Source organism: Oncorhynchus mykiss, chromosome 9 (genome assembly GCF_057628025.1).
Source record: "Oncorhynchus mykiss isolate SJ-2025 chromosome 9, ASM5762802v1, whole genome shotgun sequence".
Lineage (NCBI taxonomy): Eukaryota > Metazoa > Chordata > Actinopteri > Salmoniformes > Salmonidae > Oncorhynchus > Oncorhynchus mykiss.
Window position 1 is genome coordinate 11,640,893 of NC_143030.1, and position 106,200 is coordinate 11,747,092.

The window sequence follows — 106,200 nt, forward strand, 5'->3', positions numbered from 1 at the left end:
GCTGATTTCCAACAGCCCATTCATTCACAGCCGATACAGATACTGTACCTATCGGCGTTTTGTCTGGTGGTACATGTGAGTCGTCATTCACAGCCCGATACAGATACTGTACCTATCGGCGTTTTGTCTGGTGGTACATGTGAGTCGTCATTCACAGCCCGATACAGATACTGTACCTATCGGCGTTTTGTCTGGTGTTACATGTGAGTCGTCATTCACAGCCCGATACAGATACTGTACCTATCAGCGTTTTGTCTGGTGTTACATGTGAGTCGTCATTCACAGCCGATACAGATACTGTACCTATCGGCGTTTTGTCTGGTGGTACATGTGAGTCGTCATTCACAGCCCGATACAGATACTGTACCTATCGGCGTTTTGTCTGGTGGTACATGTGAGTCGTCATTCACAGCCCGATACAGATACTGTACCTATCGGCGTTTTGTCTGGTGGTACATGTAAGTCGTCCCATATAAAACGGTTCCCTGACAGGTTTGAAGAATACACATCCCCCCCCCCAGTCTTTTGGTCAGAGGACTCCTCCAGCTGTAGAAAAACAAAGTAGAGTTGACAGCACAGCGCTGATTACATCAATGGCTGATAGGGGAATTCCAGGACAGACAGTATTTTGACCCTTGACCAGATCAACCTGACCAACCTGAAGTGGGACTGGTGCCTGGCCACATTCTGCCTCAGCCTTCTGCTCCTGATATGGGAGGGGGTTCCCACCACACTACTGAACAACAGATCCACCAGGTCATGTGAGTAGCCTGTGAATTAAATCAAATATAATCACTCAATAAACATATAGCGGATATTATATATATATATATGTTTAGTGATGATACTAATAGAGGGACTGTAAGTACAGAATAGAGTCAGACCAGTGATGCTGAAGGTGGTATTACTTACTATACAACCAGCCAACGTTACTGAATGCTTGTGTTATGTAAGACTGGTACTCGGGGCTAGACATGCACCATCCTTCATTCATTTATGCCCTAGAAAATACACAATAGACTTTTATGAGAACGGGCATGTTGTTTGTAGCACTAGTAGGAGACGAAGATCCTGAATGTTAGCTAGTTTTAACCTATATAGCTAGTTTTAACCTAACCCTTGATCATGACTCCCACTTCCATTAAAGGCAGACTGCCGACGGGCCCTGAGTTACCGACTGCTAACCCAAACAATATACCTGTTTTCATAAAAGTAGCTAGCTACCTAAATTGCAAATCTGGGTTAGTTATCATTATCTTTGTCCGAGTTTAAATTACTTGGCTGACTAGCTAAACTTTCGTTTTCGTAATGGGTCCCCAAACGACTCTCCTTCGCCTTCACACGGTGTGAATGCAAATGCTCACAATATCGACGACAAGCTGGCTGACGTTGAGTCCTGTCAAAACGGGTCGCCAGGTGTAACGTTAGGCAACTCTTCCTCTCTGTGACATTACACATTGGGGAGAGACTATGTATTTGGCTAGTTACATCACGGGTATCATAGCCACACACAAGTCACAAGCATCATGTTGTGTGTTTGTTGTAAATAATCCATTCCTTGCCATCTTGCACAATATTGTTGAATGCATTAGAAATCTGCACCAACTATATGCAAGTCGATTTTCACTCCTATGCCGAGAAAGTGTGCATGCATTGCAGACTTCACAGCCCACAACAGGAGGAAGCTGGGGGCGGACACCACCTTGTTGTCTCTGGGCAATTGGACATCATTGGTAAAAGTGGGCTTGTAAGTAATTCATAACTATCCCATCCCTACCCGTTACGATTGCAGTCACTTCCAAATGTTGTTTTGGAAGATACTGGCTTTATGACCAAAATGATCCTGTTTACACTTCGTGGTTCATTTTGATACTAGAATCAATGTTTCTGACTCATATCGATGCCACGTAGGCCCTTTATAAGTGTATAAGTTGGTTCTAGGAGACAGTTCAACTTTAAAACTGCAACATGTTCTGTTATTCTCATGGCAAAATGTGAGGAATATCATGAGGTGATTAATTATATTAAACAGCTATTTTTTCCGCTATGCTCCATGGACATTTTTTGGGAATTTCAGGAAATTAGCTTTAAAACTGCAAAATGTTCTCTCAGACAAAATGAGTCAAATTGAATTATAAAACTTTTTTTTTTTTTTAGGGGGGTTGGGGGGCCTTCCACGTATACTGTATTCTCAAAATATCCCTCCATATACCATAATAAATTTGGTCAAACTGTAAAAAAATATATATAAAAAAAGAATAATGTTTTAAAAAAACATGGGGGAATACGCTCATCTACTGTTTGTCTCCCCACCACCACAATTCCGCCCTTGCAGTGTACACATATCTCACTGTCAACTGCATTTATTTTTAGCAAACTTAACATGTGTAAATATTTGTATGAACATAAGATTCAACAACTGAGACATAAACTGAATAAGTTCCACAGACATGTTAGTAACAGAAATGGAATAATGTGTTCCTGAACAAAGGGGGGGTCAAAAGTAACAGTCAGTATCTGGTGTGGCCACCAACTGCATTAAGTACTGCAGTGCATCTCCTCCCAATGGACTGCACCAGATTTGCCAGTTCTTGTTGTGAGATGTTACCCCACTCTTCCACCAAGGCACCTGCAAGTTCCCGGACATTTCTGGGGGGAATGGCCCTAGCCCCCACCCTCCGATCCAACAGGTCCCAGACGTCCCGTGCTCTTCGCTAGCCATGGCAGAACACTGACATTCCTGTCTTGCAGGAAATCACGCATAGAAGTATGGATGGTGGCATTGTCATGCTGGAGGGTCATGTCAGGATGAGCCTGCAGGAAGGGTACCACATGAGGGAGGAGGATGTCTTCCCTGTAACGCACAGCATTGAGATTGCCTGCAATGACAACAAGCTCAGTCCGATGATGCTGTGACACACCGCCCCAGACTATTTTCACCTTTGTGACGGACCCTCCCCCTCCAAATCGATCCCGCTCCAGAGTACAGGCCTCGGTGTAACGCTCATTCCTTCAACGATAAACGCGAATCCGACCATCACCCCTGGTGAGACAAAACCGCAACTTGTCAGTGAAGATAACCTTTTACCAGTCCTGTCTGGTCCAGCGACGGTGGGTTTGTGCCCATAGGCGATATTGTTGCCGGTGATGTCTGGCGAGGACCTGCCTTTACAACAGGCCTACAAGCCCTCAGTCCAGCCTCTCTCAACCTATTGCGGACAGTCTCAGCACTGATGGAGGGATTGTGCGTTCCTGGTGTAACTCGGGCAGTTGTTGTTGCCATCCTGTACCTGTCTCGCAGGTGTGATGTTCGGATGTACTGATCCTGTGCAGGTGTTGTTACACGTGGTCTGTCACTGCGAGGATGATCAGCTGTCTCCCTGTAGCGCAGTCTTAGGCGTCTCATCTGCAGTCCTCATGTCTCCTTGCAGCATGCCTAAGGCACGTTCACGCAGATGAGCATGGACCCTGGGCATCTTTCTTTTGGTGTTTTTTAGAGTCAGTAGAAAGGCCCCTTTAGTGTCCTAAGTTTTCAAAACTGTGACCTTAATTGCATACTGTCTTTAAGCTGTTAGTGTCTTAATGACCGTTCCACAGGTGCATGTTCATTAATTGTTTATGGGTCATTGAACAAGCCTGGGAAACAGTGTTTAAACCCTTTTACAATGAAGATCTGTGAAGTTATTTGGATTTTTACGAATTATCTTTGAAAGACAGGGTCCTGAAAAAGGGACCTTTCTTTTTTTTTTTGCTGAGTTTGTGAGTGTGTGATATGGGAGACAGAGGTATGTTTATTTCGACATTACAAAGAGTTTTATAAACAACGGCACCACTGCCATGTTTGCACTGAGCCTTGCTTTTGGAAAACCACATCAATCTCCGGCTTTGGCTGTCAGAGATGCACCTCCCCGACTTTCGTTTGCACTCAAATAAGGCCAGTACAAACCGCGGTGTAAAGCTTATGCGGTAAGTGATTTTTAGAGGAAGTTGGCCAATCATGAACTTATTTTGGTAGAGTTAAAACGACGTCGCTGTGGAATAGTGTTGACATTTGACAAGCCAAATAGACGTACGATGATAACCAAGGGTAAGTGCGATTCAATTAGCTTATTTCAACATTTCTGTTTAGCACCATGATACAACCATATGGCATTACTTGTTTCATCCTGCTTTTAATGTTGCTATAAGAGAATGTATGAATGATGCTTCCACTAGATAGCACAGTCACGAAGTCGAGGTAAGCTATATCCTACAAATGAATGAATGAACTTTGTTTTTGCTTTTAGTTTAAGGTTAGGCATGAGGTAAGCAGTGTGGTTAAGGTTAGGTTTAAAAAGCACATTTTTAAACAAGAGACATGTAGAAATAAGTGCGGTGTATAACTTAGTATGCTGTGACGACCGATTGCTGAAGAAGCGTTGCACTTCCGTGAAAGTAAGGACTCTTCTCTCTTCATTCCGTTTGAAGTCGCCAAATGTTGAGCTAATATTGTTTCCACTAAAAGAAAAGTCGCGCGCTAATTTAGTGTTTTCGATGCCATCATTATGTTGCAACTACTGTTGTTTCCAAACAACCACTTTACATCATCATGTAGGCTAAATGTGACCGAACACCTTGATTCGGTATTATGTAGCAACATGTGCATTTAATTTATTTATTTTAATTTTACATTTTTACATTGGATAAAAGCAGAGACACAGAGCTACAAAATGGTATATCATACACTGCATTTGTTTTTTTAGGAACGATGGGAAAGTAATTCTGCTTCGAAAATTGATAAACTTGTAATGCAACTTTTGAGTAAATGGCCTTTGAATGTTCTGGTACCTACTGGAGAGCTCTCCTTTGTCTACGCCCATTCAGCATTGTTCACACCCTCTTAAACCAGTCCTACCTAATCTCTCTAAGTATTGACATGTGAGGTAATGTGCTAAACAGTGAGTAGTGTAGTAAAGATTAAGACTAAAAGTCGTAGCCTACAATAATTTATATTTACCTGGATATTTTTTCGTATAAATAATATAATATACATTATGTGCAAGAACACTATTGATGATAGATTAGGTAGTTATACAACCAGGGGTAAAATGCCTAAGCAGCAGGATTTAAAAAAAACAATTGTAGCAGCAACATATGGTGTGTGTGTGTGTGTGTGTTAGGAGAGTCATTTGAATATGTGCTTCTACACCTGCATTGCTTGCTGTTTGGGGTTTTAGGCTGGGTTTCTGTACAGCACTTTGAGATATCAGCTGATGTACGAAGGGCTATATAAATAAATTTGATTTGATTTGAATAAAGGCACTGCAGGTAGTGCTGATGACTGGTCCGTCCAAAACATTAATGAACAAGAATCTATATTCAGAGAGACGGTTTCCGTCCTGCCCTGGACTTTGGTGCGGGGCATGTGATGTCCATAGCCTCTTCGTCGCAAAACTCTGATCTTCTGAAAAACATACGTTTTGTCGAGCTGTGTCCAGTCCGGGTGGAGCTTGTACATAGCAGGCCATCTACGGGAGGAAGGATGTCAGCGTTGCGCAGCAGCTAAAACCTGGTCTGAGTCTGAACGCTCCTTGGTGACAAGGCTCCAAAGCATCGAAGATGTAAAACAGGAAATAACAAAACCAAAAAATAGAAGACATTACAACCTCGCACAACATCAATTCACCCCCTAAGTTTAGATAAGAATAATAACCTCATACAATGCAATGAAGATTATTTTCACCTGATGTGCTGATCATGATGTACAGATCCAAGATGGCGTAGCAGTAGGACGTATTGTCGTGTCGTGTCCCTTGTATATATCGTTTGTTTTCTTCACATATCTTTAAAACTTTTTGCTGAACCTCAACTTCTTCTAAATACTCTCCTGCAACCCGCCTCACCCAACGTAGCTATTTTTCCTAAAGTATTTATATTTACTTCGGATCTGGAACCCCTCAACTGAAGCTAGCCAACTAACTACCAGCTTCAGCAAAACATTGCTAGCGGTCTTCAGCTAACCGGTCATCAGCTAACCTTTAGCTCGGAAAGCTCTCGCCAGTTCGAACAACGCGACTCTAACCAGAGCATAACGGACCTATTTATTATTTTATTTTTATTTTTCATCCCCGGATTCCCATCGCAAACGGAACATTTTGAGCTCCTGGGCTACAATATCCAGACCCACGACCGGTCCATCGATGTCACCGCATGAAGAGGAATAAACAGACTCCCCCCATCGCGACGTCCCCAAAGGCTAACTCTCTAGCCCTTGCTATCTCCTTGCTTGCAAATTCGGCCTGCTAACTGCTAGCTTGTTTAGCCCGGTCCGCTAACTGCTACCGTGTTTAGCACCGTCTACTAACTGTTAGCTTGTTAGCACAGGCCTGCTAACCGTCTGAATCGCCGCGTCCCAAACACTCACTGAACCCATATTTACTTTCTATCCCTTTTCGATTTTTTATTTGTTTATACCTTCCGGTAACCTGCCTCACCCAATGTGATACGGAACCGCTATTATCTTTACATTTTTAGAACACACTCAAGAACCTCCAGAAGCTAACCAGCTAACTGACTACAAGCTATTTAGTCATTGTTAGTTTTCTAACCTGGATAACACTCGCCAGTCCAGCTTCCCTGCCCCATCCACCGCTGCCCCTTGGACACTGATCACTTGGCTACATAGCTGATGCATGCTGGACTGTCCATTAATCACGGTAATCCATTCTGCTTGTTTATGTTTTATCTGTCGGCCCCAGCCGCACTTAGGCTCTGTGTGTAGTTAATCCGACCCTCTCTGCCTAATCAATCGCCATTCTACCTGCTGCTGTTGTGCTAGCTGATTAGCTGTTGTTGTCTCACTTACTGTTTTAGCTAGCTCTCCCAATTCAACACCTGTGATTACTGTATGCCTCGCTGTATGTCTCTCTCAAATGTCAATATGCCTCGTATACTGTTGTGCAGGTTAGTTATCATTGTTTTAGTTTACAATGGAGCCCCTAGTTCCACTCTTTATACCCCTGATACCTCCTTTGTCCCACCCCCCACACATGCGGTGACCTCACCCATTACAACCAGCATGTCCAGAGATACAACCTCTCTCATCATCACCCAGTGCCTGGGCTTACCTCCGCTGTACCCGCACCCCACCATACCCCTGTTTGCGCATTATGCCCTGAATATATTCTACCATGCCCAGAAACCTGCTCCTCTTATTCTCTGTCCCCAACGCCCTAGGCGACCAGTTTTGATAGCCTTCAGCCGCACCCTCATACTACTCCTTCTCTGTTCCGCGGGTGATGTGGAGGTAAACCCAGGCCCTGCATGTCCCCAGGCACCCTCATTTGTTGACTTCTGTGATCGAAAAAGCCTTGGTTTCATGCATGTCAACATCAGAAGCCTCCTCCCTAAGTTTGTCTTACTCACTGCTCTAGCACACTCTGCTAACCCTGATGTCCTTGCCGTGTCTGAATCCTGGCTCAGGAAGGCCACCAAAAATTCTGAGATTTCCATACCCAACTATAACATCTTCCGTCAAGATAGAACTGCCAAAGGGGGAGGAGTTAGCCTGCAAAGTAATGTCATACTTTCCAGGTCCATACCCAAACAGTTCGACCTACTAATTTTGAAAATGACTCTCTCCAGAAATAAGTCTCTCACTGTTGCCGCCTGCTACCGACCCCCCTCAGCTCCCAGCTGTGCCCTGGACACCATTTGTGAATTGATCGCCCCCCATCTAGCTTCAGAGTTTGTTCTGTTAGGTGACCTAAACTGGGATATGCTTAACACCCCGGCAGTCCTACAATCTAAGCTAGATGCCCTCAATCTCACTCAAATCATCAAGGAACCCACCAGGTACAACCCTAACTCTGTAAACAAGGGCACCCTCATTGACGTCCTCCTGACCAACTGGCCCTCCAAATACACCTCCGCTGTCTTCAACCAGGATCTCAGCGATCACTGCCTCATTGCCTGTATCCGCTACGGAGCCGCAGTCAAACGACCACCCCTCATCACTGTCAAACGCTCCCTAAAACACTTCTGTGAGCAGGCCTTTCTAATCGACCTGGCCCGGGTATCCTGGAAGGACATTGACCTCATCCCGTCAGTTGAGGATGCCTGGTCTTTCTTTAAAAGGACTTGGTGTGGCCTGTGATCAGGAAGTGAAGGTCCAGACTGGTGGAGCTTGTGCATGGTCCGCCAAGCGCAATAGCAGAGCACAAACTTGTTCTTGTTTTGGCCACTGCAGTTATCACTATTCAGGTCCACACGTGTTTCCCCAACTCCTTGGTTGGTGAAGAAATGGTGCATGTAGTTGATGACTGCGCTGCTGCCTTTGCTGGATGACATGCCTTCATCAATCAAGTAGTTGACTTGTTGTGGTATTCCTTCACAGTGGACACCAAACAAGACAGGCTTGCGAGTAGTTAAAAAATAGATGGGACCTGGCTACATAGGGTCAGATGGATAGTAGATGGGACCTGGCTACATAGGGTCAGATGGATAGTAGATGGGACCTGGCTACATAGGGTCAGATGGATAGTAGATGGGACCTGGCTACATAGGGTCAGAAGGATAGTAGATGGGACCTGGCTACATAGGGTCAGAAGGATAGTAGATGGGACCTGGTGACATAGGGTCAGAAGGATAGTAGATGGGACCTGGTGACATAGGGTCAGAAGGATAGTAGATGGGACCTGGCTACATAGGGTCAGAAGGATAGTAGATGGGACCTGGTGACATGGGGTCAGAAGGATAGTAGATGGGACCTGGCTACATAGGGTCAGAAGGATAGTAGATGGGACCTGGCTACATAGGGTCAGATGGATAGTAGATGGGATCTGGCTACATAGGGTCAGATGGATAGTAGATGGGACCTGGCTACATAGGGTCAGAAGGATAGTAGATGGGATCTGGCTACATAGGGTCAGAAGGATAGTAGATGGGACCTGGGTCAGAAGGATAGTAGATGGGACCTGGGTCAGATGGATAGTAGATGGGACCTGGGTCAGATGGATAGTAGATGGGACCTGGGTCAGAAGGATAGTAGATTGGACCTGGCTACATAGGGTCAGAAGGATAGTAGATGGGACCTGGGTCAGATGGATAGTAGATGGGACCTGGATGGCCGTAATCAGCACCAGACACCTGGCTAACTTCATGGGTCAGCTAGCTAGCTAAACAATGAACCATAATCCCAATTCATAGAGTACTAGCAAATACATACCGATTGTCATAGCTAGCTAAAGTTAACATTGAACCTATTTGGTTTAGTAGTTAGCTAGCTAACATTAAGCTATGACTAGCAATGCATAATGGCATTCTGAGATATCACTACACACAGAAAATACACCTAATGTTATGTAGCAAGCCAGCCATCTACCGTCAGCTAGCTAGCTAACAGTAAGCTTTAACTTTCAATGAAAACAACTTCCTGACAAATTTAGAAACTGAAACTGTAGCTAGACTCTTACCTGTATACGTGGATGAACGCTTCGAAGCAGACTGAAACCCCTTTCATTAAATAAGACGTCCTGGGTATTTTCCGCTTTGTTTGTACAGCTTCCGTTGTGTCCAGTCACTCTGGTTCACAATGACCATGTGCAATGGCATAATAATAATCCGATCTTTCTCCCCCTCTGTCACAGATGCCGTGGGTTGCCCTTAGTTTGAAGATGTAATCCGGAGCCAGGTGTTTTATACAACAGCCTTCTGTGTTCTCTTTGACTCCCTATGCATTTTGCAATCAAACGTCAGAATTCTATTCATCTCCTTATCGTACTCGGCTTCTACCGTCACTGTCAGGACTAGTGTCTTCTTTAAAGAGAAATGTTTTTTTTTTTACCTAAATCAGGTATTTCCTCATCGTCTGATTCATTTTCATAGTCCGAGAGAGTTAGTATGGCACGATCGTCCTCCAGAAAGTAGCCATCACAATTTTTCCCACTGACTTTTGTCGATAGCGCCTGATAAATTCAGGGCAGGGATGTTGTTGAGAGCAGTAGCAACATATTTGCAGTCCTCCATGGCTAACGTTATATCTTTCGAAAACACCGCAAACCAATTTGAACCTCATCTCTCGGCATGTCCAGCCCACTGATTATCTCATCCAATCATGGCTGGACTGGCAACGAGAAGGTTCCTGTCTTTTTCTGTGGCTAAACCAACTAGGCTCGTAATTTAACAATTGTATTCGTATTTATAAATGGCAAACTAGTTTGTTATTAAGGCACATGAAAGTTCAAATGTTCCAGAAGGCATTTCAAAAAAGCATTGATAAAAAATGTATTACATTCAAATGGCACTCCTGTGAAGTCATGACTTGCGACATACACCTAGTTTCCTGAAACTGGTCAAAAATGTATGATATCTCACTGGACTCGCCTAGGATTGGGGTCAAATCCATTTCAGGAACTAAACTGACATTCCATTTCATGAAGCTCGTGGCGTTGCTTCCAGAGGCAGTTTGGAACTTGGTAGTGAGTGTTGCAACCGAGGATAGACGGTATTTACGTGCTTCAGCACTCAGTGGTCCTGTTCTGTGAGCTTGTAAGGCCCACCACTATGCGGCTGAGTCATTGTTGCTCCAAGACGTTTCCACTTCACAGTAACAGCGCTTCCAGTTGACCGGGGCAGCAGGGCAGAAATTTGAGGAACTGACTTGTTGGAAAGGTGACGTCCTATGACGGTGCCACGTTGAAAGTCACTGAGCTCTTCAGTGAGGCCATTCTACTGCCAATGTTTGTCTGTGAAGATTGCATGGTTGTGTGCTCAATTTTATACACTTGTCAGCAACAGGTGTGGCCGAAAGAGCCAAATCCATTCATTTGAAAGGGGTGTCCACATACTTTTGTGTGTGTATATGTATATATTAGTACCTCCTCAATCCATCCCTCTCTCCCACAATCCATTCCCCTTACCCTCCCTCCCTCCCTCTAGGCTGTATTAGGATACTGCTCCCCAGGCCTGGTGTCTCCAGACTGGTTGTCCTGTCTCTTTCCTCCTCCCTGGCTCTGCTGCTACTCTACAGGTGGGTGATACGACAGACAGATATAATATAAATCATGACTTCATGATCATTTCTACTTCTTCTTCTTCTTCTTCAGCTCTTTGAATGGTCCCCAGAGCCCCTCTGCGCTGCACCAGGTCTTCCTACATTTCAGACATGTCCGCTCCTACCCCCTCCTCAGACGGCCTCGCTGCTGCCGCCTCCATCCCCCCAACTCCAAATTTAACCCTGGACCCAGTCACCCCAGACCCAACCCCTGGTCCCTCTACCCTGACTCCAACCACGACATTGAAGCCAGCCCCATCCTTCTGCTCCTAGCAATCAAGTCCCACCCTGCCAACTCTGACCGCCGGGCTGCCATACGAGCCACCTGGGGCAGGGAGAGGGAGTGGAGAAGCCAGGGCGTGAGGAGGGTGTTTCTACTGGGCCTGGGAAGAGACAGGGGGGAGGAGGGGGGAGACCCAGATCTGGGGGAGGAGAGTGAGAGATACGGGGACATTCTCCAGTGGGGGTTCCGAGAATCATTTTTCAATGTGACTCTGAAAGAGGTTCTGTTCTGGAACTGGTTCCACCAGGAGTGTTCTACAACCGTTCTCTATATTCTAAAGGGGGACGATGACGTTTACGTGGATGTGGAGAGAGTGGTGGGGTTCCTACAGAACAGGGAGACAGGGATGAGGAGAGAAGAAGAGGGAGAGACGGAGATAGGGGGAGAGACATTGATAAGGGGAGGGAGAGGGATGAGGAGAGGACAAAAGGGAGAGACGGAGATAGCGGGAGAGAGAGGGATGAGGAGGGGGACTGAGATGAAGAGAGTGATAGGACCAGGGGCAACGAGAGAGCGAGGAACAGAGGGAGGGGCAGGGAGAGAGCGAGGAACAGAGGGAGGGGCAGGGAGAGAGCGAGGAACAGAGGGAGGGGCAGGGAGAGAGCGAGGAACAGGGTCTCCCCAGCCTCTCTACATGGGACGTATCTTTGTGGAAACCTATCCTGTGCGTATATGGTGGAATAAGTACTACGTCCCCTACTCCTTGTACCTTGGCCCCTACCCTCCCTACGCTGGGGGTGGAGGCTACCTCCTCTCCAGAGATGCCCTCTCTCTTCTCCTCCACGCCTCCACCAGGGTGCCTCTCTTCCCCATCGACGATGCCTACGTCGGCATGGTCGCACAGGTGAGTTCTTTGGTTGATTGGATGAATTTTATACTGATTATCACCATCACGCGCAAAAATGTAAATTCAATAATATTTGGTCATTTAGAAATATACAGGTAGACGCAGTCATTCCTTGAGCCACAACATTTTATTTTGACCTTTTCTTTAACCTGGCAAGTCAGTTAAGAACAAATTCTTATTTCACAATGACGGCCTAGGAACAGTGGGTTAATTGCCTTGTTCAGGGGCAGAACAACAGATTTTTACCTTGTCAGCTCAGGGATTTGATCTGGTCCAAACCGGTAACCGAATAAGAATCAAATCCAGTGATCTAAACCACTAGGCTACCTGCCGCCCCAGGACCCTACTCCTCCGTAGAGCCCTGGTCAAAGTAGTGCACTACCCTATGGGCCCTGGTATTAAGTAGTGCACTACCCTATGGGCCCTGGTATTAAGTAGTGCACTACCCTATGGGCCCTGGTATTAAGTAGTGCACTACCCTATGGGCCCTGGTATAAAGTAGTGCACTACCCTATGGGCCCTGGTATAAAGTAGTGCACTACCCTATGGGCCCTGGTATTAAGTAGTGCACTATATAGGGAATAGGGTGCCATTTGGGATACTCACCACAATGGACAAACTCACATAAGCAAATGTAACAAAATGATGAAATCTTTCTCTCTCCCTCATTTCTCTTCCCCCTCTATCTGCTCCGTCTCTCTCCAGGCAGCTAACCTATCAGCCAGAAACCACCCTGGCTTCATGCCTGTGGAGTACTCTCCCTCCCGCCACCCCTGTCACTACCTCAACAGGTAAAAGTACTCTTTCGTTTCCACGTCTAACAAACGCCTAAACGGCAACAAGTAGCCGAGCTCTGTCAGGTGCGCCAGGATGTGTAAGGACCAGTGTGTTACGTTCTTGGCTGTACGAGACGTGTACAATAAACAGTGCCAGTCAAAAGTTTGGACGCACCTTCTCATTCGAGGGTTTGTCTTTTATTTTGTACTATTTTCTGCATTGTAGAATAATAGAGAAGACAAACTATGGAATAACACATGGAATCATGTAGTAACCAAACCTCTAACTGGTACTGTGTATGACATAGGTCACGGGCATTCTATGTATTCTGTCCAGTGTGTAATGTACATTGTCTATTTTGCATACAGCACTTCTTTTAGAGTTCCCTGTATTTTATAAGGAATCCTGGTTAGAAGATTCCTGGCATTATGAGAGAAATAAGAATAAATTCCAAGAATCCTACAACCAGTATTTTTTGGGGGGGAAAAAACAGGGCATTTGAGGAAAGTGAAGTATTTTGCAACCCTTACGTGTCTAAGACCATTATCTTGTCACTACCACAGTATCATGGTCCTCCACAAGCTGCTACCCACAGACCTGCTTCATCTCTGGAGCTTCCTCCAGACCCAGGTGCACTCCTGTAGGGACTCTGCCCAGGATAGGCTCACCTTGGCCAGAGCGAACTCCCCTGGTTAGGATTGGAGGGAAAGCTGATCCTAGATCTGTACCTAGGGCAGGGGGGGTATCAAATGTATTTTGTTGTGCGGGACACAGTTGGTCTTCACTGAGGTTTAAATTGACAATTTGCCCAAAATAGGTTGTCTGTTTTTGGAATGTTCAATGTTACCTGACGTTCTAGCTCCAGGGCCTGATGGGTGTCAGTTTTGCCCCTGCTAACACACCTGACTCCAATAATCACCAAATGTATTTTATTTAACCTGGCAAGTCAGTTAAGAACAAATTCTTATGTACAATGATGGCCTATGAACAGTGGGTTAACTGGTCTAGGAACAGTGGGTTAACTGCCTTGTTCAGGGACAGAACGACAGATTTTTATCTTGTCAGCTCGGGGATTTGATCTTGGAACCTTCCGGTTGCTAGTCCAACGCTCTAACCACGAGGCTACCTGCCGCCCTAATCATGATCATCAGTTTAGAATTCAATTTGATTCATTAGCGTTTGCTAAGGATGGAGAAAAAGTGTGACGCCAATCAGGCCCTTTAGGACTGGAGTTGCCCACCCCTGAGCTAGAACGTCAGGTCTAGCAAGCTGCTGGACAGACTGAAGAGACTATAAATGTAGATTCATTATCATGTTTAACCCCTGACCTAGGGAAACCTGGAGTGAGATCTTAGATGTTTGGTCCGACGGGATTAACAGACAGTATAATTTAATGCACTGAGCAGCGTCATGAATAACCTCAAGGATCTTTTACTGTGGATTATTTTATTTTTTGATTTTTAGTGTGAGTGTGCGTGCATGGGCATGTGTGAGTTGAGGTTCAATTACTATGAATCAAGCTATGAAATTTAGTCAGTTTTGCAGAGATCAGATGTGTATCAGATATGCCCCCCAAAAATCAGATCTGAGTCACATCAGACTGCCTGTCTAAACATGGCTTTTGTATACCTGTGTTTTATACTGTGTGTGTTGCTCCACAGTTTACTGATGTTTTACCTCATGTTCTATGGGACAGATCTTGTGAATTAAAAAGTGTTGTTTTTCAAATGACACTGAATGAAATTCCGATGTGATCTAAAAATCTGAGTAATGATTGTAAATAAATAAATAAATAAATAAATAAATATTAAAAAAAATCTCCAAGAGAACCTCATGATGTAATGTAGGGCTGGACGATATGACCAAAATATATAATTGTATATCTTTTTTTATTTAACCAGGTAGGCCAGTTGAGAACAAGTTTCTTATTTACAACTGCGACCTGGCCAAGATAAAGCAAAGCAGTGAGACAAAGAGTCAGTAACACAATAGAAGAGAAAAATAGGAAAACCTACGTAGAAGAGTAGTATCATATCACAATATGACGACATTTGACGATATGACGACATTTGACTGTATTTGATGAATACTTCAAGTAGTGGATTTGCTTTGAGTAGTGCAGGAACGTAAGGTGGCAACCCTTATTTACATAAGTATCTATATACAGGGTATTACGGTACATAAGTATCTATATACAGGGTATTACGGTACATAAGTATCTATATACAGGGTATTACGGTACATAAGTATCTATGTACAGGGTATTACGGTACATAAGTATCTATATACAGGGTATTACGGTACATAAGTATCTGCCCCCTCTTTCTACTTTTGCATATTTGTTTTGTATACTGACTGTTACAAGAAACAATAATTACATATTTCATAAACAAAGATATGCAACACCCAATGCTCCCGTGTGGAAAAAGTAATTGTCTCTCAATAACTGGTTGTGCCACCTTTTTAAGCTGCTATGACTCCAACACTTCCTGTATTTGTTGATGTCTCACATCGCTGTGGAGGAATTTTGGCCCACTCTTCCATGTAGAAGTGCTTTAACTCAGTGACATTTCTGGGGTTTTCCAAGCATGAACTGCTCGTTTCAAGTCCTGCCACAACATCTCAATTGGGATTAGGTCTGGATTAGGTCTGGGCTTTGACTAGGCCATTTCAAAACTTCAAATGTGTTACTTTTTTTTTAGCCATTTTCATGTAGACTTGTGTTTTGGATCATTCTCCAATGGCACCCTATTCCCAATTCAGTGCACTACTTTTGACCAGAGAACGATGGGCTGTGGTCAAAAGTAGTGCACTAAAATAGGGAATAGGGTGTCATTTGGGACACAAGTAGTGATCCACAGAATCATTACCTTGCTGCCTGACCCAGCTGCGCTTCAGCTCAGATGGATTTCCTGACATTCTACTGTAGAATTCTCTGATACAGAGCAGAATTCATGGTTCCTTCTATTAAGACAAGTCGTCCAGGTCCTGAGACATCAAAGCATCCCCAAACCATCACACCAACAATCCGGTACGGTTGAATCCTGTATGGCATTGCTGTATGTTGCACTCAACATGTCTTGTAGATGAGTAGCCAGCCTAGACTACTGCTCTAACAGACCTACATGTCTTGTAGATGAGTAGTCAGCCTAGACTACTGCTCTAACAGACCTACATGTCTTGTAGATGAGTAGCCAGCCTAGACTACTGCTCTAACAGACCTACATGTCTTGTAGATGAGTAGCCAGCCGAGGCTACTGCTCTAACAGACCTACATGTCTTGTAGATGAGTAGCCAGCCTAGACTACTGCTCTAACAGACCTACATGTCTTGTAGATGAGTAGCCAGCCGAGGCTACTGCTCTAACAGACCTACATGTCTTGTAGATGAGTAGCCAGCCTAGACTACTGCTCTAACAGACCTACATGTCTTGTAGATGAGTAGCCAGCCGAGGCTACTGCTCTAACAGACCTACATGTCTTGTAGATGAGTAGCCAGCCTAGACTACTGCTCTAACAGACCTACATGTCTTGTAGATGAGTAGCCAGCCTAGACTACTGCTCTAACAGACCTACATGTCTTGTAGATGAGTAGCCAGCCGAGGCTACTGCTCAAATCCTGCTCTAATAGGCCTACATGTTTCTCCTTTGCATGGTGTTCTCAGGCAAGTTTTGTTTATTGGTTATTCATTGTCAAGCTTTAAGCCGAAGCCAAACTGCAACATTTTAGTAGCATGTGTCTGTACACTTTCCCTCCACTGTGCGCTGTAAATGGGATACACGAAAGTAGCGCAATTGACATAGAATTATTTTTGTTTGTACTTTTTTACCTCTTTCTCCACAATTTTGTGATTTCCAATTGGTAGTTAGTCTTGTCCCATCGCTGCAACTCCCCTAAGGACTCGGGAGAGGCGAAGGTTGAGAGCCATGCATCCTCCGAAATAAGACCCTGCCAAGCCGCACTACTTCTTAACACACTGCTCGCTTACCCCAGAAGCACCAATGTGTCGGAGGAAACACCGTCCAGCTGGCGCCCGAAGTCAGCTTGCAGGCGCCCGCCCTGCCACAAGGAGTCACTAGAGCGCGATGGAACAAGGAAATCCTGGCTGGCCAAACCGTCCCCTAACCCAGATGACGCTGGGCCAATTGAGAGCCACCTCATGGGTCTCCCGGTTGTGGCCGGCTGCGACACAGCCTGGGATCGAACCCGGGTTGAATTCAACAATGCGAGCTCTTCAGACTGTAATTTCATAAAATAGATTAATTAGCTGTTCTCTCCATTTTCTCAGAAGTGAGGTCACAAGTTTATCAATTTCCAAAACAGAATTACTTTCCCATTGTTCCTCAACTTTAGTGTATGGTATACCATTTTATAGCTCTGAATCTTGACTTTTTTCCAATGTTAAAAACACAATTAAAAAAGTTGACACATAAGATTGAGCCGGTCACAACTGCCTGTCTGTAAAGAGAAGGACAGGCTGTACATTGATCCCCCTGTATTTCTCTGTCCAATCACTTCACCCGATCACTTTCGCTCGCATGTTTTCGGGTCTGATCCTTTAGATTTCTGCTGCCTGCTACTATGATAAATCACATGGTGAGGACGTTCGCTATCAATGTGCATAATATCCATTTTAGAATAAGACGTAACAAAATGTGTAGAAAGTCAAGGGGTCTGAATACTTTCCGAATGCACTGTAAATGAACCAGGTTTAAATGAACCAGGTTTAAATGAACCAGGTTTAAATGAACCAGGTTTAAATGAACCCTATAGTTATAAATGAACCCTGCAGGTTTAAATGAACCAGGTGTAAATGAACCAGGTTTAAAGGAACCAGGTTTAAATGAACCAGGTTTAAATGAACCAGGTGTAAATGAACCAGGTGTAAAAGAACCAGGTTTAAATGAACCAGGTATAAATGAACCAGGTTTAAATGAACCAGGTGTAAATGAACCAGGTTTAAATGAACCAGTTTTAAATTAACCAGGTTTAAATGAAATGGGAGAAACTCCCCTAATACAGGTGTGCCAAGCTTCCAGCGTCATACCTAAGAAGACTTGAAGCTGTAATCGCTTCCAAAGGTGCTTTAACTAAATACTGAGATAAGGGTCTGAATACTGTAAATGTGATATTTCATTATTTCTTTTTTATACATTTGCTAACATTTCTAAAAAATGGTTTTTGTTTTGTCATCGTGGGGTATTGTGCGTAGATTGATGAGGGGAAAAAAGGGAGAGGTTGTTGTCCTGGCACCACACGGTCAGGTCTCTGACCTCCTCCCTATAGGCTGGGGATTGGGGGAGAGAAGTTCTGTGAGTGTAATGTTTACTGTTCATTTTTATTGTTTATTTCACTTTTGTATATTATCTCCTTCACTTGCTTTGGCAACGTTAACATGTGTTTCCCATGCCAATAAAGCCCCTTGAATTGAAGTGAATTGAGAGAGAGAGAGACGGAGATGGAGAGTGAGAAAGAGAGAGTGAAATAAACAATAACAATTAACAGTAACCATTACACATACAGAAGTTTCAAAACAATACAGACATTACAAATGTCATATATATATATATATACAGTGTTGTAACAATGTACAAATGGTTAAAGTACACAAGGGAAAATAAATAAGCATAAATATGGGTTGTATTTACAATGGTGTTTGTTCTTCACTGGTTGCCCTTTTCTTGTGGCAACAGGTCACAAATCTTGCTGCTGTGATGGCACACTGGAATTTCAAAATTGGATTTGTTTTCGAATTCTTTGTGGATCTGTGTAATCTGAGGGAAATATGTCTCTCTTATGGTTTCATTTTTTCTCTTATCTCAGGGCCCCATGATGCATTGCATTTGCAAAAGACCAAATGCGATAAAAGTCTGTCAGTCATTTGTGCACGATGAGGCCGCGGTATGATGCCACCATGGCTAACGACACGCTCCACTGGAGCGCTGGACGCCCTGCCAAGACCCTGATGGCCACTCGGCTCAGTGAAGGAAGAGCCTTGCTGTTCATTGCCCAGAACAAGAGGTCATTCTGTCCTTCGCAAGGTAGTGACTTAGTTGTAGTGCTGGAGAGGTCCCCACCGCTTTCTTCTGCCTCTTACAGTATGCTGCAAACAGCCCTTCTTCTTGTCCAGGACTATGATCCTCTTGCTCTTCCTCATCAACAAGAGGCACAGCTTGCTACGTCCCTGCAGCATCTTGCAGAATCAGTTCTGGCAAAACATGTAAAAGCATAGCAGAAACAAAATGGCCGGTATTAGAGTTTTGGTGATGCAGTGGGTTACACTGAACAAGTATTATTGTTGCAGTCATTTGGATGAAATTATGAGAAAAAGTTATATTAAACTCGATAATATTTACCTTTCACTCCCTGTGCCACCTCCTCCTTGACCTCCTCCCTGATCAGCACATGGTGCTCCGCCCACATCAGAGAAAAAGCAGGATCCAAGGCAGCTGCTTTTTTTATTTATTTTTTTATTTCACCTTTATTTAACCAGGTAGGCTAGTTGAGAACAAGTTCTCATTTACAATTGCGACCTGGCCAAGATAAAGCAAAGCAGTTCGACACATACAACGACACAGAGTTACACATGGAGTAAAACAAACATACTGTCAATAATACAGTATAAACAAGTCTATATACGATGTGAGCAAATGAGGTGAGATAAGGGAGGTAAAGGCAAAAAAAGGCCATGGTGGCAAAGTAAATACAAATAGCAAGTAAAATACTGGAATGGTAGATTTGCAATGGGTAGACTGAGATTTGCTTTGAGGTAGACTGGATCTGAAAAGGGGGCACTGATTCCATCTTGTGTCCTGCCCATTTTCACATTGATGAATATTCCAAGAAATCTTTTGTTCAGGGATGCCTGGAGACTTCTGACCAGGCCGCTCAGGAAATGGACTTGGGGCTTCCGCTGCTCCAGGTGGTGATTCGGGGCCAGGACCGAGGGAACAACAGAACTGATTGTGACTATCTTTTCCCCCTGTGTCATATCTGTTGCTTCTCCAAAATGGCTTCAGGATGTCCACCAACTCCTTCACCTTACTCCACTCCCGTACGGTGAACAACAACTCCTTCAAGTTACTCCACTCCCGTACGGTGAACAACAACTCCTTGTGCCCAGCCTTTTCTGGAACATGACTGAGCTTTAGATGGTCACATTAGATAACTGCCTTCACTTGTCTCAGTGTTGAGTTCCATCTTGTGTTGACAGCAGCAGGGATGCCTCTTTCCCTGAATTCAGCCTCAAACACCTCTTTGAATGTTGTGTTGACAGCAGCAGGGATGCCTCTTTCCCTGAATTCAGCCTCAAACACCTCTTTGAATGTTGTGTTGACAGCAGCAGGGATGCCCCTTTCCCCAAATTCAGCCTCAAACACCTCTTTGAATGTTGTGTTGACAGCAGCAGGGATGCCCCTTTCCCCAAATTCAGCCTCAAACACCTCTTTGAATGTTGTGTTGACAGCAGCAGGGATGCCCCTTTCCCCAAATTCAGCCTCAAACACCTCTTTGAATGTTGTGTTGACAGCAGCAGGGATGCCCCTTTCCCCAAATTCAGCCTCAAACACCTCTTTGAATGTTGTGTTGACAGCAGCAGGGATGCCTCTTTCCCCGAATTCAGCCTCAAACACCTCTTTGAATGCTGTGCTTGTATTTAGCCTTGAGCTGATTTTTGATAACTTTGAAAGAGAAGGAGTCATCCCTTTTGTTTCTATTCAAGCCGTCTCCCACCAGCAGCTGGAGAGTGTGGGCAGAACACTGCAAGCGCTGTTTTTTTTGCAATAGCAGCATCCACTGTTTGCTGGTCTTCCAGGGTCATTGCAGAGCTCTGGGTCATCAAGGTGATCTTCATCAGGTATTTCATCTTCTTGTTCAATGGAGAAGCACGCCGTGAATGCTTTTCTCATGTCGGCAGCATTGTCACTAATGATGTAGTCCAATTTATCTTCAATACTGTACTCATCACATATGGCCTCAAATTGCTCACAGATACTTTCGGCCGTGTGCGAGCCTTCGCCAAGAAATTGGACTTGAGCTGTAGCCTCTCTCCATCTTTCTCCATACAGTGCACAGTTACACCAAGGAACCCCCTCATCTTTCTGTAGGGCCAAATGTCCACTGTGACTGAAACATTTTTTTTTTTATTTTTTTTTATTTCACCTTTATTTAACCAGGTAGGCTAGTTGAGAACAAGTTCTCATTTGCAACTGCGACCTGGCCAAGATAAGGCATAGCAGTGTGAACAGACAACACAGAGTTACACATGGAGTAAACAATTAACAAGTCAATAACACAGTAGAAAAAAAGGGGAGTCTATATATACATTGTGTGCAAAAGGCATGAGGTAGGCAAATAATTACAATTATGCAGATTAACACTGGAGTGATAAATGATCAGATGGTTATGTACAGGTAGAGATATTGGTGTGCAAAAGAGCAGAAAAATAAAAATAAATAAATAAAAACAGTATGGGGATGAGGTAGGTGAAAATGGGTGGGCTATTTACCAATAGACTATGTACAGCTGCAGCGATCGGTTAGCTGCTCAGATAGCAGATGTTTGAAGTTGGTGAGGGAGATAAAAGTCTCCAACTTCAGCGATTTTTGCAATTCGTTCCAGTCACAGGCAGCAGAGAACTGGAACGAAAGGCGGCCAAATGAGGTGTTGGCTTTAGGGATGATCAGTGAGATACACCTGCTGGAGCGCGTGCTACGGATGGGTGTTGCCATCGTAACCAGTGAACTGAGATAAGGCGGAGCTTTACCTAGCATGGTCCGTGCTGCTCAACTGAGTTTTCAGTTTGAACGTCTCTCTGTGGAGGTTCTCTACTTTTGATGTCAATGTTCTGCGACACACTGGGCTGTACTTACTGTCAACCACTGACAGAAAGTGACCAAAACTTTGCGCCACCCGGGAGGCCCCCGGTGGTTAAGGGCGCTGTACTGCAGCGCCAGCTGTGCCACCAGAGACTCTGGGTTCGCGCCCAGGCTCTGTCATAACCGGCCGCGACCGGGAGGTCCATGGGGTGACGCACAATTGGCCTTGCGTCGTCCGGGTTAGGGAGGGCTTGGCCGGTAGGGATGTCCTTGTCTCATCGCGCACCAGCGACACCTGTGGCGGGCCGGGGGAGGGTATCAAGTCAGGTCGAGTCATAAGGCGTCAAGTCCAAGTTAAGTCACGAGTCATTGGTGTTAAAGTCAAAGTCGAGTTGCAAGTCATCGTATTTGTGACTTCTGCCAAATTAGCTGCTCCTCTGTCTGTCACTCGCTCCCTATGCACTCATGGCGCTCTGAGTCTGTGAGTTTCCATAGCAACGGCTCCGCTTGGGCTGCTCTGCTCAATGAAGTGACATGAGAGATCAGTTAGCTATTAGCCACTTTTTGTCACTCCAACAAAACTCAAGGAACATGATTATTTTCTCTGAATCAAATGTATTTATAAAGCCATTTTTAATCAGCAGTTAGAAACCTAAAACCCCAGAGACCAGTCAATGCACATGTAGAAGCACAGTGGCTAGGAACAACTCCCTAGAAAGGCAGAAACCTAGAGAGGAACCAGCCTCTGAGGGGTGGCCAGTCTTCTGGCTGTGCCGGGTGGAGATTATAAGAGTACATGGCCATTGAGGCCAGATTGTTCTTCAAGATGTTCAAATGCTCATAGATAACCAGCCAGATCGTTCTTCAAGATGTTCAAATGCTCATAGATAACCAGCCAGATCGTTCTTCAAGATGTTCAAATGCTCATAGATAACCAGCCAGATCGTTCTTCAAGATGTTCAAATATTTATAGATAACCAGCCAGATCTTTCTTCAAGATGTTCAAATATTCATAGATAACCAGCAGCATCAAATAATAATCACAGTGCTTGTAGAGGGTGCAACAGGTCAGCACCTCAGGAGTAAATGTCAGTTGGCTTTTCATAGCCGAGCATTCAGAGGTCGAGACAGCAGGTGAGAGAGAGAGAGATGAAAACAGACCATCAACTTACTATCCTGAAATAAGCCTGAGTATAGCTCACGAAGATCTCCACCGCACGAGCCTGAGGAGGAAATCAACCTGACATTCTCTGGCAACAGCTCTGGTGGATGCAAATCGCACGCTCCCTCAACACTTAAGACATCGGTGGCATTGTGTTGTGAGACTAAACTGCACATTTTAGAGTGCTCTTTTATTGTCCCCAGCACAAGGTGCACCTGTGTAATGATCATGCCGTTTAATCAGCTTCTTGATAAATCACACCTGTCAGGTGGATTGATTATCTTGGCAAAGGAGAAATGTTCACTAACAAGGATGTAAACAAATTTGTGGACAAATTTGAGAGTAATAAGCTGTTTGTGTGTATGGAACATTTCTGGGATCTTTTATTTCAGCTCATGAAACATGGGACCAACACTTCACATGTTGCGTTTGTGTTTGTGTTCAGTGTAGTTGTAGTGTTGTCCAATCAAAGGAGTATTGATGTTCCTCTTCCTTCTGTTTCCACAGAGTTTAAGACAATTCAACAGTATGCAGGTCAATGCAACAGACAAATGCTCAAATGAATAAACCAACAACATTTATTACATACCAAATGTATATTGAGATGGTAACATTTTACATTAAATACATTTGACATCAGATATATTTCCTCCACAGTGGGTGTGTCCCTGGACCCTGATACAGCACATCCCAGACTCATCCTGTCTGAAGATGGGAAACTAGTGAGAGGTGGAGACACACGACAGAATCTCCCTGACAACCCAGAGAGGTTTAAATATACGACCTGTGTCCTGGGAAAGGAGGGCTTCTCCTCAGGGAGATTCTACTATGAGGTGCAGGTGGGTAAGAAGACTAAATGGGTATTAGGAGTGGCCAGAGAGTCCATCAGCAGGAAGGAGAAGATTACACTGAGCCCTAGGTTTGGACCCTGTGATTTTGAGGAATGGCGAGCAGAGGGCAGTCGTTGACAAATATTTCCTCCGCTCGCTCTGTCAGAAGCCCCAGAAGGTGGGGGTGTGTGTGGATTATGAGGAGGGTCTGGTCTCCTATGATGTGGAGGCCAGGTCTCTGATCTACTCCTTCACCGGTCAGACCTTCACTGAGAAACTCTATCCATACTTCAATCCAGGCCATAATGATGGTGGTAAAAACTCCTCCCCATTGGTCATCACACCTGTCAATCAAACAGGCTGAGTTTTATGGTCCGTTGGGATAGAAACTCATCAGTAATATATAATAATTGATAATACATAATAATAAATAATAATATAACTCGTTAGCTCTGTTAGTGAGTCATAAATAGGATATTAATGCATTTATCGCTGCTAGGCGACCTAAACTGGAACATGCTTAACACCCCAGACATCCTACAATCTAAACTTGATGCCCTCAACCTCACACAAATTATCAATGAACCTACCAGGTACCTCCCCAAAGCCCTCATAGATATCATCCTAACCAACTTGCCCTCTAAATACACCTCTGCTGTTTTCAACCAAGATCTCAGCGATCACTGCCTCATTGCCTGCATCCGTAATGGGTCAGCGGTCAAACGACCTCCACTCATCACTGTAAAACGCTCCCTGAAACACTTCAGCGAGCAGGCCTTTCTAATCGACCTGGCCGTGGTATCCTGGAAGGATATTGATCTCATCCCGTCAGTAGAGGATGCCTGGATATTTTTTAAAAATGCCTTCCTAACCATCTTAAATAAACCCCATTCAAATGCCCCATTCAAGAAATTTAGAACCAGGAACAGATATAGCCCTTGGTTCTCCCCAGACCTGACTGCCCTTAACCAACACAAAAACATCCTATGGCGTTCTGCATTAGCATCGAACAGCCCCCGTGATATGCAGCTGTTCAGGGAAGCTAGAAACCATTATACACAGGCAGTTAGAAAAGCCAAGGCTAGCTTTTTCAAGCAGAAATTTGCTTCCTGCAACACTAACTCAAAAAAGTTCTGGGACACTGTAAAGTCCATGGAGAATAAGAACACCTCCTCCCAGCTGCCCACTGCACTGAAGACAGGAAACACTGTCAACACTGATAAATCCACCATAATTGAGAATTTCAATAAGCATTTTTCTACGGCTGGCCATGCTTTCCACCTGGCTACTCCTACCCCGGTCAACAGCACTGCACCCCCCACAACAACTCGCCCAAGCCTTCCCCATTTCTCCTTCTCCCAAATCTGCTCAGCTGATGTTCTGAATGAGCTGCAAAATCTGGACCCCTACAAATCAGCCGGGCTAGACAATCTGGACCCTTTCTTTCTAAAATTATCTGCCAAAATTGTTGCCACCAATATTACTAGCCTGTTCAACCTCTCTTTCGTGTCATCTGAGATTCCCAAAGATTGGAAAGCAGCTGCGGTCATCCCCCTCTTCAAAAGGGGGTGACACTCTTGACCCAAACTGCTACAGACCTATATCTATCCTACCATGCCTTTCTAAGGTCTTCGAAAACCAAGTCAACAAACAGATTACCGACCATTTCGAATCTCACCATACCTTCTCTGCTATGCAATCTGGTTTCAGAGCTGGTCATGGGTGCACCTCAGCCACGCTCAAGGTCCTAAATTATATCTTAACCGCCATCGATAAGAAACATTACTGTGCAGCCGTATTCATTGATCTGGCCAAGGCTTTCGACTCTGTCAATCACCACATCCTCATCGGCAGACTCGACAGCCTTGGTTTCTCAAATGATTGCCTCGCCTGGTTCACCAACTACTTCTCTGATAGAGTTCAGTGTGTCAAATCGGAGGGTCTGCTGTCCGGACCTCTGGCAGTCTCTATGGGGGTGCCACAGGGTTCAATTCTTGGACCGACTCTCTTCTCTGTATACATCAATGAGGTCGCTCTTGCTGCTGGTGAGTCTCTGATCCACCTCTACGCAGACGACACCATACTTCTGGCCCTTCTTTGGACACTGTGTTAACAACCCTCCAGGCAAGCTTCAATGCCATACAACTCTCCTTCCGTGGCCTCCAATTGCTCTTAAATACAAGTAAAACTAAATGCATGCTCTTCAACCGATCGCTACCTGTACCTACCCGCCTGTCCAACATTACTACTCTGGACGGCTCTGACTTAGAATACGTGGACAACTACAAATACTTAGGTGTCTGGTTAGACTGTAAACTCTCCTTCCAGACCCATATCAAACATCTCCAATCCAAAGTTAAATCTAGAATTGGCTTCCTATTTTGCAACAAAGCATCCTTCACTCATGCTGCCAAACATACCCTTGTAAAACTGACCATCCTACCAATCCTCGACTTTGGCGATGTCATTTACAAAATAGCCTCCAATACCCTACTCAACAAATTGGATGCAGTCTATCACAGTGCAATCCGTTTTGTCACCAAAGCCCCATATACTACCCACCATTGCGACCTGTACGCTCTCGTTGGCTGGCCCTCGCTTCATACTCGTCGCCAAACCCACTGGCTCCATGTCATCTACAAGACCCTGCTAGGTAAAGTCCCCCCTTATCTCAGCTCGCTGGTCACCATTGCATCTCCCACCTGTAGCACACGCTCCAGCAGGTATATCTCTCTAGTCACCCCCAAAACCAATTCTTTCTTTGGCCGCCTCTCCTTCCAGTTCTCTGCTGCCAATGACTGGAACGAACTACAAAAATCTCTGAAACTGGAAACACTTATCTCCCTCACTAGCTTTAAGCACCAACTGTCAGAGCAGCTCACAGATTACTGCACCTGTACATAGCCCACCTATAATTTAGCCCAAACAACTACCTCTTTCCCTACTGTATTTAATTCATTTATTTATTTTGCTCCTTTGCGCCCCATTATTTTTATTTCTACTTTGCACATTCTCCCATTGCAAATCTACCATTCCAGTGTTTTACTTGCTATATTGTATTTACTTTGCCACCATGGCCTTTTTGCCTTTACCTCCCTTATCTCACCTCATTTGCTCACATCGTATATAGACTTGTTTATACTGTATTATTGACTGTATGTTTGTTTTACTCCATGTGTAACTCTGTATCGTTGTATGTGTTGAACTGCTTTGCTTTATCTTGGCCAGGTCGCAATTGTAAATGAGAACTTGTTCTCAACTTGCCTACCTGGTTAAATAAAGGTGAAATAAATAAAATAAAATAAAATTTGAGTGCTTTTGAACTCGGAACAACTCTTCAACCAATGAGAGTTCAGCTAGATTTTAGCCAGATGGCTAAGCTAGCTAACGTTGGTAATAATACGTTAGTTAGCTTGCGTTGATAATGTGTCAAACTACAGACAGGTATGGGTCAAACTGCTTCATTATTCACATTATTACTTTTGTGTACATGGCAGTGTTTGACCATCTTTTGACCGGAATGGTGAGACAGGGGTGGGATGTCACAACTGGTAAACTCTGTAATCATCCTCCTGGTCTGGAGTCACTTGGAATACAGACTAGGAGGGCTGTTAGATCTAGTGGTTATTTATGACTCGTGAACTCTGACCTCCCAGTGTCCGATAGTCTCCATCCCAACACTTCAATAGCGGCTGCTGATTAATGACACAGGCCCAAAAATAAATTTTCAGATTCTATTTTGTAGTTCCTAATAAATCAAATCGGATATTATTTGTCACATCCGCTGAATTACAACAGACGTGGACCTTACCGTGAAATGCTTACTTACAAGCCCTTAACAGTGCAGTTGGTCCCATTGACAAAATAAATATTTTAGACATTTAATCATTTTATAGTCTATTCTAAATCTGAAGGAGAGATTCACTGCTGTGGTCTGATGATGAGAGAGATGAAATACTTCGCTCAGACAGTATCTGCAGATGTGCATAGGTTAGCTTCACACTGTTAACAACCAAAACAACAGAAAAGTTGAGCCTCTCGCTTGAACTCTCTTAGTTGTTGTGGAAATAGACCCACCATACGGTTTACTTTCAGCATCTACATCATATCGTGAGTCAAGTAAAAAAAATACAAAAATACCTTGTTGAAAGGGCAACTGCACTTCCTGTTCTAGTTCTAGATTTGGTTATTAAGAAATGCTAGTGGCCATGGCTGAATTCAAATGAGAGTTGGTTTTGCAGTGTGGTTTCTCGTGTGTTTGTTCAGGTGGGAAGAGTTAGCCAAATGATTTCACCAATTAGCTTCTGCCGGCTGGTGTGCTACTGTGGCAAAATTGGTTTGATATTGGATAGCCTATATCTGGAACTAGTTAGGGACGGTCAATAAATGACAACGTAAATGAGACAAAATATTTTCATTCATGTTGCACACCTTTTAGTTTTTGTCATTAAATGCTTTCAATATTTGTATATGAATTTCTACAATGCATAGTTGGTTTGAGGTTAAGTCAATATGTATATTGTGTTGTTTACCGATGGTCCCTACCTAGTCCCATATGGATATCCAAAGTCAACGCAAATTTACCATTTCGAATCGATGATTACTTGTGTGCTACCAGCTGTGGGCAGGATTTGAAACAAACCCAACGTTCATTTACATTGTGTTGTGAATAAGCCTGGTCAATTTGACCTGAGGACTCCTCCAGCCTCCCAACAGGACTCTGGTAACACTGAAAAAACATGGAAGAAGCGGAAGGAGGACAGGAAGAGGCTCCAACCACAGCTAGAGAGGAGCACAACTCAGTCAAAGGGAGGAAGTGAAGGTTGCAGGTAGAATGTACAGTGGGGCAAAAAAGTATTTAGTCAGCCACCAATTGTGCAAGTTCTCCCACTTAAAAAGATGAGAGAGGCCTGTAGTTTTCATCATAGGTACACTTCAACTATGACAGAGAAAATGAGAAAAACAAATCCAGAAAATCACATTGTAGGATTTTTAATGAATTTATTTGCAAGTTATGGTGGAAAATAAGTATTTGGTCAATAACAAAAGTTTATCTCAATACTTTGTTATATACCCTTTGTTGGCAATGACAGAGGTCAAATGTTTTCTGTAAGTCTTCACAAGGTTTTCACACTGTTGCTGGTATTTTGGCCCATTCCTTCATGCAGATCCCCTCTAGAGCAGTGATGTTTTGGGGCTGTTGCTGGGCAACACGGACTTTCAACTCCCTCCAAAGAATTTCTATGGGGTTGAGATCTGGAGACTGGCTAGGCCACTCCAGGACCTTGAAATGCTTCTTACGAAGCCACTCCTTCGTTGCCCGGGTGGTGTGTTTGGGATCATTGTCATGCTGAAAGACCCAGCCACGTTTCATCTTCAATGGCCTTGCTGATGGAAAGAGGTTTTCACTCAAAATCTCACGATACATGGCCCGATTCATTCTTTCCTTTACACGGATCAGTCGTCTTGGTCCCTTTGCAGAGAAACAGCCCCAAAGCATGATGTTTCCACCCCAATGCTTCACAGTAGGTATGGTGTTCTTTGGATGCAACTCAGCATTCTTTGTCCTCCAAACACGACGAGTTGAGTTTTTACCAAAAAAGTTATATTTTGGTTTCATCTGACCATATGACATTCTCCCAATCTTCTTCTGGATCATCCAAATGCTCTCTAGCAAACTTCAGACGGGCCTGGACATGTACTGGCTTAAGCAGGGGGACACGTCTGGCACTGCAGGATTTCAGTCCCTGGCGGCGTAGTGTGTTACTGATGGTAGGCTTTGTTACTTTGGTCCCAGCTCTCTGCAGGTCATTCACTAGGTCCCCTCGTGTGGTTCTGGGATTTTTGCTCATCGTTCTTGTGATCATTTTGACCCCACGGGGTGAGATCTTGCGTGGAGCTCCAGATCGAGGGAGATTATCAATGGTCTTGTATGTCTTCCATTTCCTAATAATTGCTCCCACAGTTGATTTCTTCAAACCAAGCTGCTTACCTATTGCAGATTCAGCCTTCCCAGCCTGGTGCAGGTCTACAATTTTGTTTCTGGTGTCCTTTGACAGCTCTTTGGTCTTGGCCATAGTGGAGTTTGGAGTGTGACTGTTTGAGGTAGTGGACAGGTGTCTTTTATACTGATAACAAGTTCAAACAGGTGCCATTAATACAGGTAACGAGTGGAGGACAGAGGAGCCTCTTAAAGAAGAAGTTACAGGTCTGTGAGAGCCAGAAATCTTGCTTGTTTGTAGGTGACCAAATACTTATTTTCCACCATAATTTGCAAATAAATTCATTAAAAATCCTACAATGTGATTTTCTGGATTTTTTTTCTCATTTTGTCTGTCATAGTTGAAGTCTACCTATGATGAAAATTATAGGCCTCTCTCATCTTTTTAAGTGGGAGAACTTGCACAATTGGTGGCTGACTAAATACTTTTTTGCCCCACTGTATATATTCCTCTGCCGGAGGTTCACCTTATATGGCGACACCCCCATTGCACTCAAACCCCCGGTTTAGAGCCATTAGACATGTCTGATGGCAGGTGGGCCATGAAGCCAATGATTGTCATCACGTACAAAGGAAACAATGTGTTACCTAACATTGTGTAAACATCACATGTAAAGGAGACGATGTCACGTGTAATGGACAGAATGTGTTGTGTGGCTGTAGTTAAGGAGGCTTGGGCAGAAAACATGTATAAACAGCAATGTAAAAGATAAGTGATTGATGCATTAGAAGCTTGAAGATTTTGCGGCAAGGTAAGAACAGAACTTAATTACTATTGTTAGAAGCTACTGCGTTGTTTTTCAAAATCTATAAAATCCACATCAGTTGTGAGGCTGTGGAACAAAAAGAGAAGTGTTACTGGTTTTCATGTTAATTCATCTGTTGGATAAAGTGCTGAGAAGTAAAGTAACAATAAAACAACTACAGACTCAGGGGATTCACCTCAGTTGGCTCCGTGGCCAGACCTTATTGTGGGCTTGAGCAGGAAGCCACAGGGGAGCTACAGGGTAACTGTAAACAGAACACTAAATGCCACTAGGAGGTTAGCCTGTAAGGTTTTCAACCTCCACCCAGACAAAGTGCTGAACCTGTTTTCAGTTAAGAATGAATTCAGCTGAAATCCTATCCCCAGGCCTTAAGCGAGTAACCAGGACACAAACTACCCATAATCAGTAGCGTCAGAGTATACAAAATCTACAGACACTATGAAAGCTTAAACCAAGTGTAATTCTTCCCAGAGTGTCAATACAGCTGCATTAGACAACGACATGTTCACACAAACACTGCTATTTAAAGATGCCGAGTCTCCTCCTACACACCTGAACAGCCAATGCATCTCTGTTGCTAGACAGAGATATCCTGACATAATGTAAACGTTATACATTACCCTCTCTCCCTCAGTGACATATCCTGACATAATATAAACGTTATACATTACCCTCTCTCCCTCAGTGACATATCCTGACATAATGTAAACGTTATACATTACCCTCTCTCCCTCAGTGACATATCCTGACATAATGTAAACGTTATACATTACCCTCTCTCCCTCAGTGACATATCCTGACATAATGTAAACGTTATACATTACCCTCTCTCCCTCAGTGACATATCCTGACATAATGTAAACGTTATACATTACCCTCTCTCCCTCAGTGACATATCCTGACATAATGTAAACGTTATACATTACCCTCTCTCCCTCAGTGACATATCCTGACATAATGTAAATGTTATACATTACCCTCTCTCCCTCAGTGACATATCCTGACATAATGTAAACGTCATACATTACCCTCTCTCCCCCAGTGACATATCCTGACATAATGTAAACGTTATACATTACCCTCTCTCCCCCAGTGACATATCCTGACATAATGTAAACGTTATACATTACCCTCTCTCCCTCAGTGACATATCCTGACATAATGTAAATGTTATACATTACCCTCTCTCCCTCAGTGACATGAACAAGTATATTTCATATTCTCAGAACCCAACAGTAGGAAGGAGTGAGCTAACCTCTGTGGCAAGCAGGGATAGACTAAGAGGAGTGATGATTGGATAAATTGGTTGATAAATTGGAGCTCAGGGCTCCACTGATAAAAACAGCTTAGGGTAGGAAGACAGGGAGGCCCCGACACCTGGAAAGAGGCTCATACCACGGGATAATCCAGGCCTACAACACGTGGTGGGAGTTGACCCAGCCTGTGAGGTCGAGAGAAGATCCAAAAGCAAAGACTGCCCACGAGGGAGTGAAATTAATAGGTCCGTCTGGGAGGCGGCCCGAAATGCCCACGACGGAGTGAAATTAATAGGTCCGTCTGGGAGGTGGCCCGAAATGCCCACGACGGAGTGAAATGAATAGGTCCGTCTGGGAGGTGGCCCGAAACTAGTCACCTCGACAGTTGTGATGCAGTCACCACCACAAGTCTCACAAAACAACGGTTTTGGACGAGACTGACTTTATGACCAAAAATATTCCTACTTACACTTTGTATTGAATTAAAATGTTTCTGATTCATATCGGATGCCACATAGGCTTTTTCTAAATGAGAAATTGGTTTGAAGGAGCAGTTGCTCTTTAAGATACTGTAGCAACCTCGCAATTCTTGAGCATAATTATTTTGATAAACGTGAAAAGGGGCATCTATTAAACATTTAATTAAATTAGTATGACCATAGCATATTTAGATTTATTTTCTGATGTATTTTGATATTATTTCCACATTTACTGATCACCTGATGACCTACCGTGAATATAGTGGTTTGATTTCTAAAAGGGTCCTATTTTAAATGAGGAATTTTTCATCCCGTATATTTTCTGTTTGAACTAATGTCTGTTGAATGAAGATATGTTCAATATAAAATGTGAACTGCTCACTAATCGCCTGCTATGAATACACTGTTTTAATGTCGTACATATCCATTTTGTTTACGGGAGGTTTGTCTTACTGTATAATAGCTGTGTGTGAGTGTGTGTGTGAGTGTGAGTGTGTGTATGAGTGAGTGTCTGTGTGTGTGTATGTGTGTGAGTGTGAGTATGTGTGTGAGTGTGTGTGTGTGTGTGTGTGAGTGTGTGTATGTGTGTGAGTGTGTGTGTGTGTGTGTGTGTGTGTATGTGTGTGAGTGTGTGTATGTGTGTGAGTATGTGTGTGAATCTGGTTTTAGCTGTATAGAATTAACGGTCAATTGTTGATACATTTTATCTGATCATTTTGTAAATATTTTTCTTTCTTGTTGTTGGAGAGTGTATGATTATGTAAGATGTGATTAGACAATCCTGTTTCTTGATTGAGATATCAATAAAGAATAAAACATCCGTGAGCCTTAGGCCCAGGCAATGTTTAGAAGTGAGTTTAGGAGGTATGCTAACTTATTTCTAATGTTTCATCAGACCTGCTGTGTCCATCGGGGCTTGTTTTATTCACCACTAGCTAACAATCAGTAGAAGTGAATGGGGCTTGTTTTAGCCACCACTAGCTAACAATCAGTAAAGGGAATGGGGCTTATTTTAGCCACCACTAGCTAACAATCAGTAGAAGTGAATGGGGCTTGTATGCGTGTTCTCTTTTTCCAATGGCAAAATAAATCAGTAGCTAGGACTGTTAGCCAAATGATTTCACCAGTTAGATAGTCCGGGCCTGAAGAAAACCAGTTAGATAGTCCGGGCCTGAAGAAAACCAATTAGATAGTCCGGGCCTGAAGAAAACCAATTAGATAACAACCAATAGAAGTGAATATGGCATGTGACATCAAAACAAATATGAGATTGATTTGATGTTTTGGTCACGTGCCACATTCACTTCTATTGGTTGTTAGCTAGCATACGTTTGTAGTGGCTGTTAAGAGAAAACCCAACCATGGATTAGTTGTAGAAGCCCTCAATTGGTACTTAATTGAATGAGTTTGACACCCCTGCATTATAGAATGAGCAGTAGAAAAAAAATAGGTGAGTAAATGTTGTTTGCTGTGAATCAAGTAATGCTCCCTGTATTTTCAATGCATTTTTCTGTGAAACATTGGTAAACACTACACGTGGGGGCTCCCGAGTGGCGCAGCGGTCTAAGGCACTGCATCTCAGTGCTAGAGGAGTCACTACAGACCCTGGTTCGATCCCGGGCTGTTTCACAACCGGCCGTGATCGGGAGTCCCATAGGGCGGAGTACAATTGGCCCAGCGTCATTCGGGTTAAGTTTTGGCCGAGGTAGGCCATCATTGTAAAATAAGAATTTGTTCTTAACTGACTTGCCTTGTTAAATAAAGGGTCAATGAAATGTAAACACCGATAATCAGACATAACTGGTTTACATACATATCAGTAACATGCATTTGTGACTATGAACACTGTAATGGCTTCTCACAACAACCTTTAATATTCCATCTAGATTATTTATTTTATTGTCAAACACAGCGATCTTTACTTACTACCTTTCAGTAACCAATTACATTGAGGTTACCACCATCTACTGTAAACATATATATCATTTTACAAACTATTCAACTCATCAAGGTGCCGGTCTCTTGTCCCTTTTCTTGTGAAGGATTTTATCCCAATACAAATTGCACTTTTTAAATAGGAGTAAAAACTGACATTTGAGTTTGTTGCGCCCCTAAAATGGCACCCCAATTCCTGGGCTATATAGTGTAGTGTATATACAGTGTGCAAAACATTAAGAACACCTTCCTAATATTGACTTGCATTGCAGTTCTCGACACACCTAAACCGTTGCGCCTGGCACTTACTACCAGACCCCGTTCAACGGCACTTTAATATGTGTCTTGCCCATTCACCCTCTGAATGGCACACATACACACAATCCATGTCCCAATTGACTCAAGGCTTAAAAACATCCTTCTTTAACCTGTCTCCTCCTCTTCATCTACACTGATTTGAAGTGGGTTTAACAAGTGACATCAATAAGGGATCATATCTTTAATCTGGATTCACCTGGTCCGTCTGTCCTGGAAAAAGCCGGTGATCTTAATGTTTTGTCCATTCAGTTTATAGTTTCATGCTCTACATAGAGAACAGGGTGACGTTTGGAAACCACACCTTTAGTTACATTCATTACCGTTTGTTGTGTTGGCTCACGTTTAATCTGATCGAATACTTGCAAAGCCAATTACATTCATTTAACTTAACCTTTATAAAAGTTGAGCTTGTAAAAATAAATCACAAAAAAGAAAACATTTCTCAAATGAAGTAACTTCATCTACATCGTCCTCTTTTTGCATATTACGTTATACTATCTGCCTTGTATATTAGTAAACAAAAAACAGAAACGGTGAAAATCCCCAAAACAACACAATACCTTTATAAATACAGCATATAGGCTTGAGGTTCAGAAACCAAAATGTCCCAGAACTCACACTGACAATAAAACCAAAATGTCCCAGAACTCACACTGACAATAAAACCAAAATGTCCCAGAACTCACACTGACAATAAAACCAAAATGTCCCAGAACTCACACCGACAATAAAACAAAAATGTCCCAGAACTCACACTGGCAATAAAACCAAAATGTCCCAGAACTCACACCGACAATAAAACCAAAATGTCCCAGAACTCACACCGACAATAAAACCAAAATGTCCCAGAACTCACACCGACAATAAAACCAAAATGTCCCAGAACTCACACTGACAATAAAACCAAAATGTCCCAGAACTCACACCGACAATAAAACAAAAATGTCCCAGAACTCACACTGACAATAAAACCAAAATGTCCCAGAACTCACACCGACAATAAAACCAAAATGTCCCAGAACTCACACTGACAATAAAACCAAAATGTCCCAGAACTCACACCGACAATAAAACCAAAATGTCCCAGAACTCACACCGACAATAAAACCAAAATGTCCCAGAACTCACACTGACAATAAAACCAAAATGTCCCAGAACTCACACTGACAATAAAACCAAAATGTCCCAGAACTCACACTGACAATAAAACCAAAATGTCCCAGAACTCACACTGACAATAAAACCAAAATGTCCCAGAACTCACACCGACAATAAAACCAAAATGTCCCAGAACTCACACCGACAATAAAACCAAAATGTCCCAGAACTCACACCGACAATAAAACCAAAATGTCCCAGAACTCACACCGGCAATAAAACCAAAATGTTTTCTCAAGGAAAACATTGCGACTTCTATTCAACCCAGGCAGCATCAGTTTCAACTGTGTTCTCCAGTCCTGGTCCCTGGGACCCAAGGTGCACATTTTTGTTATTGTCTTAGCTCTAATACACCTCCATCAGTCAAGTGTGTTAGTTCAACAACAGAAATGCTCACCCTTTTGGGTCCCCAGGATTAGGAAACAGTGAGTTACAACATCTATCAAATTGAGGCAGACCTACCAGAAGATTATAGATTTGTATGATTATTCTTGATTGTCAAGTCATCTCAACAAATCATATAATGTACCTGTAAACTGCCCATGATAACCCTCTTATAGGTCTCAATTACTAGTTATCAATGACTAGTTATCAGTTATTAGGTACTAGTTACTTACTAGTTATCAGTTATTAGGTACCAGTTACTTACTTGTTATCAATTATTAGGTACCAGTTACTTACTAGTTATCAATGACTAGTTATCAATGACAAGTTATCAATTATTAGGTACCAGTTACTTACTTGTTATCAGTTATTAGGTACCAGTTACTAACTAGTTATCAGTTATTAGGTACCAGTTACTAACTAGTTATCAATGACAAGTTATCAGTTATTAGGTACCAGTTACTTACTTGTTATCAATTATTAGGTACCAGTTACTTACTAGTTATCAGTTATTAGGTACCAGTTACTAACTAGTTATCAATGACAAGTTATCAATTATTAGGTACCAGTTACTAACTAGTTATCAATGACAAGTTATCAATTATTAGGTACCAGTTACTTACTAGTTATCAGTTATTAGGTACCAGTTACTTACTAGTTATCAATGACTAGTTATCAGTTATTAGGTACCAGTTACTGACTAGTTATCAGTGATTAGTTATCAGTTATTAGGTACCAGTTACTGACTAGTAAACAGTGACTAGTTATCAGTTATTAGGTACCAGTTACTGACTAGTTATCGAGTAATAGATTACAGGACCCTAAGGAGCCTGGTCGATGTAGTACACTATATATAGGGAATAGGGTGCTATATATAGGGAATAGGGTGCTATATATAGGGAATAGGGTGCTATATATAGGGAATAGGGTGCTATTTGTCCGACCAAACAAAGACAGTGTGTTGTCCATGTTAGATGTAAATATCTGCCAGGCTGGACAAAAAAATGATAAACAATGAGACCCAGTGAACACTCAGGTGAATGCTTTTTAAGTCTAACAGTCAGATCACACTTGTGTTTTTATTAGACCTTTATTTGTGTTTAAAGGTGTACATGTTGGTGTGTCTGAAATCTGTCATGCCTCCTACTTACTAAAACTACAAATTGTGTACTAACAGTACTACATACTATTTAGGACGTACTGGTTAGTAAAGATGTATGCAGTAAGCAACAAATATCAACATACTACTTATCTAATGCGCAAATCGGGCTAGTTTCTACCATTCGCTCATTTTTGTAGAGCGCCGTCCCCTATTCTGATTATCGGCTGTTGTCAAACACAAGTGGGTGTGAAAAGACGATTCGCTCCCTCAATAGCGTATATAGCGAATTCCACTAGACGAAAGGCTAAATTAATATGACATCCTGGCATTTAAAACACACTCAAAGTCAAATAATATTAAAACATTCTACTTTCACATTCCCGAAAAAGCCTCCCCCATTAGAAGGCAGGCACAGGTGTTCTGACACAGCCAGCACGTGTGTGTCTACTGCAGGGCACAGGAGCCACAGGGTAGAAAGTCCTGTACGTATACAGCCACAGCCCTGGTGAGGTATGTCATACTGCCAAATCGTCCACTAGGGGCGCTGTCATACAGCAAGCGACACACTCCTGTGGAGGGGTCTCTCTCTAAGATCTGCTCCTCTGCTCCCAAGTCCTTCTGTAGAGGAAGGGAGGGAGGGACTTTAATTTAAGAAAAAAAAGAAAGAAAAGGAAAGAAAGAAGGAAAGAAAGGAAGGAAAAAGAAAGAAGGAAAGGAAAGAAGGAAAAGAAGGAAGGAAGGAAAGAAGGAAAAGAAAGAGAAGGAAAGAAGGAAAAGAAGGAAAATGAAAGAAGGAAAGGAAAGAAGGAAAAGGAAAGAAGGAAAAGGAAAGAAGGAAAAGGAAAGAAGGAAAAGAAAGAGAAGGAAAGAAGGAAAGGAAAGAAGGAAAGGAAAGAAGGAAAGGAAAGAAGGAAAAGAAAGAAGGAAAAGAAAGAAAGATGGAAAAGAAGGAAAAGGAAAGAAGGAAAGAAGGCAAAGAAAGAAAGATGGAAAAGAAAGAGAGAAGGAAAGAAAGAAGGAAAGGAAAGAAGGAAAGAAAGGAAAAGGCCCATCTAGTACTGGTAGAAAAAAAGAACAGAACCCACCTGTTTATAGAAGAACAAACAAATGCGAGCCCACCCACCTGGTCGTGGTAAAACATGTCGTTGGCGATGTGGACGATCTTCTCCACATGGATGATGCTGCCCACGCTGTCTATATCCACGTCTGCCAGCATGGTGAGAACTAAGATGGCCTCCACCAGTAACTGGCGGTACTCTGGCTGGGGCACCCGGTTCAGCACCGTCTCCACGTGCACCGCAAACTTGATCTCATCTAAAGTCATCTGGGGTGTGACGGGGGTTGGGGGAGTGGAAGGATGGGAGGGGATGAGAGAGAGGGAGTTGGAGAGAGAGAGACTTTCTGAAGTCAGGAAGTACAGTGTCTGAATAGAAAACTATTCCAATGCATAAATCAGTAGTCATCATTTTTTTGAACATAATTTCTCAACAGAGGCATTTCTAATCAGCGCTGTGATTGGACGCCTTACCTCCCTTGTCGTTGAAGATGGTAGAACGAATCCTTCTATGGACAGACCATGACACTGCAAAGCCAAACAATTCCTTTAATGACTGAATGGGTTAGAATCAGACCTGGGTTCAAATACTACTAACATAATACTATTACTATACACAATATTAACATATAATACTATACACAATTCAATATTATATTAACATTATATATATAAAATACTACTAACATAATACTATTACTACACACAATACAGTATTATATTAATATTATATATATAAAATACTATATTTGGTAGAACCCTAAAGGGCGATTTCTAATACTATACCTATAAAAGGCAACAGTAAACATGAATGACCTCCCCCTTGAGCCAATTATTGACAACAATTCAAGCTCAATTGAACAAGATTCAGGAGTGGTGCCTGAGACAGCGTTTTCCAACACCATCAACTAAACACCACACGATGGAATTTATTTTGGAAGAACGGCGTTGCATCCCTCCAATAGAGTTCCAGACACTTGTAGGATCTATGCCAAGGTGGCCCAACACCCTATTAATGCACTGCAGTACTTAATGCAGCTGGTGGCCACACCAGATACTGACTGTTACTTTTGATTTTGACCCCCCCTTTGTTCAGGGACACATTATTCAATTTCTGTTAGTCACATGTCTGTGGAACTTGTTCAGTTCATGTCTCAGTTGTTGAATCTTGTTATGTTCATACAAATATTTACACATGTTAAGTTTTCTGAAGATTAACACAGTTGACAGTGAGAGGACGTTTCTTTTTTTGTTTGTGTATACATTGTTATACTAATATATATATATATATATATATATGTATATATACACACACAGACACACACAGTTATACTAAACTATAGATACTGTAATACTATACTAAATGTATATTGCAAGGTTAGTCCAGACCTTCTGCAGAATCTTCCAGACCTTCTGATAGAAGCCTATGGGGACTCTGTTGAGTGCTCCGTCTAGACGTCTCCTACGCAGCCATTGGCCGTGCCTCGTATCCTTGGTGATGGGCGTGCTCACAGGAACGTCCAGAGACTCTATGGAGGGGAGCCTGTACCTCTGTGACACACACACACACACAGGCCACATACTGTAGCAACCTTTACCCAACACCTAGCGACCTCATCAAGAGGTCCCCACCTCCTGGAATAGTGTTTAAGGTGTTGGCTTCACAGTCGCTTGACCCCAGTTCGAGTCCCGGCCAGGGCTACCCACCAAACTCACTACAACCCACCAAACTCACTACAACCCACCAAACTCACTACAACCCACCAAACTCACTACAACCCACCCAACTCACTACAACCCACCCAACTCACTACAACCTACCCAACTCACTACAACCTACCAAACTCACTACAACCTACCAAACTCACTACAACCCACCCAACTCACTACAACCTACCCAACTCACTACAACCTACCCAACTCACTACAACCTACCAAACTCACTACAACCTACCAAACTCACTACAACCTACCCAACTCACTACAACCCACCAAACTCACTACAACCCACCAAACTCACTACAACCCACCAAACTCACTACAACCCACCAAACTCACTACAACCCACCAAACTCACTACAACCTACCAAACTCACTACAACCCACCAAACTCACTACAACCCACCAAACTCACTACAACCCACCAAACTCACTACAACCCACCAAACTCAGTAGAACCCACCAAACTCACTAGAACCCACCAAACTCACTACAACCCACCAAACTCACTACAACCTACCAAACTCACTACAACCCACCAAACTCACTACAACCTACCAAACTCACTACAACCCACCAAACTCACTACAACCCACCAAACTCACTACAACCTACCAAACTCACTACAACCCACCAAACTCACTACAACCTACCAAACTCACTACAACCCACCAAACTCACTACAACCCACCAAACTCACTACAACCCACCAAACTCACTACAACCTACCAAACTCACTACAACCTACCAAACTCACTACAACCTACCAAACTCACTACAACCTACCAAACTCACTACAACCCACCAAACTCACTACAACCCACCAAACTCACTACAACCCACCAAACTCACTACAACCCACCAAACTCACTACAACCTACCAAACTCACTACAACCCACCAAACTCACTACAACCCACCAAACTCACTACAACCTACCAAACTCACTACAACCCACCAAACTCACTACAACCCACCAAACTCACTACAACCTACCAAACTCACTACAACCCACCAAACTCACTAGAACCCACCAAACTCACTACAACCCACCAAACTCACTACAACCCACCAAACTCACTACAACCTACCAAACTCACTACAACCCACTAAACTCACTACAACCTACCAAACTCACTACAACCTACCAAACTCACTACAACCTACCAAACTCACTACAACCCACCAAACTCACTACAACCCACCAAACTCACTACAACCCACCAAACTCACTACAACCCACCAAACTCACTACAACCCACCTAACTCACTACAACCCACCAAACTCACTACAACCCACCAAACTCACTACAACCCACCAAACTCACTACAACCCACCAAACTCACTACAACCTACCAAACTCACTACAACCTACCAAACTCACTACAACCCACCCAACTCACTACAACCTACCAAACTCACTACAACCTACCAAACTCACTACAACCCACCAAACTCACTACAACCCACCAAACTCACTACAACCCACCAAACTCACTACAACACAAATATATTCATACATATACAGTACCAGTCAAAAGTTTGGACACACCAACACATTCACCCACACATTCACCCACACATTCACCCACACATTCGCCCACACATTCACCCACACATTCACATTTTTCTTAACTTTTAAAAACTATTTTCTACATTGTAGAATAATAGTGAAGACATCAAAACTGGGAGGGAGACCTATACAGTACATATGAATATATAAATACATACGAGAATATAATGTATGCCCTATGGGCGGGAGGTTGTACCTCTGACAGAGACGTAAAATATACATACCAGTATACATATCACGTTAAGCCAATGAGAGATTAACCTTTCCAACTGCAAAATGGCAATTTCGCTATGATAATTACAATGAGTTAGGATGTAAACTGGGAAAGTGATGACCATTTGAAAGTATATTTTGTGTACTAAAATGCATTTGAACTCTTACCCCAGATTCAATATGTTCCATGTCCAATGAGTGTGATGTAAGGCTCTGAAGTGGGGAGAAAAGAATTCACAACAGGACAACAGCCAATGACAACCGTGTGGGTGAACAACTACGTTAAAAAAAATCACTGTGCCAACCGACCACCATTCTTATCACCATAGAGACCGCCCTATTACCAAGGCAATGACCGCCCTATTACCAAGGCAATGACCGCCCTATTACCAAGGCAATGACATATAAAAACCCTAGATCCAGTGGATTGACCACAAGTGAACCACAATCTGATTTTTGACCATAATTCAACTGGTTTTAAGTGACTTTTGCATGCATTACTGCATGACAGCGCACAAGTGAATTAACACCCTGTAACCAAGCAACAAGTCATGACCATCATCATCACCTGTCTTTGCTGCGACCATGACAACCTGAGCTCCTCCAACTGAAATGGAAAGATGACTGAGTGACAAGGTCTGGAGAGGAGAACAGTCTGGGTACTTTTGGTTTTTGGTCTGTAGGGTCATAACCAATGGTTTTCAACTTCAATATTCTGAAAGTGCCCTCCTCCTACATCAGTCCCCTTTTGAACGGGCTTGGCAATTATATAAATGAAATTCGTGAAAAAGCGGTAATGTAATATTTATATAACTATATTTGTGTTTGTGGATGAATTTGCTGAAGACCATTGGGCCACGTCCTTAACGATTAAATACTTTCTTTTTTTTTAACTACAAAAGTTAAATGACGTGTCACATTCACAGGGTTCTGAACCCTTTAAAGATGAGCGCTATGCAGAAATCACTCCTCCATTTCCTGGTTGCAAATATTCTAATACTTCGCCTAATTTCAGTTTATGTGACAAAACAAGCAAGTCTAATGTTGAGAATCATTGTACCGTCTTAAACTCTGTCAAATATATTTCTCATAACTAAATATATTGTATTTTCAGCTGTTTGAAGCCGGTGTACAAAACCCCAAATAAAAGATGCAAAATGCTAAACTTAAGAACAGGGAAACATAGAAATAGCACACATAGAACATATCTACCACTTCATAGACTTCAACGAGAAAGAAATGTGTGTTATAGATCTGTGTGTTATAGATCTGTGTGTTATAGATCTGTCAATGAGAATTTTGGTCAGGTCACCCCAAAAGTTGAATTTTGCAGCTTTAAAAAGCCAATAGACCTGTGACATCATGTTCTCCCAGCCAATTCGTTTTAGTTCAGGTTTAGTTGACCCATTTCCACCAGGTAAAATAACGAATCAGAAGGATAAACACACTACAATTAAAACTAATCATGTCGATCTCTCAGATGGTCAACATCCATCATTCCTTCTATACATCTGGAAATGGTTACATTTCTCCAGCCCCCCCCCCCACTTTGTTGCGGTTTCAATTCCAGAATGCCTCTTTAACACGTACCATCCTCATGTCACTCTTCAGCTTGCTGATGCCCGCCCTCTCGCTTTTGGTGGCGCCCACATTACCCACCTCGTGGATAGAGATGGCCGGACTGGCACCTGCGTCTACAGAACGCACTGGAACACACACACAATTATTTCATAGAACTAACATAGGATACCACATATAAGGATGTCATAATATGTGTGTGTAGTATTTTACATGTAAAATATGAGTTCATGGCAATCTAATAACTGTTCATAAAGATGTTCATAGGGATGTTATGACAGTTCATAGAGGCTTCATACCACTCTTCTGCACTCCAAACTCTTTCCCACTGAGGATGTGATGAAGCAGGATCTTTAATTCTGATGGACTCAGACTCATCAGACTCTCTGTAGCCTCCTCTCCTACAGGGCCCGCGACACACACACACACACGCACGCCACGCACGCACGCCACACACGCCACACACGCACGCACGCCACACACGCACGCGACACACGCACATAACAAACACGCACGCCACACACGCACGCGACACACGCACGCACGCCACACACGCACGCGACACACGCACGCACCACACGCACGCACCACACAATTTCAAAATGAACTTTTCGCATAAAAAATAATAATTGTATTGAATTGGTTACAGGATGTTTGACACTACTTCCTACTTCACTGTAGGGTCAAAAATAATACAAACATTTTAGGGAATGTCCTTTTCTAGTCATTGTGACCTGAGCAGTTGAGAGACTGTGCCAGCCTCTGGGTTCAACTTACTGCTACTATTAATTTGACTTATTACCTGAGCAGTTGAGAGACTGTGCCAGCTCAGTGGCCATCACCTGGATGATGAGTCCGATACGCAGCCTGTACATCTCACTGAACAGGCTGGGTTGGGTACGCATGTTCATCGCCAGGTACACCATGATCTCCTGTTAAATACACACACACACAACCGCAAGAGAGAGAGAGAGACAGAGGTCGTTTGAAAAGGAACGCTTGGCCAAACGACTGAGCTTACAGTATGTGTGCCTGTGTACCTGTGTGAGGATGGCTATAGTGATGTTGTTCTCACTAGCTTCATCTATCAGCATGGCCAGCTTGTCTGGAGGGATGGGTCTGAGAGACAGAGAGATGGAGAGAGAGAGGAGAGAGATGGAGAGAGAGGAGAGAGATGGAGAGAGAGAGGAGAGAGATGGAGAGAGAGAGGAGAGAGATGGAGAGAGAGAGGAGAGAGATGGAGAGAGAGGAGAGAGATGGAGAGAGAGGAGAGAGAGAGAAAGTAGGAAAGAGAGAGATGAAGGAATGCCAAGAGAGAGAGATGAAGGAATGCCAAGAGAGAGATGAAGTAATAGGAGAGAAAGAGAGAGATGAAGGAATGCCAAGAGAGAGATGAAGGAATGCCGAGAGAGAGAGAGGAAATAATAGGAAAGAAAGAGAGAGATGAAGGAATGCCGAGAGAGAGATGAAGGAATGCCGAGAGAGAGATGAAGGAATGCCAAGAGAGAGAGATGAAGGAATGCCAAGAGAGAGAGATGAAGGAATGCCAAGAGAGAGATGAAGGAATGCCAAGAGAGAGATGAAGGAATGCCAAGAGAGAGATGAAGGAATGCAGAGAGAGATGAAGGAATGCCAAGAGAGAGAGATGAAGGAATGCCAAGAGAGAGATGAAGGAATGCAGAGAGAGAGAGATGAAGGAATGCCAAGAGAGAGATGAAGGAATGCCAAGAGAGAGAGATGAAGGAATGGCAAGAGAGAGAGATGAAGGAATGCCAAAAGAGAGATGAAGGAATGCAGAGAGAGAGGAAATCATAGGAGAGAAAGAGAGAGGTGAAGGGATACAGAGAGAGACCATCACAACCATGTATCTTTTTAATATATTTAACCACCATCTACTGTATTTTTCAAGGGGAGCCCATGACAATATGCATCACTCAGAGTCTCTGGTCAAAAGTAGTGCCCTACAAAGGGAACCTGGTGCCCTACAAAGGGAACCTGGTGCCCTACAAAGGGAACCTGGTGCCCTACAAAGGGAACCTGGTGCCCTACAAAGGGAACCTGGTGCCCTACAAAGGGAACCTGGTGCCCTACAAAGGGAACCTGGTGCCCTACAAAGGGAACCTGGTGTCATTTAGGAAGCAGGATTTAGGAAGTAAACTGACGCCGTGATGGTCTTCTCCCGAGGTTCTGGAGGCAGACCCACAGTCAGGTGCTTCTGGTGGGCCAACAAATCAGAGCAAGCCTGGGGACACACAGCAACTAATCAAAAACAAGTATACGTTCATCAACCAATCAAAACAGATCTGTCCTCATCAACCAATCATAACAGGCCAATGCTGACACCTAGCCACCAATCAAAATATGCCAGTTGACACCTAGCAACCAATCACAAACAGTCCTGCTGAGACACAGAAACCAATCAAAAACAAGTACACACTCATCAACCAATCAAAACAGGCCTGCTAACCCCTAGCAACCAATCATTATAGGTGTTTGTATTTTTACCCAGTCGAGTTCCTCTACTTTCTTCCTCAGTATTCCAGAGATCATGCGTATGAGTCCCCAGTGTTTGAGATCTCCTGCCTTCACATACAGGTCTGTCAGCAGGGAGCGGACTGTAGAGCCTTTACCATGTAGTCTGGTGTCCCACTCCATACCCCTGGTGGACAGAGACACAAACACACACACACACAGAGACACACACACAGAGACACACACACACACAGGTCTGTCAGCAGGGAGTGGACTGTAGAGCCTTTACCATGTAGTCTGGTGTCCCACTCCATACCCCTGGTGGACAGAGACACACACACACACACACACACACACAGAGAGACACACACACACAGAGAGACACACACACACACACACACACAGAGAGACACACACACACACACAGAGACACAAACACAGAGACACGCACACACACACAGAGAGACACACACAGAGAGACAGAGACACGCAGACAGACAGAGACACGCACACACACAGACAGAGACACACAGACAGACAGAGACACACAATTCTTGAAAATTCTCAGGTTCAATTCAAAGCAGGTCGATTTGCAAGTATCGGTAAAGAAGGATGGAGGGATGAATACAGACAGACAGACAGAGATCTTTTGTATAAAGAGAGAGAATCTGACTTGTCTTTGAAGAGGATGTACAGTATGTCCGCCTGGTCTGGTAGACTGTGGGTGTCTCTGAGGAGCTGGACCAGACTAGTGTAGTCTATATCACCACTGGCATCTCTGGGCAGGTTACACTCTGTGGTCACTACTACCTGAGGAAACTATAGAGAGAGGTGGAGGAGAGAGAGAGAGAGAGAGAGAAAGTGAGAGAGAAAGTGAGAGTGTAGTCTTTTAGTATAAGGTTTGAGAAAATGTTAAATGTGTTCACATGTGTATGCAATCACACACACACCCCTACCTGACTGGTGTGAGGCGCAGAGGAATCTGTGAGGGTGAGGTGGAGGGAGGGCTGAGGGGAACGGAAGAGCTTGTTGGGGAGATATAAGTGGGCATCTGGAAGAGAGGGGGGGGGGGGTAGAGAGCGACAGAGAGGAGAGAGGAGGGAGAGGAGGGTAGAGAGAGTGACAGAGAGGAGGGGGGATGGGAGAGAGAGCGACAGAGAGGAGAGAGGAGGGAGAGGAGGGTAGAGAGAGTGACAGAGAGGAGGGGGGATGGGAGAGAGAGCGACAGAGAGGAGAGAGGAGGGAGAGGAAGGTAGATAGAGTGACAGGGAGGAGGGGGGATGGGAGAGAGAGCGACAGAGAGGGGGGTATAGCGACAGAGAGGGGGGGAGAGAGAGTGACAGAGAAGAGGGGGGGGAGGGGAGAGAGCAACAGAGAGGAGGTGGGGAGAGAGAGATGGGGGTAAAAAGAGAGATCTGTTCAATGACCTTGATCGAACAGGTGCAAGGGAGGAGCAACAACCTGCAGACACTGTGCCTCCATGGAATGAGTTGGACACCCTTAAAAAGTTTCTCACTGTGTAGGTGGAGTTCCTTAGCCTTGTGCATCAGAGACACCATTTCCTTGGTCTTCGTGGCTGCTGCTTTGAACCTGTCCAGCCCTCCAGAGTCACCTCTGACCTATAACCCAAAATAATCATCCAGAAAAGACATGGGACAAGTGTATTGGTTACACTTATTGGTTATATACTTATTGGTTATATATATATATATATATATATATATATATATATATATATATATATATATATATATATATATATATATATATATATATATATATATATATATATATATAACCATGGGGTCATATATGGGGTCAGTTTCTCAGATCTAGATGAATCCTCGTCCTGGGCAAAAAAAAAAGAAGCTCATTGGAGAATCTCCATTTAAATTGGTTTATAGTCCAGGATTAGGCTTAATCTGTGTCTGGAAAACCTGGCCTTATATATACACACACACACATAAACATACACACATATATATAGATGGTATATAAAAATGGTGTATTTACTAATAAATAACCCTGACCTTTGACCCTCTGCTGGGGTTCGCTGTGGTCAACAACTGGTCCAGGTACTGGGCTAGATCATCAGCGTCTAGAGGAGGGGAGAGATGAAGGGGAGTAGAAGGAGAGAGAAGAGAGAGACACACACACAGAGCTAAGGGCTTTGCAAGTTTGAATTTTATAAAGTTAGTGTGGGAGAGGTGGAAAGATTATTGTTATCGATCAATAATGACAAAACTCCTGCATTGACAGCAGATGGAAAGCTACTGCGGATGGTAGTGACCTCTATAGCCACTGATCTGTCATATTTTTAATCTGTGGCTAGAGGAAAGGCTTTGTCCTCAGGCCTGGAGGGAATTAATTCCGCTATCCAAGAGTGGTAAAGTGGCCTTAACTGGTTCTAACAGCAGACCTATAAGCTTGCTGCCAGCTCTTAGCAAAATTGTGTTTGACCAAATACAATGATATTTCACTGTAAACAAATTAACAACAGACTTTCAGCATGCTTATAGAGAAAGGCACTCAAAATGTACTGCACTGACACAAATGATAATAAGAAGATTGTGGGAGCTGTACGGTTAGATTTCAGTGCAGCCTTTGATATTACTGACCATAACCTGTTGTTGAAAACCTCTGCAACCTCTGCAATATCATGGATTCAGAGCGATCTATCTAATAGAACTCAAAGGGTTTTCTATAATGGAAGCTTCTCTAATGTCAAATATGTAAAGTGTGGTGTACCGCAAGGCAACTCCCTAGGCCCCCTACTCTTCTCTATTTTTACCAATGACCTGCCACTGGCATTAAACAAAGCATGTGTGTCCATGTATGCTGATGATTCAACCATATACACATCAGAAACCACAGGTAATGAAGTCACTGAAACTTTAACAAAGAGTTGCAGTCTGTTTTGGAATAAACTGGTCCTGAACATCTCTAAAACTAAGAGCATTGTATTTGGTACAAATAATTTCTTAAGTTCCAGACGTCAGCTGAATCTGGTAATGAATGGTGTGGCTGTTGAACAAGTTGAGGAGACTAAATTACTTGCCGTTACCTTAGATTGTAAACTGTCATGGTCAAAACATATCAAGTTGAAGTCTGAAGTTTACATACACCTTAGTAAAAATTCCCCGTCTTAGGTCAGTTAGTATCTCCACTTTATTTTAAGAATGTAAAATGTCCGAATAATAGTAGAGAGAATTATTTATTTCAGTTTTTATTTCTTTCATCACATTCCCAGTGGATCAGAAGTTTACATACACTCAATTAGTATTTGGTAATCAAACTTTAACTTCTTTACTGATGTCTTGAAATGTTGCTTCAATTTGTCCTCAAAATTTTTCCTCCCTCATGACGCCATCTATTTTGTAAAGTGCACCAGTCCCTCATGCAGCAAAGCACCCCCACAACATGATGCTGTCACCCCCGTGCTTCACGGTTGGGATGGTGTTCTTCAGCTTGCAAGCCTCCCCTTTTTCCTCCAAACATTACGATGGTCATTATGGTCAAACAGTTCTATTTGTGTTTCATCAGACCAGAGGACATTTCTTGAAAAAGTGCAGTTGCAAACCGTTTTTTTTATGGCGGTTTTGGAGCAGTGGCTTCTTCCTTGCTGAGCGGCCTTTCAGGTTATGTCGATATAGGACTCGTTTTACTGTGGACATAGATACTTTTGTACCCGTTTCCTCCAGCATCTTCACAAGGTCCTTTGCTGTTGTTCTGGGATTGATTTGCACTTTTTGAACCAAAGTACGTTCATCTCGAGCAGACAGAACGCGTCTCCTTCCTGAGCGGTATGACGGCTGCGTGGTCCCATGGTGTTTATACTTGCGTACTATTGTTTGTACAGATGAACGTGGTACCTTCAGGCATTTGGAAATTCCTCCCAAGGATGAACCAGACTTGTGGAGGTCTACAATTTTTTTTCTGAGGTCATGGCTGATTTCTTTTGATTTTCCCATGATGTCAAGCAAAGAGGCAGTGAGTTTTGAAGGTAGGCCTTCAAATACATCCACAGGTACACCTCCAATTGACTCAAATGATGTCAATTAGCCTATCAGAAGCTTCTAAAGCCATGACATCATTTTCTGGAATTTTTCAAGCTGTTTAAAGCCACAGTCAACTTAGTGTATGTAACCCACTGGAATTGTGATACAGTGAATTATAAGTGAAATAATCTGTCTGTAAACAATTGTTGGAAAAATTACATGTGTCATGTACAAAGTAGATGTCCTAACCGACTTGCCAAAACTATAGTTTTTTTTAACAAGAAATTTGTGGAGTGGTTGAAAAACAAGTTTTAATGACTCCAACCTAAGTGTATGTAAACTTCTGACTTCAACTGTAGATTCAATGGTCGTAAAGACGGGGAGAGGTCTGGCCGTATTAAAGAGATGCTCCGCTTTTTTGACACCACACTCCAAAATGCAAATCCTGCAGGACCTAGTTTTGTCTAATCTTGATTATTGTCCAGCCGTGTGGTCAAGTCCTGCAGGCTCTAGTTTAGTCTTATCTTGATTATTGTCTAGCCGTGTGGTCAAGTCCTGCAGGCTCTAGTTTTGTCTAATCTTGATTATTGTCCAGCCGTGTGGTCCAGTGCTGCAAGGAAAGACCTAGTTAAGCTGCAGCCGGCCCAGAACAGAGTGGCACATCTTGCTCTTCATTGTAATCAGAGGGCTGATATAAATACTATGCATGCCAGTCTCTCTTGGCTTAGAGTTGAGGAGAGACTGACTGCATCACTTCTTTTTATAAGGAACATTTACGTGTTGAAAATCCTAAATTGTTTGCATAGTCAACTTACACACACACACACTTACCCCACCAGACAACCCACCAGGGGTCTTTTCACAGTCCCCAAATCCAGAACAAATTCTAGGAAGCAGTATTATATAGAGCCTTTATTGTATGGAACTTCCTTCCATCTCATATTGCTCAAATAAACAGCAAACCTGGTCTCAAAAAAACAGATAAAGCATCACCTCGCGGCACAACGCCTCTCCCCTATTGGACCTAGATAGTTTGTGTGAATGTATTGATATGTAGGCTACTTGTGCCTTTTTTTAATGTATGTAGTTCTGCCTTTGATCTGTTCTTATCTATTGATGTTCTTTATTATGTCATGTGTCATGTTTTGTGTGGACCCAAGGAAGAGTAGTTGCTGCTTTTGCAACAGCTAATGGGGATCCTAATAAAATACCAAAATACCTCTATCCCTCCCCTTCCTCCTTCCCCCTCCCTTTCTTACCACCATTGAAGGTCAAGCCATGCTCAGCAAAGCATCCATAGTCATCATCATCATCATCATCATCTTGTTGCTGGCCCGTGCCACCCGCATGCTTACTGGCATCCAGGAAGCTGAGTTTGGCAAAACAGGAAGTGGTCAGGAACTCAGAGAGCTTCCCCGTCTGGATCCTGGAGGGAGAAAAATGAATGGATCGATGTCTGAGTGAGGGAAGGTACTAAGTGAATAAATGTGTGTGTGTGTGTGTGTGTGTGTGTGTGTGTGACCAAGTGATTTCAGAAAAAAATTATGAATGGTTAAATACATGAATGATCAAAAGATTGAACGATTAAACAAAAAAAAAAATGAATGAATGTTATTGTTCCTTCCATTTCTTCAAACAAACCGACAGATTAATGAATGAATGAATAAGGAGCCCTCACCTTGCTCCTCCATAGTATCCATCCTGTAGCTTCTTCAGAGTGGCCAGAACCGCAGGGTCCAAGTCAGAGTGGTCTTCAGCTGAAACATACAGGGACAATGAGCTAACACACACACACACACACACACACACACACACACACACTCCCTGCTGTGTGACTCACTGAGCATGGTCTGAGAGATAGGAAAGGTGACAGTGGGTCTTCCAGTCATCCTCCATCGAGAGGAGAGGTAGGACAGGTCTGTACGGAGCATATCAACAATCATCTGGTTGTCCAACGCCAAGTAGAACTGCTGGTGATCTATGAACTGGAGGGAGGGAGGGGAGGGGAGGGGAGGGAAGGAGGAGGGGAAGGAGGGAGGGAGGGAGGGGAAGGGAGGGTTAGGGAGGGAGGGAGGGAGGGAGGGAGGGAGTAAAAAAGACTAGTAATTATCCCTCTCTTCCCGGGACATTCAGTAGCTACTGTCTAAAGTGATATCCAAATAAAGGAGCATTTGAACAATGAAATGATCCTAGAAAGTCATTAGGGATGTAAGGACACTCTTCAGTCCCCAGTTCAAAAGTTATGTTAAAAGTTGTGTGTGCATCGGTCGACAGGACCACTAATGTAACCATGCATCGGTCAGAAAATCGATTCAAAACATTACGAATCGCCGGTTCACTAAAATGTTTTGCTTAAATTACTTTCTACCTTCCGAAAATACCCCTCATCTTGTAATAACTGTGTCCTCTACTTCAGTGTCGAACTACGAATGTAATTGGGTTGACAGTCATTGATCTACAAATCATTTTTCTTGCTTAACAACCCCAGGTAATATCAGTAGCCCGAGTCAAACTGTGCTCTGTGTACAGCTTCTCTCGCTGACGTACGAGAGGTAGGCCTATTCCTGATCTGGCACATCTGTGCGTCACCTTCAGCATTCAAATGTTTTTAAAATGCCTTGCGAAATATTAGGCTTAATAGGTTGAATGACAACCAATGTAATTTGTTAGGTTAATATTATCAAATGTGCTGTTGAAAATTGTGTTTTACCAGAATAAAAGTAGCCTAAGCTACATCCGGAAAATACTACACTCATTTGGCTATAGGTAGGCTACATGCTATAGCTAGGCGACATGCTATGCTATAGCTAGGCGACATGCTATGCTATAGCTAGGCGACGTGCTATGCTATAGCTAGGCGACGTGCTATGCTATAGCTAGGCGACATGCTATGCTATAGCTAGGCGACATGCTATACAATAGCTAGGGGACATGCTATACAATAGCTAGGCGACATGCTATAGCTAGCCTACATTTGGCTATAGCTAGACTACATGCTATAGGTAGACATACTACATGCTATAGGTAGACAGACTACATGCTATAGGTAGGTAGACACACTACATGCTATAGGTAGACAGACTACATGCTATAGGTAGACAGACTACATGCTATAGGTAGACAGACTACATGCTATAGGTAGGTAGACACACTACATGCTATAGGTAGGTAGACACACTACATGCTATAGGTAGGTAGACACACTACATGATATAGGTAGGTAGAAAGACTACATGCTATAGGTAGGTAGACTACATGCTATAGGTGATCAGGTCTTACAATAGAGTTTATATTAATTGTTCTGGTTCACCATGAGCAATAGTATTGGAAGCTTCAGCTTTTACACACCTTTAGGGTTAGGGTTAAAGTTAGGATTAAGGATTAGGAGTAGAGTTATGTTCAGTGTTAGGGAAAAAATTATTCTTAAAATGGTCAAACATTTTTTTCCCTTAACTTAACCTTAAAATAGCATTTGAACAAATTCAGGACATGAAAAACAACCTGACTTGTCAAAAACGTTGTTGTTTCCCTACCTTGTCAGGACAATCAGGTGAAATGTTTGGACAATGGGGTCCTGAAAAGGTAAGAAATACACACACACAAAATGGTACTGTATCTACCTGTGGCGTGAAGGCAAAGATGGTGTTGCGGATGACATAGAATTTAGAGGTTCCTAGACATCCAATCCTCCTGTAGGGTCTACCAGTCAGCCCCAGTCTCTGGTTACGTCCTGGGGAAGGGGAAGAGTACAGATCGATGAGAGTAAGACCTTTAGACAGATCAACATTCACAAGGCCGCAGGGCCAGACGGATTACCAGGACGTGTACTCCGAGTATGCGTTGACCAACTAGCAAGTGTCTTCACTGACATTTTCAACCTCTTCCTGTCTGTGTCTGTAATACAAACATGCTTCAAGCAGACCACCATAGTCCCTGTGCCCAAGAACACTAAGGTAACCTGCATGAATGACTACCGACCAGTAGCACTCACATTCGTAGCCATGAAGTGCTTTGAAAGGCTGTTCATGGCTCACATCAACACCATTGTCCCAGAGACCCTGGATCCACTCCAATTTACATACCGCACCAACAGATCCATAGATGATGCAATCTCTATTGCACTCCACACTGCCCTTTCCCACCTGGACAAAAGGAACGCCTATGTGAGAATGCTATTCATTGACTACAGCTCAGCATTCAACACCAAAGTGCCCTCAAAGCTCATCAATAAGCTAAGGACCCTGGGACTAAACACCTCCCTCTGCAACTGGATCCTGGACTTCCTGACGGGCCGCCCCCAGGTGGTAAGGCTAGGTAACAACACATCGCCACGCTGATCCTCAACACGGGGGCCCCTCAGGACTGCGTGCTCAGTCCCCTCCTTTACTCCCTGTCAACTCATTACTTCACGGCCAGGCATGACTCCAACACCATCATTAAGTTAGCAGATAACACAACAGTGAAAAGGTAAGAAGTACACACACACAAAATGGTACTGTATCTACCTGTGGTGTGAAGGCAAAGATGGTGTTGCGGATGACATAGAATTTAGAAGTTCCTAGACATCCAATCCTCCTGTAGGGTCTACCAGTCAGCCCTAGTCTCTGGTTACCGACAACGATGAGACAGCCTATAGAGAAGAGGTCAGAGACCTGGCCGTGTGGTGCCAGGACAACAACCTCTTCCTCAACGTGATCAAGACAAAGGAGATGACCGTGGACTAATTGAAAAGGAGGACTGATCACATTCCCATTCTCATTGACGGGGCTTTAGTGGAGTAGGTTGAGAGCTTCAAGTTCCTTGGTGTCCACATTACCAACAAACTAACATGGTCCAAGCACACCAAGACAGTCGTGAAGAAGGCACAATAAAACCTATTCCCCCTCAGGAGACTGAAGAGATTTGGCATGGGTCCTCAGATCCTCAAAAGGTTCTACAGCTGCACCATCGAGAGCATCCTGATTGGTTGCAACACTGCCTGGTGCAGCAACTGCTCAGCCTCCGAACGCAAGGCACTACAGAGGGTAGTGAGTATGGCCCAGTACATCATTGTGGCCAAGCTTCCTGCCATCCAGGACCTGTTTACCAGGCGGTGTCAGAGGAAGGCCTTAAAAATGGTCAAAGACTCCAGCCACCCTGGTCATAGACTGTTCTCTCTGCTACCGCATGGCAAGCGGTGCTGGAGTGCCAAGTCTAGGTCCAAGAGGCTTTCTAAACCGCTTCTACCCCCAAGCCATAAGACTCCTGAACATCTAGTCAAATGGCTACCCAGACTATCTACAGTGCCTTGCGAAACTATTCGGCCCCCTTGAACTTTGCGACCTTTTGCCACATTTCAGGCTTCAAACATAAAGATATAAAACTGTATTTTTTTGTGAAGAATCAACAACAAGTGGGACCCAATCATGAAGTGGAACGACATTTATTGGATATTTCAAACTTTTTTAACAAATCAAAAACTGAAAAATTGGGCGTGCAAAATTATTCAGCCCCTTTACTTTCAGTGCAGCAAACTCTCTCCAGAAGTTCAGTGAGGATCTCTGAATGATCCAATGTTGACCTAAATGATTAATGATGATAAATACAATCCACCTGTGTGTAATCAAGTCTCAGTATAAATGCACCTGCACTGTGATAGTCTCAGAGGTCCGTTAAAAGCGCAGAGAGCATCATGAAGAACAAGGAACACGCCAGGCAGGTCCGAGATACTGTTGTGAAGAAGTTTAAAGCCGGATTTGGATACAAAAAGATTTCCCAAGCTTTAAACATCCCAAGGAGCACTGTGCAAGCGATAATATTGAAATGGAAGGAGTATCAGACCACTGCAAATCTACCAAGACCTGGCCGTCCCTCTAAACTTTCAGCTCATACAAGGAGAAGACTGATCAGAGATGCAGCCAAGAGGCCCATGATCACTCTGGATGAACTGCAGAGATCTACAGCTGAGGTGGGAGACTCTGTCCATAGGACAACAATCAGTCGTATATTGCACAAATATGGCCCTTATGGAAGAGTGGCAAGAAGAAAGCCATTTCTTAAAGATATCCATAAAAAGTGTAGTTTAAAGTTTGCCACAAGCCACCTGGGAGACACACCAAACATGTGGAAGAAGGTGCTCTGGTCAGGTGAAACCAAAATTGAACTTTTTGGCAACAATGCAAAACGTTATGTTTGGCGTAAAAGCAACACAGCTCATCACCCTGAACACACCATCTCCACTGTCAAACATGGTGGTGGCAGCATCATGGTTTGGGCCTGCTTTTCTTCAGCAGGGACAGGGAAGATGGTTAAAATTGATGGGAAGATGGATGGAGCCAAATACAGGACCATTCTGGAAGAAAACCTGATGGAGTCTGCAAAAGACCTGAGACTGGGATGGAGATTTGTCTTCCAACAAGACAATGATCCAAAACATAAAGCAAAATCTACAATGGAATGGTTCAAAAATAAACATATCCAGGTGTTAGAATGGCCAAGTCAAAGTCCAGACCTGAATCCAATCAAGAATCTGTGGAAAGAACTGAAAACTGCTGTTCACAAATGCTCTCCATCCAACCTCACTGAGCTCGAGCTGTTTTGCAAGGAGGAATGGGAAAAAAATGTCAGTCTCTCGATGTGCAAGACTGATAGAGACATACCCCAAGCGACTTACAGCTGTAATCGCAGCAAAAGGTTGCGCTACAAAGTATTAACTTAAGGGGGCTGAATAATTTTGCACGCCCAATTTTTCAGTTTTTGATTTGTTAAAAAAGTTTGAAATATCCAATAAATGTCGTTCCACTTCATGATTGTGTCCCACTTGTTGTTGATTCCTCACAAAAAAATACAGTTTTATATCTTTATGTTTGAAGCCTGAAATGTGGCAAAAGGTCGCAAAGTTCAAGGGGGCCGAATACTTTCGCAAGGCACTGTACATTGCCGACCACCCCCCCCCCCCCCCCCCCCTTTACACTGCTGCTAGTCTGTTATTATCTATGCATAGTCACTTTAATAACTGTACCTACATGTACACATTACCTCGACTAACCTGTACACATGGACTCTGTACCGGTACCCCTTGTACATAGCCTCGCTATTGTTATTTTACTGCTGCTCTTAAATTGTTTGTTACTTGTAAGTAAGCATTTCACTGTAAGGTTGAAACCTGTTGTATTCAGCATTTCACTGTAAGGTTGAAACCTGTTCTATTCAGCATTTCACTGTAAGGTTGAAACCTGTTGTATTCGGCATTTCACTGTAAGGTTGAAACCTGTTGTATTCAGCATTTCACTGTAAGGTTGAAACCTGTTGTATTCAGCATTTCACTGTAAGGTTGAAACCTGTTGTATTCAGCATTTCACTGTAAGGTTGAAACCTGTTGTATTCAGCATTTCACTGTAAGGTTGAAACCTGTTCTATTCAGCATTTCACTGTAAGGTTGAAACCTGTTGTATTCAGCATTTCACTGTAAGGTGAAACCTGTTGTATTCGGCGCATGTGACAAAAACAATTTGATTTGATATTCAGCATGCTTTTTAGTCTAGGATTAGGGTCCGGGAAACTGGCCGTCACCGCCTGGTGTAGAAGTGGCTTCCAATAGCTCACCAGTTTTTTATTTTTTGTAATGGTATTTTCTTGCCGTCAAAAACTTTTTTGTATGGTAGTGAAAGATTTATTACCGAGTTATACGTAAATGTGGCTGAGGACTCTAGCAGGTTGGATGTGGATGGGGTGTGTCAGCTACTGTCTCCACCTCTATCCCATTCTTCCCTAACTTTCTCCCTTCCTTCCCTCTCTGTTTACCGAGTCGTGCGTAAATGTGGCTGAGGACTCTAGCAGGTTGGACGTGGATGGGGTGTATGTCGGCTATTGTCTCCACCTCTATCCCATTCTTCATCAACAACTCCTGGATCTCCTCGTTCTCTGCCAGGATAGACACTACAGGAAAAAACATAGGAGTTATGACTGACTTATTTCACTATTAAAATAGCTAGAAATATGTCATTTTCTCTGTAAAATGTTCTTGACTGTTGGGTTCTTCCGTAAACAAGTATGTTATGAGATGATTTCAACAATCATGCAACAAACTTAAAAAATGATTAATAAATCAATATAAACAGTAACACTCAAAAGCTGACATCTACTCATTCAAGATTTGTATTTATTTTTACTATTTTCTACATTGTAGAATAAGAGTGAAGACATCAAAACTATGAAATAATACATATGGAATCAGGCAGTAAGCAAAAAAAGTGTTAAACAAAGTAGCTACCCTTTGCCTTGACAACTTTGTACACTCTTTGCATTCTCTCAACCAGCTTCACCTGGAATGTTTTTCCAACAGTCCACATGTGCTGCTTTTCCTTCACTCTGCAGTCCAACTCATCCCAAACCATCTCAATTGGGTTGAGGTCGGGTGATTGTGGAGGCCAAGTCATCTGATGCAGCACTCCATCACTCTCCTTCTTGGTCAAATATACTTTTCACGGACTGGAGGTGTTGGGTCATTGTCCTGTTGAAAAACAAATGATAGTCCCACTAAGCGCAAACCTGATGGGATGGCGTATCGCTACAGAATGCTGTGGTAGCCATACTGGTTAAGTGTGCTTTGAATTCTAAATAAATCACTGACAGAGTCCCCAGCAAAGCACCCCCACCATGCTTCACAGTGGGAACCACAAATGAAGATCATCTGTTGACCTACTCTGCGTCTGACAAAGACAAGGCGGTTGGAACCAAAAATCTCAAATTTGGACTCATCAGACCAAAGGACAGATTTCCACCGGTCTAATGTCCATTGCTCGTGTTTCTTGGCCCAAGCAAGTCTCTCCTTCTTAATAGTGTCCTTTAGTAGTGGTTACTTTGCAGCAATTAGACCATGAAGGCCTGATTCTCCTCTGGACAGTTGATGTTGAGATGTGCCTGTTACTTGAACTCTGTGAAGCATTCATTTTGGGTGCAATCTGAGGTGCAGTTAACTCTAATGAAGTTATCCTCGGCAGCAGAGGTAACTCTGGGTCTTCCTTTCCTGTGGCGGTCCTCATGAGAGCCAGTTTCATCATAGCGCGTGATGGTTTTTGTGACTGCACTTGAAGAAACTTCCAAAGTTCTTGAAATGTTCCCTATTGACTGACCTTCACATCTTGAGGTAATGATGGACTGTCATTTCTCTTTGCTTATTTGAGCTGTTCCTTCCATAATATGGACTTGGTCTTTTACCAAATAGGGCTATCTTTGTATACCACCCCTACCTTGTCACAACACAACTGATTGGCTCAAACGCATTAAGAAGGAAAGAAATTCCACAAATGAACTTTTAAGAAGGCACACCTGTTAATTGAAATGCATTCCAGGTGACGACCTCATGAAGCTGGTTGAGAGAATGCCAAGAGTGTGCAAAATATATTTTGATTTGTTTAACACTTTTTGGTTTTCTACATGATTCCATGTGTTATTTCATAGTTTATGTCTTCACTATTATTCTACAATGTAGAAAATAGTCAAAATAAAGAAAAACCCTTGAATGAGTAGGTGTCCAAACTGTATATATATTCAATAGCAACATTCAGTATACAGTATTTATTAAGGCTGGTTTACAGTTGGTCTATCGACATGTCTGTAGACAGTTGCCATAGCGACATCATAAACATTCTATTCTTGTCCGACATCAGCAGCCCGGTGTTCCCCCGAATAGCATACTTGCTCTATTTTAACGCCTATAAACCAATCAGTTAAAAAAATTAGGTAAAATGTCAACTACAAGCAACTTTCTAAACAATATTTTGGTTCATTTTTTTAGCTAGCTAGCTGGCTAATCAGTTCAAACAATGACCAAGACTATAACTTCAGCTAATTTTATTTTCATTATTACAGAAAAATTAACCCACATCAGGTAAAGATGGCGAGCTTCCAGAAAATACCTTACGGTTGTGAATGTGACAAAAATAAAAGTAGGTCATTCTATAAGAGAATTGTAGAACTCCTGCACCACTTTGTCACAGATGGATTTGGTCTTGTTGCTGTAGTAACTAGTAACCACAACAAGGAAACCGCCAGTCGCAGCGACGATCAACACTCCACACGAGTATAAATGACCTGTTGTTTTGATCAGATTGTAATTGTCTACAGACATGTTGTTAGACCAAGTATAAACTGGCCATTCAATATGGTCCTTTAGCAGACGCTTTTATCAAACACAGACATATAAACTGGCCAATCAATATGGTCCTTTAGCAGACGCTTTTATCAAACACAGACATATTATTCAGTATGTAGCCTTCAGGTCTCACCCTGCACCACCACGTCTGGCTTGGGGATGGTGGAGAAACGTCGGTTGAGAGGATCTATCTCTCCAGGGGCAAGGAAACCCTGTAGAACACAGAGAAGCCAAAGCTTTACCATACAATACCGGAGAGAGGACTTTATCACCCAATGGCAGTTAGTCACCAGCTATTTTAGCATTTGTAGTAGAGTGTACACTAGCTAGTGTAGCGTTTGTAGTAGAGTGTACACTAGCTAGTGTAGTGTGTGTAGTATAGTATACACTAGCTAGTGTAGCGTTTGTAGTATAGTGTACACTAGCTAGTGTAGTGTGTGTAGTATAGTATACACTAGCTAGTGTAGCGTTTGTAGTATAGTGTACACTAGCTAGTGTAGCATTTGTAGTAAAGTGTACACTAGCTAGTGTAGCGTGTGTAGTATAGTGTACACTAGCTAGTGTAGTGTGTGTAGTATAGTATACACTAGCTAGTGTAGCGTTTGTAGTATAGTATACACTAGCTAGTGTAGCGTTTGTAGTATAGTGTACACTAGCTAGTGTAGCGTTTGCAGTATAGTGTACACTAGCTAGTGTAGCTAGTGTAGCGTGTGTAGTAGTGTACACTAGCTAGTGTAGCGTGTGTAGTAGTGTACACTAGCTAGTGTAGCGTGTGTAGTAGTGTACACTAGCTAGTGTAGCGTGTGTAGTAGTGTACACTAGCTAGTGTAGTGTGTGTAGTATAGTATACACTAGCTAGTGTAGTGTGTGTAGTAGAGTATACACTAGCTAGTGTAGTGTGTGTAGTATAGTATACACTAGCTAGTGTAGTGTGTGTAGTATAGTATACACTAGCTAGTGTAGTGTGTGTAGTATAGTATACACTAGCTAGTGTAGTGTGTGTAGTATAGTATACACTAGCTAGTGTAGTGTGTGTAGTAGAGTGTACACTAGCTAGTGTAGTGTGTGTAGTATAGTATACACTAGCTAGTGTAGCGTTTGTAGTATAGTATACACTAGCTAGTGTAGCGTTTGTAGTATAGTGTACACTAGCTAGTGTAGCGTTTGCAGTATAGTGTACACTAGCTAGTGTAGCGTGTGTAGTATAGTGTACACTAGCTAGTGTAGCGTTTGCAGTAGTGTACACTAGCTAGTGTAGCGTTTGTAGTATAGTGTACACTAGCTAGTGTAGCGTTTGCAGTATAGTGTACACTAGCTAGTGTAGCGTGTGTAGTATAGTGTACACTAGCTAGTGTAGTGTGTAGCATACACTAGCTAGTGTAGTGTGTGTAGTGTAGTATACACTAGCTAATGTAGTGTGTGTAGCATACACTAGCTAGTGTAGTGTGTGTAGTGTACACTAGCTAGTGTAGTGTGTGTAGTGTAGTATATACTAGCTAGTGTAGTGTGTGTAGTGTAGTATAGTATACACTAGCTAGTGTAGTGTGTGTAGTGTAGTATAGTGTACACTAGCTAGTGTAGTGAGTGACGTCTCACCTCTGCCAGTAGACTTCCCAGGACGTAAAGGGACTGGCCCCACTTTAGAGGGAGCTTCCCCAGAGGGACCCTCTCCACAGAGTGGGGGTTTACATACTCCTCATCCACCTGTAATAAACCAAATGTGTTCACATGTGTGATTAGGCTTGCTAAACTCCCAGGTGTTTTCAGGATTATGGAGTTCCTTCCTGCTTATTCCCTTCCCATTCCGGGAATCTACCAACCAGGACTTCTGGGAAATGTTGTGAAGGTTCCATTAAGCCACCACTACACCCTGACCTTCCAGTCTTACCCTATCGGGTGGAACGCTGTAGAGCTCTGGAAGTAGACAGATCCCGTCTTTCTGTTTGATCAGAATCCCCTCCAGAGCATCCTTGTACTCTTGGACCTGAGCGGTTTACAAACAGAGACATGACAGGTCAAGGCAATGCTATGAAGGCATCGTTCTGACCTTGAGCAAGGAAACAAACACACATAAACATTTCCATTTCACACGTACAGGTTACCCCACTTGTACAGACAGTGAAACAGGACTATATAAGCACCCCAGAATTATTAGTAGTATTATTTAACCTGCTATATAGCCACCTGTTCTGGGCTGTTGGTGAAGACGCCATCCAGTATGAGGTAGGTCCAGAACAGGGGCCATTCACACTCTATGTTCTCAAAGAGCTTCAGCTCAGCAGACTCATAGTATAGACGATTAGGGTCCTGGGACGGGAGGGAGGGAACAGAACCACAGAATTATGGAGAGAGAACAATAGCAGATAGACGGATGAAAAGGAGGGAGGGAACAGAGCCACAGAATTATGGAGAGAACAATAGGAGATGGATGGATGAAGAGGAGGGAGGGAACAGAACCACAGATTATGGAGAGAGAACAATAGGAGATGGATGGATGAAGAGGAGGGAGGGAACAGAACCACAGAATTATGGAGAGAGAACAATAGGAGATGGATGAAAAGGAGGGAGGGAACAGAGCCACAGAATTATGGAGAGAACAATAGGAGATGGATGAAAAGGAGGGAGGGAACAGAACCACAGAATTATGGAGAGAGAACAATAGGAGATGGATGAAAAGGAGGGAGGGAACAGAGCCACAGAATTATGGAGAGAGAACAATAGGAGATGGATGAAAAGGAGGGAGGGAACAGAGCCACAGAATTATGGAGAGAACAATAGGAGATGGATGAAAAGGAGGGAGGGAACAGAGCCACAGAATTATGGAGAGAACAATAGGAGATGGATGAAAAGGAGGGAGGGAACAGAGCCACAGAATTATGGAGAGAGAACAATAGGAGATGGATGAAAAGGAGGGAGGGAACAGAGCCACAGAATTATGGAGAGAACAATAGGAGATGGATGAAAAGGAGGGAGGGAACAGAGCCACAGAATTATGGAGAGAGAACAATAGGAGATGGATGAAAAGGAGGGAGGGAACAGAGCCACAGAATTATGGAGAGAACAATAGGAGATGGATGAAAAGGAGGGAGGGAACAGAGCCACAGAATTATGGAGAGAACAATAGGAGATGGATGAAAAGGAGGGAGGGAACAGAACCACAGAATTATGGAGAGAGAACAATAGGAGATGGATGAAAAGGAGGGAGGGAACAGAGCCACAGAATTATGGAGAGAGAACAATAGGAGATGGATGAAAAGGAGGGAGGGAACAGAGCCACAGAATTATGGAGAGAACAATAGGAGATGGATGAAAAGGAGGGAGGGAACAGAACCACAGAATTATGGAGAGAGAACAATAGGAGATGGATGAAAAGGAGGGAGGGAACAGAGCCACAGAATTATGGAGAGAACAATAGGAGATGGATGAAAAGGAGGGAGGGAACAGAGCCACAGAATTATGGAGAGAGAACAATAGGAGATGGATGAAAAGGAGGGAGGGAACAGAGCCACAGAATTATGGAGAGAACAATAGGAGATGGATGAAAAGGAGGGAGGGAACAGAACCACAGACTATGGAAAGAACAATAGGAGATGGATGAAAAGGAGGGAGGGAACAGAACCACAGATTATGGAAAGAACAATAGGAGATGGATGAAAAGGAGGGAGGGAACAGAACCACAGATTATGGAGAGAACAATAGGAGATGGCTGAAAAGGAGGGAGGGAACTGAACCACAGATTATGGAGAGAACAATAGGAGATGGATGGATGAAGAGGAGGGAGGGAACAGAACCACAGATTATGGAGAGAACAATAGGAGATGGCTGAAAAGGAGGGAGGGAACTGAACCACAGATTATGGAGAGAACAATAGGAGATGGATGGATGAAGAGGAGGGAGGGAACAGAACCACAGATTATGGAGAGAACAATAGGAGATGGATGGATGAAGAGGAGGGAGGGAACAGAACCACAGATTATGGAGAGAACAATAGGAGATGGATGAAAAGGAGGGAGGGAACAGAACCACAGAATTATGGAGAGAGAACAATAGGAGATGGCTGAAAAGGAGGGAGGGAACTGAACCACAGATTATGGAGAGAACAATAGGAGACGGATGAAAAGGAGGGAGGGAACAGAACCACAGAATTATGGAGAGAACAATAGGAGATGGATGGATGAAGAGGAGGGAGGGAACAGAACCACAGATTATGGAGAGAGAACAATAGGAGATGGATGGATGAAGAGGAGGGAGGGAACAGAACCAGAGAATTATGGAGAGAGAACAATAGGAGATGGATGGATGAAGAGGAGGGAGGGAACAGAGCCACAGAATTATGGAGAGAGAACAATAGGAGATGGATGAAAAGGAGGGAGGGAACAGAGCCACAGAATTATGGAGAGAGAACAATAGGAGATGGATGAAAAGGAGGGAGGGAACAGAGCCACAGAATTATGGAGAGAACAATAGGAGATGGATGAAAAGGAGGGAGGGAACAGAACCACAGAATTATGGAGAGAGAACAATAGGAGATGGATGAAAAGGAGGGAGGGAACAGAGCCACAGAATTATGGAGAGAGAACAATAGGAGATGGATGAAAAGGAGGGAGGGAACAGAGCCACAGAATTATGGAGAGAACAATAGGAGATGGATGAAAAGGAGGGAGGGAACAGAACCACAGAATTATGGAGAGAGAACAATAGGAGATGGATGAAAAGGAGGGAGGGAACAGAGCCACAGAATTATGGAGAGAACAATAGGAGATGGATGAAAAGGAGGGAGGGAACAGAGCCACAGAATTATGGAGAGAGAACAATAGGAGATGGATGAAAAGGAGGGAGGGAACAGAGCCACAGAATTATGGAGAGAACAATAGGAGATGGATGAAAAGGAGGGAGGGAACAGAACCACAGATTATGGAAAGAACAATAGGAGATGGATGAAAAGGAGGGAGGGAACAGAACCACAGATTATGGAAAGAACAATAGGAGATGGACGGATGAAAAGGAGGGAGGGAACAGAACCACAGATTATGGAAAGAACAATAGGAGATGGATGAAAAGGAGGGAGGGAACAGAACCACAGATTATGGAGAGAACAATAGGAGATGGCTGAAAAGGAGGGAGGGAACTGAACCACAGATTATGGAGAGAACAATAGGAGATGGATGGATGAAGAGGAGGGAGGGAACAGAACCACAGATTATGGAGAGAACAATAGGAGATGGCTGAAAAGGAGGGAGGGAACTGAACCACAGATTAAGGAGAGAACAATAGGAGATGGATGGATGAAGAGGAGGGAGGGAACAGAACCACAGATTATGGAGAGAACAATAGGAGATGGATGGATGAAGAGGAGGGAGGGAACAGAACCACAGATTATGGAGAGAACAATAGGAGATGGATGAAAAGGAGGGAGGGAACAGAACCACAGAATTATGGAGAGAGAACAATAGGAGATGGCTGAAAAGGAGGGAGGGAACTGAACCACAGATTATGGAGAGAACAATAGGAGATGGATGGATGAAGAGGAGGGAGGGAACAGAACCACAGATTATGGAGAGAACAATAGGAGATGGATGAAAAGGAGGGAGGGAACAGAACCACAGAATTATGGAGAGAGAACAATAGGAGATGGCTGAAAAGGAGGGAGGGAACTGAACCACAGATTATGGAGAGAACAATAGGAGACGGATGAAAAGGAGGGAGGGAACAGAACCACAGAATTATGGAGAGAACAATAGGAGATGGATGGATGAAGAGGAGGGAGGGAACAGAACCACAGATTATGGAGAGAGAACAATAGGAGATGGATGGATGAAGAGGAGGGAGGGAACAGAACCACAGAATTATGGAGAGAGAACAATAGGAGATGGATGGATGAAGAGGAGGGAGGGAACAGAGCCACAGAATTATGGAGAGAGAACAATAGGAGATGGATGAAAAGGAGGGAGGGAACAGAGCCACATAATTATGGAGAGAGAACAATAGGAGATGGATGAAAAGGAGGGAGGGAACAGAGCCACAGAATTATGGAGAGAACAATAGGAGATGGATGAAAAGGAGGGAGGGAACAGAACCACAGAATTATGGAGAGAGAACAATAGGAGATGGATGAAAAGGAGGGAGGGAACAGAGCCACAGAATTATGGAGAGAGAACAATAGGAGATGGATGAAAAGGAGGGAGGGAACAGAGCCACAGAATTATGGAGAGAACAATAGGAGATGGATGAAAAGGAGGGAGGGAACAGAACCACAGAATTATGGAGAGAGAACAATAGGAGATGGATGAAAAGGAGGGAGGGAACAGAGCCACAGAATTATGGAGAGAACAATAGGAGATGGATGAAAAGGAGGGAGGGAACAGAGCCACAGAATTATGGAGAGAGAACAATAGGAGATGGATGAAAAGGAGGGAGGGAACAGAGCCACAGAATTATGGAGAGAGAACAATAGGAGATGGCTGAAAAGGAGGGAGGGAACTGAACCACAGATTATGGAGAGAACAATAGGAGACGGATGAAAAGGAGGGAGGGAACAGAACCACAGAATTATGGAGAGAACAATAGGAGATGGATGGATGAAGAGGAGGGAGGGAACAGAACCACAGATTATGGAGAGAGAACAATAGGAGATGGATGGATGAAGAGGAGGGAGGGAACAGAACCAGAGAATTATGGAGAGAGAACAATAGGAGATGGATGGATGAAGAGGAGGGAGGGAACAGAGCCACAGAATTATGGAGAGAGAACAATAGGAGATGGATGAAAAGGAGGGAGGGAACAGAGCCACAGAATTATGGAGAGAGAACAATAGGAGATGGATGAAAAGGAGGGAGGGAACAGAGCCACAGAATTATGGAGAGAACAATAGGAGATGGATGAAAAGGAGGGAGGGAACAGAACCACAGAATTATGGAGAGAGAACAATAGGAGATGGATGAAAAGGAGGGAGGGAACAGAGCCACAGAATTATGGAGAGAGAACAATAGGAGATGGATGAAAAGGAGGGAGGGAACAGAGCCACAGAATTATGGAGAGAACAATAGGAGATGGATGAAAAGGAGGGAGGGAACAGAACCACAGAATTATGGAGAGAGAACAATAGGAGATGGATGAAAAGGAGGGAGGGAACAGAGCCACAGAATTATGGAGAGAACAATAGGAGATGGATGAAAAGGAGGGAGGGAACAGAGCCACAGAATTATGGAGAGAGAACAATAGGAGATGGATGAAAAGGAGGGAGGGAACAGAGCCACAGAATTATGGAGAGAACAATAGGAGATGGATGAAAAGGAGGGAGGGAACAGAACCACAGATTATGGAAAGAACAATAGGAGATGGATGAAAAGGAGGGAGGGAACAGAACCACAGATTATGGAAAGAACAATAGGAGATGGATGAAAAGGAGGGAGGGAACAGAACCACAGATTATGGAGAGAACAATAGGAGATGGCTGAAAAGGAGGGAGGGAACTGAACCACAGATTATGGAGAGAACAATAGGAGATGGATGGATGAAGAGGAGGGAGGGAACAGAACCACAGATTATGGAGAGAACAATAGGAGATGGCTGAAAAGGAGGGAGGGAACTGAACCACAGATTAAGGAGAGAACAATAGGAGATGGATGGATGAAGAGGAGGGAGGGAACAGAACCACAGATTATGGAGAGAACAATAGGAGATGGATGGATGAAGAGGAGGGAGGGAACAGAACCACAGATTATGGAGAGAACAATAGGAGATGGATGAAAAGGAGGGAGGGAACAGAACCACAGAATTATGGAGAGAGAACAATAGGAGATGGCTGAAAAGGAGGGAGGGAACTGAACCACAGATTATGGAGAGAACAATAGGAGATGGATGGATGAAGAGGAGGGAGGGAACAGAACCACAGATTATGGAGAGAACAATAGGAGATGGATGAAAAGGAGGGAGGGAACAGAACCACAGAATTATGGAGAGAGAACAATAGGAGATGGCTGAAAAGGAGGGAGGGAACAGAACCACAGAATTATGGAGAGAACAATAGGAGATGGATGGATGAAGAGGAGGGAGGGAACAGAACCACAGATTATGGAGAGAGAACAATAGGAGATGGATGGATGAAGAGGAGGGAGGGAACAGAACCAGAGAATTATGGAGAGAGAACAATAGGAGATGGATGGATGAAGAGGAGGGAGGGAACAGAGCCACAGAATTATGGAGAGAGAACAATAGGAGATGGATGAAAAGGAGGGAGGGAACAGAGCCACAGAATTATGGAGAGAGAACAATAGGAGATGGATGAAAAGGAGGGAGGGAACAGAGCCACAGAATTATGGAGAGAACAATAGGAGATGGATGAAAAGGAGGGAGGGAACAGAACCACAGAATTATGGAGAGAGAACAATAGGAGATGGATGAAAAGGAGGGAGGGAACAGAGCCACAGAATTATGGAGAGAGAACAATAGGAGATGGATGAAAAGGAGGGAGGGAACAGAGCCACAGAATTATGGAGAGAACAATAGGAGATGGATGAAAAGGAGGGAGGGAACAGAACCACAGAATTATGGAGAGAGAACAATAGGAGATGGATGAAAAGGAGGGAGGGAACAGAGCCACAGAATTATGGAGAGAACAATAGGAGATGGATGAAAAGGAGGGAGGGAACAGAGCCACAGAATTATGGAGAGAGAACAATAGGAGATGGATGAAAAGGAGGGAGGGAACAGAGCCACAGAATTATGGAGAGAACAATAGGAGATGGATGAAAAGGAGGGAGGGAACAGAACCACAGATTATGGAAAGAACAATAGGAGATGGATGAAAAGGAGGGAGGGAACAGAACCACAGATTATGGAAAGAACAATAGGAGATGGATGAAAAGGAGGGAGGGAACAGAACCACAGATTATGGAGAGAACAATAGGAGATGGCTGAAAAGGAGGGAGGGAACTGAACCACAGATTATGGAGAGAACAATAGGAGATGGATGGATGAAGAGGAGGGAGGGAACAGAACCACAGATTATGGAGAGAACAATAGGAGATGGCTGAAAAGGAGGGAGGGAACTGAACCACAGATTAAGGAGAGAACAATAGGAGATGGATGGATGAAGAGGAGGGAGGGAACAGAACCACAGATTATGGAGAGAACAATAGGAGATGGATGGATGAAGAGGAGGGAGGGAACAGAACCACAGATTATGGAGAGAACAATAGGAGATGGATGAAAAGGAGGGAGGGAACAGAACCACAGAATTATGGAGAGAGAACAATAGGAGATGGCTGAAAAGGAGGGAGGGAACTGAACCACAGATTATGGAGAGAACAATAGGAGATGGATGGATGAAGAGGAGGGAGGGAACAGAACCACAGATTATGGAGAGAACAATAGGAGATGGATGAAAAGGAGGGAGGGAACAGAACCACAGAATTATGGAGAGAGAACAATAGGAGATGGCTGAAAAGGAGGGAGGGAACAGAACCACAGAATTATGGAGAGAACAATAGGAGATGGATGGATGAAGAGGAGGGAGGGAACAGAACCACAGATTATGGAGAGAGAACAATAGGAGATGGATGGATGAAGAGGAGGGAGGGAACAGAACCACAGAATTATGGAGAGAGAACAATAGGAGATGGATGGATGAAGAGGAGGGAGGGAACAGAGCCACAGAATTATGGAGAGAGAACAATAGGAGATGGATGAAAAGGAGGGAGGGAACAGAGCCACAGAATTATGGAGAGAGAACAATAGGAGATGGATGAAAAGGAGGGAGGGAACAGAGCCACAGAATTATGGAGAGAACAATAGGAGATGGATGAAAAGGAGGGAGGGAACAGAACCACAGAATTATGGAGAGAGAACAATAGGAGATGGATGAAAAGGAGGGAGGGAACAGAGCCACAGAATTATGGAGAGAGAACAATAGGAGATGGATGAAAAGGAGGGAGGGAACAGAGCCACAGAATTATGGAGAGAACAATAGGAGATGGATGAAAAGGAGGGAGGGAACAGAACCACAGAATTATGGAGAGAGAACAATAGGAGATGGATGAAAAGGAGGGAGGGAACAGAGCCACAGAATTATGGAGAGAACAATAGGAGATGGATGAAAAGGAGGGAGGGAACAGAGCCACAGAATTATGGAGAGAGAACAATAGGAGATGGATGAAAAGGAGGGAGGGAACAGAGCCACAGAATTATGGAGAGAGAACAATAGGAGATGGCTGAAAAGGAGGGAGGGAACTGAACCACAGATTATGGAGAGAACAATAGGAGACGGATGAAAAGGAGGGAGGGAACAGAACCACAGAATTATGGAGAGAACAATAGGAGATGGATGGATGAAGAGGAGGGAGGGAACAGAACCACAGATTATGGAGAGAGAACAATAGGAGATGGATGGATGAAGAGGAGGGAGGGAACAGAACCAGAGAATTATGGAGAGAGAACAATAGGAGATGGATGGATGAAGAGGAGGGAGGGAACAGAGCCACAGAATTATGGAGAGAGAACAATAGGAGATGGATGAAAAGGAGGGAGGGAACAGAGCCACAGAATTATGGAGAGAGAACAATAGGAGATGGATGAAAAGGAGGGAGGGAACAGAGCCACAGAATTATGGAGAGAACAATAGGAGATGGATGAAAAGGAGGGAGGGAACAGAACCACAGAATTATGGAGAGAGAACAATAGGAGATGGATGAAAAGGAGGGAGGGAACAGAGCCACAGAATTATGGAGAGAGAACAATAGGAGATGGATGAAAAGGAGGGAGGGAACAGAGCCACAGAATTATGGAGAGAACAATAGGAGATGGATGAAAAGGAGGGAGGGAACAGAACCACAGAATTATGGAGAGAGAACAATAGGAGATGGATGAAAAGGAGGGAGGGAACAGAGCCACAGAATTATGGAGAGAACAATAGGAGATGGATGAAAAGGAGGGAGGGAACAGAGCCACAGAATTATGGAGAGAGAACAATAGGAGATGGATGAAAAGGAGGGAGGGAACAGAGCCACAGAATTATGGAGAGAACAATAGGAGATGGATGAAAAGGAGGGAGGGAACAGAACCACAGATTATGGAAAGAACAATAGGAGATGGATGAAAAGGAGGGAGGGAACAGAACCACAGATTATGGAAAGAACAATAGGAGATGGACGGATGAAAAGGAGGGAGGGAACAGAACCACAGATTATGGAAAGAACAATAGGAGATGGATGAAAAGGAGGGAGGGAACAGAACCACAGATTATGGAGAGAACAATAGGAGATGGCTGAAAAGGAGGGAGGGAACTGAACCACAGATTATGGAGAGAACAATAGGAGATGGATGGATGAAGAGGAGGGAGGGAACAGAACCACAGATTATGGAGAGAACAATAGGAGATGGCTGAAAAGGAGGGAGGGAACTGAACCACAGATTAAGGAGAGAACAATAGGAGATGGATGGATGAAGAGGAGGGAGGGAACAGAACCACAGATTATGGAGAGAACAATAGGAGATGGATGGATGAAGAGGAGGGAGGGAACAGAACCACAGATTATGGAGAGAACAATAGGAGATGGATGAAAAGGAGGGAGGGAACAGAACCACAGAATTATGGAGAGAGAACAATAGGAGATGGCTGAAAAGGAGGGAGGGAACAGAACCACAGATTATGGAGAGAACAATAGGAGATGGATGGATGAAGAGGAGGGAGGGAACAGAACCACAGATTATGGAGAGAACAATAGGAGATGGATGAAAAGGAGGGAGGGAACAGAACCACAGAATTATGGAGAGAGAACAATAGGAGATGGCTGAAAAGGAGGGAGGGAACTGAACCACAGATTATGGAGAGAACAATAGGAGACGGATGAAAAGGAGGGAGGGAACAGAACCACAGAATTATGGAGAGAACAATAGGAGATGGATGGATGAAGAGGAGGGAGGGAACAGAACCACAGATTATGGAGAGAGAACAATAGGAGATGGATGGATGAAGAGGAGGGAGGGAACAGAACCACAGAATTATGGAGAGAGAACAATAGGAGATGGATGGATGAAGAGGAGGGAGGGAACAGAGCCACAGAATTATGGAGAGAGAACAATAGGAGATGGATGAAAAGGAGGGAGGGAACAGAGCCACAGAATTATGGAGAGAGAACAATAGGAGATGGATGAAAAGGAGGGAGGGAACAGAGCCACAGAATTATGGAGAGAACAATAGGAGATGGATGAAAAGGAGGGAGGGAACAGAACCACAGAATTATGGAGAGAGAACAATAGGAGATGGATGAAAAGGAGGGAGGGAACAGAGCCACAGAATTATGGAGAGAGAACAATAGGAGATGGATGAAAAGGAGGGAGGGAACAGAGCCACAGAATTATGGAGAGAACAATAGGAGATGGATGAAAAGGAGGGAGGGAACAGAACCACAGAATTATGGAGAGAGAACAATAGGAGATGGATGAAAAGGAGGGAGGGAACAGAGCCACAGAATTATGGAGAGAACAATAGGAGATGGATGAAAAGGAGGGAGGGAACAGAGCCACAGAATTATGGAGAGAGAACAATAGGAGATGGATGAAAAGGAGGGAGGGAACAGAGCCACAGAATTATGGAGAGAACAATAGGAGATGGATGAAAAGGAGGGAGGGAACAGAACCACAGATTATGGAAAGAACAATAGGAGATGGACGGATGAAAAGGAGGGAGGGAACAGAACCACAGATTATGGAAAGAACAATAGGAGATGGATGAAAAGGAGGGAGGGAACAGAACCACAGATTATGGAGAGAACAATAGGAGATGGCTGAAAAGGAGGGAGGGAACTGAACCACAGATTATGGAGAGAACAATAGGAGATGGATGGATGAAGAGGAGGGAGGGAACAGAACCACAGATTATGGAGAGAACAATAGGAGATGGATGAAAAGGAGGGAGGGAACAGAACCACAGAATTATGGAGAGAGAACAATAGGAGATGGCTGAAAAGGAGGGAGGGAACTGAACCACAGATTATGGAGAGAACAATAGGAGACGGATGAAAAGGAGGGAGGGAACAGAACCACAGAATTATGGAGAGAGAACAATAGGAGATGGATGAAAAGGAGGGAGGGAACAGAACCACAGAATTATGGAGAGAGAACAATAGGAGATGGATGAAAAGGAGGGAGGGAACAGAACCACAGATTATGGAGAGAGAACAATAGCAGATAGACGGATGAAAAGGAGGGAGGGAACAGAACCACAGATTATGGAGAGAACAATAGGAGATGGACGGATCAAAAGGAGGGAGGGAACAGAACCACAGATTATGGAGAGAGAACAATAGGAGATGGATGGATGAAGAGGAGGGAGGGAACAGAACCACAGAATTATGGAGAGAGAACAATAGGAGATAGATGGATGAAGAGGAGGGAGGGAACAGAACCACAGATTATGGAAAGAACAATAGGAGATGGATGGATGAAGAGGAGGGAGGGAACAGAACCACAGATTATGGAGAGAGAACAATAGGAGATGGATGGATGAAGAGGAGGGAGGGAACAGAACCACAGAATTATGGAGAGAGAACAATAGGAGATGGATGGATGAAGAGGAGGGAGGGAACAGAGCCACAGAATTATGGAGAGAACAATAGGAGACGGATGAAGAGGAGGGAGGGAACAGAGCCACAGAATTATGGAGAGAACAATAGGAGATGGATGAAAAGGAGGGAGGGAACAGAGCCACAGAATTATGGAGAGAGAACAATAGGAGATGGATGAAGAGGAGGGAGGGAACAGAGCCACAGAATTATGGAGAGAGAACAATAGGAGATGGATGAAAAGGAGGGAGGGAACAGAACCACAGAATTATGGAGAGAACAATAGGAGATGGATGAAAAGGAGGGAGGGAACAGAACCACAGAATTATGGAGAGAGAACAATAGGAGATGGATTAAAAGGAGGGAGGGAACAGAGCCACAGAATTATGGAGAGAGAACAATAGGAGATGGATGAAAAGGAGGGAGGGAACAGAACCACAGAATTATGGAGAGAGAACAATAGGAGATGGATGAAAAGGAGGGCCATAAAACAAAGTACAGTTCCAGAATAATTTTTCTGAGGAGATGTGAGGCGACATGAGAACCTGTGGATGTCGCACCGACTCATTGTTGGAAAAATCCAAAATGCTACGAAAATCAGTCCTTGTGGAAATCTAGATTTTAGTTATTTTTGATACTTTAAACCCTTTACTTTAAGGGTAATGTAAATTATATTGTATGTTTACTTGAGGGAAATGGTTAATATCCAAGTTTTTTTTAAACGTTAGCTAGCGTGCCCAACGTGAAAAAGCTAGCTCAAACTTCCCTGACCCGAGTGTGGCAGCTGACTTGACCCAATTCAAGATAACATGCTACAAATCAATTAAATCAGGCTGGTTTAGACACAGAATAATTAGCTAGCTAAAGTAGTTAGCAATGTAGCAGTATAAAGTTATCATTTACAATCAACAGTGTAGTTAGCTATGAATACAAGTAGATGGGATTGTCATTTTGTCGTACGCTGGAAATAACGTTCATAACAGGATCACACTTTCTTCCGATGCGGTTTGATCAGTGGGTATTAGCTGGCCAAAATTACATGAAAAGTGCTCAAAATATATTAACATTATTGCAGTAATTTCACAAGTTCTGAATTTTTATTTTATTTTAGGTAGCAAAAGCAATCAATATCTTATTCTTAACTTGTTGGAAGTGAGGCATCTTGCTGTCGTTTGTTAGCTCTTTCATTTCGAGGCGTTTCTTGATATCCGTGGCCAAGTGCCTTCACTCCCCTCACAGATGGAAAAGCATGTGAATTGTAGATCAATTGTCTACCAATAGTTACAACAATCCACCGATTTTAATCTTTGAGGGGGTGTGAACGAGTACACAGGCGAGAAGGGGTGTGAATTTGGATTGAGATTGGGCTCCTAATAGTAACACAGTCTTCCCATTTTCTAGTTAGTCATCAATCATCGTTGAAGCCGACAGCTGACTTCTCAGATAAATAGCGATATGTTGTTTGTTGTTTGACTTAGCTAGTCAGTTGTCAATACTTTGAGAAAAAGCTGCCAAAATTGTCAATAAAACTGCCAGTATGCTCTGAAATACTGGTAATCAAGGATTGTTTTAAGTGGTCCCAACGATCGTCTGTCACCTCATCATGGATGGAGAGATGAGAGAGCATATTCAACAAGGAGCAAGCAAGGTACAGTATATGCATATTATTGTACAGTGTGATAATTACTTCTAGTAATGATTATTTAATACAAACAATACCGATTATAAATATAGTGACAACAACCAAGCTGAATGGTGTTGTTCTTTTCATGACTCAATGCAATTTGAAAAAAACGTAAAGGAATTTTTGAATTGTTTTCTTCGTTTTTAACTTTAAAAGCTCAAAACTCGGGTTCTGATGAATACATATTTCAGTGATTTTAAAAAGATCTGCATTTGGGATAGTTGAGTCCCAGCTATAAAAAAAATAAAATAATAATAATAATAATAATAATATTAATGGTGAAGTGTTTCCACACAAATAAAGATACCACATTAATGCACATAACAGATTCTTACTACGATGGATAGGTGCTGTTCCTCTGATAAAGACCATAGTCTGAACACATCCCATGACTGCAGACGCATTTAATCAAATGTAGAAGTGACTATGACTGGTGGGTGGTGAGATATAAATAACGGTTAAATAAATAAACATGTGGAGGGAGGGAGGGAGGAGAGGGAGGGAGGGAGTGAGGGGAACAGAGAGAAAGATGGAGGGAGAGAGAAAGATGGAGAGAGAGAGAGAAAGATGGAGAGAGAGAGAGAAAGATGGAGAGAGAGAAAGAGAGAAAGATGGAGAGAGAGAGAGAAAGATGGAGAGAGAGAAAGATGGAGAGAGTGAGAAAGATGAAGAGAGAGTGAGAGAAAGATGGAGAGTGAGAGAGAGAGAGAGAGAGAGAGAGAAAGAGAGAGAGAGAGAGAAAGAGAGAGAGAGAGAGAAAGAGAGAGAAAGATGGAGAGAGAGAGCATGTTTTTACCTCTTTAGGCGTTTTGTGTCCATCCCTGAGAAACCTACAGCATCCATATCGACCCTGAGAAAAGAGAAAGAGAGCGATGAAAAATGTAAACATGCTCAGCCAAACTCTGCCTAATAGAGTTTGACTTTGATTTAAATTGACAACTTAAATAACAAAGGGCCTGAATGTTGATTTGAGCCCCACGTGGAAATCAAACGAAGGGGACAAACTTAACCAATAATAATCTAGGAGAGACACTGGCTGACCCTGACCTGCAGTTCAGATACCATCTTCTTCTTGGTGTTGTTTTCTATGGACTACATAACCCTGTCATAAGGGTTACATTAAAGTACATAACACTGCATAGCCCTGTCATAAGGGTTCCATTATATTACATAACACTGCATAAGCCTGTCATAAGGGATACATACCAATACATATAATATATGCCATTTTCCCTGCCATAAGGGTTAAATAACACGGCATAACACTGCATAGCTCTGTCATAAGGGTGACAAAACACTGCATAGCCCTATCATAAGGGTGACATAACACTGCATAGCCCTGTCATAAGGGTGACAAAACACTGCATAGCCCTGTCCTAAGGGTGACAAAACACTGCATAGCCCTATCATAAGGGTGACATAGCACTGCATAGCCCTGTCATAAGGGTGACAAAACACTGCATAGCCCTGTCATAAGGGCGACATAACAGTGTCCTGACCTGTAGTTTGGATATGATCTTCTCCTTGGTGATGTTGACTATAGAGATGTCCTCTACAGCGAAGGCCGGGTACGAGATGATGGACAGAACACCTGCATCCACCTCTTTAGACATAGATGCCCTGGGAAGCATGGAGTTGAGGATGGACTGAGGAGAGAGAGGGAGAGGGAGAGAGAATATTAGAGACACATATTTCCCACAGATTACACAGATCCACAAAGAATTCTAAAACAAATCCAATTTTAATAAACTCCCATATCTACTGGGTGAAATATCACAGTGTGACATCACAGCAGCAGGATTTGTGACCTGTTGCCACAAGAAAAGGGCAACCAGTGAAGAACAAACACCATTGTAAATACAACCCATATTTATGTTTATTTATTTTCCCTTTTGTATCTGCACATCATTACAACATTGTATATAGACATAATATGACATTTGAAATGTCTTTATTGTTTTGGAACTTATTAAGTGTAATATTTACTGTTAATTTTAATTTTCACTTTTGTTTATTAACTCTGATAAAGGATAACGGAAAACTTAGACAAAACTAATTGAAATGTATATTATGTGTGTCTATACGTGCATGTGTGTGTGTGTGTGTGTGTGTGTGTACCTGACAGTGCTGTATATCGTCAGCCAGAGCGTGCACTACAGACCCTGGTCCTCCTCCGGCTCCAAACAGGTTCAGTTCATCCAGGGCCTCCAGAGCTGCCTGTGGACATAACACCTTCATAAGGACTACATAACACCTTCATAAGGACTACATAACACCTCCACACGGGCTGCTCAACACCTCCACACGGGTTATTTAACCCTGTCACAAGGGCTACATAATATTTTTGTAAGGGCTCGTAACACCATAAGAGCTACATAACCCTATAATAAAGACTACATAACGGTTGGTCCAGATTTTCATACCGTGCCAGTGCCATACTGAGTATACGGTATTACTGGTGGTGCACATAACTGAGCGGCAAAAAAATGCTAACAGGTACTAAGGAATTCCCATAGCAGATGCTAGGTAAATGATAACAGGTACTAAGGAATTCACATAGCAGATGCTAGGTAAATGCTAACAGGTACTAAAGAATTCCCATTGCGGATGCTAGGTAAATGCTAACGAGCGCAAGCGAACATAAACTAATTGCATGTACAGACAACCCTGCTCATAAAGTTATAAAGTTAGCTCCTCACAGTTTGCAGCAAAATGCTGACAGGCTCTTGATCCAGACGGGGCTTCTCTGCTGTTACCAAGATTCAATAAACTTTTCTCTCGCAAGCTGGCCTCTTGGCTAGCAAGTTAGTAAACCAAAAACACAGCTGGAGAGAATTTATTTAAATTTGGCACATCTTGGCAAGTTAACTTAATGTAAGATTATACCGTATAGTTGATCACCTCAATTCAGTTACTCAGTAGGAGTGACTCACCTTATGAAGCAACAGCTCTATCAACTGTTGTGAGGAACTACCGGTAAGCTTCATAATGAAAAATAATCAAAAACAGGTGAAATTAACTAACTACCGGAAATTAACTAACTACCGTTTAACTACCGGTAAGCTTCATAATGAAAAATAATCAAAAACAGGTGAAATTAACTAACTACCGGAAATTAACTAACTACCGTTTAACTACCGGTAAGCTTCAAAATGAAAAATAATCAAAACAGGTGAAATTAACTAACTACCGGAAATTAACTAACTACCGGAAATTAACTAACTACCGTTTAACTACCGGTTGACTACCGGTAAGCTTAGATATTTTACCTAGAGCACAAGTTGACGGAGGGCATTTATTTAAAAAGCACAAATATCCAAATTATATTGCGAATCATAATATTGCATATTCAAAAATACCCCGGATTCCGGTATATACGGTATACTGCCTAACCATCCTACATCTTCATAAGGAATACAATGCCCTGTCATAAGGACTACAATGCCCTGTCATAAGGACTACAATGCCCTGTCATGAGGACTACAATGCCCTGTCATTAGGACTACAATGCCCTGTCATAAGGACTACAATGCCCTGTCATAAGGAATACAATGCCCTGTCATAAGGAATACATTGCCCTGTCATAAGGAATACAATGCCCTGTCATAAGGAATACAATGCCCTGTCATAAGGACTACAATGCCCTGTCATAAGGACTACAATGCCCTGTCATAAGGACTACAATGCCCTGTCATAAGGAATACAATGCCCTGTCATAAGGAATACAATGCCCTGTCATAAGGAATACAATGCCCTGTCATAAGGACTACAATGCCCTGTCATAAGGACTACAATGCCCTGTCATAAGGACTACAATGCCCTGTCATGAGGACTACAATGCCCTGTCATAAGGACTACAATGCCCTGTCATGAGGACTACAATGCCCTGTCATGAGGACTACAATGCCCTGTCATGAGGACTACAATGCCCTGTCATAAGGAATACAATGCCCTGTCATAAGGACTACAATGCCCTGTCATAAGGACTACAATGCCCTGTCATAAGGAATACATTGCCCTGTCATAAGGACTACAATGCCCTGTCATAAGGACTACAATGCCCTGTCATGAGGACTACATTGCCCTGTCATAAGGACTACAATGCCCTGTCATAAGGACTACAATGCCCTGTCATAAGGACTACAATGCCCTGTCATAAGGACTACAATGCCCTGTCATAAGGACTACAATGCCCTGTCATAAGGAATACAATGCCCTGTCATAAGGAATACAATGCCCTGTCATAAGGACTACAATGCCCTGTCATAAGGACTACAATGCCCTGTCATAAGGAATACATTGCCCTGTCATAAGGAATACAATGCCCTGTCATAAGGAATACAATGCCCTGTCATAAGGGCTACGTCAGGTCGTAAGACTGTCAATACAACGACATATCAGATACAACAAACCATCATCACCGTTTTTTTGGGGTGGAAATGACAAACTGTAGAAACCGAAGGATGGTGACAGATGGCTGGTGTAAGACATTGAAACAAAATGGAAAACTACATGTCACTTATATGGTAACAAGAAATGGCACATTACGCTGCTGGTTTCTAGGAATATCCAATAGAAACAGTCAGTAGTATTAATCTATTTATATTCTTGGAAACTCCAGTGACCAACGCTTACAACATGATACTAGGCGAACACAATCAAAGGCATATACCAATGACAGACAAATGTGTGTGTGAAACCCACCCTCTGTCCACCATGAACACATTCTCAGCTGCTTTGTGTGTGTGTGTGTGTGTCTGTGTGTGTGTGTGTGTGTGTGTGTGTCTGTGTGTGTGTGTGTCTGTGAGAGGATCGGCCTTAATCTCTTTCATGGCAGCATGCCAGACACATAAGAAGGGGTGAAAAAGGAGTGAGAGTGAGAGAGGACAGTCCACCCCTCAGAGCCCGGTTCCTCTCTACCCAGTACAGACAGTAGAGGACTGACCACCCCTCAAAGCCCGGTTCCTCTCTACCCAGTACAGACAGTAGAGGACAGTCCACCCCTCAGAGCCCGGTTCCTCTCTACCCAGTACAGACAGTAGAGGACTGACCACCCCTCAAAGCCCGGTTCCTCTCTACCCAGTACAGACAGTAGAGGACAGTCCACCCCTCAGAGCCCGGTTCCTCTCTACCCAGTACAGACAGTAGAGGACAGTCCACCCCTCAGAGCCCGGTTCCTCTCTACCCAGTACAGGACAGTCCACCCCTCAGAGCCCGGTTCCTCTCTACCCAGTACAGACAGTAGAGGACAGTCCACCCCTCAGAGCCCGGTTCCTCTCTACCCAGTACAGACAGTAGAGGACAGTCCACCCCTCAGAGCCCGGTTCCTCTCTACCCAGTACAGACAGTAGAGGACTGACCACCCCTCAGAGCCCGGTTCCTCTCTACCCAGTACAGACAGTAGAGGACTGACCACCCCTCAAAGCCCGGTTCCTCTCTACCCAGTACAGACAGTAGAGGACAGTCCACCCCTCAGAGCCCGGTTCCTCTCTACCCAGTACAGACAGTAGAGGACAGTCCACCCCTCAGAGCCCGGTTCCTCTCTACCCAGTACAGACAGTAGAGGACAGTCCACCCCTCAGAGCCCGGTTCCTCTCTACCCAGTACAGACAGTAGAGGACAGTCCACCCCTCAGAGCCCGGTTCCTCTCTACCCAGTACAGACAGTAGAGGACAGTCCACCCCTCAGAGCCCGGTTCCTCTCTACCCAGTACAGGACAGTCCACCCCTCAGAGCGCGGTTCCTCTCTACCCAGTACAGACAGTAGAGGACAGTCCACCCCTCAGAGCCCTGTTCCTCTCTACCCACTACAGACAGTAGAGAACAGTCCACCCCTCAGAGCCCGGTTCCTCTCTACCCAGTACAGACAGTAGAGGACAGTCCACCCCTCAGAGCCCGGTTCCTCTCTACCCAGTACAGACAGTAGAGGACAGTCCACCCCTCAGAGCCCGGTTCCTCTCTACCCAGTACAGACAGTAGAGGACAGTCCACCCCTCAGAGCCCGGTTCCTCTCTACCCAGTACAGACAGTAGAGGACAGTCCACCCCTCAGAGCCCGGTTCCTCTCTACCCAGTACAGACAGTAGAGGACAGTCCACCCCTCAGAGCCCGGTTCTCCTCTACCCAGTACAGACAGTAGAGGACTGAACACCCCTCAGAGCCCGGTTCCTCTCTAGGTTTCTTCCTAGATTCCTAACTTTCCAGAGTTTTTTCCTGGCCAAAGTGCTTCTACACCTGCATTGCTTGCTGTTTGGTGTTTTAGGCTGGGTTTCTGTACAGCACTTTGTGACATCGGATGATGTAAAAAGGGCTTTAAAAAATACATTTGATTGACCGAACAGGAATAATTCATGAAAAGAGAGCAACGGGAAGAGTGGGATGAATGAGAGGGGTGAATGCAGGGGTGAATGGAGAGGGGTAAATGAGAGGGGTGAATGAGAGGGGTGAATGAGAGGGGTAAATGGAGGGGTGAATGAGAGGGGTGAATGAGAAGGGTGAATGAGAGGGGTGAATGAGAGGGGTGAATGCAGGGGTGAATGAGAGGGGTAAATGAGAGGGGTGAATGAGAGGGGTGAATGAGAAGGGTGAATGAGAGGGGTGAATGCAGGGGTGAATGAGAGGGGTAAATGAGAGGGGTGAATGAGAGGGGTGAATGAGAAGGGTGAATGAGAGGGGTGAATGAGAGGGGTGAATGAGTACGGAATGTTCAAAGTGTTCCGCAAGCAGGTCAGATGCTTGTGTGCGCGTGCGTGCGTGCGTGCGTGCGTGCGTTCTTTGTTGCTTCACTCTTTTGATCACAGCTTGATAAAGGTTAAATGTTTGTGGCAGGCTTTCTCAGCAGTGTCAGTCATCTTTATAGGCTTTCCCATACAGACCACAATGTGTGTGTGTGTGTGTGTGTGTGTGTGTGTGTATTCTCACTTTAGCCATGCCGATGGAGCTAGCGTTGAGCTCAGGGATCCCCTGGTTCGTCTTGTCTCCTCGCTCCCACATCCCGTAGTCCTGAAAGAGTATCATTCATAAAGTATTTATAGAGCTTGGTAGAGCATTCATAAAGTATTTATAGAGCTTGGTAGAGCATTCATAAAGTCTTCATAACCACTGTAAGTAGCAGAGTGAGTAAGCAGAAGGGTCCCATTTTAAATTAAATTACCAACCACTTAAAATGACATTATAGAGCTGTATAGAGCGTTCGTAAAGTCTATATTAGCACTACATAGATGCTACAACATCCACAGTTCGTTTCTTCACGTCTCTGAATTTAAACAGAAACTTTCAGCCACTCTGTGAGCTGCCTCGACGTAAAACTATCAAGTCATATCAAATCAAATCTATCTATAAAGCCCTTCTTAGATCAGCTGATATCTCAAAGTGCTGTACTGAAACCCAGCCTAACCCCCCCCCCCAAAAAAACAGCAAGCAATGCAGGTGTAGAAGCATATAACCTCTATATTAACTCCTATGACAGTTCATAAACACTACATGGAGACTGAAGAGAAACGTACAGCCACTTTGTAAGCTGCCTCGATGTAGAACATGAGATTCTGTACCACATCCACCTCATCCTGAGTGTAGACGATATGGAGTCCTGCAGGACAGACACGTAAATACGAGATCAACAATTATAAATAACGTTACAAAAACAATACATTTGGTTGCTACGACAACTGGAGACTCAAAAACATGAGGACTAAGTGAGGAGTGGAAGATGATACACACAGAGTCCTAGAAGACAAAACATATGAAGACGTCATATGAAGATGTCATAAAGCTTCATAGAGCAGTCATGGAGTGTCCCCTCTACCTGAGGCAGTCATCTGAGCGAGGAACAGCAGGAACAGAGAGGTAGCGTCCACTTGGAGGTGTCCCCACTGATCGTCCCCCACCACGGTAGCACAGGTCCTGGTGTTGTACTTAGCATGGAGGCAGTCCATGGTGCTCTTAGTGTACTTAAACTTCTCCACCTTGTCCAGCTGAGCGAGCGAGCGAGCGAGCGAGCGAGCGACAGACAGACAGACAGACAGACAGACAGACAGACAGACAGACAGACAGACAGACAGACAGACAGACAGACAGACAGACAGACAGACAGACAGACAGACAGACAGACAGACAGACAGACAGACAGACAGACAGACAGACAGACAGACAGACAGACAGACAGACAGACAGACAGACAGACAGACAGACAGACAGACAGACAGACAGACAGACAGACAGACAGACAGACAGACAGACAGACAGACAGACAGACAGACAGACAGACAGACAGACAGACAGACAGACAGACAGACAGACAGACAGACAGACAGACAGACAGACAGACAGACAGACAGACAGACAGACAGACAGACAGACAGACAGACAGACAGACAGACAGACAGACAGACAGACAGACAGACAGACAGACAGACAGACAGACAGACAGACAGACAGACAGACAGACAGACAGACAGACAGACAGACAGACAGACAGACAGACAGACAGACAGACAGACAGACAGACAGACAGACAGACAGACAGACAGACAGACAGACAGACAGACAGACAGACAGACAGACAGACAGACAGACAGACAGACAGACAGACAGACAGACAGACAGACAGACAGACAGAGGGGACCATGTATGTATTACGCATGTATGAGCCTTTAGAATGTGTCATTGTCTTATACAGTGTTTACATCTTGTCCAGCTAGAACCTGTGGGTCGTACCTACCTGTCTCATAATGCACTGTAGAACACCTCTCATTAGTTTCACCACACTCTGGTGGGGAGAGAGAATAGAGAAGAGGAGAGAGAAGAGGAGAGAAGTCATCAACAAGCAGCCATACACCTCCCAATCAGCAGGCAGACAGACCAGAGGACTCGCTAGCCAGGAAGAGAAACAAGACAACTAAGGCTTTGCCACCTGGGACACACACACACAAAAACACACACACACAAAAACTCACACACACACACACACACACACACACACACACAGAGACGGGGCCCTAAACCGTGAGTCAACAGAACAGTACAGCAGTACAGACACAAACGCGCACACACACACAGTACCTGTTCCAGTTCGTAGGCCTTTGCCTTGTCTTCATCTCTGTCTGCATTCTTCCTGTAGGCCAGACTGAGAGCCCAGACAGACAGGATGCTGTACACGTTGTCTCTCACCCAGGCATCGGGCTGATCTCCACTGGCTGGGAGGAGACCTGTGACTGGGTCCTGGGGAGGAGAGAGGGAAGGGGTTAGGGCTGATCTCCACTGGCTGGGAGGAGACCTGTGACTGGGTCCTGGGGAGGAGAGGGGAGAGAGGGAAGGGGTTAGGGCTGATCTCCACTGGCTGGGAGGAGACCTGTGACTGGGTCCTGGGGAGGAGAGGGGAGAGAGGGAAGGGGCTTTAGGGCTGATCTCCACTGGCTGGGAGGAGACCTGTGACTGGGTCCTGGGGAGGAGAGGGGAGAGAGGGAAGGGGTTAGGGCTGATCTCCACTGGCTGGGAGGAGACCTGTGACTGGGTCCTGGGGAGGAGAGAGGAGAGAGGGAAGGGGTTAGGACTGATCTCCACTGGCTGGGAGGAGACCTGTGACTTGGTCCTGGGGAGGAGAGAGGAGAGAGGGAAGGGGCTTTAGGGCTGATCTCCACTGGCTGGGAGGAGACCTGTGACTGGGTCCTGGGAAGGAGAGAGGAGAGAGGGAAGGGGCTAATTAGGGCTGATCTCCACTGGCTGGGAGGAGACCTGTTACATGTCAGAGGTTAGAGGGGACAGGTCAATGAGATATGGTCATACTGTAGGCATGGTCCCTATAGTGTATTAGGGTTGGGAACTATACAGATTTCCATTCCTTCATACCGTAAACGGTATTACCAGCAGTAGGGCTGGGTGATATATCAAATGAATTTAAAAGTATGTGTAAGCAAGATATTTATTTTACCGTTATTTAACTAGGCACGTCAGTTAAGAACAAATCCCTATTTACAATGACGGTCTAGGAACAGTGGGTGAACTGACTGTTCAAGGGCAGAATGACAGATTTGTACCTTGTACCTTGTCAGCTCGGGGGTTTGAACTTGCAACCTTCCGGTTACTAGTTAAACGCTCTAACCACTAGGCTACCCTGCCGCCCCAAATATGGAAATATGCAAATGCATGTATCGCAAGAATACATTTTTTATTTTTTCATGTCAGCTTGTTCTTATGTTGTCTTTGGTCTTGTCTCCTTCGCTCCTTCCCATTTACACACATGCCAAGCTCCTCCCTCCCACGCCAAGCTCCTCCCCCACACACCAAGCTCCTCCCTCCCAGGCCAAGCTCCTCCCCCACACACCAAGCTCCTCCCTCCCAGGCCAAGCTCCTCCCCCACACGCCAAGCTCCTCCCCCACACACCAAGCTCCTCCCCCTGCTTCTCAAAACAACAAAGATGGAAAATGAATGCTCAGTTTCTGTGGCGTGCAGCATTACGTTACCACGTGTGCTTCAGAGATTATTTATGAGACGTGTTAATGTTCTATAATGGCTGCTACTAGAAGTTGGTCATTATTAGTGAATGTGCATTTTGCATGGTTCTGGTTACATCTGTAACAAAAAAGGCATTTTTATAAAACAGATCAGTGATTATTGCAAAAAAGCAGGTTAAACTGTTTTTATAAAATAATTACATTATTTGTGGGTCTTATGATTGTGGAAGGCTTATATTAAGTTTAGATATAACTTCACAAGCCCTGAATTCATAAGATTATTGCTGACTGTTTGAAATGCAGTGTATTTGACCTTTAATTGTACAACAAAGCTTATTTACAGAAAATGTTTTGTTTTAAATCGAGATATATCTATCGTGAATTGCCCATAGAATTGAAAATAACAATAGAGAAATGATTGAGGCCATATCGCCCAGCCCTAACCAGCAGCAAACACAATGGGTGCCTGAGAGTTGGGCCAGTAAACGAAAGGTTGCTGGACCGAATCCCCGAGCTGACAAGGTACAAATCTGTCCTTCTGCCCCTGAGCAAGGCAGTTAACCCACTGCTCCCCAGGCGCCGAAGACGTGGATGTCGATTAAGGCAGCCCCCCCCACACCCAACTGCACCTCTCTGATTCAGAGGGGTTGGGAACCAGTTGCATCTCTAGGGGCGCTATTTCATTTTTGGATAAAAAACGTTCCCGTTTTAAGCGCGATATTTTGTCACGAAAAGATGCTCGACTATGCATAGATTTTGTCTGTAAGTGCCCCAGAACTCATTCTACAGGCGAAACCAAGATGATACGTCAAACAGTAAATTAGCAGAATTTCTGAAGCTCTGTTTTCTAATGTCTCCTTATATGGCTGTGAATGCGACAGGAATAAGCTTAGACCTTCTGCCGTTTCCCCAAGATGTCGGCAGCATTGTGACGTATTTGTAGGCATATCATTGGAAGATTGACCATAAGAGACTACATTTTCCAAGTGTCCGCCTGGTGTCCTGCGTCGAAACTGGTGCGCAAAGCCATGTGCAAGTATTTTTCCATTTGATTGAGAGGGGAAACCATGCTTCCACGAACGATATATCATCGAAGAGATATGTGAAAAACACCTTGAGGTTTGATTCTAAACAACGTTTGCCATGTTTTCAGTCGATATTATGGAGTTAATTTGGAAAAAAGTTTGCGTTTTGAGGACTGAATTTTCGTTTTTTTTTGGTAGCCAAATGTGATGTACAAAACGGAGCTATTTCTAATACACAAAGAATCTTTTTGGAAAAACGGAGCATCTGCTATCTAACTGAGAGTCTCCTCATTGAAAACATCTGAAGTTCTTCAAAGGTAAATGATTTTATTTGAAGGCTTTTATGTTTTTGTTGAAATGTTGCGTGCTGGATGCTAACGCTAATGCTAACGCTAAATGCTACGCTAGCTAGCTACTTTTACACAAATGATTGTTTTCCTATGGTTGAGAAGCATTTTTTGAAAATCTGAGATGACAGTGTTGTTTACAAAAGGCTAAGCTTGAGAGATGGCATATTTATTTCATTTCATTTGCGATTTTCATGAATAGTTAACGTTGCGTTATGGTAATGAGCTTGAGTCTGTATTCACGATCCCGGATCCGGGATGGGGAGATCAGAAAGGTCAAATGCGGAAGACACATTTCAGTTGAAGGCATTCAGTTGTACAACTGACTTGGTATCCCCCTTCCTTTCTGAACTTAAAAATAATAATGTTTTAATGCTAAGAAATGCTAACAAAGGCATTGTGATGTCACACAGGATTTGGAACTTTAGAACCCCTGTTGGCCAATCATTAAACAGGCTCCCGCCATTCCACTCACTGCGAATTTGGACTATTTGTGATAGTATGAAATCACAAACAGATCACTGGGGACTATTTGTTGGCTGTTAAAGTGAACTGTCTAGAAAAAAAATGAACTAATCCGTCTCTCTCGTTTGTTTGTTTTCCCCACAGTTAACCTGTCTGCAGCCTGACAGACAGGAGACTGTACATGTAACCACAGTTGTTCTCTGTTTCAACATGAAGGCAGGTTTCCTCACTGCACTTTGTCTTCCTCTGTGAGGTTTCAACAACTGCAGTTCTACAGAACTTCTCCACTTTGACAACTGCAGTTCTACAGAACTCCTCCACTTTGAGCAGTGCTACAGAACTTCTCCACTTTGACCCCATAGGCATTTACTATGAGTCTCTCTCATCTTTATCAGTTGGGCTATATCTATTACATGTGTGTGTGAGTGTGCGATGGGGCTGTGATATAACTGACATTTTTGGTAACACCTATTTGTCATGCAAATGGTCACAGTTATTGCCATAATTCTCATTTTTGTTGAAAAAGGTTCTGAGCTTTTAATAACGCATCTTTTAAAGTTAGCTACAACATACCTAATGAATACAAAACATTTTGGTGACACCCCTGTCTCAAAAACAAATGGTTTTGACAGCTTGTAACTTTTGGAAATGAAACTTCTCCTCCCGACTGTGTCATTCATTCGGGATTAAAAGCCACGCCCTGACCCTTGAGATCCTTTATTCTCGATTTTGGTTAGGTCGGGGTGTGACTAGGGTGGTCATTCTAGTTTATTTATTTCTAGGTTGGCTTAGTATGGTTCCCAATCAGAGGCAGCTGTCTATCGTGGTCTCTGATTGGGGATCCTATTTAGGCAGCCTTGTCCCACCTGTTTGGTGTGGGATCTTGTCTATGTATAGTTTACTACATTAGCTTCACGTTTCCTTTTTGCGGTTGTAAGAATTTTGTATAATTTAAATGTAAAAATTCAAAGTCTTGAATCCGGCGTTGTTTTGCGTATCATTTCATAAACCATTTGCCATGGAACCGGTACATTTAAAATCTCTTCCCAACTATTTTGCAATCTATAATGCACAGCTGTCCTTAAATTAAACTGGTATATACAATTTTCTTTCACCAATTATGGTCTTTAATTCAGGGCCGACAGACAAGTTCCTCACTTCTCCCCCTTCCACTTGCCTCTTCCATTTTTTTCAGTAATGTTAATTAGTTGGTTGTAATTTTGAGGAGAGCAGACATTTGCATATTTGTGTTAGCTGCATGTGTGACGTAACTCCACCAGTACTATTTATGATATAATTTAAAGACTATAAAAAAAGAGGTATAATGTTTTTGTTTTTTTTTATCTATTACTATATTTGAGTTTAACAACAATATTTGTTGTAGGATTTGTTCTGTTTATTTTCTGGTGGATTAAATTGAAATTGCAACCAACTTTTATGGCTCGTTTTAAAAACAGTGATATTTGGGAGATTAGTTCCTTTTCAAATAACTTAAAGTGCATGGTTGTAATCTGAATAAAGGTGACATTCTAGAACACGGGGTGAGACATTCTTATTCGGATTTTAGTAGAACTTTTGTGTGACTGAAGTCCTTAGTGAGAGGTCTAATGCTTTAACATTTAATCATTTCTGCCCTCTGAACTCCTATTCCTTATATAAATAGGCCAGTTTAATTTTGTCTGGCTTGCCGTTCCAAATAAAATTTAATATTTTTTTACTCATATCATTTTAAAAACTGGATGCTAGGTGTAGGCAAGACCATAAGCAAACTGGGATATGGCGAAATAGTTAAATCAGGGTAACCTGTGAAATGACTAAATATTTAAAATCAGGGAACCTGGGAAATTACTAAATATTTAAAATCAGGGTAACCTGTGAAATGACTAAATATTTAAAATCAGGGAACCTGGGAAATGACTAAAGATTTAATCAGGGGGATTTTTTCACAAATAGACAGGTATTTTCCTTTCCATGGTAGCAAGATCTTATCTGTTTTTGCTAACTTTCTATAAAAATGCAGTGAGATTATTTCTTTCTTTCGGGATATGTATACCGAGTATGTCCACATCACCATCAGACAAAATTTTAGTGATCCAATACGTAATATAGTCCAGAGAAGTTAGAAAACGTATCTAGATCCTCTACGAGGCTGTGATCCACATTGTGGATTTAAAAGAAAACATCAATCATCAGCGTACAATGACACCTTGGTTTTAAAGCCATGGATTTCTAGCCCCTTGATATTATTGTCGGATCTGATTTTAATAGCTAACATTTTGATGACCATAATAAATAGATATGCCGATAGTGGACAACCTTGTTTTACTCTTCTTGACAGTTTAAAACTTTCAGAGAAGTAGCCATTATTTACTATTTTACACCTAGGGTGTACATGACTTTACCCATTTGTATAAGAGATTCTCCTAAATGTAAATGTTCCAGGCATTTATATATAAACTCCAGTTCTAGAGGGAATCTCGCTACCTAAACTATCAGAGACCGACCTACAAGATCTCAACTCCCCCTTCACTCCTGAGGAGGTCCTGGAGGCAATTACTTCCATGCCACCTGATAAGTCCCCAGATGGATTCCCCAGAGAGTTCTACAAAGCTTTTTGGCCCCAGCTTAGCACTATTTTCATGCCAATGCTGGATGATTTTTGCAAAAATTGAGCTCTCCCAGACTCTATGTACACAGCCCTCATTACAGTGCTGCTATAAAAGACAAGGAGCCTCTATCCTGCTCGTCCTTCCGGCCCATAAGATTGTTGGATTGACTACAGAATAATTACCAAATTGCTCGCCAAAAGACTAAACATTCTTCTTCCCAAAATAATAAAAGCGGACCATACAGGATTTATTAGAGACAGGTGCTCTTCTGATAACATTCACCATCTTTTTGATATTATTGATCAAGTAAACACACAGAAGACCCCTGTCCTGCTGGCTTCACTGGATGTTGAGAAGATGTTCGACAGGATGGAGTGGAGCTTTCTGTTCTCAGTCTTAGAAAAGTTCAATATGGGCCCAAATGCATAAAGTTCCTATACTGTCATCCAAAAACCATGGTGACTACTAATGGTCTGAATTCTGACAGATTCCCTTTGGGACGTGGCACAAGACAAGGATGCTCGCTGTCCCCACTGCTCTACTTGTTGGGGGCGGAACCTTAGGCAGAGTTGATAAGGATCAATCCAAGTATAATGGGTCTTTGGCCTTCAGCACAAGATTTTGCTCTACGCAGATGATGTCTTGCTCTACATATCCAACCCTGAGAAATCCCTCCCATTTTAGACACAATTGCTCAGTACGGCAAGTTTTCAGGATATAAAATAAATTTGAACAAATCCACTGTTTGTCCCCTCAGTCTTACACTCAACAGCTCTATGAAGAAGTTCCAATGGAAGACACAGGGGTTTCAATACCTTGGGATCTTCATAACACCAGATCTGAATGGCCTTTTCAAGGAAAATTATCTCCCACTCCTGGATCGAATCAAGAACGATCTCCAAACCTGGATCTCCCTCCCAATTAGCCTAGCCGGAAGAATTAATGTCATCAGTATGAACATCCTCCCTAGATTGAACTATTTATTTCAGATGCTCCCATGCCCATCTCCCAGTTTCCTTTTTCAAAACAACTAACCAAAGCATTACCAAATTTATATGGGGCAATAAAAAACCTAGGATCAAGTTCTCCACTTTATCGAAACCTGAATCTAAGGTCTAAGGGTGGTCCTGCCCTTCCCTCCCTTCAATTGTACTACTGGTCTGCCCAAATCCACAACATGCTAACATGGATTACAGAACAGACAATAATTTTTATTTCAGATAGAAGTCCTGTGGTTCATTACCCCTCAGCTCAATTATATTCATTCATAACTTTAGTGAAGTGGGCAACATAGCCAAAACCTTTGTGATTTACAGCACCCTACTAGCATGGAGGGACTGTAAGAAATACCTTGGCATATCCTCCCAAAAATGTTCTCACTCGCAACCCAGACTTGGAAAATGCCCTGAGTGATGCCAACTTTCCTCTTTGTTCCCTTTCAGACCCGTTTCATCAGAACACCACTACACTGAAATCCTTTCAAGAGCTCTGCAGTGAATTCAATGTGCCAAGATCCAATTATTATTTTTTTAATCTTCAAATTAGACACGTAACTTCCTCATTTGGGGCGGCAGGGTAGCCTAGTGGTTAGAGCGTTGGACTCGTAACCGGAAGGTTGCAATCCTTGAGCTGACAAGGTACAAATCTGTCGTTCTGCCGGCAGTTAACCCACTGTTCCTAGGCCGTCATTGAAAATAAGAATTTGTTCTTAACTGACTTGCCAGGTTAAATAAAGGTAAAATAAATGTACTTCCAAGGGGAGGTTTAGAGCTGAATGAAGTTGAGACCCTTCTTGCTACAGCACAATTCATCAACAGAAAAAGACCACTAGAATCGTTTCTGAGAAAGGGAGATCCTGCTATACGCCTTTGAAATGAATCAGGGAAAATTACCTTTGTCTGACTATCAGTGATGAGTTATGGGCGGATGGTTGTGACAGGGTATACTGCTCCTCTACTAATGTAACAATGAAAATAATTGAATTACACATTTTTGTAAAAAATGTTTTTACACCCCAGTGAGACTCCATAGAATGAATACAGACATTTATCCTGATTGTAAAATATGTACACTACTGTTCAAAAGTTTGTGGTCACTTAGAAATGTCCTTGTTTTTGAAAGAAAAGCACATTTTGTGTCCATTGAAATAAAATAGATCAGAAATACAGTGTAGACATTGTTAATGTTGTAAATGACTATTGTAGCAAAACACCAGTCTCAATGTCAATAGTGAAGAGGCGACTCCGGATGCTGGCCTTCTAGGCAGAGGTGCAAAGAAAAAGCCATATCTCAGACTGGACGAGAAAAATAAAAGATTAAGATGGGCAAAAGAACGCAGGCACTGGACAGAGGAACTCTGCCTAGAAGGCCAGCATCCTGGAGTCACCTCTTCACTGTTGACGTTGAGACTGGTGGTTTGCTGGTACTATTTAATGAAGCTGCCAGTTGAGTACATGTGAGGCGTCTGTTTCTCAAACTAGATACTCTAATGTACTTGTCCTCTTGCTTAGTTGTGCACCGGGGCCTCCCACTCCTCTTTCTATTCTGGTTAGAGCAAGGTTGCACTGTTCTATAAAGGGAGTAGTACATAGCGTTGTACGAGATCTTCAGTTTCTTGGCAATTTCTCACATGGAATAGCCTTCATTTTTCAGAACAAGAATATACTGATGAGTTTCAGATGAAAGTTCTTTGTTTTTGGCCATTTTGAGCCTGTAATCGAACCCACAAATGCTGATGCTCCAGATACTCAACTAGTCTAAAGAAGGACAGTTTTATTGCTTCTTTAAATCAGAACAACAGTTTTCATCTGTGCTAACATAATTGCAAAAGTGTTTTCTAATGATCAATTTGCCTTTTAAAAGAATAAACTTGGATTAGCTGACACAACGTGCCATTGGAACACAGGAGTGATGGTTGCTGATAATGGGCCTCTGTACACCTATGTAGATATTCCATTAAAAAATCTGCCGTTTCCAGCTACAATAGTCATTTACAACATTAACAATGTCTACACTGTATTTCTGATCAATTTTATGTTATTTTAATAGACACCAAATGTGCTTTTCTTTCAAAAACAAGGACATTTCTAAGTGACCCAAAACTTTTGCCGGTAGTTTACCTCTGAAAGTGGAACCTATATGCATGTATTTTGGAGTTGTTGAGATTACCAGATTTGGGCAATCTATACATACTGCTGCACAGAAAACACTTGATGTACAGTTAGATATGAACCCATGTCTCTATCTTCTTCAGCAGGACTTTGTTCTTGATCCTGACAGAAAATGTGTTTTTGACTATCACATACTTTACTAAGAAATGTATTGTTCTATTGTGGGTTTCTAATTCTTCTCCTACATTTAAAATGTGGATTGACCAGATTGTTGACTTTCTCCCTCTTGAAAAGCTCACTTATGACCTCCACAAAGAGACAGCCCAGGTTTGACAGACTCTGGTCTCCACTACTCAACTATATGTCACATTGGACAGAGTGAATGGGGGTGATTAGGGAAATTAGCAGATACATGTTGTGTAAGGTGCTGTAAAAACTCTTTGCTCGTCGTCTCAGCTAAGGCTGGAAATAGCTAATAGGAACCATGATAGTGCTGCTGCAAGTATGTTTGTTTTGTTTGATATTATTTTCCACAAGAAAACTTAATAAAACTTTAAATAAAAAAATTAATTAACAGGTTGATCATTTATTAGATATATTGTCAAAAGAAACTTGGATTATCATTATTTGGTCCATAAAGGTTAATGAGACATATGTGTTTATGGTCCAGTAACATATTTAAAATCATCCATCTACCTTGAGGATCTGTTTGGACAATTTGCAAATTCGGATCAAAATTACTGATCAAAATTACTGTTAATTAATATCATCACCCCTTTTGAGTTTCTTTGCCCACGGGAGAAGTATATTTCAGGACCCCCCCCCCCCCCCCCCAATCTAAAATTGTTGAATGAGTTTCCTGTAAACAATATCATATATCTATTCTCTTTTAGCCAGGTAAATACTGATAGTCTTTTCTTATTATCTGCAAAGATGTTACAATTATAACTTGCTATACTTATTTCACCAATTACCAATGAGATACAATAATAATAATAATAATAATAATAATAATAATAATAATAATAATAATTTAGAATAGCCATGGAGTACTCTGTGTCTCGTAACATTTGGTTGTCAATATACAGTTTATCGACTACGAGACCTACACACTTCCCTTTTTAATTTATTCTCCTTGAAGATTGGGTACAAAATGTAGCGCCGTTTTGTAATCTCCCTCGGGAAATTATCATTCATGCCTATTTTCGTGCCAGCGAGTCTTTTATCCATTACTGCATCCTTAAAGAAAGCAAATTTGGCAGCGATTAGGCACTCGTATCTATGTCCTTTTTGTCCGAAACAGTGTAGACAGCATCGAGTGGGATTCTATCGACAGCATCGAGTGGGATTTTATCGACAGCATCGAGTGGGATTCTATCGACAGCATCGAGTGGGATTTCATCGACAGCATCGAGTGGGATTTTATCGACAGCATCGAGTGGGATTTTATCGACAGCATCGAGTGGGATTTTATCGACAGCATCGAGTGGGATTTTATCGACAGCATCGAGTGGGATTTTATCGACAGCATCGAGTGGGATTTTATCGACAGCATCGAGTGGGATTTTATCGACAGCATCGAGTGGGATTTTATCGACAGCATCGAGTGGGATTTTATCGACAGCATCGAGTGGGATTTCATCGACAGCATCGAGTGGGATTTTATCGACAGCATCGAGTGGGATTTCATCGACAGCATCGAGTGGGATTTCATCGACAGCATCGAGTGGGATTTTATCGACAGCATCGAGTGGGATTTCATCGACAGCATCGAGTGGGATTTTATCGACAGCATCGAGTGGGATTTTATCGACAGCATCGAGTGGGATTTTATCGACAGCATCGAGTGGGATTTTAGCGACAGCATCGAGTGGGATTTTAGCGACAGCATCGAGTGGGATTTCAGCGACAGCATCGAGTGGGATTTCATCGACAGCATCGAGTGGGATTTTATCGACAGCATCGAGTGGGATTTTAGCGACAGCATCGAGTGGGATTTTATCGACAGCATCGAGTGGGATTTTATCGACAGCATCGAGTGGGATTTTATCGACAGCATCGAGTGGGATTTTATCGACAGCATCGAGTGGGATTTTATCGACAGCATCGAGTGGGATTTTATCGACAGCATCGAGTGGGATTTTATCGACAGCATCGAGTGGGATTTTATCGACAGCATCGAGTGGGATTTTATCGACAGCATCGAGTGGGATTTTATCGACAGCATCGAGTGGGATTTTATCGACAGCATCGAGTGGGATTTTAGCGACAGCATCGAGTGGGATTTTAGCGACAGCATCGAGTGGGATTTTATCGACAGCATCGAGTGGGATTTTAGCGACAGCATCGAGTTGGATTTTGTCAACAGCATCGAGTGGGATTTTATCGACAGCATCGAGTGGGATTTTATCGACAGCATCGAGTGGGATTTTGTCAACAGCATCGAGTGGGATTTGAAGCGCTGTAAGAAATCATTCCTTAACTACTTTCAGGAAATTCTCCTTCTCTTTCTTGAATACCAGTAAGTACTAGATTTTACTCTGATAAATCTAGTCTGTATGTCAATTAAATCGTCTCTCAGAAAGATGTTCTCCGTTTTAAGTTCATTAACGTCCGTCCATTTTAGCTTGTTTGCGTTTCTCCATTGTCGCAGCTTTTTCCGTCACTCATCTCGAGGCTCGCCTTCAACTCCTTTATATATCTTTACTGACTAATTCAAATATGCCCAGTTTGTCATTTATCGACTTTAACAAATCACTTTCCACCCTTACCAGTCCCGGTGGTGAAAAGCATAAATTGTCTGTATCTGTCGAGGAGTCCCGTTTTCTTTTAGAGATTGATGCTCCTTGTTTACTCTCCGTCATGTTTGAGTGTTGCTTGTTTTTGTAATATTTGAAGATACATTTCTCTAGCCTTATTTCTTTTGTTGTTTTCCAGATTGAACGTTATTACCCATGAGAATAAGAAGTTATAATATATAGTCTAACTTACAGATATTGAATATTACGTTTTTATCTTGAGACGATCTGCACCGCTGTGTTCAGTCCGCCATCTTGGAATCTTACAAAACAGGTGATTACGAAGCAAACTAGAATGCTATTTGGCCCTAAACAGAGAGTACACAGTGGCAGAATACCTGACCACTGTGACTGACCCAAAATTAAGGAAAGCTTTGACTATGTACAGACTCAGTGAGCATAGCCTTGCTATTGAGAAAGGCCGCCGTAGGCAGACATGGCTCTCAAAAGAAGACAGGCTATGTGCTCACTGCCCACAAAATGAGGTGGAAACTGAGCTGCACTTCCTAACCTCCTGCTCAATGTATGACCATATTAGAGACACATATTTCCCTCAGATTACACAGATCCACAAAGAATTCAAAAACAAATCAAATGTTGATAAACTCCCATATCTACTGGGTGAATTAGGCCGTCATTGTAAATAACAATTTGTTCTTCGCTGACTTTCCTAGTTAAATAAATGTAAAATCAAATGTTTTTATTATTTAAATGCCACAGCGTTCCATCACAGCAGCAAGATGTGTGACCTGCTGCCACAAGAAAAGGGCAACCAGTGAAGAACAAACGACATTGTAAATACAACCCATATTTATGTTTATTTATTTTCCCTTTTGAACTATTTGCACATAGTTACAACACTGTATATAGACATAATATAACATTTGAAATGTCTTTAATCTTTTGGAACTTCTGTTAGAGTAATATTTACTCTTAATATTTTATTGTTTATTAAATTTTTGTTTATAATCTATTTCACTTGCTTTGGCAATGTAAACATATGTTTCCCATGCCAATAAAGCCCTTACGTTGAAATGGAATTGAGAGAGAGAAATAAATAAGAATAAGTGATACGTCGTTTCAAAGGGAGCTTTTGTGAGATTTCTCTAAAACCAATGATCACGCTATGTAAACATGAATGTTCTGCAAGCTGGTGTGTGCAACAGTCAACATGTCCCAACGCCACAGACAGTAGGTTAGTTTAGAGGTCAGAATGGATGGCCCTAACAAATATATAGCGTTAGCAGAAGGGACAACACATAAACAACCCTCACTTGATGTCGGAGTATGGTTTGATGCACTATCCGGGCATAGTTGTCCAGTTTCACTCCCGAGTTGCTTCGACTTCTCATGTTGTTGGGTTGATGATACTCGTCCGTATCCGTGGTTGAGCAGAGAAAAGGAAGCTTTGAGTTCTCCCCGAGACTCGCTTCGGCATTAGCCTACTTCACAAATATCTCTATTGTTTGACACGACGAACAGGACAAGACGAAGTTGAGAGGTGATAGGAAACGTTAAGTTACAAATGTTACAGAAGTAGTCTACTATCGCTGCACCGCCTCCAAACGTCCTGGTATCGATGAGCGAGCTATGGCTGTAACATAATTAACACTGTAGGCTGAAATCCGATATCGTCCTGAAAAAAAAACACCATCAGCTGTTCCAACCTAGAAGTTCCACGAATCAACCTGGTACAAGCAGAGAAACCATACACAACCCGCTCTGTGTTTCGACTGTATCGCCTTTGTTGCTGTCGAATTCTTCAGACAGCGAGTTTCTGCAGAGAGAAAAAATAACCTCTTAACTAATGTAACATGGTGCGAACTAAAACCAGGAAGAGTGTAAAACTATTCAAAGTATTACACAATCAAACTGACAACTGAAACAATAACCCAAAATAATGTATCCGTAATTTATAGAGATATAATTATGGTATAGTCACTGGGAGATTTGAGGCGTGTTATTGGAGATATGTAGGGAACTATTTTGTTTTTAGGTGTCTGCAAGGACAGAGGGACTGGAGCGTCGATTGTTTTACGACACAGGACCAGACAAACGTTTATTTAGTGTTTTCTACATTGTATAATAATAGTGAAGACATCAAAACTATTAAATAACACAAATGGAATCACGTAATAACCAAAAAAAGTGTTAAACAAATCCATATACATTTTATATTTGAGATTCTTCAAAGTAGCCACGGCTAAGGGCTGTTCTTATGCGCACCGCGGAGTGTCTGGAAACAGCCATTAGCCGTGGTATTTTTTAGCAGTGGTAAATATATATTTTTAAACTGGGTGGTTCAAGCCTTGAATGCCTATTGGCTGACAGCCGTGGTATATCAGATGGTATACCACCAGTATGACAAAACATATTTTTTACTGCTCTAATTAAGCTGGTAAAGAGTTTATAGTAGCAATAAGGTTTGTTCAAATAATGATTGACATACTTTCATTAAAAAAGGTTATTTTTATGAATGTATTTATGCTATTTTGACCTTCCATACATTTCTTTGTATATATCCATTAAAATGATGCCAGATGAATGATTTCGACAGGTTGAGAAACGTTGCCTGACTGTCTGTCTCTTCCCGACTCCCGAGTCCCTGCTGTACAAATGCATTACTATGAGACAGCTGGAGACTGAATTTGAATGTTGAAACAATATTGCAAATGTCGGAGAGACAGACAGCAAGGTTTATACAAATCTCCGCTGTTGAAAACTAAATGTTAGTCTAAAAGAAATGTGAGATAATGTCTAGGTGTTTTTTATAGTGGAGATCAAGTTTATAAATTGCCTGGCTGGGCTGATGAGACAGTGGATTGCTCAGTCAGACGGGACAGAGTAAATAGGCATTTTAACGTCGTAGGGCTGTTCCGGTGGTAACTTGTGGAATAGACACCGGCTGGAATGCGCTTTTAACCAATCAGCATTCAGGGATTAGACCAACCCATTTTATAAATATATAGGTGTCTTTTATACTGATAACAAGTAAAAACAGGTGCCATTAATACAGGTAACGAGTGGAGGACAGAGGAGCCTCTTAAAGAAGAAGTTACAGGTCTGTGAGAGCCAGAAATCTTGCTTGTTTGTAGGTGACCAAATACTTATTTTCCACCATAATTTGCAAATAAATTCATTAAAAATCCTATAATGTCATTTTCTGCATATGTTTTTCTCATTTTGTCTGTCATAGTTGAAGTCTACCTATGATGAAAATTACAGGCCTCTCTCATATTTTTAAGTGGGAGAACTTGCACAATTGGTGGCTGACTAAATACTTTTTTTGCCCCACTGTATAATGTGTGTGATGGGATGTGTAGACAATATGGACAGTAGATGGATAGAATATGTAGCATATCTGAAGAATAGCCAATGTACAGCAATAGTTGAATAGGATAAGCCTTGACGAGAATACAGTACATACAGTTGAAGTCTGAAGTTTACATACACTTATGTTGGAGTCATTAAAACTCATTTTTTCAACCACTCCACAAATTTCTTGTTAACAAACTATAGTTTTGGCAAGTCGGTTAGGACATCTATTTTGTGCATGACACAAGTCATTTTTCCAACAATTGTTTACAGACAGATTATTTCACTTATAATTTATAACTTATAAGTTTGCATACACTGAGTTGACTGTGACTTTAAACAGCTTGGAAAATTCTAGAAAATGTGGTCATGGCTTTAGAAGCTTCTGATAGGCTAATGACATAATTTGAGTCAATTGGAGGTGTACCTGTGGATGTATTTCAAGGCCTACCTTCAAACCCAGTGCCTCTTTGCTGGACATCATGGGACAATCAAAAGAAATCAGCCAAGACCTGAGGAAAAAAATGTAAAACCTCCACACGTCTGGTTCATCCTTGGGAGCAATTTCCAAACGCCTGAAGGTACCACGTTCATCTGTACAAACAATAGTACGCAAGTATAAACACCATGGGACCATGCAGCCGTCATACCACTCAGGAAGGAGACGGGTTCTGTCTCCTAGAGATCAATGTACTTTGGTGCAAAAAGTGCAAATCAATCCCAGAACAACAGCAAAGGACCTTGTGAAGATGCTGGTGGACACAGGAACAAAAGTATCTATATCCACAGTAAAACGAGTCCTATATCGACATAAGCTGAAAGGCTGCTCAGCAAGGATGAAGCCCCTGCTCCAAAACCGCCATAAAAAAAAGCCAGACTACGGTTTGCAACTGAACATGGGGACAAAGATCGTACTTTTTGGAGAAATGTCCTCTGGTCTGATGAAACAAAAATAGAACTGTTTGGCCATAATGAGGAGGAAAAAGGGGGAGGCCTGCAAGCCGAAGAACACCAGCCCAACCGTGAAGCACGGGGATGGCAGCATCATGTTGTGGGGTGCTTTGCTGCAGGAGGGACTGGTGCACTTCACAAAATAGATGGCATCATGAGGTAGGAAAATTATGTGGATATATTCAAGCAACATCTCAGGACATCAGTCAGGAAGTTAAAGCTTGGACGCAAATGGGTCTTCCAAATGGACAATGACCACAAGCGTACTTCCAAAGTGGTAAAATGGCTTAAGGACAACAAAGTCAAGGTATTGGAGTGGCCGTCACAAAGCCCTAGCCTCAATCCTATAGAAAATGTGTGGGCAGAACTGAAAAAGTGTGTGCGAGCAAGGAGGCCTACAAACCTGACTCAGTTACACCAGTTCTGTGAGGAGGAATGGGCCAAAAGTATTGTGGGAAGCTTGTGGAAGGCTGCCTGAAACGTTTGACCCAAGTTAAAAAATGTAAATGCAGTGCTACCAAATACTAATTGAGTGTATGCAAACTTCTGACCCACTGGGAATGTGATGAAAGAAATAAAAGCTGAAATAAATAATTCTCTCTACTATTATTCTGACATTTCACATTCTTAAAATAAAGTGGTGATCCTAGCTGACTTAAGACAGGGAATTTTAACTAGGATTAAATGTCAGGAATTGTGAAACACTAAGTTTAAATGTATTTGGCTAAGGTGTATGTAAACTTTTGACTTCAACTATATTTTGTGCAGAAAAAATGAACTGTTTCAGTGTATTCACTACACTGTGTTAATCAGGAGGGGGCGGCAGAGACACACGTTTCAATACCACAGTCCCCTGTGTGTGTGTGTGTGTGTGTGTGTGTGTGTGTGTGTGTGTGTGTGTGTGTATGTGTGTACTTGTGCGTAGCTGTTAACGTGTTCTATGAGTGGTTGTCAAGTGCTCACTGAGTGTTCAACAGAACAGATGAGTATAGAGGTTCTCTCCTCTACCCCTCCACCTCTCCTCTACCCCTCCACCCCTCCTCTCCTTCTCCACCCCTCATTTCCTCCACTTCTCCTCCACCCCTCCTCTCCTTCTCCACCCCTCATCTCCTCCACCTCTCCTCCACCCCTCCTCTACCCCTCCACCCCTCATCTCCTTCTCCACCCCTCATCTCCTCCACCTCTCCTCCACCCCTCCTCTCCTTCTCCACCCCTCCTCTCCTCCACCTCTCCTCCACCCCTCCAATCCTCCTCCACCCCTCCTCCACCCCTCCTCTCCTCCTCCACCCCTCTACCCCTACTCCACCCCTCCATCCCTCCTCCACCTCTCCTCTACCCTTCCACTGCTCTCCTCCACCCCACGTCTCCACCCCCCCATCTCTCCACCACTCCAGTGGATCCTAGGATGGAGGCTCGTCTGTGGGTAGATCATCTGGGTTGGAGTGAAGACCTCCCCTGAGCCACAGGCATGCTGGTTGTCTTTGTGACTCATTGGTTCATAGCCCCAGACTGTGTCCCAAGTGGCACCCTATTCCCTCCCATAGTGCACTACATATGACTAGGGCCCATAGGACTCTGGTGAAAAGTAGTGCACTACATATGACTAGGGCCCATAGGATTCTGGTGAAAAGTAGTGCACTACATATGACTAGGGCCCATAGGACTCTGGTGAAAAGTAGTGCACTACATATGACTAGGGCCCATAGGATTCTGGTGAAAAGTAGTGCACTACATATGACTAGGGCCCATAGGACTCTGGTGAAAAGTAATGCACTACATATGACTAGGGCCCATAGGACTCTGGTGAAAAGTAATGCACTACATATGACTAGGGCCCATAGGACTCTGGTGAAAAGTAGTGCACTACATATGACTAGGGCCCATAGGACTCTGGTCTAAAGTAGTGCACTATAAAGGGAATAGGGTGCCATTTGGGACGCATACTGTCTCATAGAGAGCTCAGGGGAACAAGACAATGGGTCATCGCAAGCATGCACACACACACACACACACACACACACACACACACACACACACACACACACACATACACACACACACGTAAACTAAATGCACAGGAGAACTTGATAATGTGTCGAGTCATCAAATGCTTTTATGGGGATGTCTGTTTGACACATGTACATGCGTACGCACACACGCACACACACACGTGCGCGCATGCCACTGCACCACAGCAGAACCTGAGACAGAGCTGCATTTCCTGACAAAATGTTTAAAAAATATAAAACAATTAGAGAGTGTTATTTCCCCAAATTTGAAACCCTTATTCAAAGACCTCTCTGATGAGGATAGGCTGCCCGTCCTGTTGGGGGAGGACGCAGAGAGCTGTGAGTTGGCAGCGCACTACATTGCTGCCTGCCATAAGATGAGGGACAGTGTCTGACAGACCAACCAACCAACATGTCCTCTACACCTTTGTTATTGTTATCGTCCATTGTTTGGTTATTTTAACCCTTGATTATTGCTGTTACTGTTGTCCCGTTGACAACATTGTTTACCAAAGTAAGCTTTGGCAATATGTACATTCTTATGTCATGCAAATACAGCAAATTGAATTGAATTGAATTGAGAGACAGAGAGAGGGGAGAGAGAGGAAGAGAGGGAGAGAGAGAGAGAGAAAGAGAGAGAGAGAGAGAGGGGGGGGGGAGAGAGAGGAAAAGAGGGAGACAGAGAGAGAGAGAGAGAGAGAGAGAGAGAGAGAGAGAGAGAAGCAAGAAAGAGACCCTCTCGGCTAACTGGTCTCTACTATTCTATCTCTCTCTATGATACATACTTGGCTGACCCTGACATTGTGCAAGAAACATTTGACCTACAGATGTAGGATCTTAATTTGATCACTATTTTCTTGCTGAGAATTTTCCTGCCGATGAGCTTTGTGATTATATACATTTAATGAAAACCCACACTAGCGCAGGGTTATACTAAGAATATTGCACTTAGTATTGCATCATGTAGTCTGCTTTTTGCCAACCAATAGCCTAACCACCAATCAAGCAACATTATGGACTAAACGTTCAAGTCCTGTTGCTGCAGGATTATTTTGCTGTGACAAAATAGGTCTAATTAAGATCCTACATCTGTAGCGATCCCAAATACCTACGCTGTACATGTTTATGAAACCATATGGGTTGCACATAGTCATTATTTCTCTATGCCAAAATAGATCATGATGAACTGCGTTTAATATACCCTGCATTGCAGTTTGGTTAGAGAACTAAAGTCAAATGTATTTCTGTTCACAGTACTTTTATTGATCTTGTAGCACCTCATTTAAAATCTTTGTATTTTCTAACTGACTTGGAAATGATTTTTCGGAAAAAATAGTATGTGTGATGCATGCTCAAAGCCAGACGTATGTCGACAGTTGAGTTTTACAGTTTGTTTCATCTTGTACAGTTGTCGGATCTTAATTTGACCTCTCGTCCTGCACTGCAGGAAATGCAGATGAGCTTCATGACTCATGTAAATTCACTGAAAATCCACATGAACTCACAGTTACATTATCAGTATTGCACTTTTCATGTAGTCTACTTTGGCCAGCTAATAGCCTAACTGCCAATCAAGCAAGTTTATGGACTCAAATCCCGTTGCTGCAGGATTATTTTGCTGTGACAATACCGGTCAAATTAAGATCCTACATCTGTACAACAACAAAAAATCACAAATATGTAAACAACGTCTATTCTTTATTTCCAAAGTTTGCGTTATGAAAATACAAGAATATGAAGAGACTGATATTAGTAGACCGTAGTAGACACACTGAAAAGGGGCTTATCAAGACAAAGAAAATCTGCCTCAGGGGTCATTTAAGAATACTCTTTATTTAGTATTGCACATTGTTTTGTGACCAGAGGAGATTGATATACGTTGGTATCTATGGCAACCATGTAGTTTGAGGAAGTACAATACAACGAACAGGATATTTTAATGACATTTCGTTCAAATGAGTACGAATGATAACGAATGGTATAAATAAGAAATCTTAATAAAAAACATATCATTTTGATGCTGTTCATCAGACCACAGGCTTAAACGTAATTCCCAACCTTGAGACTAGTTGTAATCTCACAAAATACTGACTACGATATAAATACTTGTTTAATTACATACATACAGTGAATACATATACGAAAACGATTTAAATATGTTTCTATATCTAAAAAGTAGAAAAAAGTGAGCATGCATAAACATGAAGTTGGATAGAGAGCACTTGGACCAAAGGCCATTGCAAAGACAGGAGACGAGCTCTCTAGTACATCTCTATATGCATAAAACATCTGGCCGAGAGGTCAATGGTGAGGTCAATCATTACACATAACCATTGCTCCATGTCTGTTCTCACTCTCAATCTATCTATCTCTTTCTCTCCCCCTCTACCTCTGGTTCAATGACACTACGGTTTCTCTCTCTCTCGTTCTCCCTTTCCCCTTTTTCACTCTCTTTTTTTGTTGTATATTTTTTACCCGCAACACAAAGTTCCAAAGTCTGACGTTATGACATTGCCTATCTCTCCACGTCACTATCAAGTATGATCAAAGTATCATGCATGTACCATGAAAATGTATCTGATTCTGATTTTTAAAAAAGGCCACGTCATCTAATCCGATTGAACAGATACTGCACGACAGATATAGTTGGAGGATAAATTCCTCGATGGCAAAGTGAATATAGTCACCATTACGTTGAATGTGAGTGTGTTGACTGTTAACATTTGGTGAAGCACTTTGAATGACTATGTTTAGGCGCCTAGCTACTGTTTTGTCTCTGGCCAGCACCCTGTATGAAATATTAGTAGAAATATTGGAAACCTTATAACCAACAATCCACGTGTCTGTCACATTTACATGCTGTTCCCCTTGGTACAGTCCAAAAGCTAGCATTCAATATCACATCTTCACTCTTAGAACAAAAAAATGCGTTATCTAGAACCCAGAAGGGTTCTTTGGCTGTCCTCATAGGAGAACCCTTTCTACCTGAAACCAGAAAGGCTTCTCCTACGGAGACACCCGAAGAACCCTTTTGGAATTATTTTTCCTAAAAACGTAACCCAACCTTTTGCCTAAGGAAAATCCTAAAGGACGATACATTCTTAGGAACATCTCAATAAGGGGTTTGTTAAAGATGCTTTAACCTGTAATATTAGGCTAAATCTTACCCTTATCATCATGTCATCTGCTTACTTTGGTAAAGTCAGAAAGATAGAGTAAAATATAGCAATCCCCTTTGCCTACGCAAAATCTTCAGGAATACATACATATTTTAGGTATACCTTAACCCTTCCTTTCAGATATGTTAACTCTTCTCATACTTCAGCTATACATTATGAATACAGAGGTTGTTTTGCATAGATAGATGTCAAGCCACATAATGTCTGCATGTTTGGCTATGTAGAGGAGAGGGAGGGTATGTCCATGGAGAACAGATTGGGAGAAACGTTGGGAGCGTTCCTCCGTCTTCTCTTCTACGACTTGATGGGTTGGCTGAACATGCAGTGGCCACCCCTGGAGAGGAGAGGAGAGGAGAGGAGAGGAGAGGGGAGGAGAGGGGAGGAGAGGAGAGGAGAGGAGAGGAGAGGAGAGGAGAGGAGAGGAGAGGAGAGGAGAGGAGAGAGGAGAGGAGAGGAGAGGAGAGGAGAGGAGAGGAGAGGGGGGAGTGAAAGAGAGAAAGAGAGAGAGGAGAGGAGAGGAGAGGAGAGGAGAGGAGAGGAGAGGAGAGGAGAGGAGAGAAGAGAGGAGAGGAGAGGAGAGGAGAGGAGAGGAGAGGAGAGGAGAGGAGAGGAGAGGAGAGGAGAGGAGAGGAGAGGAGAGGAGAGGAGAGGGGGGAGTGAAAGAGAGAAAGAGAGAGAGGGGGAAGGAGAGGAAAGAGAGGAGGTTGAGAGAGAGAGAAAGAGAGGGAGAGAGGGGGAAGGAAAGGAAAGAGAGGGGGTTGAGAGAGAGAGAGGGGGGGGTAGGCAGTAGATACATTTTTTTTTAGA

The 106,200-nt window shown here is 43.1% G+C and overlaps 3 protein-coding genes and 2 pseudogenes across 6 annotated transcripts in view; 2 read left to right on the forward strand and 3 right to left on the reverse strand.

Annotated features, from left to right (window-relative positions):
• Positions 1 to 3,934: 3,934 nt before the first annotated feature.
• On the forward strand, positions 3,935 to 14,756 carry LOC110531413 (N-acetyllactosaminide beta-1,3-N-acetylglucosaminyltransferase 3). Its single transcript, XM_021614612.3, has 5 exons — positions 3,935 to 4,087; positions 10,918 to 11,008; positions 11,085 to 12,159; positions 12,868 to 12,953; positions 13,503 to 14,756. The coding sequence occupies exons 1-5, from the start codon at positions 4,075 to 4,077 to the stop codon at positions 13,633 to 13,635; spliced, it is 1,398 nt and encodes a 465-aa protein (XP_021470287.3). The 5' UTR covers positions 3,935 to 4,074; the 3' UTR covers positions 13,636 to 14,756.
• Positions 14,757 to 18,816: 4,060 nt separating this feature from the next.
• On the reverse strand, positions 18,817 to 20,639 carry LOC149980761 (uncharacterized; annotated as a pseudogene).
• A 1,140-nt stretch (positions 20,640 to 21,779) lies between these two features.
• LOC149980762 (erythroid membrane-associated protein-like) lies at positions 21,780 to 24,204 on the forward strand (annotated as a pseudogene).
• Positions 24,205 to 37,121: 12,917 nt separating this feature from the next.
• phka1a (phosphorylase kinase, alpha 1a (muscle)) lies at positions 37,122 to 97,949 on the reverse strand. 4 transcript variants are annotated; one of them, XM_036987258.2, is made up of 34 exons: positions 97,214 to 97,949; positions 84,194 to 84,352; positions 83,853 to 83,900; positions 82,938 to 83,106; positions 82,639 to 82,721; positions 82,055 to 82,135; positions 77,254 to 77,352; positions 76,635 to 76,781; positions 75,932 to 75,985; positions 62,074 to 62,196; positions 61,778 to 61,873; positions 61,486 to 61,593; positions 60,023 to 60,101; positions 57,537 to 57,671; positions 53,375 to 53,484; positions 51,595 to 51,739; positions 51,433 to 51,511; positions 51,014 to 51,180; positions 47,787 to 47,854; positions 47,273 to 47,375; positions 46,713 to 46,807; positions 46,430 to 46,575; positions 45,790 to 45,943; positions 45,447 to 45,526; positions 44,325 to 44,403; positions 44,087 to 44,216; positions 43,584 to 43,685; positions 43,297 to 43,412; positions 42,275 to 42,313; positions 41,875 to 41,919; positions 39,591 to 39,752; positions 38,676 to 38,729; positions 38,271 to 38,471; positions 37,122 to 37,765 (listed from the first exon to the last, which is right to left on the reverse strand). In XM_036987258.2, the coding sequence occupies exons 1-34, from the start codon at positions 97,289 to 97,291 to the stop codon at positions 37,592 to 37,594; spliced, it is 3,708 nt and encodes a 1,235-aa protein (XP_036843153.2). In that variant the 5' UTR covers positions 97,292 to 97,949; the 3' UTR covers positions 37,122 to 37,591. The 4 variants fall into 4 exon arrangements, 3 of the variants coding, with proteins under 3 accessions (XP_036843153.2, XP_036843155.2, XP_036843156.2); XR_016483086.1 differs by lacking the exon at positions 42,275 to 42,313 and having other exon boundaries at positions 45,790 to 46,074; positions 97,214 to 97,927; XM_036987260.2 differs by lacking the exon at positions 42,275 to 42,313.
• A 6,078-nt stretch (positions 97,950 to 104,027) lies between these two features.
• Positions 104,028 to 106,200, reverse strand: part of leap2 (liver-expressed antimicrobial peptide 2) — a 3,558-nt gene continuing 1,385 nt past the window's right edge. The window contains 1 exon segment of the mRNA NM_001124464.1: positions 104,028 to 105,727. Within this exon segment, the coding sequence (NP_001117936.1) occupies positions 105,688 to 105,727 (40 nt within the window). The 3' untranslated portion in view covers positions 104,028 to 105,687.

Excerpts from the sequence above, each read along its gene's own strand:
- LOC110531413 (XM_021614612.3), top strand. Across the intron at positions 11,009-11,084 it reads GCTCTGCTGCTACTCTACAG|CTCTTTGAATGGTCCCCAGA; the intron begins GTGGGTGATACG and ends CTTCTTCTTCAG. Across the intron at positions 12,954-13,502 it reads CCCTGTCACTACCTCAACAG|TATCATGGTCCTCCACAAGC; the intron begins GTAAAAGTACTC and ends TCACTACCACAG.
- phka1a (XM_036987258.2), bottom strand. The coding sequence starts at position 97,291 with ATGAGAAGTCGAAGCAACTCGGGAGTGAAACTGGACAACTATGCCCGG. Across the intron at positions 47,855-51,013 it reads TGGCTTGACCTTCAATGGTG|ACGCTGATGATCTAGCCCAG; the intron begins GTAAGAAAGGGA and ends CCCCTCCTCTAG. Across the intron at positions 39,753-41,874 it reads TGGAACATATTGAATCTGGG|AGGTACAGGCTCCCCTCCAT; the intron begins GTAAGAGTTCAA and ends TGTGTGTCACAG.